Here is a 144,179-nt window from a genome sequence, read left to right on the forward strand (position 1 = left end):
GTGCAAATCAAATCAAATGTTATTTGCCACATGCGCCGAATACAACAGGTGTAGACCTTACAGTGAAATGCTTACTTACAAGCCCTTAACCAACAATGCAGTTTTAAGAAAAAAAAGTGTTAAGTAAAAAATAAAAAATAAAAATAATTAAAGTGCAGCAGTAAAATAAAATATCAGTAGGGAGGTTATATACAGGGGGTACCGGTACAGAGTCAATGTGCGGGGGCACCGGTTAGTCGAGGTAATTGAGGTAATATGTACATGTGGCCACACTGAGTGCACTGACAACCAGTGGCCCTCTATGCAGGATTACTCAATTTTACTGCCCACAAGGTATACATCTCTGGGTCTCTAGATACACATGGATTATTTAGTAAACATTACCAGGTGATCAATACCAGGACAAAGCCATTCCTCAAAGCTGACAGGGCTCCACGTGTCATGTGTGGACTTATAGAAAGACCAAAACACTGAGGCTCCATCATCCTGCAGATTAACACAGTCAGCCCCCATACTCTGATGTGTGTCTCAAGTCTATTGAGTGTATTTTAACTGTAGCTACTGTATTAAGGTGTGCGTATACACAGCATATGTGGTGACAGGTCAAGTACCTGAGGCCCTGCCTACCTTAGGATCTGTCTCTGGGTGTATTGATACACCATCCGAAGCCTAATTAATAACTTCACCATGCTCAAAGGGATATTCAGCGTCTGCTTTTTATATATTTACACATCTGCCAATCGGTGCCCTTCTTTTTTTCAGCTTAATATTGCAGATACAGTGGGGAGAACAAGTATTTGATACACTGCCGATTTTGCAGGTTTTCCTACTTACAAAGCATGTAGAGGTCTGTAATTTTTATCATAGGTACACTTCAACTGTGAGAGACGGAATCTAAAACAAAAATCCAGAAAATCACATTGTATGATTTTTAAGTAATTCATTTGCATTTTATTGCATGACATAAGTATTTGATCACCTACCAACCAGTAAGAATTCCGGCTCTCACAGACCTGTTAGTTTTTCTTTAAGAAGCCCTCCTGTTCTCCACTCATTACCTGTATTAACTGCACCTGTTTGAACTCATTACCTGTATAAAAGACACCTGTCCACACACTCAATCAAACAGACTCCAACCTCTCCACAATGGCCAAGACCAGAGAGCTGTGTAAGGACATCAGGGATAAAATTGTAGACTTGCACAAGGCTGAGATGGGCTACAGGACAATAGGCAAGCAGCTTGGTGAGAAGGCAACAATTGTTGGTGCAATTATTAGAAAATGGAAGAAGTTCAAGATGACGGTCAATCACCCTTGGTCTGGGGCTCCATGCAAGATCTCACCTCGTGGGGCATCAATGATCATGAGGAAGGTGAGGGATCAGCCCAGAACTACACGGCAGGACCTGGTCAATGACCTGAAGAGAGCTGGGACCACAGTCTCAAAGAAAACCATTAGTAACACACTACGCCGTCATGGATTAAAATCCTGCAGCGCACGCAAGTTCCCCCTGCTCAAGCCAGCGCATGTCCAGGCCCATCTGAAGTTTGCCAATGACCATCTGGATGATCCAGAGGAGGAATGGGAGAAGGTAATGTGGTCCGATGAGACAAAAAAATAGCTTTTTGGTCTAAACTCCACTCGCCGTGTTTGGAGGAAGAAGAAGGATGAGTACAACCCCAAGAACACCATCCCAACCGTGAAGCATGGAGGTGGAAACATCATTCTTTGGGGATGCTTTTCTGCAAAGGGGACAGGACGACTGCACCATATTGAGGGGAGGATGGATGGGGCCATGTATCGCGAGATCTTGGCCAACAACCTCCTTCCCTCAGTAAGAGCATTGAAGATGGGTCATGGCTGAGTCTTCCAGCATGACAACGACCCGAAACACACAGCCAGGGCAACTAAGGAGTGGCTCCGTAAGAAGCATCTCAAGGTCCTGGAGTGGCCTAGCCAGTCTCCAGACCTGAACCCAATAGAAAATCTTTGGAGGGAGCTGAAAGTCCGTATTGCCCAGCGACAGCCCAAAAACCTGAAGGATCTGGAGAAGGTCTGTATGGAGGAGTGGGCCAAAATCCCTGCTGCAGTGTGTGCAAACCTGGTCAAGACCTACAGGAAACGTATGATCTCTGTAATTGCAAACAAAGGTTTCTGTACCAAATATTAAGTTCTGCTTTTCTGATGTAGCAAATACTTGTGTCATGCAATAAAATGCAAATTAATTACTTAAAAATCATACAATGTGATTTTCTGGATTTTTGTTTTAGATTCCGTATCGCACAGTTGAAGTGTACCTATGATAAAAATTACAGACCTCTACATGCTTTGTAAGTAGGAAAACCCGCAAAATCGGCAGTGTATCAAATACTTGTTCTCCCCACTGTAAATGCCAGAATTCTTTCTATTTCGGTGAGTCTCTTATTCAATGAGTAAAAGTAATGTACAGCAGCCACAGGTGTAAAATAGTAAATAGCAGCTGCTTCTCAGAGTTTTGAATTGTCAAGAGGCGTTAAACAAGGGTGTACGCTGTCACCATATCTATTCCTTTATGGCCATCAAAATGTTAGCTATTGAAATCAGATCAAATAACATTAGAAATCCAAGGCTTAAAAACAAAGGTGTCCATGTATGCCGATGACTCAAGTTTTATATTAAGTCCGCAAGCTAGATCCCTGCCATGTCTCATTGAAGATAACTTTTCTGGACTAAAACCTAATTATGATAAGTGTACCATATTATGTATTGGATCTTTTTTTTTAAATACAACTTTTACATTACCCTGCAGTTTACCTATAAAATGGGCCGACGGTGAAGTAGACGTACTTGGTATTCATAACACAAAATATATAAATGAGATCTCCACAATTCATTTCAGTACAAAATAAACAAAACAAAAAAGTGAGTTTCAATGACACTGAGGGGCAACGCTGTTATATCCAATGCCTGTTTGACTGAGGCTGATGCCGCGCAGGTGCTTGTATGCGTGTACACATGCATATACACACGCTCGCATTCAAACGCACACATGTGCACACACGTAACTAGTGCCACACATGCACTCAAACGTATACAGTTGGCCTTGCTGTTTAAATTTGTTGTCATTGTTGTTTTCTGTTTCTTTCCTTTATTTCTCTTGTTGGTTGTTGGTGCATTGGGAGACGGTGGCTTGCAGGTGGGATTTGGGGGTGGGGAATTGAGGGAGAGGTATTTCTCAGATGGTTGAGGGGCAGCTCTCGGGGAACTGTGGGGGGGGGGGGGGATCTTGGAGGGTTGGTGGCCTGGCGGTTGGGTGCTTGGGCCGGGTGCCGATAGGTCGCTGGTTTGGGTCCCTGTTTTGGCTTGGTGGGAGACCTGTCGACGTGCCCTTTGGCAGGGTGTTGACCCTTGTTGCTTCTGTGGGTCGCTCTGGATGGGAGTCTGTGATATGACAATGTGATGTAAATGTTGAGCGGCAGGTAGATTGTATTTTTTAAAATTCAATAAAAAAATATGTATAATAATCAAAAAATGTTTAGTAGTCCGAAAATGTCGGAAACATTCACTTGCTTGACCATGCTGTAGGTCAAGTAACTGTTTGTTACATGCAATATGCTTTGTGTCCTTCACCAGACAGCAGTTGCGCTCCAGTTTTGTGATGAAACAATTTATTCTGCCACTGTGTCTTCTGATTGTCTCAGCCTTAGGCATATATATCACGATCGCAAGGCATATGAACTAACAGGTTATAGAGCAAACAACACAATTATCACAACACATAGGTTGCAATAGGGCTTTTTTTCTGGATTGGCTTCCCCAGTGATTTTCCCCACACACTGCTACTGTCCACGCGCCGGAGGGGATGGCTGCCGTTTTATGGACTCTTAACCAACAGTGCTATTTTGTTTCTTTTTTTGCATTGTTTGTAACTTATTTTGTACATAATGTTGCTGCTACCGTCTCTTATGACTTTGCTCGCCTGAGGGAGAGTATCTCATGATAAGCTGTAGACCACACTATCTACCAAGAGAGTTTATCAATATTCTTTGTAGCTGTCTATTTAACACCACAAACCGATGCTGGCACTAAGACCGCACTCAATGAGCTGTATACAGCCATAAGTAAACAGGAAAACGCTCATCCAGAGGCGGCGCTCCTAGTGGCCAGGGACTTTAATGCAGGGAAACTTGAATCCATTTTACCTCATTTCTACCAGCATGTTAAATGTGCAACCAGAGGGGGGAAAAAAACTCTAGACCACCTTTACTCCACACACAGAGACTCATACAAAGCTCTTCCTCGCCCTCCATTTGGCAAATCTGACCATAATTCAATCCTCCTGATTCCTGCTTACAAGAAAAATCTAAAGCAGGAAGCACCAGTGACTCGGTCAATAAAAAAAAGTGGTCAGATGAAGCAGATGCTAAGCTACAGGACTGTTTTGCTAGCACAGACTGGAATATGTTCCGGGATTCTTCCGATGGCATTGAGGAGTACACCACATCAGTCACTGGCTTCATCAATAAGTGCATCGATGACGTCGTCCCCACAGTGACTGTACGTACATACCTCAACCAGAAGCCATGGATTACAGGCAACAAAAAAAATACATCCGAACTGAGCTAAAGGGTTTCAAGGAGCAGGACTTATAAGAAATCCTGCTATGCCCTTTACAAACCATCAAACAGGCAAAGCGTCAATACAGGACTAAGATCGAATCGTACTACACCGGCTCTGACGCTCGTCGGATGTGGCAGGGCTTGCAAACTATTACAGACTACAAAGGGAAGCACAGCTGCGAGCTACGCAGTGACACAAGCCTACCAGATGAGCTAAATTACTTCTATGCTCGCTTCGTGGCAAGTAACACTGAAACATGCATGGACGACTGTGTGATCATGCTCTCCATAGCCGATGTGAGCAAGACCATTAAACAGGTCAACATTCACAAGGCCGCAGGGCCAGACGGATTACCAGGACGTGTACTCTGAGCATGCACTGACCAACTGGCAAGTGTCTTCACTGACATTTTCAAAACTCTCCCTGTCTGAGTCTAATACCAACATGTTTCAAGCAGACCACCATAGTCCCTGTGCCCAAGAACACTAAGGTAACCTGCCTAAATGACTACTGATCCATATCACTCACGTATGTAGCCATGAAGTGCTTTGAAAGGCTGGTCATGGCTCACATCAACACCATTATCCCAGAAACCCTAGACCCACTCAAATTTGCATACCACTTCAACAGATCCACAGATCTATTGCACTCCACATTGCCCTTTCACACCTGGACAAAAGGAACACCTATGTGAGAATGCTATTAATTGACTACAGCTCAACGTTCAACACCATAGTGCCCTCAATGCTCATCACTAAGCTAAGGACCCTGGGACTAAACACCTCTCTCTGCAACTGGATCCTGGACTTCCTGACGGGCTGCCCCCAGGTGGTAAGGGTAGGTAACAATACATCCGCCACGCTGATCCTCAACACGTGGGCCCCTCAGGGGTCCATGCTCAGTCCCCTCCTGTACTCCCTGTTCACTCATAACTGCTTGGCCAGGCACGACTCCAACACCGTCAATAAGTCTGCCGATGACACAACAGTGGTAGTGCGTACGGCCCAGTACATCACTGGGGCCAAGCTTCCTTCCATCCAGGACCTTTATAACAGGCAGTGTCAGAGGAAGGCCCTAAAAATTGTCAAAGACTCCAGCCACCCTAGTCATAGACTGTTCTCTCTGCTACCGCACGGCAAGCGGTACCGGAGCACCAAGTCTAGGTCTAGAGGCTTCTAAACAGCTTCTACCCCCAAGCCATAAGACTCCTGAACATCTAATCAAATGGCTACCCAGACTATTTGCATTGCCCTCCCCTCCCCTGCTGCTACTCTGTTTTTATATATGCATAGTCACTTTAATAACTACCTACAACGCTACCTACATATTACCTCAATTACCTCGACTAACCGGTTCCCCCTGTATATAGCCTCGCTATTGTTATTTTACTGCTGCTCTTTAATAAAACCTTTTTTTTTTTTTTTTTTGGTATTCTTTCTTAAAACTGTAAGTAAGCATGTTGTATTCGGCGCATGTGACAAATACAATTTGATTTGATTTGCTCAATACATACCAAATGTGAGGGAGACAGAAGTGTAACAAAGTTAGACAGGACAGAGTTACATCCAAGTTCAACTAGGAGGAATAATGACATTAACAAAGTCAGATAGAGTTATAGTAATGTTTACTGTTGAGAGTATAGGTGAGCTCCCGACCTTCATGATGCACATGACAGAGACAGACAGTTGTTTTCCTCTGGCCGAGCACAGTGAGCCCAGCTCATATAGCCAGTGAGGAGAGAGATTACTCAATAGCACCTCGAGTTCAGGAATTTCCACACTGGAGAAATCCATTTCCCCCTCGTTTGCTTGATGCGTAATGATTGGGGGGCCTTGGAGCCCTCTGCTGGCATGGGCTATTATTCATTTATAGTAAAAGTATTGGTGGTGTGTTGAAGACCACTCCTCTGAAGATTAACTAATTGGTCCAGGACACACCCCTTCCCTCTACACCTGTTCCCACACCTGTTGTCACTCCCAAATCACCACTCCTCAGCCTTTTTCTCACGCCTCACCTTGCCATATAGCCACCTTCTCCACTTCTGACCACAGCAAATCCTTAGATGGTGATGCCACAGGTGGCATAGTCTCTTTTTTTCCATTTTGTGTGTAAAATAATTGTGCCTTGTTATATTATCGGAGTGGTTATATGTAAGTGCTATTGCTAAATATATATTATTCTGCCAATTTCTCTAGCCTGTTGTATACTAGTGATGGGAAACCGAGGCTTTCTGAAGGCTTTGGCGCTTTCACCAAATTGTGCCGAAAAACTGTTCATTTGTAACATAGACGCAGGGAGTCAGGAAGCAAGTGCAGTTAGTGAGTTTAATGACAAAGAACATTGCCTGATACAAAACAAGAAAGCGTTTAAACGTGGAAACATACACAATATTGCCTGGTGGGTGATGACAACGGAGTGCTATATAAAGGGGAAGTAATCAGGGAGGTGATGAAGTCCAGGTGTGCCTAATGAGGCGCAGGTGTGTGTAATGAAGGTTGCCATGTGTGCATAAAGATGGGTTGCCAGGACAGGTTGTTAGAAAGACTGGTGACGTCGAGCGCCAGGGAGTGGACGTGACATTATTACTCGGAGCTTCGTTATCTGTTCACAACGCACACTAGTGACATCTGCTGGTCAGCAATAAATAGCAGTGTGTGATTATCAGATATTTTTCTCCATTATTTATTTCAAAATTCGAACTGTGTGGTGCAGTGGTACGTCGTTAGCTTTAATAGCATGTAATCAGTAGGAATACCAGGTTTGCATCTTACATGATGCTTCCCTTTTTTACCTTCAAGTTTTCTCTTTTTCAAACTGAATCTATGGCATTATTTAGGATGCTTACGACAGAAGCTTAAACTATACTAAATACAACATTTTGTCCAAAATCCTATCTATATTTGAAAGCAGATTGGAATCGAAGAAAGCACCGGAACCACCGCGAAATCAGTGGGATTTTGCAACACAATGTTTGAAAAGCACGTGATCAACGATGATTCAGACGTCATTGATGACCTACTTCTGATAACATGATACATCCATCTGCACACTTCTTCAAAAAACATTTTTTTTAGGGGGTAGATCAGCTTCCATCAATGTAATTGTCTGCATCATTTCCAATCCCCCATATATTTTTTGCATATATATATATATATATATATATATATATATATATATATATATATATATATATATATATATATATATACAGTGAGGGAAAAAGAAACACCCACAAAGCATAATGTTTCCACCTACATGTTTGACGGTGGGGATGGTGTTCTTGGGGGTCATAGGCAGCATTCCTCCTCCTCCAAACACGGCGAGTTGAGTTGATGCCAAATAGCTAGATTTTGGTCTCATCTGACCACAACACTTTCACCCAGTTCTCCTCTGAATCATTCAGATGTTCATTGGCAAACTTCAGACGGCCCTGTGTGCTTTCTTGAGCAGGGGGACCTTGCGGGCGCTGCAGGATTTCAGTCCTTCACGGCGTAATGTGTTACCAATTGTTTTCTTGGTGACTATGGTCCCAGCTGCCTTGAGATCATTGACAAGATCCTCCCATGTAGTTCTGGGCTGATTCCTCACCGTTCTCATGATCATTGCAACTCCACGAGGTGAGATCTTGCATGGAGCCCCAGCCCGAGGGAGATTGACAGTTATTTTGGGTTTTGGTGCCAGAGCAGTCCGCTCCACCGGTGCCCAGTCCAGCTCCGGTCAGCTGCTCCACTCCAGTGCCAGAGCAGTCCGCTCCACCGGTGCCTAGTCCAGCACCGGTCAGCTGCTCCAGAGCCAGAGCAGTCCGCTCCACTGGGGTCCAGTTCAGCTCCGGGCAGCGGCTCCACTCCAGTGCCAGAGCAGTCCGCACCACCAGTGCCCAGTCCGGGTCCGGTCGTCTACTCTCCCACACCAGGGTCCAGACAGGACTTGGTGCATCGCGGGAGGACTGCAGAGCCAGAACCAGACGTCAACCCCTCTCCAGGTTCGGGGCCTCCCACACCAGGGTCCAGACAGGGCTTGGTGCATCACGGGAGGATTGCCGGTCCAGGCCCAGACGTCAGTCCCTCTCCAGGGTCGGGGCCTCCCACACCAGGGTCCAGACAGGGCTTGGTGCATTGTGGGAGGACTGAGAGGGGAAGCATCGCGCTGGACCAGGTGTGCTTCGGGGAGCCAGAAAAAGAGAGGACAGTAAGGGTGACGTCGCACCCGGGGACGGAGCCGCCACCGAGGCTAAATGCCCACCCGGACCGTCCCCTAATGAGTCAGTTTTGAGGCCCCGCACCTTTGGGGGGGGGGGGGGGGGGGGGTACTGTCACGCCCTGACATAGAGAATATCTGTGTAGATCTATGTTATCTATATCTATGTTGGCCGGGTGTGGTTCCCAATCAGAGGCAGCTGTCGATCGTTGTCTCTGATTGGGGATCATACTTAGGTAGCCATGTTGCCTACCTTAGTTGTGGGATCTTGTTTCAGTTTGGCTTGTTGGATGTTTAGCCTTTTGAACTTCACGTTCTGTTGGATTTTGTTATTTTGTCGGTGTTCAATATAATAAACGACTATGTACGCATACCACGCTGCACCTTGGTCCAATCCTTTACTCAACGAATGTGACACACACACACACACACAGTACCAGTCAAGAGTTTGGACACACCTACTCATTCAAGGATTTTTCTTAATTTTTACTATTTTTACATTGTAGAATAATAGTGAAGACATCAAAACTATGAAATAACACAAATGGAATAATGTAGTAACCAAAAAAAGTGTTAAACAATTCAAAATATATTTTAGATATTAGATTCTTCAAATAGCCACCCTTTGCCTTGGCAGCTTTGCACACTCTTGGCATTCTCTCAACCAGCTTCACCTGGAATGCTTTGTATGCCATGTGCTCCTTTTGTTGTAGTTAATGTTTTTTGTTTTCTACGTTTATTAAGGGCCGGTTTCAGGCAAAGGGTGGCTATTTGAAGAATAGCCACCCTTTGGTGCAATTTTGAAATTTGGTTGTGCATCAGCAGTTTTACTCTTGTCACTGGCAGTCACTCAATTAGCCATGTCAGCTAACAATTTTGATCTAAACTTGTAGTAATCATGTCATGGCTGACCAGCGGCTGGGCACACAGGGCACATGCCCAGGGGCCCTGACTTTCTCCATTGACTAACAAAATCAATCTCACTCAGATATCATATTAAAATGGCATAAGTAATGTGTAGAATTGCATGATATTTGTTATAAAATTGCTACTTATTTTCTTTGCCCCATGGCAAAAGCTGTAGAATTCCAGGAAATTAACTTTAAAACAAAAAATTATCCCCACTTTTAAGAGGGGGGCCACTAAAACAAATGTTTTGCTGCGGGGGGCAACCAAATCTCACTTGGAGCCCCCAAAAGGATAGTCAGCCCTGAGTTAATTACATATTACCATAAAGCCCATTTATTCACCCGGCACTACTTGTTTGTTCATGCACTTTTATGTTGATTTGCCCCTGATATGTATTTTCTCTATCTCCCTCCTAGACCATCACACCCTACCTACCGGCCTTACAATCCAACAGAATCCAGGAGCAAATCCCACCTCCCCCCGCCTCTGTTTGCCTTTGCTGTGTGTGAAATAAATTGGCTAATTGTATTCTCAATCTCCTCATTGCATTCTGACCGATGGTGGCAGCAACAGTCCTGAACCTGACTTAGTCCACCCTAGTCCTTCGTTTTAGGTGGTGTCATTGATTTTGTGATTGTACATGCAGTGTTACGCAATACCATCATGGAATTAAATGTTTTTGTTCAAACAGCACTGGGATTTTGTTTCTAAGTAGGGAGGAGGTTGCGTAACAATTGTTTTTCCTGGTTGAGCCTCTCTGCTCCGCACAATTAGTGCAAAGGTCACAATGCTGAATTTACCCAAGTTAGGAGAGCCATATTGTATGAGTTTGACTACCCCAGTTGCTCTCAAGTGTATGTATGATATCATGCAGACACAATACAGCAGCAGATGGCACAGGAACTTATCATCCCATCCTGAACAGAAAAAACAAAGTTTTAGCTTTTGAGTTTCATAATCTACTGAGTCACTCAAGTACAAATTTAGTCAACTAGAGTTAGTTATGCCATTTTAAAAGAGGAAAACAATCGAACATGGATTATACCATATACAGCTTTGAATGACCAGTCATTGCATTGTAGGCCTAGATTCAGATTCTATTGTAAGTCACAGGCACGTTGTAGCCGGCTGACTCTTAACTGTCAATCCTTTCCTCCGCAGGTATATTTATTCCTCTCTCCCAGAGTTATGTGTTGTGTACATGCATTTGTAGCACTATGGTCATGTGGAATGTTAAAAGAAGGATTCTGTGCACTGTAGAAAGGTTGGGAGTCACTGAGTTCAGATCTGCTGCATTGGTCTTAGATTTGGGGACACCTATAAAGAAACACAAACAGCGATCAGAGTTGAGTCATTCATTATAATGGAAGCACAGAACATTCAGTGTTTATTTAATGAGTCAGTAGTTATCCCATGATTCATCAGTGGAGATATGATGGGTTTGTCATGTTTGTCAAACTCACAGCAAAGTCTGAGCCAGTGCACGCTCTAATGTCATCAGGAGTCAGCCCCTCCCAGATCTCTATGAGAGCGAGGCCGCTGGCCTTGTCAACATCAAAAACTGCCTGGGAGACAGGGCGATAGGGGAAAAGCGTGAGTGACTGAGTGCATACAGGAAGAGGAGATTGACGCTGACAAGCTTAACATTATTTAAAAAGCTCACCTTTTCAGTGATGATCCTATCCACACACTGCTTCCCTGTCAGTGGCAGAGTACAACTCTCCAGGATTTTGTGTTTGTCCCCCTTAAGTTTGTGAGGCGATAAGGTTTAATATAAGGTTAAGTATAGGGTACACTACTATAGTGTATTAGGTACAGTAGTAAGGTCTAAAACCATGTGTATGAAGTACTGGTGGGAGAGTATCAGTGTGTACCTTAGCAGAATGCTCCATGGTCACCACCACTTTGGTTCCTGCACATGCCACTAGGTCCATAGCCCCTCCCATTCCCTTCACCATCTTTCCCTGTGGAAGTCAATGAAGAGAGAGTACACATGTTGAAACACTCATTATGCACACATATTCCTACGATCGGCCAGCTGGGTGAAAGAGACATGATCATACCGGGATCATCCAGTTGGCCAGGTCCCCATACTTAGACACCTGCATGGCTCCCAACATGGTCAGGTCAATGTGGCCACTGAAGGTAGAGAGGTAGTTAATGTTACATTCAGCTACTCCAAATGAAAAAGTGATACTAAGGTTAGCGAAGATAAAGATCGGGGAGTACAGTAGATGGTTTGAGCACTCACCCCCTGATCATAGCAAATGATTCATCGCTGGAGAAAAACGCGGCTCCAGGAACCACAGTTACAACCTCTTTACCTAAATAACACGTACAGAGACTGGGTCAGAGGGTAGGAGGGTAAAGGCCAGGAAAGATGTTCCAAGAAAGCTTTGATTTGAGGATTGCATGTCCAACCAAAGACTTTCTACAACTATGTAGGTGTAGTGTTGACGTAAGGGCATGCTGTACGCACCTGCATTGATAAGGTCTGGGTCTACCTCACTTTCGGTGGGATAAGGACCCTTTATAATCATAGACAAAAAAACACAATGACACAGATACACACACTGGACTACGTCAAAGAGAAGGCACCCACTTTCCTGAATACAGTATTTATATTTGTATTGGTAAATCTATATCTAACAGCTCATGTGGCTCACCAGGCCCAGAAGTCCATTCTCACTCTGTAGGTGCACAGTGATGTCAGAGCTGATGAAGTTGCTGGCCAGCATGGGGATCCCAATACCAAGGTTTGCTGAAGGGGCTGTAGTCAAGGCACCTATTAATAACCAATCACATCCACCATGTCTACATACTGTATATACAGTGCATTCGGAAAGTATTCAGACCCCTTGACTTTTTCCACATTTTGTTACGTTACAGCCTTATTCTAAAATAAATTCAATTGTTTTCCTCGATCCTGACTAGTCTCCAGTCCCTGCCGCTGCAGAACATCCCCACAGAATGATGCTGCAACCACCATGCTTCACCGTAGGGATGGTATTGGCCAGGTGATGAGTGGTGCATTGTTTCCTCCAGACGTGACACTTGGCATTCAGGCCAAAGAGTTCAATCTTGGTTTCATTAGAACAGAGAATCGTGTTTCTCATGGTATGAGAGTCCTTTAGTCCTTGTATTTTATGACCTTATGTTTTTTTTACCCCATATGTAACTCTGTGTTGTTGTTTTTATCGCACTGCTTTGCTTTATCTTGGCCAGGTCGCAGTTGTAAATGAGAACTTGTTCTCAACTGGCTTACCTGGTTAAATAAAGGTGAAATAAATAAAAATAAAAGGTACCTTTTGGTAAACTCCAAGCGGGCTGTCATGTGCCTTTTACTAAGGAGTGGCTTCCGTCTGGCCACTATACCATAAAGGCCTGATTGGTGGAGTGCCGCAGAGATGGTTGTCCTTCTGGAAGGTTCTCCCATCTCCACAGAGGAACTCTGGAGCTCAGTCAGAGTGACCATCAGGTTCTTGGTCACCTCACTGACCAAGGCCCTTCTCCCCTGATTGCTCAGTTTGGCCGGGCGGCCAGCTCTAGGAAGAGTCTTGGTGGTTCCAAACTTCTTCCATTTAAGAATGATGTATACCACTGTGTTCTTGGAAACCTTCAACGCTGCAGAAATTTTTTGGTATCCTTCCCCAGATCTGTGCCTCGACACAATCCTATCTCTGAGCTCTACGGACAATTCCTTTCATCTCATGGCTTGATTTTTGCTCTGACATGCACTGTCAACTGTGGGACCTTATACAGTGCTTTGCAAAAGTATTCATCCCCCTTGGCGTTTTTCCTATTTTGTTGCATTACAACCTGTAATTTAAATAGATTTTTATTCGGATTTCCTGTAATGGACATACACAAAATAGTCCAAATTGGTGAAGTGAAATGAAAAAAATAACTTGTTTCAAAAAATTCGAAAACATTCACCCCCTTTGCTATGAAGCCCCTAAATAAGATCTGGTGCAACCAATTACCTTCAGAAGACATAATTAGTTAGATTGCACACAGGTGGACTTTATTTAAGTGTCACATGATCTGTCACATGATCTCAGTATATATACACCTGTTCTGAAAGGCCCCAGAGTCAGCAACACCACTAAGCAAGGGGCACCACTAAGCAAGGGGCACCACCAAGCAAGCGGCACCATGAAGACCAAGGAGCTCTCCAAACAGGTCAGGGACAAAGTTGTGGAGAATTACAGATCAGGGTTGGGTTATAAAAAAATATCTGAAACTTTGAACATCCCACGGAGCACCATTAAATCCATTATTAAAAAATTGAAAGAATATGGCATGACAAAAACCTGCCAAGAGAGGGCCGCCCACAAAAACTCACGGACCAGGCAAGGAGGGCATTAATCAGAGGCAACAAAGAGACCAAAGAAAACCCTGAAGGAACTGCAAAGCTCCACAGCGGAGATTGGACTATCTGTCCATAGGACCACTTTAAGCTGTACACTCCACAGAGCTGGGCTTTTCGGAAGAGTGGCCATAAAAAAAACATTGCTTAAAGAAAGAAATAAGCAAACACGTTTGGTGTTCGCCAAAAGGCATGTGGGAGACTCCCCAAACATATGGAAGAAGGTACTCTGGTCAGATGAGACTAAAATTGAGCTTTTTGGCCATCAAGGAAAACGCTATGTCTGGCGCAAACCCAACACCTCTCATCACCCCGAGAACACCATCCCCACAGTGAAGCATGGTGGTGGCAGCATCATGCTGTGGGGATGTTTTTCATCGGCAGGAACTGGGGAACTGGTCAGAATTGAAGGAATGATGGATGGCGCTAAACACAGGGAAATTCTTGAGGGAAACCTGTTTCAGTCTTCCAGAGATTTGAGACTATGACTTAAAGATTGCTGTACACCAGCGGAACCCATCCAACTTGAAGGAGCTGGAGCAGTTTTGCCTTGAAGAATTTGCAAAAATCCCAGTGGCTAGATGTGCCAAGCTTATAGAGACATACCCCAAGAGACTTGCAGCTGTAATTGCTGCAAAAGGTGGCTCTACAAAGTATTGACTTGGGGGGGGGGGTGAATACATTTACATTTACATTTACGTCATTTAGCAGACGCTCTTATCCAGAGCGACTTACAAATTGGTGCATTCACCTTATAGCCAGTGGGATAACCACTTTACAATTATTATTATTTATTTATTTTATTTGGGGGGGGGGGGGGATTAGAAGGATTACTTTATCCTATCCCAGGTGTTCCTTAAAGAGGTGGGGTTTCAAATGTCTCCGGAAGGTGGTGAGTGACTCCGCTGTCCTGGCGTCGTGAGGGAGCTTGTTCCACCATTGGGGTGCCAGAGCAGCGAACAGTTTTGACTGGGCTGAGCGGGAACTGTGCTTCAGCAGAGGTAGGGGAGCCAGCAGGCCAGAGGTGGATGAACGCAATGCCCTCGTTTGGGTGTAGGGACTGATCAGAGCCTGAAGGTACGGAGGTGCCGTTCCCCTCACAGCTCCGTAGGCAAGCACCATGGTCTTGTAGCAGATGCGAGCTTCAACTGGAAGCCAGTGTAGTGTGCGGAGGAGCGGGGTGACGTGAGAGAACTTGGGAAGGTTGAACACCAGACGGGCTGCGGCCTTCTGGATGAGTTGTAGGGGTTTAATGGCACAGGCAGGGAGCCCAGCCAACAGCGAGTTGCAGTAATCCAGACGGGAGATGACAAGTGCCTGGATTAGGACCTGTGTAGATTGATGAGGAACATTTATTATTTAACCCATTTTAGAATAAGGCTGTAACCTAACAAAATGTGGAAAAAGTCAAGGGGTTTGAATACTTTCTGAATGCACTGTACCTCACATGTATCAATATCAATCCACACTGTTCCCTCTGGCCCTGATCCTGTGTAAAGGATACCATACATCCCATCCTGGAACTCCAGCGCTGCCCTCCTGATGATCCTCTCTCTGAGCAGGTCTGCCTTGCTCTTGGGTTTGGGCGTCTCCATACAGCCTTTCTGGACCGTCCTCTTCTGCACAGTGACCAGGGATTATTGCCAATCAATAACACAGAGAAAACAACTGATTACACAGTACCTGCGACAGACAAACAGGCAGGCAGGCATACCTCTATCCTCTTCTCATAGCCCGCCCCCTTCACGATCCTGTCCACATAGATGCTGGGGACATGGATATCTTCAGGAGCAAAGGTCCCCACATCTACAATCTCTTCTACCTAAGGCAGCAGTCACCGAAGACCAGTTAGGGTTTAAAAGTTTGGGGTAAGGTTCAGGAAACTTTTAGGCCACACATGATAGTTGAAGTAACTGTTAATTGAAACTGGTTCATTGACATGCTAACCTCCACTATGGTGACTTTAGCTGCTTTACACATGGGCTGGTTGAAGTTCCGTGCTGTTTTCCTGTAGAAAGACAAAGACAGCATATCAGCATACAATAAACTTTTCATGATACTCAGTCGAGTCCGTGCATTAACTATATAATCATTCACAGTGACAGTTGTCTGTTGAAATTGATTTCGAATGTTAGCACTAGCTGTGGCGCAACATAATGCTAGAAAATGCTGACCTCTTGTGGAGTTTGAATATAACACGTTCTTATGATGATTGTTGTGAAGGTTGTTGAAAAATCTGCCAACCCCACCTGAACACAATGTTTCCGGCTCTATCAGCTTTCCAGGCCTTGATCAGAGCAAAGTCCCCTGTGATGGCTCTCTCCATGACATAGTGGATGCCATTGAACTCCCTAACCTGTGGGATAATGACATCACATGTGTCAGGGTCAGGAGTAAAAGCTGAGTTGACCCCATAGTGTTCAACCTCCCTCTACCTCTCTAATATGACCAGGTCTTTCTTGGAAAAAATATGTCATGTCAGTGACACTATCCTGGGTAAATAAAGGTTCAATATGAATATCTGTGTGTGTGTGTGTTTGCATACCTCTCTCTTCTTGCTGGCGATGGCCACACTGCCGTCTGTGTTGTATTTGATGGGTGAGCCTCCCTTCTGGATCAGTGTGCCATACCCAGTGGGTGTGAAGAAGGCAGGGACCCCAGCACCGCCGGCACGTACCCTCTCTGCCAGGGTGCCCTTAAGTAGATGTAACAAGCATGGTATAAGAAGATCATAACACAATCTAACATGTAGGCTATAACAAGATACAAACATGTTATAAACTTATTTTAGCGAGCATGACAGGCAAATAACTTTTCATTACCAACCAGATGGAGAAATTACTTTAGAATGACACACAATCATCAGAGTCTAACCTGAGGAGTTAGCTCCACCTCCAGTTCCCCTGAAAGGTACTGTCTCTCAAACTCTGCATTTTCCCCAACGTAGGAGGAAATCATCCGCTTGATCTGCTTGGTCCTCAGCAGCAGACCAAGACCAAAATTATCCACCCTGCATAGACACACACAGATTTATCCACATTAGAATAACACAAATACATTTCTATCTTGCTTAGATACATACAACACATGCACAAAAACAACCATACTCAAAGGCACATGCACACACACTAATTTTGTAGTAGCCTAATTACCCAGCGTTGTTGCTGACTGCTGTGATACCTTTCACTCCAGTCTTCAATAAACTCCAAATCAGATTCTCTGGTATTCCACATAAACCAAACCCTGGAAAACATTCACAAGAATACATTAAACTCTGAATTATCCTTTACATTACCCAAAAATAATGTACAAGCGCAGACATGGAATGTTAATGATTTGCGCTTAAACAAATATGACTTATTGTTTTCCCAGAAGCAGAAGAAATGTGTGAGGATAGAAACGCAAAACGTTTGAATTTGACATTTGACCAAAGCATGACTATGTGATGAAAAAGGCCTGAGAGCAGGCACAGTATGCTACCTCCCACCAGTAGAGTGGAGCCATCTGGGATGTCTTTCACTGCCTCTGTGGGGTCGGTAAAGAAACGTGCATCCCTGGGGCAGGAGGAGGAGAAGTAACAGCCATACACCTGGGGGTGAGGAACACACTGAAATAACCACATGACAATTTGGACAAGGACATCACAGTAAACCTGGATTTTACCAGTGAACCAATAGAGTTAGTTCAATCCCCTCCTTCATGCCCCCATTTTGTGAGGGAAAAAGGTATGTTAAGGAGTTGTGGCATTTTTTTAAAATTCAAAGTGATTCAAGTAGCCCTATGCCTGGTTGCTCTCATGGACTAGGATTAATTCTAGAATAAAAACTTGTAGAAAAGCTTGTAGGTTTCCTACTTTATTTATTCTAATGCTCTCCACTCAGACAGTTGTCATCCATTTGAACTCTGAGTGACCCATCCACACTATTATAGTACTCCCACATACTGTATGAACTTCAGAGACAAGAATAAAACACTTGAGAGGTTCAGAACAGCTCCATACCACTAAACAGTATCAATAGTCACAATTTAGCACACTATCGTTGCATTGTGTATGGAGCAATACAATACTAGCTTGATATACTGGATTATTAAACAACATATTACATCATGTTCAGGTTTATTATACACATATAATACACATACAGTTGATGTTGTAATAAAATTATAAAGGTGCTCATACCTTGCCATACTGCACAGACAGTATTCCTTTTTGTCTTCTCACTGAAGATATACTTCTATGAAATTGCTCTGATTTTGACAGAATTCTGAAGGACGCCATTTTCGGAATCTGTCTGTCAGTCTTTTTCAGAAAACTGAGTGGTGGAGGTTTGAAATACAGGTCATTCCCCCTAGGCCCAGTCAGCAATCAGGCCAGAAGGGGTGGGGGCATCCCTGGAGTGACAGAGGAATTGACCAATTAAAAGTGATGCTGCTTATTAGTACCACATTAACCTAAAGTTTTAAATAGAGAGGCTTTCAAAGCACCTTGGTGAAAGGGCTTGACCCTGTTTCGCCCCATTCAAGTGTAAACCTAAAAAGGCATCAGACCAGGTAGCATAATCACAGGATCAACATGGAAGACCACATCTAGAGAAGTATTTCAAGCTTTCGATTCCAAACTTTGTTAGGCCATAAAATGTTTGTTTTTTTGTTAGAGAGAGATTGTCTATTTATGAGAGCATGTGCATGGAGGGTAGGGAGTCTCACTTGACAGACTTCAGAGATGGTGTTGACATGTTGAGTTGAGTCAGGGGCTCACATGCCAAACACTCTCTCTAGAGCCAGCGAGATAATGACTCTGAACACTGGGGAAGCTCTGTGAAGGAATACATCTCCAGACCCTATCTCTTTAGATAATATAACCTCTCCCAGGGCTGAGTGGCATGAGAGGAGAATGTATTCCATCTACTGTAATTTGAGTAATCTAGACAAAGATTTACCACAGCTGCTATGATTTGTTTGGTTAAGGGAAAAAAGTCAAAAGCATATGCTACTTTCCATAACATAATCCCTCAACCAACCAACCAACCAACATAGAAAACATGGAATACTTTCAAGTTTTACTAGTTGTATGTACAGGATACACATGGTATACACTGTCCAACTAAATAAATGTCCAAAATTAGGCCTGCTAAATGTTTGTCTTGCAGCTGTGAGTGCACTTCAGTGTGCAGGCTATGCCCACTCTAGTAGGTGAGACTGGGGGTTCAAATACTTTAAATATGCACTCACCCCCTCCCTTGTAGCCTTGTAATATGATAAAGTTGAATAGGTGAAAGCGAGTATTCCACTTCATTGAACTCTTCAATCCATACTGAGAGGAAAGAAGAAACGGGAATGGGGTCCTAAATCAATGTATGGGCCTCACTTGTCCCATAGCCGCCACGTGTGTCTGTGGGAGCAGACATTGAAGACGTCATAGCCTACTTACAAGAAAAACAACTTGCCCAATCTCGAAAGGCAGTCCCGTAAAAGAATTGTGGACATTTGTCACAAGGCGTATATTATGACAAAGGTTTCTACTCATGTCTGAACTGTAGGGTATGTAATTTTGGTGTGTAAAATGAGTAAACAACTCCGAAATGATTTGTAGTCTTGCCTGTTATGTTAAATATTCACCAGCAGCTGGCGCTTTCATGATGCCACAGGGCGGTGGATTCGATTATGCTGAGCCGCTAGGCACCGGTCTATGGGCCGGATTAATGCAGGGGCTTGTAGGGGGCCGTAGTAAAAAAATAATAATAAATGTTTTACTGCAACCGCCAACATTTACATTTACATTTTAGTCATTTAGCAGACGCTCTTATCCAGAGCGACTTACAGTTAGCGCATACATTATTTTATCGAACCCACAACCCTGGCGTTGCAAACGCCATGCTCTACCAACTGAGCTACATCCCCTGCCGGCCATTCCCTCCCCTACCCTGGACGACGCTGGGCCAATTGTGCGTCGCCCCATGGGTCTCCACAGGAGCCTGCTCTCAATGTTCAAAATACACCAGAGACCATTATTTTGCCACAGATGATCAATAGCTTCTAAAAAATTGCTGTGGTTTAAGTTATTACAAGCACATACTGTATTCCTACTGTCGGGAGGGCCGCAATTTGGGCAGCATGCGAGCCAAATATAGACCAGTGTGTTGTGTTGTGGCCATAGATTTATAATAATATGCCATTTAGCAGACACTTTTATCCAAAGCGACTTACAGTTATGCGTGCATACATTTTTTGTGTATGGGTGGTCCCGGGGATCGAACCCACTACCTTGGCATTACAAGCACCGTGCTCTACCAACTGAGCTACAGAGGACCCATAGAAGGGTTTTGGAACCTCTTTACCTGGCAATTTGACTGTTAAACTAATGGGTACACTAGCAATGGCTGCCAGTCCTGACTTGAATGGGAACTGCCATTATTATAAATTTATATATTTATATGGTTATCAGTTTGCCTTTTGCAAATGTCTTAATCTGGTCCTGGGCCTGTGATTTGAACCCGAAAACATGGTGAGGGAGGCGCCGACTTCTCAAATCGAACACTAGCCTAATCTGCGCAGCTCGGTTGTGTTGTCAACAAGGCAGCATGGTGCATCATCCAGAAACATAAATCTCTTATGTTTGAATTTTCAAACTAGTTTTCATTGGGGAGGCAGATAACGCGTTTTTATCAAAAGCAATCACTTTTGCATATGAAAACACAGAATCCTACTCATTACTCCACGTGATTAATTAGGTCTATATCACTCATGTTTCAGGCCCACATCCCTTTTGTTTCTAACCGACTTTGCCATAGGTTTTGAACTGGACACCTGGCTCACGAACGAATGCAATCTATTTTTACCCGGTGCAAGACATGCCTACCCGGGCCACATTAATCGAATCCCCTTAATGGCAGCACTAACGCAAGCAGAGCGCGCATCCGCAGATTGACAGAATTGATTCAAGGGGAAGAGTGTACAAGATAGAGAAAGCTATGCGTCTTGCTACAATATGTCATTTTTGGAATATGGTAACGTTTAAATGTTGAGTTTGGGGATTTTTTCTTCCAAGGCGTGACCGTTTTTGGTGGTGGTCTAGCAGATCGCAGCCCGTGGCTGAGACGAGTGTTCCGCTTGATCAAGCGTTGAAGAAAACAGCAGCGATTTACAACTTGCTTATATGGTGAGTAGACGCCAGCCTCTCGATTGCTCATTGCTAACTGGGCTAGTTCAGGATTTTGTCAAACTCCCCCCCGTTTGGGTTTTGCCATAACTTTACACAGCTGATTCAAATAACCAATTTATCATCAAGTTTTAATTTTTTGAATCGGCTGTTTAGTTCTAATGCAAAAAACAAAACGTATACCCGGGGGCCCCAGGACCGAGTTTGGGAAAATTTGGTCTAGTAGGCCTATCCTACTGTTATGATGATAGTATTTTGTTGTTCACGGTAGGCTATATACAATCTCTACTGCATATGTGCATGTTCGGTTAATTTAAAGCCGTATGGCTCAATTTCAAACCAATCTCTCAAAATGTAATTAGCCTATTAATTATTGGTCAATTGAATTATTCCAAAGTCTAAATAGAAACCCTGTAGGCCTATATGTAAAATGTGTGCCGAAAAGTAAATAGGCGAAGCAAGCCGCACATAAATTACTGAAATAAATCTAAACACACTAGCCTGGGTTAATTACAATATTTAAAATATTTGAAGTCACTTTGTATATATTTTTAAAAGTCACGTTTTGTATTCATAATTGTAGCCTACACCAAATGAAAGAAAATAACAGATATGGCGGCCTCATAAGAAGAGTTGACACTGCCAAAGTACATAATGAGTAATCACCTATTACACTGATGTCTTTATTTATATCCATTGATAAATGATAACCCTCTGAATCATTTTTGCATGCAGTACCTTCAACTCTTCAGATGGAGACTGAAACACATGACTGTCCTCATATAAAAAAAAAAATGTAATGTTTGTTGAATTATTAAGGTATCAACAATCTGTCTAAATGATAATTTGCCTGTGTATGTATTAAGGAAAAAATATATGCCATCTCAAACATACAAAAATATCAATACAATATGAATGTGTACATTTAAATCACCAAATTCCCACTGTGATTGACATAATTACTTTTCTACTGAAAGGTCTTAACCACTTTTGAACAGATGTTATTATCTGCCACCCTCTAGTGTAATTGTCCCTTGGGCCCTTTGCCAGACAGTTAAACAGAAATGAAGACAAAGTCATTGTTGTCATTACTGCTGGTGTTCATTGTGTACCCATTCTGTCTCCTGTGGGGATTCTAGATTGAGGAGACAGAGTGCAGCATGCAATGGCTCACACTGTCAGTTGATTAATACAGAAAATAAACACATCCAAATTTAAGTTTTCTGCTTATGGTCGGGAGTTATATTTACCATTGGTTCACACTACAGGTAATTGTGTGTAGTATGGATTAGGGCTCCTACAAAACAAAAAAACTTGCTGTGATTCAATGGGCAATACTCCGCGCAGTACTCCTTGCTTTTCCTTCTGAAACATTGTCTGCCCCATAATTAGCTAGGTTTCCAACCAATTGGCGACAGATTTTCATGCAAATATTCAAAAATCAGCAAAAACAAAATATGGGAATTTTCCCACCAGTGGTGTGTTTCTACCAAACGGACTTGTTGGGGATAAAAGTCTGTTCGTGATGTAGTGCAACGTCAGGGTTTTGGGTTCGATTCCCACAGGGGACCAGTATGGAAAAAGTACAAAAATGTATATACTCACACTGTTAAGTCGCTCTGGATAAGAGTGTCTGCTAAATTACAAAAAAACATGTTTTTTAATGGATAGGCATTTACAGTAGTAAAACATATGCCCTCTTGAGTTTCTACTTTAAATGCTGTTTGTAGAAAACAACAAGAAGACAACAACAAGAAGTGTCTTAGTACACCACACTTAAATATGTAGCTATTTAGACCATTGTTATTGTGGTGTTGGTGCCCCATTCTCCTTTCTTCAGCTATTCCTTCCCCACACCCCTCCCATATCCTCTCTCCCCCTCGATTTCTTCTCTGTTTTCCCAGATAATCTTTCAGTGAAAACAAACTCATACAAATCTGTTTGTCGTTAAGATTAACATCTCCCACTCTGCTGCAGTTTTTTAAAAACTGAAATGTTTTGGTTGGCATACAGCAATAGTGAAGATTGAAGAAAAATTAGAGGATTGTTGTTTGAGAAGAACGCCTATATTTTCCATAGAGAGGGGAAAACAACTGGAATCGGGCCAGGATGTAGGAGGGATTGATTTCACAGACAAGTGCTGGACACAACCCAGCCCAGAGTTGTTTGCTGCAGATCTTGAATGTCATGTTCAGCAGTGGACTGTTGACTTTGTCATGTTTCGTAATGCGACCGAACGGTCAAACTCAATACCCCCCAGGAAAACCAGGAATTGACTTTTTATTTTGGTGAATGTAGAAGACATCAAGGGAACTTTTGGCATACTAACTATATCCATACTATGACCAATAAGCATACTACATACTCAATTTACATCACAAATAGTAAGGTTAGTGCGGTTAGTATGAGTATTCGAACACAGCTATAGTTTGTGGCCTCCCGAGTGAGGTAGTGGTCAAAGGCACTGCATCGCAGTACTGAGGCGTCACTACAGACTGGGGTTCAAAGGGCGGCGCACAATTGGGCCAGCGTCGTCCGGTTTAGGGAAGGGTTTGGCCGGGGTGGGCTTTTCTTGGCTCATCGTGCTCTAGCGACTCCTTGTGGCTGGCCGGGCTGCAAGCTGACTTCAGTCGTCAGTTGAACAGTGTTTCCTCCTACACATTGGTGGGGCTGGCTTCCGGCTTAGGCGAGCAGGTGTTAAGAAGCAGCGTGGCTTGGCGGGTCATGTTTCGGACGACGCATGACTCGACCTTAGCCTCGCTCTCTCGAGCCCATTGGGGAGTTGCAGCGATGAGACAAGATCGTAACTACCAATTTGGATATCACAAAATAAAAAATAAAGACCTAGTTTGTATAATTTTGTATTCATTATTGTGTCATTTATATAACTTCTTCGGTAAGATCTACTCCTCTGTTTATGTTCAAATTTACTATCAGGCGGAATGCACCAGGAAAATGTAAACTTATTTTCTTTTTCGGATCTCCCTTGGAGTGTCCAGTTACTGTATACACTGAGTATTCCAAACATTAGGAACACCTTTTCCCTCAGAACAGCCTCATTTCGTTGTGGCATGGACTCTACAAGGTGTTCGAAAGCGTTCCACAGGGATGCTGGCCCATGTTGACTCCAATGCTTTCCACAGTTCTGTCAAGTTGGATGGATGTCATTTAGGTGGTGGACCATTCTTGATACACACGGTAAACAGTTGAGTGTGGAAAAACCCAGCCGTGTTGCAGTTCTTGACACAAACCAGTGTGCCTGGCATCTACTGCCATACCCTGTTCAAATGCACTTAAATATTTTGTCTTGCCCATTCACCCTCTGAATGGCACACATACACAATCCATGTCTCAATTGTCTCAAGGCTTAACCATTTTTTAACCTGTTTCCTCCCCTTCCTCCCCTGATTGAAGTGGATTTAACAAGTGACAGCAATAAGTGATCATAGCTTCACCTGGTCACTCTATGTAATTGAAAGAGCAGGTGTTCTTAATGTTTTTTATACTCAGTGTATAGTGGGAGAGCAGTCTGTTTCATGGAAGCTCAGAGTTCAAGTTTCAAGAATGTAACATAATATTCAGACGGGACAATGGGCTCAAATGCAGCGAATGATATGTTGAGACCTAGTAGAATAGATAAGCTACTATGAAAACATATACAAAACATAGGCAATGGTGGGGATCACAGTACCAGACTCTGGACTTATACTGTATGTTTCGGTGTACAGTTAAGTTTATGGGTTGTAAGCACACCCTACTTAATGACAGCGGGCCAGCTTTAGAGTGATGGTTCAGTGGGGTTAACGCTGTCAAATTACTCTAACTCTTCTCTCATGTTTTTCTAGGGATGAACAGCATGGCAACCTCCCACATTCTCTTCATCTGCCTTCTCCTCATCCTTGCAGTTGTATCGCAGGAGCCGCCCACTTCTGAACAAGGTACCTTTGATTAATGATGAACCAGACCAAACCAGAGGGGCTTTCCTTTCACTGGACAATCAATACAGACCAATCAGATTCCTAGAAGTCAAGTACTTCCTATGCATGTAGAATTCGTAGTTAGGACAGTCTTGTATGTACACTATGTAGTATTATATACATAGGGGGAGGGGATAACCGGGATGAAAGTAACACTTTTAGTTTTTTCCCTAATTACGCAGAGATCGATAGAGCTAGAGACACCATATTTTATGACAAACAACTTAATATATGTGTCCTCTACCATTAGCAACTGTAATTTCATCTCTAGGGTAAATGAGCTGAAATTAAATAGACCAAGACCAGAACTACTGCAATGTTACTTTTGTACCTGCCGGCAGGGCGAGAGTAACACAGCCTTGGGATGGAAGTAACAGCTTGTGAGAAGTGCACACTATCTGTCTTATCTCCATGTTTCTGGTTTGTAATGCTCATTACTTTCAACAAATGTGCTATCAGCCATAATTTCATGTGTCGATTTAAATATAGCTTATGTGAGAAGCTGATCCATCAAGTCAATTTTTAAGGCATATTTATGAAAACTCTATAATATGTTTTATGATAATGCAATGGCACTGTGTTTAGTGTATTTTACAGACTAATACAATCTGTTAGAACATGTTCTCAAAATAAGCATGCACGCATGGGCACATAGTGTTGCACGGGGCACGCTGCACATCGAGTACTTTCCAGGAACTGGATTCCCAGGAATTCTGGAGGGGGCAGTGTGGGAGCAGTGAGTGGTGCACTGTGGGGAACTGTTTAGATATTCAGAGGCCCCCTCTCAACAGACAGTGTTGAATGAACAAAGTTTGAGTGCAGGAAGTTTTATTCCTAGGTGGGTCAGGCCTTTATGATGAAGTCACACTTTCATCATAAGTCACACTTTCGTAAGTGTTTCTTCATATATACACGTTATATATTAGAACTCTTTAGCGCTGACTGATTGAATAGAGGCTTTCCCTCTACCGGGAGTCTGTTTTGTCTCAGATTTGTATAGGCTTTGACAGTGTTGCTTTGACAAAGTTCCTCTGTTTCCAGTAAGTGTTACTTCACTCTGTCAGAATGGGTGAAAGAATTTGAGATCCCAGAGAAAAATATACTTGACCATTTTTTTTCTGAGAATCAGCAGTACTCCTGCCAAAGAGATTATTGTCTGAGGGAAATGGATGGGCAGAGAACAAACAGTGCAAGAGGTGGGGACACAGACAGAAATAAACCTCCCAGTGCTTTAAAGCTGTTCAATTGAAGGGGAATATATTGGTTGCAGCTACTGCTTTAAAGTGTCCACATTTAAGTGTCCACATAAGTACAATATGTAACAGCTGTCCTTCACTTTACTCAAGCTTTCCTCTACCATAAGTGGAGAAAATGGCACATTGCACATGTAATTCGCTTTGATTTCTGGAACAGAACAGAACAGGTAAATGCTCGCTGTACATTTATTTTAGATGCATATTTATTTTTGGACACTATCTCATGAATTACTCTCTCACGTTAGAACTGAAAAGTCAAAACATTCATCATGACTTTAATCAAAGGGAAAGAGAGGGTTGTGTTTGTACAGCTGCTCGGTAATAATAGGGACGGAGGGAAGAAATGCGGAGGGTGACGAAGTGCGCTCTCCTGACAGCCAAGGCAGCTGATTGATGAAGCTTGAACACGTGACTCTCTAAATAACCACTGGCCTCCATGCTCTTCGGGAGGCCATTTATTAAATACTCCACGTTGCGCAAACATCACTCCAAATGAGGAGAAACAACATCAAGAGGTTGTTAAGGCAATAGCACCATCTCTTTCATTTGTATAATTGTGTATGTGTATATGGGATATGTCAGTGACGTACATAGGAGAGAGATAATAGTGAATTTGCCTCTATAAAGCATCCAGTTCTAGCACTCCTTGCATGTGTACTCTACACGGAATTCCATTAAAAGGTACATGTGCATTTAGAAGCCCCTTGATTAAAATAGCCATTTCCTCCCTCCGTCACTCCAATTATGCAGCAGCCAATCAAACACAACGCTCTCTTTCCTTTGATTAGTCATGATGAATGTTTTGACTTTTCAGTCCTAATGTGAGAGATGAGTAATTTACGAGATAAAGGAGGACGTTTTGTATCATTATACAAAACTCTGCACTTCAGGGATGTCAGGGTAAACAGGTTGTAATGGAAAAGAGTTCACCTCCAGCGACTGGAAATACTAGAATAACTGGAACTGAAAGTTATATTTTAGTTAGAGCTTCAACGTCCTGTTGGAGCCAGTGATATCTGCTGCGCATGTTTGCTTTTGTGAAAACTAGTGACCTGAACTTGGTCGACACTAAGCAAACAGCACTCACTCACGTACACATTCAAGAACATTCACAAGTACTCACATATATATTTACACGTGCACATTTACATTCAGAAAATATTGGGTAAGTCAAAATGGGGACTGGATATAGTAGTAGATGTAGAGTCTCAATTTCTGCACATCACACACACACCACTTATCCTGAATCCTAATCAGTCACAGGAAATGTACCTAGTATGAAACCCTTGAGCGTAGCCAAGTGTTGGATTGATTTTTTCTCTTAATTCAGAGTAAGTTCCTGGTAGGAAAGGATCTGGTAAACAGGTTATTTTTAACCTTTGCGCCCCTCCCCCACCTTGTTGAGCTGCTAACCAAGCAAGTGGTATGCATCACTCCTCAGAAGAGCCATACACCTTTTGAAGCTGCCTTCTCCCTAGGCGACAGGGCCATTCAATCTGCTGTTGTGGTGTCCCTCTCATCAGTGTTGATGTGGTAGACTGACAGCTCTTCTCAGTGTCATTATGGGATATGGTACTTAAGTGCCTCCTCAGGGCTGTGAACAGACCGGAGTGTTTACCTAAAGCTCCCCTCTCTCCGAGGACAACATTAGTATAATAATTGCACAGAGACCAGGACAGCACTTACCTGTCATAAACAAGATAGAATGATCATTTACCATTCCTACAGCTTATTTCTCGGTTCCTTTATTATCTCTAGGAGCAGAAGGTAACAAGATAGACAATATTACAGCGTTTCATGTGTAGTAGTAATTGACTTCTAAGAAAATCGTTCCAACTGAGCAATTTAATTGTCAGCTGTCATTTCCTTCAGAAACAGAAGATCTCTGAACAGTAATGTCCATTACTGTGAGTGGAGGTTTCACACCTTGTACTATGTAAGTGTAGTTCTGAGGACCGGTAACGGAGAGGATTTCCCTGAAAGTCCTGTGGGCAGTAAAGTCTGGCTGACAGATTTAGAGGTCTGCGGATACTTCCAGAAAATGCAGCTGTCCGCCCTGCGGCTATGCCACTCGGAGGAGTTATGTTAAGCTCTGTTTGTCTTACACATGAAGAGCAACTCAGCCCTGTAAATTATCTCTATAAACAGCAACGGGCATAGGTCAATTAGACTGGGTGTGTATAATTTTAGGATAATTAAAAATAGGCGCAAAGTTAATGTTTAAGTTAGAGGTTTGACTGCTGCAAGCCTTATAGACTGTCTGTGCTCACCTCGCTCTCTTTCTCACGCTCTCCCTCTCAGCCCTGCCCCAGATCCGCCCCCAGATCACTGGCTGTGTCTCCCATGACATGAACACGTTCCGCTGCAGATGGAATGTCGGAACATTCCAGAACCTCACAGAACCCAGAGACCTGCGGATGTTCTACTACATCAATAACAAGAAGTGAGAGAAAAAAGGTTCCCTAAGTAAGGGAGAGAAACATTCTGATGGCTGAAATGAAATAAAGAAGATATTTGTCCACTGATGAGAGCCAAATAAATGTTTCTTGTGAAATCATTTGTAGTTATAAACTGTATGTGAGTCTCCCCCTCTTACCTACATGTCAGGTGCATGATGTCAGTCTTTCCTGCAATTAGCACAGTATTAAAAACCCCATGTTGTCTCCCCATGCCTGCAGCATATCTCCCAAAGAGTGGAGTGAGTGTCCTAACTACATGGCTGACAGGATAGACGAGTGCTTCTTCAATGAAAGCTACACGAAGGTCTGGATGACCTACAGTGTCCAACTCCGCTCTGGAGATCAGGACAATCTCTATGACGAGGTCATCTTCACCGTGGAAGACATCGGTGAGCCTGGCCTCTGACCTCCTAAACCACAGTCACTCCTCCATTCATAGTTACCTATACAGTGCCTTCGGAAACTATTCACACCCCTTGACCTTTTCCACATTTTGTTGCGTTACAGCCTGAATTTAAAATGGATTAAATTTAGATTTTTTTTCCACTGGCTTACACGCAATAATACCCCATAATGTCAAAGTGGAATTGTGTTTTTCAACATTTCAAAACATTGATGAAAATTGAAAGCTGAAATGTCTTGAGTCAATAAGTATTTAGACACCTTTTATTATGGCAAGCCTAAATAAGTTCAGGAGTAAACATGTGCTTAACAAGTCACATAAGTTAAATGGACTCACGCTGTGTTCAATAATAGTGGTTAACATGATTTTTGAATGACTACCTCATCTCTGTACCCCACACATACATTTATCTGTAAGGTCCCTCAGCCGAGCAGTGAATTTCAAGCACAGATTCAAGCACAAAAACCAGGGAGGTTTTCCAATACCTCACAAATACTGGCACCTATTGGTAGGTGGGTCAGAATAAAAATAAAAAGCAGCCATTGAGTATCCCTTTGAGCATGATGAAGTTATGAATTACACTTTGGATGGTGTATCAATACACCCAGTCACTACAAAGATACAGGCGTCCTTCCTAACTCAGTTGCCGGAGAGGAAGGAAACCGCTCAATGATTCTACCATGAGGCCAATGGTGACTTTAAAACAGTTAGAGTTTAATGGCTGTGATAGGAGAAAACTGAGGATGGATCAACAACATTGTAGTTACTCCACAATGCTAACATAATTGACAGAGTGAAAAGAAGGAAGCCTGTACATAAAAATATTTCAAAACATTCATCCTGTTTGCAACAAGGCACAAAGTAATACTGCTAAAATGTGGCAATGCAATTAACTTTTTGTCCTGAATACAAAGTGTTATGTTTGGGGCAAATCCAATACAACACATTACTGAGTACCACTCTCCATATTTTAAAGTATAGTGGGGCTGCATCATGTTATGGGTAAGCTTGTAATAGTTAAGGACTGGGGAATTTTTCAGGATAAAAAATTAACGGAATGGAGCTAAGCACAGGCAGAATCCTAGATGAAAACCTGGTTCAGTCTGCTCTCCACCAGACACTGGGAGATTAATTCACCATTTAGGAGGACAATAACCTAAAACACAAGGACCAAATCTACACTGGAGTTGCTTACCAAGAAGACAGTGAATGTTCCTGAGTGGCAGAGTTACAGTTTTGAGTTAAATCTACTTGAAAATCTATGGCAAGACCTACAAATGGTTGTCTAGCAATGATCAACAACCAATTTGGCAGAGCTTGAAGAATTTTGAAAATAATAATGGGCTAATGTTGCACAATCCAGGTGTGGAATGTTCTTAGAGACCTACCCAGAAAGGCTCACATCTGTTATTGCTGCCAAAGGTGCTCCTACAAATTATTGACTTAGGGGTGTGAATACTTACAGTTGAAGTCGGAAGTTTACATACACTTGGAGTCATTAAAACTCATTTTTCAACCACTCCACACATTTATTGTTAACAAACTATAGTTTTGGCAAGTCAGTTAGGACATCTACTTTGTGCATGACACAAGTAATTTTTCCAACAATTGTTCACAGACCGATTATTTCACTTATAATTCACTGTATCACAATTCCAATGGGTCAGAAGTTTACAAACACTAAGTTGACTGTGCCTTTTAAACAACTTGGAAAATTCCAGAAAATGATGTCATGGCTTTAGAAGCTTCTGATAGGCTAATTGACATCATTTGAGTCAATTGGAGGTGTACCTGTGGATGTATTTCAAGGCCTACCTTCAAACTCAGTGCCTCTTTGCTTGACATCATGGGAAAATCAAAAGAAATCAGCCAAGACCTAAAAAAAAAAAAATGGTAGACCTCCACAAGTCTGGTTCATCATTGGGAGCAATTTCCAAACGCCTGAAGGTACCACGTTCATCTGTACAAACAATAGTACGTAAGTATAAACACCATGGGACCACGCAGCCGTCATACCGCTCAGGAAGGAGACGAGTTCTGTCTCCTAGAGATGAACGCGCTTTGGTGCGTAAAGTGCAAATCAATACCAGAACAAAAGCAAATAACCTTGTGAAGATGCTGGTGGAAACAGGTACAAAAGTATTTATATCCACAGTAAAACGAGTCCTATATCGACATAACCTGAAAGGCCGATCAGCAAGGAAGAAGCCACTAATCCAAAACCACCATAAAGAATCCAGACTACGGTTTGCAACTGCACATGGTGACAAAGATCGTACTCTTTGGAGAAATGTCCTCTGGTCTGATGAAACAAAAATAGAACTGTTTGGCCATAATGACAATTGTTACGTTTGGAGGAAAATTGGGGAGCTTGCAAGCCAAAGAACACCATTCCAACCGCAAAGCACGGGGGTGGCAGCATCATGCTGTGGGGGTGCTTTGCTGCAGGAGGGACTGGTGCACTTCACAAAATAGATGGCATCATGAGGAAGGAAAATTATGTGGATATATTGAAGCAACACCTCAAGACATCAGTCAGGAAGTTAAAGCTTGGTCGCAAATGGGTCTTCCAAATGGACAATGACCCCAAGCATACTTCCAAAGTTGTGGCAAAATGGCTTAAGGACAACAAAGTCAAGGTACTGGAGTGGCCATCACAAAGCCCTGACCTCAATCCTATAGAAAATGTGTGGGCAGAACTGAAAAAGCGTGTGCAAGCAAGGAGGCCTACAAACCTGACTCATTACACCAGCTCTGTCAGGAGGAATGGGCCAAAATTCACCCAACTTATTGTGGGAAGCTTGTGGAAGGCTACCCAAAATGTTTGACCCAAGTTAAACAATTTAAAGGCAATGCTACCAAATACTAATTGAGTGTATGTAAACTTCTGACCCACTGGGAATGTGATGAAAGAAATAAAAGCTGAAATAAATCATTCTCTCTATTATTATTCTGACATTTCACATTCTTAAAATACATTTACATTTACATTTAAGTCATTTAGCAGACGCTCTTATCCAGAGCGACTTACAAATTGGTGCATTCACCCTATAGCCAGTGGGTTAACCACTTTACAATTTTTTTTTTTTTTTGGGGGGGGGGCTAGAAGGATTACTTCATCCTATCCCAGGTATTCCTTAAAGAGGTGGGGTTTCAAATGTCTCCGGAAGGTGGTGAGTGACTCCGCTGTCCTGGCGTCGTGAGGAAGCTTGTTCCACCATTGGGGTGCCAGAGCAGCGAACAGTTTTGACTGGGCTGAGCGGGAACTATGCTTCCGCAGAGGAAGGGGAGCCAGCAGGCCAGAGGTGGATGAACGCAATGCCCTCGTTTAGGTGTAGGGACTGATCAGAGCCTGAAGGTACGGAGGTGCCGTTCCCCTCACTGCTCCATAGGCAAGCACCATGGTCTTGTAACGGATGCGAGCTTCAACTGGAAGCCAGTGGAGTGTGCGGAGGAGGGGGGTGACGTGAGAGAACTTGGGAAGGTTGAACACCAGACGGGCTGCGGCATTCTGGATGAGTTGTAGGGGTTTAATGGCACAGGCAGGGAGCCCAGCCAACAGCGAGTTGCAGTAATCCAGACGGGAGATGACAAGTGCCTGGATTAGGACCTGTGCCGCTTCCTGTGTAAGGCAGGGTCGTACTCTCCGAATGTTGTAGAGCATGAACCTGCAGGATCGGGTCACCGCCTTGATGTTAGCGGAGAACGACAGGGTGTTGTCCAGGGTCACGCCAAGGCTCTTCGCACTCTGGGAGGAGGACACAACGGAGTTGTCAACCGTGATGGCGAGATCATGGAACGGGCAGTCCTTCCCCGGGAGGAAGAGCAGCTCCGTCTTGCCAGGGTTCAGCTTGAGGTGGTGATCCGTCATCCATACTGATATGTCGGCCAGACATGCAGAGATGCGATTCGCCACCTGGTTATCAGAAGGGGGAAAGGAGAAGATTAGTTGTGTATCGTCAGCGTAGCAATGATAGGAGAGGCCATGTGAGGATATGACAGAGCCAAGTGACTTGGTGTATAGGGAGAAAAGGAGAGGGCCTAGAACTGAGCCCTGGGGGACACCAGTGGTGAGAGCACGTGGTGCGGAGACAGCTTCTCGCCACGCCACTTGGTAGGAGAGACCGGTCAGGTAGGACGCAATCCAGGAGTGAGCCGCGCCGGAGATGCCCAGCTCGGAGAGGGTGGAGAGGAGGATCTGATGGTTCACAGTATCAAAGGCAGCAGACAGGTCTAGAAGGACAAGAGCAGAGGAGAGAGAGTTAGCTTTAGCAGTGCGGAGAGCCTCCGTGACACAGAGAAGAGCAGTCTCAGTTGAATGACCAGTCCTGAAACCTGACTGGTTTGGATCAAGAAGGTCATTCTGAGAGAGATAGCAAGAGAGTTGGCTAAAGACGGCACGCTCAATAGTTTTGGAAAGAAAAGAAAGAAGGGATACTGGACTGTAGTTGTTGACATCAGTGGGATCGAGTGTTGGTTTTTTGAGAAGGGGTGCAACTCTCGCTCTCTTGAAGACGGAAGGGACATGGCCAGCGGTCAAGGATGAGTTGATCAGCGAGGTGAGGTAGGGGAGAAGGTCACCGGAGATGGTCTGGAGAAGAGAGGAGGGGATGGGGTCAAGCGGGCAGGTTGTTGGGCGGCCTGCAGTCACTAGTCGCAAGATTTTATCTGGAGAGAGAGGGGAGAAAGAAGTCAAAGCATAGGGTAGGGCAGTGTGAGCAGGACCAGCAGTGTCATTAGACTTAACAAACGAGGATCGGATGTCGTCAACCTTCTTTTCAAAGTGGTTGACGAAGTCATCCACAGAGAGGGAGGAGGGGGGGGGGGGGGATTCAGCAGTGAGGAGAATGTGGCAAAGAGCTTCCTAGGGTTAGAGGCAGATGCTTGGAATTTAGAGTGGTAGAAAGTGGCCTTAGCAGCAGAAACAGATGAAGAAAATGTAGAGAGGAGGGAGTGAAAAGATGCCAGGTCGGCAGGGAGTTTAGTTTTCTTCCATTTCCGCTCCGCTGCCCGGAGCTCTGTTCTGTGAGCTCGCAATGAGTCATCAAGCCACGGATTAGAGAGAGACAAAATAAAGTGGTGATCCTAACTGACCTATAACAGGGAATTTTTACTAGGATTAAATGTCAGGAATTGTGAAAAACTGAGTTTAAATGTATTTGTCTAAGGTGTATGTAAACTTCCGACTTCAACTGTACGTAAATTAGATATTTCTGTATTTTATTTTCAATACATTTGCAAAAAAATTCTAAAAACATGTTTTCACTTCGTCATTATGGGGTATTGTGTGTAGATGGGTGAGATAAAATATATATTTAATCCATTTTGAATTCAGACAGAAACACAACAAAATGTGGAATAAGTCCAGGGGTATGAATACTTTGAAGTCACTGTAGCTTCCCTACTGTCAGCTGACTGTCCCCTGTCTGCCTCCACACATCTCCCATATTACATTTACATTTTAGTCATTTAGCAGACGCTCTTATCCAGAGCGACTTACAGTTAGTGAGTGCATACATTTTCATATTATAAACCTTTATCACTTTATATATATATATATATATAATTCAATTCAGTATTTCAATCTCCAGTGATCACCAACCGGTCCATCGTGATCGACTGGTTGATCTCCAAGGCATTCCTAGTTGATCACCAAACATTTCTGTAAAAAACCAACGGTAAAGCCTTGCATTCCAATTTTTTTAATTCATTTTGGGCTGTTGGCTGTAGGTGCACTTGATTCAGCAGCCCTAGCGCCGGGAAGGCAAAGTCTTCTCTTGTTTAACCACTTCATATGTCTGAAGGTAGAACTCCGCCTACCCGGCAGGCCCAGAGAGCAAATCATATGTACCTTCTGAGATTTCAAAACGTTTAAAACTATGATTAGAGAGAGACAACGAATACAGCAAAGAGCTGCTGTTTTCACGAGTAAGTTAATGTTTAAGTTGTTATTCAGCACTGTCAACAACACTATGTAAAAAACAAATTACAAGCCAAAAATGCTTTTTTTTACTTCCACTGACGATACAACCAGCACTGCAGCTGCAATGAATGAGTATAGCAAGGTGTTCCGATAAGCTTGCGTTGTTATTATTAGCGGCTTCTCTTTTTTAATATCGAGGAATATTTAATTTTCTCTGGTCATAGGAGTAACAACATTAATTGGTGCATGAGGCAGAAATAATGCAGTGCAACTTGAATTCAGCCATCAGCTGGAAGACTGTGTCCCCTTTTCTCAGTGGAGGGAGAGACGGTGAGTCGGGTGAGAGGCAGACTCACCGCTGCTACCTCTCCCTCCCTCCCCTCAGACTGACCATCAGATGCAGGCCATCAGTCCACTAAAACAACAGAAAAGCAAATGTATTATGCTCACTCAGCTGTGCCTCAAAAGTAATACAACAAATTATCTATTACAAGTGTGATCATATACCCTTTTATATCATTTCAAATGTCTGAGAACAACAAGATTGGCAGGGCAATTCAAGCATAGCCAATATGCAGTGATAATGCCTACTGCACAAACCTCATTGCTAGAGAACTATATTTAATTGGTTAAGGTTGCATAGGCTTAATAAAATGTTTAAGTCATGTTTTAAAAAATCTGCGCAGTAGATCTTGGCTTGCATTTTGACTCAAAGTGATCTTGACTCAGAAAAGGTTGGTGACTACTGATCTACGCTAATTGAAGTATATTTAACAAGTGACATCAATGAGGGATCATGGCTTTCATCTGGATTCCCCTTGATTCCTATGTCATGGAAAGTTTTCTATACTGTGTGTGTGTTTGTGTGTGTGTTTGTGTGTGTGTGTATACAAACGTATGTGGACACCCCTTCAAATTAGTGGATTTGGCTATTTCAGACACACCCGTTACTGACAGGTGTATACATTCGATCACACAGCCTTGCAATCTCCATAGACAAACATTGGCAGTAGAATGGCCTTACTGAAGAGCTCAGTGACTTTCAACGTGGCACCGTCATAGGATGCCACCTTTCCAACAAGTCAGTTCGTCAAATTTCTGCCCTGCTAGAGCTGCCCCGGTCAACTGTAAGTGCTGTGCTGTTATTGTGAAGTGGAAACATCTAGGAGCAACAATGGCTCAGCCGCGATGTGGTAGGCCACACAAGCTCATAGAACGGGACCGGCGAATGCTGAATTGCGTAGCGCGTAAAAATTGTCTGTCCTCGGTTACAACACTCGCTACCTAGTTCCAACCTGCCTCTGGAAGCAACGTCAGCACAAGAACTGTTCGTCGGGAGCTTAGTGAAATGGGTTTCCGTGGCCGAGCAGCCTCATAGAAGCCTAAAATCACCATGCGTAATCCCAAGCGTCGGCTGAAGTGGTGTAAAGCTCGCCGCCATTGGACTCTGGAGCAGTGGAAACACATTCTCTGGAGTGATGAATCACGCTTCACCATCTGGCAGTCCAACAGACAAATCTGGGTTTGGCGGATGCCAGGGGAACGCTACCTGCCCGAATGCATAGTGTCAACTGTAAAGTTTGGTGGAGGAGGAATAATGGTCTGGGGCTGTTTTTCATGGTTCAGGCCAGGCCCCTTAGTTCCAGTGAATGGAAATATTAACGCTACAGCATACAATGACATTCTAGATGATTCTGTGCTTCCAAATTTGTTTCAACAGTTTGGGGTAGGCCCTTTCCTGTTTCAGCATGACAATGCCCCAACATCAGTGCCGACCTCACTAATGCCCTTGTGGCTGAATGGAAGCAAGTCACCGCAGCAATGTTCCAACATCTAGTGGAACGCCTTCCCAGAAGAGTGGAGGCTGTTATAGCAGCAAACGGAGACCAAATTCATATTAATGCCCATGATTTTGGAATGAGATGTTCGACGAGCAGGTGTCCACATACTTTTGGTCATGTACTGTGTGTGTGTGTGTGTGCCCCTTCGGAAAGTATTCAGACCCCTTGACTTTTTCCACATTTTGTAACGTTACAGCCTTATTCTAAAATTGATTAAATAAATAAAAATCCTCATTAATCTACACTCAATACCCCATAATGACAAAGCAAAAACAGTTTTTTTGAAATTTTTGCATAATAAATAGAAATACCTTATTTACATAAGTATTCAGACCCTTTGCTATGAGACTCGAAATTGAGCTCAGGTGCATCCTGTTTCCGTTGATCATCCTTGATGTTTCTACAACTTGATTGGAGTCAACCTGTGGTAAATCCAATTGATTGGACATGATTTAGAAAGGCACATACCTGTCTATATAAGGTCCCACAGTTGACAGTGCATGTCAGAGTAAAAACCAAGCCATGAGGATGAAGGAATTGTCTGTAGAGCTCAGAGACAAGATTGTGTCAAGGCACAGATCTGGGGAAGGGTACCAAAACATTTATGTAGCATTGAAGGTCCCTAAGAACACAGTGGCCTACATAATTCGTAAATGGAAGAAGTTTGGAACCAACAAGGCTCTTCCAAGAGCTGGCCGCCCGGCCAAACTGAACAATCGGGGGAGAAGGGCCTTGGTCAGGGAGGTGACCAAGAACACAATGATCACTCTGACAGAGCTCTAGAGTTTCTCTGTGGAGATGGGAGAAACTAGCAGAAGGACAACCATCTCTGCAGCACTCCACCAATCAGGCCTTTATGGTAAAGTGGCCAGACGGAAGCCACTCCTCAGTAAAAGGCACATGACAGCCCACTTGGAGTTTGCCAAAAGGCACCTGAAGACTCTTAGACCATGGGGAAACAAGATTCTCTGGTCTGATGAAACCAAGATTGAACTCTTTGGCCAGAATGCCAAGCGTCACTTCTGGAGGAAACCTGGCACCATCATGCTGCCATCACCATGAGAGGATCTGCAGAGAAGAATGGGAGAAACTTCCCAAATACAGGTGTGCCAAGCTTGTAGCGACATACCCAAGAAGACTTGATGCTGTAATCGCTGCCAAAGATGCTTCAACATAGTACTGAGTAAAGGGTCTGAATACTTATGTAAATGTCATATTTCCGTTTTTTATTTGTAATACATTTGCTCAAAACAAGTTTACTTTTTGCTTTGTCCTTATGGGGTATTGTGTATAGATTGATGAGGGGAAAAAATATTTAATCAATTTTAGAATAAGGCTGTAACGTAACAATATGTGGAAAAAGTAAAGGGTTCTGATTACTTTCCGAGGGCACTGTACATACAGTATATAGCCTATTGTATAGCCTAGTTGTGTAGATGTATTGAATTTTGTATGTGCCATTCAGCATTTCACGATGTAAACCTAATTTAGTTTTAAATGTGTTCCAGTGGAACCAGACCCTCCAATAGCTCTGAACTGGACCCTGCTGAATGTGGGTCTAACCGGGAGCCACTTTGACATCATGGTGAGCTGGGAGCCGCCACACTCTGCAGACGTGTCCATGGGCTGGATGACGCTACAGTACGAGGTGCAGTACCGTGAGGTCAACTCAACAAGGTGGAGGATGGTGAGTCTACACCCTACAACAGGGGAAAACTCCCAGCCCTGGACCTTATGCATAGGGCTGGGTCTGTAGTTTTTCCTGACTCCGTGATTAGACCAGGAATAACCACTGGACCCACCTATAATGACTAATAGAGTCATTGAATTGAATGCTGGTCACCTCATATTCTGTTTATATACTGTTGTTTACTCACTGTGTATGTATATCCTGTATTCTCCACATACAGTGGGGAGAACAAGTATTTGATACACCGCCGATTTTGCAGGTTTTCCTACTTACAAAGCATGTAGAGGTCTGTCATTTTTATCATAGGTACACTTCAACTGTGAGAGACGGAATCTAAAATAAAAATCCAGAAAATCACATTGTATGATTTTTAAATTAAATTTAAAGGCAATGCTACCAAATACTAATTGAGTGTATGTAAACTTCTGACCCACTGGGAATGTGATGAAAGAAATAAAAGCTGAAATACAGTGGGGAAAAAAAGTTTTTAGTCAGCCACCAATTGTGCAAGGTCTCCCACTTAAAAAGATGAGAGAGGCCTGTAATTTTCATCATAGGTACACGTCAACTATGACAGACAAATTGAGAAAAAATATTCCAGAAAATCACATTGTAGAATTTTTATGAATTTATTTGCAAATTATGGTGGAAAATAAGTATTTGGCCACCTACAAACAAGCAAGATTTCTGGCTCTCACAGACCTGTAACTTCTTCTTTAAGAGGCTCCTCTGTCCTCCACTCGTTACCTGTATTAATGGCACCTGTTTGAACTTGTTATCAGTATAAAAGACACCTGTCCACAACCTCAAACAGTCACACTCCAAACTCCACTATGGCCAAGACCAAAGAGCTGTCAAAGGACACCAGAAACAAAATTGTAGACCTGCACCAGGCTGGGAAGACTGAATCTGCAATAGGGAAGCAGCTTGGTTTGAAGAAATCAACTGTGGGAGCAATTATTATGAAATGGAAGACATACAAGACCACTGATAATCTCCCTTGATCTGGGGCTCCACGCAAGATCTCACCCCGTGGGGTCAAAATGATCACAAGAACTGTGAGCAAAAATCCCAGTACCACACGGGGGGACCTAGTGAATGACCTGCAGAGAGCTGGGACCAAAGTAACAAAGCCTACCATCAGTAACACACTACGCCGCCAGGGACTCAAATCCTGCAGTGGCAGACGTGTCCCCCTGCTTAAGCCAGTACATGTCCAGGCCCGTCTGAAGATTGCTAGAGTGCATTTGGATGATCCAGAAGAGGATTGGGAGAATGTCATATGATCAGATGAAACCAAAATAGAACTTTTTGGTAAAAACTCAACTTGTCGTGTTTGGAGGACAAAGAATGCTGAGTTGCATCCAAACAACACCATACCTACTGTGAAGCATGGGGGTGGAAACATCATGCTTTGGGGCTGTTTTTCTGCAAAGGGACCAGGACGACTGATCCCTGTAAAGGAAATAATGAATGGGGCCATGTATCGTGAGATTTTGAGTGAAAACCTCCTTCCATCAGCAAGGGCATTGAAGATGAAACGTGGCTGGGTCTTTCAGCATGACAATGATTCCAAACACACCGCCCGGGCAACGAAGGAGTGGCTTCGTAAGAAGCATTTCAAGGTCCTGGAGTGGCCTAGCCAGTCTCCAGATCTCAACCCCATAGAAAATCTTTGGAGGGAGTTGAAAGTCCATGTTGCCCAGCGACAGCCCCAAAACATCACTGCTCTAGAGGAGATCTGCATGGAGGAATGGGCCAAAATACCAGCAACAGTTTGTGAAAACCTTGTGAAGACTTACAGAAAACGTTTGACCTGTGTCATTGCCAACAAAGGGTATATGACAAAGTATTGAGTAACTTTTGTTATTGACCAAATACTTATTTTCCACCATAATTTGCTAATAAATTCATTAAAAATCCTACAATGTGATTTTCTGGAATTTTTTTTCTCATTTTGTCTGTCATAGTTGACGTGTACCTATGATGAAAATTACAGGCCTCTCTCATCTTTTTAAGTGGGAGAACTTGCACAATTGGTGGCTGACTAAATACTTTTTTTCCCCACTGTAAATCATTCTCTCTACTATTATTCTGACATTTCACATTCTTAAAATAAAGTGGTGATCCTAACTGACCTAAGACAGGGAATTTTTACTAGGATTAAATGTCAGGAATTGTGAAAAACTGAGTTTAAATGTATTTAGCTAAGGTGTATGTAAACTTCCGACTTCAACTGTACATATTAACATTTGTGGCAATGAAAAATGTCCATTGGGGTGGGGGCACGGGAAATGTCGATAGGGGGAGTAGCAGGAGAGGAGGGGGGAGCAGTTAGCTGACTAGTGGTGGCTATTCAGTATGATACATTTGCGAGACATTCTACTGCACTGGATATAGTAATACAAGCATTTCACTGCACCTGCCATAACACCTGCAAATCTGTGTATGCGACCAATGAACTTTGATTTGATAACCCTTCCATGAGGCCTCTATTTGAATCTTTCGGTCAAACTGTTGCAGATCCCACTATTGTGTCATTTCAGAATCTTTACATAGGCAATAAAGATTAAGGGCTCTATTCAATCCGTATCGAGGAAGTTCAGCGTTACAGAGTGCTTTAAATTCCCGTGTTAGCGGAGACTGCATTCACGGTAAACGGTGCATATTGTCAGCTCAATCGTAAATTACCTTTACATTTCTATCACGCAATCTGTAACGCTTCAGTGATACAGATTGAATAGTGCCCTAAATGTAGTGTTCAGTGCTCATATAAACCTTCATCTGGACAGACCTGCTGAGACTGCAGTCCAGGTAATTTTGACATGACCAAGTTTTACTGCATTATTTTAAGTACCCTGTAATCAAAAGTCTTATGCCTCCTTCGCCCACGTTGTAATTTAGAACAAACAGCCTCTTTCCAACTCTGCCCTCTAATTCTCCCTCTTACACATCATCTCCCTCCATGCAAGGGAACATGAGTCTAATTTTGGGGGTAATCTACCAAAGTGACATACCAAGGCTGCTTTCATTGATTCAGGTCCTTATATGGATTAAACCTGCAGGTGTAAATTGTCTTGTCCTGTTGTGTTGGTGATATTCGTAAGTTGTGTCTCACCTGTTGTGTGGGTGATATTCACCAACTAACTGGTGTGAAACCTCTGTTTTGACTGCACCCCCAGGTGGACCTTGAGAAGGGGATGCAGCGATCGCTATACGGGCTGCGCACCAACACAGATCATGAGGTCAGGGTGAGGTGCAAGACGCTGGCATCCAGTAACTTTGGGGAATTCAGCGACTCCATAGTCATACACATCCCCACTAAAGGTACTGACATGTATAGTTTTTATATACTGTCATATAACATGTAACATGTTATAACATGGATGATGTCTCTGTTTTGAATCATATTAATTGCCTTCTATATATTTGTGCTCAGAGTCCAGATTTCCAGTTACTGTCCTGCTCGTCTTTGCTGCCTTGGGTTTAGCAGTCATCCTAATGCTGGTCATCTATTCCCAGCAACAGAAGTAAGAGACTTACTTTTACCTTTTACTCTGTCTTAAAATAATATGTTCAACCTCTTCAGCTAAATATAAAGTCTCATGCAACATGTTTGCCTGTTAATAACTATTCCTCTTTCTTTCTTCAAGGTTGATGATGATTCTCCTGCCTCCAATTCCTGGTCCCAAAATCAAAGGAATTGACCCAGAGCTCTTCAAGGTATTAACTTGACACAATTTAAAAAAGCGGGGAGACAATATGAAGTACCAGAAAGGTTGTAATAAATGTATGTTGCCCCTTTAAACTAACTCTGAGGTATTATCTGTCGTTGACCATAGAAAGGTAAGTTGGCTGAGCTGACCTCCATCCTGGGCGGCCACCCTGACCTGAGGCCAGAGCTGTACTGTGAAGACCCCTGGGTGGAGTTCATCGAGCTGGACATGGAGGAGCCCAACGACAGGCTGACTGAGCTGGACACCCAGTGCTTGATGGACTGCTCGCCCTCCTCAGACTGTCCCCCTCTCACCATTGGCTTCGGAGATGACGACTCGGGCCGGGCCAGCTGCTGTGACCCTGATCTGCCTGAACCAGAGTCCTTCCCCTTCCACCACCCCCTCTCCAACACCAGCACCAGCCTGGAGTCCTTTGGCCTGGCCAGCACTGAGGCCAGCTCCCCAGTCCAGACCCCCACCACTGGGAAGACTCTCTGGGCTGTCCCTGGCAGAGAGGACGTCTACACCCAGGTGAGCGAGGTGAGACCCACTGGCGAAGTGCTGCTGATGCCTGAGGAGCAGAGCAAGGTGAAGAAGGATGCAGAGGAGAAGGCTGAGAAGGGAAAGGAGAAAGAGAAGCAGAGGAAGGAGTTTCAGCTGCTGGTGGTGAATGGGGGAGGTTACACCTCAGAGTTAGACGCTGGGAAGATGAGTGCCAGACTCCCCACTGGGAGAGGCAGCCAGCCTGCTCCAACAGAGGACAGTAGTCTTGCGCAGGGACAGCCCTTCCGGGAGTACCAGAGCCCGTACTTTGAGGCTGAAATGCCCCCCATTCCACCTGCCTCTCCTGTTTCCCCACTGCCCCCTGTCTCTGCCTACACAATGGTGGAGGGAGTGGACAGGCAGAACAGCCTCCTTCTGAAGCCCAGCCCCCCACCTGCACCACAGCCAGTCCTAACCAAGCTGCCCCTGCCCACACCTACACCAGAGGGGTACCTGACCCCTGACCTACTGGGCAACATTACACCATAACTCAGAGGTGTAGAGACTATGCTATTGCACACAGATCAGAGGTGGCATGGGAATTCAGTGCCTGAGTGACTAGAAATCAAAGAATAGAGTGCCAAATGTCATACCTCCAAAAATGAGGGTGGTTCCCCTGCCTGCCCCACCTCTTCTCATTCCTTCTCCCAACATGACAGCTACAGACATTTTGAGATTTGGTAAGAAGGATGGGGAGGTCAGGAGAGGGGTCTGTTCTTCAAGGTCTGAACTGATGTGCCACACCTGTCTGCCAACACCTTAACTGAGCAAACAAAGGAAATAGAAGGTCAAGAAGGGATTATGGTCTCTCACAGGAGCTGGCCGTATGAAACTCTTAACATATTACTAATATTTTTGAAGAACATTACCTACAAGTGACTTTAAATGCCAGCACAAGGGACAGATACTTAACTTACAGTGGTGTTGTTGATAATGTTGTTCACAATAATCCCAATAATTGTTTCTTACAACTGAAAAGTATTTACAGATCTGAATATTGTCAAAAGGGAAGCGTTTGGTGACCACCATCTGTGTTCTGCTGATTGACTGTGGCTTCTCAACCAGTCTAGAAGAGTAGGTAGTTGTGCTTACTGAATGTTTGCTGCTGTTTTTGCAGATATACACAAATGTGTTTTATCAAAAACTATATATTTTTTCTGCTTACTATGATGTACTGCTTACAAAAAGGGGACTATCAAATGAGTGTCAGATTATCCTTCTGGGGAACTGTAAATGGTAATGGTTCTTTATTGTACAGCTAAAATGTTATAAATAAACATATTTCACATTTAAACTGTACTGATTCCATTAATTTGATTTAGTACTGATGCTTTGAGTTGTAGCCATTGGACTAGGCTCCATTTGATTTCACAGCTTCAACAAATACGCACACCGATCGATTGGTGGACATCTTCTGAGTGCAGCACCTGCAACACTGACCACATGGCACGCGCAGAAAATAGTTCCCACCATCGCTTAAAACTGATGTACAATATAAACTTGCTAGGTAGCTTAGCATATTGGAGAATAAAATACTGTTCTCTCCTTTCTGAACTGTCCCATTTTGAAGCTAGAGATTAAGTTTACAGCAGTCAGTCTGGACAAGTTTATTGATAATTTACCTCATCTGGAACCGGTAACTTTAACATGAAGCAGGAGGACCTAGCTAGTTCATCAGTTAACTTAGCTAGCTATTAATTAGCTAGCCAGTAACTAAGAAGGCTAACATTAGCTAACTAACTGTTAAGATAGCCTGGTCATAGTAGGCTATGTTGAACTCACCTTATTTTAATCCTGTCATGAAAGTGGCATGCAGCAGTGACAACAGTTCCCTGACTTTGCCTGAGGATTTCAATGTATAGGCACACCCATACCATTTACTACTTTAATAAATTCTGCATGGAAGCTGTTTTAAAACCCTGTGGTATATTTATTTATCCCTTTAATTTTTTTAAAGAAAACTACAGAGCTCAAGAGTAAAAACAACATATTGGAGATCAAGCTGATGAGACCAAGAGTTCTGAAATGTTCTTCAGACCAAAGAGAAGTGCTTGACAGAGGGTGAGGATTCATATGCATTCAAACTTTTTCATCTGTGATCCGTAGCATTTAAATGGATTTTAAAGTAGCCACACATCAGGATTGTGTTATCTTTAGTGATGGATAGAGCTTTGGTCTGGTGTGAATAGCCAACAAAGTGACCAATACTAGAAATGTGGGTATTTACATTAGTACTTCCAATCAAGCATGAAAATAAATGTATTGGAGTTGTCCTTCTCAAAGTAAGGTAAATAGGCCTCAATGATAAATCGCTTTAAAAAAAAACTATATTTAAAGTCTGTGTCTCCCTCTAGGTGGTCCTGTAATGTAACATTAGTCCACCTGAAGATGTCGTCCTGCAGAGAGAGATGGGATGCTGAGGAAGGTGAGGGGACTACAGCAGCAGTGGGACCTCACAGGTAATAGTCTCTCCTCTTTGAGATACGGTACTTTATCTATAGTCTAATTCTAAACTGTTTTGAAACGGTTGGAATAAAATGAAATGGTAATAAACACTATCTTACAGAGGAGAATTATAAGTTGAGAAACAGTGTGTCAGATCTGAAAAGGCAATGTGAGAGGACAGTAGAGGTGAGGGCAGAAGGATGAAATTAACTGAATCTAAATATTGCATTCTTGCATAATTAAATAATTTGGATTCCAAATTGAAGTGACAAACAGAGAAACAAAATGTGTTGCCATTGCTTCCCCCTTGTGGCCGGGTGTGGTAAGGAGCGGGAGGCTGAGGTTCAGAGGCTGGTGGCAGATATGAGAGCTGTGGGAGAGAGACACTAGAGGGAGCTGGAGACTGTGAGAGAGCAGCGCAGTAGAGAGGTGGAGGGCGCTCACAGAGAAACACAGAGCAAACGTAAGCACACATTACACAAAACACTCTGAGTGACTGGCAGTGATCCTCATTCCTGCTCATGGAGAGCTGCAGTGTTGCATGTTTGTATCCCAGCATAGTGCAACCACACCTGATTAAACTTATACTCAACACACCTTGATAAGCTGAAGCATGTGTTTCACTGCTGAGCTGGGACAAAACAGAATTGCAGCTCTCTGGGGGTAGTTTTAGTTGACTGTGTTTTGTGGATATTGTGTATATTTATGTTTGTCTGTGCTAAATGTGCTGTGCTGTGTTTTATATTGTATTTAATTTTGTATGTATTTTATGAAATTGTATATGCAGGGCTCCCTCGTAAAAGAGACACTGGTCTCAATGGTGACTCCCTGATACATTGAGAATCACTGGGCTGTGGTTTTCCGTCTCTGAAACAGAATTACCTACAACAAAATGCCACACATAAAACAAAATATATATTTAGAGTTCCCTGTTTGCCTTATGTTGTGTTTTTTTGTGTGCAGTTGAGGCTAAAGATGCAGAGCAGAACAGAAAGGGGTCAGATATGGAGGAGATGAGAAGGAGAAAGAGGGACCAGGAGAGAGAGAGGCAGAATGAAATATTTAAGTTACAAATGGAGGGATACAGACTGGCAGTACAGTGCTAAGGAATTATGTCTAACTTGATTTAGATTCACAGATGAGCAAATAGGCCTGTATTTGTAACAGGTTTTATAGTAATAGGCAAATCTACTCCATGTAAAGATGATTGCTATTTTAGTCATCTGATACATATAGTAGGTAGGCCAGCTTGCAGTCACAATAATTAACTTCTGTTTTCTAATGGCAGGATAGTGCAAAGGTACAACAATGATAACATTCAGCTAGCAGGCTATACGCTACATCGACAGGACAGAACGGCAGACTCTGGTAAGACAAGGGGTGGCGGTCTCTGTATATTTGTAAACAACAGCTGGTGCACAAAATCAAATACTAAGGAAGTCTCGAGGTTTTGCTCGCCTGAGGTAGAGTATCTTATGATAAGCTGTAGACCACACTATTTACCAAGAGAGTTTTCATCTATATTTTTCATAGCTGTCTATTTACCACCACAAACCAATGCTGGCATTAAGATTGCACTGAATGAGTTGTACAAGGCCATTAATCAACAGGAAAACGCTCATCCAGATGCAGCGCTCCTAGTAGCCGGGGACTTTAATGCAGGGAAACTTAAATCCGTTCTACCTAATTTCTACCAGCATGTTAAATGTGCAACCAGAGGGAAAAAAACTCTAGACCACCTTTACTCCACACACAGAGACGCCTACAAAGCTCTCCCTCGCCCTCCATTTGGCAAATCTGACCATAACTCTATCCTCCTGATTCCTGCTTATAAGCAAAAACTGAAGCAGGAAGCACCAGTGATTCGGTTAATAAAAAAGTGGTCAGATGACGCAGATGCTAAGCTACAGGACTGTTTTGCTAGCACAGACTGGAACATGTTCCGGGATTCTTCAGACAGCATTGAGGAGTACACCACATCAGTCACTGGCTTCATCAATAAGTGCATCGATGATGTCGTCCCCACAGTGACCGTACGTACATACCCCAACCAGAAGCCATGGATTACAGGAAACATCCGCACTGAGCTAAAGGGTAGAGCTGCCGCTTTCAAGGAACGGGACTCTAACCCGGACGTTTATAAGAAATCCCGCTATGACCTCCGACGAACCATCAAACAGGCAAAGAGTCAATACAGGTCTAAGATTGAATCATACTACACTGGCTCTGACGCTCGTCGGATGTGGCAGGGCTTGAAAACTATTACAGACTACAAAGGGAAGCACAGCCGCGAGCTGCCCAGTGACACAAGCCTACCAGACGAGCTAAACCACTTCTATGCTCGCTTCGAGGCAAGCAACACTGAAGCATGCATGAGAGCGCCAGCTGTTCCGGACGACTATGTGATCACGCTCTCCGTAGCCGATGTGAGTAAGACTTTTAAGCAGGTCAACATTCACAAGGCCGCAGGGCCAGACGGATTACCAGGACGTGTACTCCGAGCATGTGCTGACCAACTGGCAAGTGTCTTCAGTGACATTTTCAACATGTCCCTGACTGAGTCTGTAATACCAACATGTTTCAAGCAGACCACCATAGTCCCCGTGCCCAAGAACTCTAAGATAACCTCCCTAAATGACTACCGACCCGTAGCACTGACGTCTGTAGCCATGAAGTGCTTTGAAAGACTGGTCATGGCTCACATCAACAGCATAATCCCAGAAACCCTAGACCCACTCCAATTTGCATACCGCCCCAACAGATCCACAGATGATGCAATCTCTATCGCACTCCACACTGCCCTTTCCCACCTGGACAAGAGGAACACCTACGTGAGAATGCTATTCATTGACTACAGCTCAGCATTCAACACCATAGTGCCCTCTAAGCTCATCACTAAGCTAAGGATCCTGGGACTAAACACCTCCCTTTGCAACTGGATCCTGGACTTCCTGACGGGCCGCCCCCAGGTGGTAAGGGTAGGTAACAACACATCTGCCACACTGATCCTCAACACGGGGGCCCCTCAGGGGTGCGTGCTCAGTCCCCTCCTGTACTCTCTGTTCACCCATGACTGCATGGCCAGGCACGACTCCAACACCATCATTAAGTTTGCCGACGACACAACAGTGGTAGGCCTGATCACCGACAACGATGAGACAGCCTATAGGGAGGAGGTCAGAGATCTGGCCGTGCGGTGCCAGGACAACAACCTCTCCCTCAACGTGACCAAGACAAAGGAGATGATTGTGGACTACAGGAAAAAAAAGAGGACTGAGCACGCCCCCATTCTCATCGACGGGGCTGTAGTGGAACAGGTTGAGAGCTTCAAGTTCCTTGGTGTCCACATCACCAACGAACTATCATGGTCCAAACACACCAAGACAGTCGTGAAGAGGGCACGACAAAGCCTATTCCCCCTCAGGAGACTAAAAAGATTTGGCATGGGTCCTCAGATCCTCAAAAAATTCTACAGCTGCACCATCGAGAGCATCCTGACTGGTTGCATCACCGCCTGGTATGGCAACTGCTTGGCCTCTGACCGCAAGGCACTACAGAGGGTAGTGCGTACGGCCCAGTACATCACTGGGGCAAAGCTCCCTGCCATCCAGGACCTCTATACCAGGCGGTGTCAGAGGAAGGCCCTCAAAATTGTCAAAGACTCCAGCCACCCTAGTCATAGACTGTTCTCTCTGCTACCGCACGGCAAGCGGTACCGGAGTGCCAAGTCTAGGTCCAAAAGACTTCTCAACAGCTTCTACCCCCAAGTTATAAGACTCCTGAACAGCTAATCATGGCTACCCGGACTATTTGCACTGCCCCCCCACCCCATCCTTTTTACGCTGCTGCTTCTCTGTTAAGTATTTATGCATAGTCACTTTAACTCTACCCACATGTACATATTACCTCAACTACCTCAACTAGCCGGTGCCCCCGCACATTGACTCTGCAACGGTACCCCCCTGTATATATAGCCTCCCTACTGTCACTTTATTTTACTGTATATATAGCCTCCCTACTGTCACTTTATTTTACTTCTGCTCTTTTTTCTCAACACTTTTTTTGTTGTTTTATTCTTACTTTTTTTGTTTAAAATAAATGCACTGTTGGTTAAGGGCTGTAAGTAAGCATTTCACTGTAATGTCTGCACCTGTTGTATTCGGCGCATGTGACCAATAAAATTTGATTTGATTTGATTTGATACATGTGGTTTGATTTGATGCTCTAGGTAAAGCTATGCATGGCTGAGTTTGATGGACAGATCAATCCTAACACTGTTCCTTCTGCTGTCAGTTTGGTGCTAAACTTGCCAGAGTGCAAAGTACAACACAGAGGATCCAGCAGCAGTCCCAGGGCTCAGGTATTCTACCTCAAAACATCTTCAGAAAAAAGAGAAAGTTACATAGACATAAATATCATACCCCCCCCCCAAGAAATGATAACCTCCCCCGTTATTGTAACGGTGAGAGGTTAGCATGTCTTGGGGGTATGATATTGGTGCATCTGTAGCTTTCTCATTCATCATCATTCACGATTCATTCAGGATTATCTGTAATCATGGTAGCATCCACATTAATGTAGAAGTGTTTAGAAACATATTATACAGTGGCTTGCGAAAGTATTCACCCCTCTTGGCATTTTTCCTATTTTGTTGCCTTACAACCTGGAATTAAAATGGATTTTGGGGGGGGTTGTATCATTTGATTTACACAACATGCCTATCACTTTGAAGATGCATAATATTTTGTATTGTGAGAAAAACAAGAAATAAGACAAAAGAAAACAGAAAACTTGAGCGTGCATAACTATTCACCCCCCCCAAGTCAATACTTTGTAGAGCCACCTTTTGCAGCAATTACAGCTGCAAGTCTTTTGGGGTATGTCTCTATAAGCTTGGCACATCTAGCCACTGGGATTTTTGCCCATTCTTCAAGGCAAAACTGCTCCAGCTCCTTCAAGTTGGATGGGTTCCGCTGGTGTACAGCAATCTTTAAGTCATACCACAGATTCTCAATTGGATTGAGGTCTGGGCTTTGACTAGGCCATTCCCCTTAAACCACGTGAGTGTTGCTTTAGCAGTATGCTTAGGGTCATTGTCCTGCTAAATCAAATAAAATCAAAACAAATGTTATTTGTCACATACACGTGTTTAGCAGATGTTATAGCGGGTGTAGCGAAATGCTAATGCTTCTAGCTCCGACAGTGCAGTAATATCTAACAATTACACAACATATACCCAATACACACAAAAAAGTAAGGAATGGGATTTAAGAATATATACATATATATGGACAAGCAATGACAGAGCGGCATGGATTAATATTATAGAATAGAATGCAGTATATACATATGAGATGAGTAGTGCAAGATATGTAAACATTATTAAGGTGACCAGTGTTCCATTTCTTAAAGTGGCCAGTGATTTCAATAGGCAGCAGCAGCCTCTAATGTGATAGTGATGGCTATTTAACAGTCTGATGGCCTTGAGATAGAGGCTGTTTTTCATTCTCTTGGTCCCAGCTTTGATGCACCTGTACTGACCTCGCCTTCTGGATGATAACGGGGTGAACAGGCAGTGGCTCGGGTGGTTGATATCCTTGATGATCTTTTTGGCCTTCCTGTGACATCGGGTGCTGTATGTGTCTTGGAGGGCGGGTAGTTTGCCCCCGGTAATGCATTCGGCAGACCGCACCACCCTCTGGAGAGCCCTGCGGTTGTGGGCGGTGCAGTTGCCGTACCAGGCGGTGATACAGCCCGACAGGGATCTCTCAATTGTGCATCTGTAAAAGTTTGTGAGGGTTTTAGGTGATAAGCCAAATTTCTTTAGCCTCCTGATGATGAAGAGGCTCTGTTGCGCCTTCTTCACCACACTGTCTGCGTGTGTGGACCATTTCAGTTTGTCGGTGATGTGTACGCCAAGGAACTTGAAGCTTTCCACCTTCTCCACTGCGGTCCCGTCGATGTGGATAGGGGGGTGCACCCTCTGCTGTTTCCTGAAGTCCACGATCATCTCCTTTGTTTTGTTGGTGTTGAGTGAGAGGTTATTTTCCTGGCACCACACTCCCAGAGCCCTCACCTGCTAGAAGGTGAACCTCCGTCCCAGTCTCAAATCTCTGGAAGACTGAAACAGGTTTCCCTCAAGAATTTCCCTGTATTTATCGCCAACCATCATTCCTTCAATTCTGACCAGTTTCCCAGTCCCTGCCGATGTAAAACATCCCCACAGCATGATGCTGCCACCACCATGCTTCACAGGTGTTGGGTTTGCGCCAGACATAGCGTTTTCCTTTGATGGCCAAAAAGCTCAATTTTAGTCTCATCTGAGTACCTTCTTCCATATGTTTGGGGAGTCTCCCATATGCCTTTTGGCGAACACCAAACGTGTTTGCTTATTTTTTTTCTTTAAGCAATGGCTTTTTTCTGGCCACTCTTCCATAAAGCCCAGCTCTGTGGAGTGTACGGCTTAAAGTGGTCCTATGGACAGATACTCCAATCTCCACTGTGGAGCTTTGCAGCCCCATCAGGGTTATCTTTGGTCTCTTTGTTGCCTCTCTGATTAATGCCCTCCTTGCCTGGTCTGTGAGATTTGGTGGGCGGCCCTCTCTTGGCAGGTTTGTTGTGGTGCCATATTCTTTCCATTTTTTAATAATGGATTTAATGGTGCTCCGTGGAATGTTCAAAGTTTCTGATATTTTTTAAAGAATCTAACCCTGAACTGTACTTCTCCACAACTTTGTCCCTGACCTGTTTGGAGAGCTCCTTGGTCTTCATGGTGCCACTTGCTTGGTGGTGCCCCTTGCTTAGTGGTGTTGCAGACTCTGGGGCCTTTCAGAACAGGTGGATATATATTGAGATCATGTGACAGATCATGTGACACTTAGATTGCACACAGGTGGATTTTAACTAATTATGTGACTTCTGAAGGTAATTGGTTGCACCAGATCTTATTTAGGGGCTTCATAGCAAAGGGGGGAATATATATGCACGCACCACTTTTCCGTTATTTATTTTTTGAATATTTTGAAACAAGTTATTTTTTTCATTTCACTTCACCAATTTGGACTATTTTGTGTATGTCCGTTACATGAAATCCAAATAAAAATCCATTTAAATTACAGGTTGTAATGCAGCAAAATAGGAATAACGCCAAGGGGGATGAATACTTTTGCAAGGCCACTGTATTCTTATTTACAATAAAAGTGACTTCAAAATGACACTACATTATTTACCATTCATTTCCATTGGGCACAAAATAATCTGAAACACAACCAAAACAAACAGCAAATGCATCCCAAAAAATTGGGTCACAAGCTTGATGTAGTCATTGTGTGCTAGGAATATGGGACCAAATACTTCACTCTTTAGTACTTTAATACACATATAAGTGAATTTGTCCCAATACTTTTGGTCCCTTAAAATGGAGGGGCTATGTACAAAAAGTGCTGTAATTCCTAAACGGTTCACTAGAAATGAAAATATACTGAAATTAAAACTGACAGTCTGCACTTTAACCTCAGTCATTGTATCATTTCAAATCCAAAACAACAAAACATGTGTCACTGTCCCAATATTTTTGGAGCTCTCCGTAGCTTTAACTGTAGTACGCACAAATGGAAGAGGTGTCTGTAGAATATGCAAGAGTGAAATTAATCTACAGTAGTGCCTTTGTATGCTTCTGGTATAGTGTTCCTGGTGTTTGCTGACTGCAGTCATGTTGGTTTGTGAAAATGTTAAGACATTTTCATGACAACAGTTATATGAGCGATACTTTTTGACTCACTTTGTCTTCTAGCTATGTTTGAAAGAGCATTTGTTATTTGAGTTTAATTTCACAGAGAATGAGGGTTAAGAGTATCACAACAATTCTCATGAATTCATGCATTTATTGTAGAACAAGTAATCATTGAATCAAATAATGGTCCTTTCCTGCAGAAGAGTGTTGTCATTGCTAGAGTCTGCTGTCTACACTGCCAACCCTATGCCCCTTCTGGTGACGTATCAGGAACCGGCATGTGTGTTTTAACACGGGTCCTCTACACAGGTAAACAAAGCCTGTCTATTCAAGCCCTTAATCCAATACTTAGACGTCTGTCTGCCCCACGCACCAGTCATCCCCAGAGAGAAAAAAGGAAGTTAACTGTTCCTTTATGTAAGATACCAGGAAAGCTTCCCCATTCAAGGAATTAAGACGCTGTTCCCCCCAGGCCAAGGCAATATGTCAATTAATGCGTATTGATTGACCTCATTAATTTGATCACAAACAGTAGTTACTCGTCTCCCTCATAGAGAGTTGAATAACATGTAGGGCACCTTAGGTAGCAGGTACCTGTATGTAGGGGTTAAATTGAGATGGTGTAAGTAGTAGAATTGTCATGAACCCTGTTGCTTTTATGTAAAATAAATGGTTAAAAACATTAACATCAAGCATGTTATCTTCCAACGTAAAGTAATGGAGCTTCACACAGGAAGGTGTGAAGGTGCTCCTCTACAAAAAATTGCTTTAGCACATAAAACGTATACCAGCAGATACAGTATAGATGTCACTTAACTACTTATCACTAGACTGCGAACAGCTGTTATGAGTCCCATTTTATTTCTCTCACGCACAGTGGCAAGTTCAGTACACCTGGAAATGAGGTGCTGCAGCTGAGCAACTTGTTCTTGTTGTTAGATTTACTGTAATCTCTTTATCTGTGCTGTGTCTATGAAGGGAGTAGGCCGAGCTAATCTCTCTCTCTGGGAACATTGAGTAACAGTGTTACATAACGTCTGATCCTCACCATCGCTCACTGCAATCAAGAGGTCAACCTTGTGTAGCACCGAAGGAAGCCCTTTGGTTGCATAGCACAGGTGTTCTCTACAGTCAAGGCCAAAGCGTCCAAAAATGCACATTCCTTCACCTTCCTAAAACCCTATGCAGTGCACATACAGTGAAAAAGTATTTGCCCCCTTTCTAATTTTCTCTACTTTTTCAAATTTTTTATACTGAATGTTATCAGATCTTCATCCAAAACCTAATATTAGATAAAGGGAACCTGAGTGAACAAATAACACAACAATTACATACTTATTTAATTTATTTCATAAACAAAGTTATGCAACACCCAATGCCCGTGTGAAAAGTAATTTACCCATTACACTCAATAACTGGTGCCACCTTTAGCTGCAATGACTCCAACCAAACGCTTCCTGAAGTTGTTGATCAGTCTCTCATGTCACTGTGGAGGTATTTTGGCCCACTCTTCCATGCAGAACTGCTTTAACTCAGCGACATTTGTGGGTTTTCAAGCATAAACTGCTCGTTTCAAGTCCTGCCACAACCTCTCAATTGGAATTAGGTATGGACTTTGACTAGGCCATTTCAAATCTTCAAATGTTTTAAATCTTTGCTGTTTTTATGTAGACTTGATTGTGTGTTTTGGATCATTGTCTTGCTTCATGTCTCAGCTGCACTTCAGATTCAGCTCACAGACTGATGGCCTGATATTCTCCTGTAGAATTATCTGTGACAGAGCAGAATTCATGGTTCCTTCTATTAAGGCAAGTCGTCCAGGTCCTGAGGCAGCAAAGCATCCCCAAACCAGGCATAATGGGACCCATGTCGTCCAAAAGGTTATACTTTTGAATCATCTGTCCATAGAACATTCTTCCAGGAGTCTTGATGATCATCCAGGTGCTTCCAGCTGCTTTTTGGCAAACTTGAGTCAACTTTTTGGAATAGATGGGTCCCATTGTGTCTGGTTAAAAAGCATCAAATTTGAAGTTTTGGAATGGTCTAGTCAAAGTCCAGACCTAATCCAAATTGAGATGTTGTGGCAGGACTTGAAACGAGCAGTTCAATCTTGAAAACCCACAAATGTCGCTGAGTTAAAGCAGTTCTACATGCAAGAGTGGGCCAACATTCCTCCACAGCGACGTGAGAGACTGATCAACAACTTCAGGAAGCGTTTGGTTGCAGTCATTGCAGCTGAAGGTGTCAAACCAGTTATTGAGTGTAAGGGGGCAATTCTTTTTTCACACAGGGGAATTGGGTGTATATAATAAGTATCCATTTTTGTTGTTATTTGTAAACTCAGGTTCCCTTTATCTAATATTAAGGTTTGGTTGAAGATCTGACAACATTCAGTATCAAAAATATAGAAAATCAGAAAGTGGGCAAATACTTTTTCACGGCACAGTATATACTGTACATGTTATGATCCCATCTACCATTATTCTACATGCTCTGTAGCCTTTCACATTAGCAACTTGAGGAGATTGGGATACACCTAAATAGAGCTTGGGGATTAGAGTGCGTGACACCACCTTGATCCCTTATCTGCGGGGGGAGGGGAGAGAAGGAGACACCGTCAGAGACGGGTGAGGAGAGCACTAGGCTGATGCTCTCCAGGACCATTACCAGGCATACAGATCAGAGCTGGGGAGACCTGGGAGAACAGCTATAGACATATTCTGAGACAGTCAGTGGAAATCTGAGCCTAGAAGCTAAATGGAGTTGGATATTTGCATTTCAGAGTTTAACAGACATTGAGGAGTATTGGGGATCTCCCGCTTGTTCCATAGAAAGGATTTGATGGATTTTACCATGACTTCTGAAGCTGCTGTGTGGGTATCCAAAGGCACTGAGAGTCATGAAAATGTCTGATATGGGATAAAAGCAGAGCAACAGCTTTCAAACTTGAAGGTGAGATATGCAAAAAGATGTTCTCTCTTCTCAAGCTGATATTATCGTATAAACCATTGTAAAACGCTGGCTTAAACTTTCTTTGTAATACATCAAATGTTGATGCATTGTAAAACTATTATAGTATTATATAATAGTAGGGGAGAGTGGAGTAAGTTGCGCTGAAGCAGTAAGTTTAGCCACCCTTGTTTTTAGAAATCATACACCAAATTAATAATTTCACCAAATATTTAGGAAGAGGTCATCATTTCATGGAGTCTGTGATGGAAGAAACCACATGGAAAAAGTGGTAAGCAAGTTAGGTCCAAAAACAGATTTATTGTGTTAGAGGTTTCATGATGCTTCTATCTAAACAAAAGTAGATCATTTAAAAATAGTTATATACATCAGTTGGGGTCTCTATAAGCTTAAATACGAGGTCCTCAACCTAGCATGAAAGTGCATCCTTGTAGCTGTGGGGGCTACTATAGTCCAAATGTTTGACTTGGGGTAAGTTGAGCCAATGGCCATGGGGTAAGTTATACCAATGGTTGAGCCAATGGCAAGTTGAGCAAATTGAAGAGTTTTCTTCCCAGGTGTAATGCAAGGCATTATCGCTGGGATATGATGTAACAACAGGGCTAGGGTTGCAAAGTTACCAGTAATTTACCAATGTTACCAGAATCTTCAGTAATTTGGGTAGTTAACAGAATATCTATGGCGATCTATCGTAACTTTGGTAATTTATACTTTAAAAAATGTTTATTCATATATAATATACAGTTGTTATATCTGTGTCCATATTGTCCCTGAGTTTTTAGTAGATAGACCATATGGTTCAAGAGCAAATAGACTAATTAATGAAAAAAGCCTCTAATCAACAATGGCATTATTTTCAATTACCTCTGCAACTCATCCAACTATTGACTTTGTCCACAAGTGCCACCAGTTTGACGGCAAAACATTGACAACAAATACATACAGTGGGGGAAAAAAGTATTTAGTCAGCCACCAATTGTGCAAGTTCTCCCACTTAAAAAGATGAGAGAGGCCTGTAATTTTCATCATTGGTACACGTCAACTATGACAGACAAAATGAGAAAAGAAAATCCAGAAAATCACATTGTAGGATTTTTTATGAATTTATTTGCAAATTATGGTGGAAAATAAGTATTTGGTCAATAACAAAAGTTTCTCAATACTTTGTTATATACCCTTTTTTTTTTTTTTTTTTTTTTTTTTTGGGGGGGGGGTGGATCAGCTTAATATTGCAGATAGATTGTATCTTCTATCAATGTAATTGTCTGCATCACTTCCAATCCCCCATGTTTTTTATTTTATTTTTATTTTTTATATATATATTCCCCTTTATTACTTTTCAACCCCACCATCCTTTCCCTACTTGGAGTAAATTAGTGAACAACAACGCCCAGGCCTCTACTTCCGGTCTATACTTACTATCTACACCTTATGGACAGAGTTAATTTTACAATAATTCTATATATATATATATATATATATATATATATATATATACATACATATATACATTTTTTTTATTTTTATTTTATTTTTTATTTTTTTGCTCCTGAACTACTTCTACTCTCAACCTCTCCGATCATTTTCATGATGTCCATCCGGTTTGCTTCTAAATGCCATATCTTTCTAACTGTGCTCTTTCCCAAAAGCTCCCAACATACAACCTATATACTTATTATGGACACTGTATGCTTACATTATTAGCTATCTTTGTTATTATTTGTTGTTATTTGTTATTAGTCCCATCCTTCAACTCTATTCAATACCTCCCATCTATCTCTCAACACCATCCATATAGGATTTCTATTTGCCATATATATTTCAACCGTACTGTGATGTTTTACAAAAGTTCTGAACCTTTCTATTCTCATTGCTTCTACAGATTGTGAATTAAAAATAAACATTTTTGCTAAAAGTATTATTATATTATTGATTGATTGACTATGACTTTTCAGATCACCCAGTAATGCTATCTGCAAGGTTAATTCCAGGTAAATATTGCAATCCTTTAGCCATTCCTGGACCTGTGTCCAAAAACAAGCTACAAATGGACAGAACCAAAACAAATGATCTAATGATTCTATCTCTTCACAGCAAAATCTGCAGAGCTGGGAAGATTGTATCCCCCATATAAATAACATTCTATTGGTAGCAAGAATTTTATATAATAATTTAAATTGAAAGATTCTAATTTTTGAATCCGGTGTCGTTTTGCGTGTCAGTTCATAAACACTATGCCATGGGATCGGTACGTCAAAGATCTCTTCCCAACTATTTTGCAATCTATATGGGACGGCTGTCAATCCTTTGGTCCTTAATTGAAACTGATATACTTTTTTATTTATCACAGTTTTCCTTAACCAATTATGTTCTTTAATGCAAGGCCGACAGACAAGTTCCTTACTTTCTCCCCCTTCAACTATCCTCTTCCACTTTTGCGGTAAGGCTGCAATTATTTGGTTGTAATTTTGGGTAGAGCAGACATTTCCATATGTTTTTGTTAGCTGCATGTGCGACATAACTCCACCAGTCCTACCGATGATATCATTTACGAAGATTATACCTTTTTTAAACATTCTGTCAAAAAATAAAGGTTTTTTGTCAATTAGTATATTTAAGTATAACTTTTGGATGACTGAAGATTTTAGTGATAGGTCTAATGCTTTAATATTTAATAATTTCTGTCCTCCGAATTCACATTCATTATATAAATATGCTCTTTTAATTTTGTCTGGCTTGCCGTTCCAAATAAAATTGAATCTTTTTTTCTCATATAATTTAAAAAACTGTTTGCTAGGCGTAGGCAAGACCATAAGCAAATAGGTAAACTGGGATAATACTAAAGAGTTAATCAGGGTGATTTTTCCACAAATTGACAGGTATCTTCCTTTCCATGGTAGTAAGATCTTATCTATTTTTGCTAACTTTCTATTAAAATTTATTGAAGTGAGATCATTTATTTCCTTTGGGATATGTATTCCGAGTATATCCACATCACCATCAGACCATTTTATTGGTAAACTACATGGTAATGTAAAAATTGTATTTTTTAGTGATCCAATACGTAATATAGTACATTTGTCATAATTTGGTTTTAATCCAGAGAGGTTAGAAAATGTATCTAGATCCTCTATGAGGCTGTGGAGGGATTCTAGTTGTGGATCTAAAAGACAACATGAATCATCTGCGTACAATGACACCTTTGTTTTTAAGCCCTGTATTTCTAATCCTCAGATATTATTATTGGATCTGATTTTAATAGCTAACATCTCGATGGCCACAATAAATAGATATGCCGATAGTGGACAACCTTGTTTCACTCCTCTTGACAGTTTAAAACTTTCTGAGAAATAGCCATTATTTACTATTTTACACCTAGGGTTACTATACATGATTTTGACCCATTTTATAAGAGATTCTCTAAAATTGAAATGCTCCAGGCATTTATATATAAATTCCAGTCGAACTTTATCAAATGCCTTTTCGAAGTCTGCTATGAATAGCAGGCCTGGTTTCCCATATTTTCCATAGTGTTCTATTGTTTCCAATACTTGCCTTATATTATCTCCAATGTATCTTCCATGTAAAAAACCTGTCTGATTAGAATGAATAATATCCGACAATACCTTTTTAATTCTATGCGCTATACATTTTGCTAGGATTTTTGCATCACAACACTGAAGTGTAAGGGGCCTCCAATTTTGTAAATGGACTGGATCTTTATATTTTCCACTTGTATCCTGTTTCAGTAATAATGAGATCAGACCTTCTTCTTGAGTGTCAGATAATCTACCATTTACATAGGAGTGGTTAAAACATGCTAATAACGGTCCTCTTAGTATATCAAAAAAGGTTTGGTATACCTCGATTGGTATGCCATCCAACCCTGGAGTTTTCCCGGACTTAAAGTCTTTAATTGCATCCAGAAGTTCCTCCTCTGTAATTTCACCTTCACATGAGTCTTTCTGTGTGGCTGTTAATTTGACATTATCAATAGAAAAAAAATCTCTACAATTAGCTTCAGTTAGAGGAGATGGAGGCGACTGAAAAGAAAACATATGCTTAAAATACTTTATTTCTTCCTTCAAAATATCATTAGGTGAATTATGGGTGACTCCGTCAATTGTAACCAGTTTCATTAAGTTATTTTTGGTAGCATTCCTATGTTGAAGATTAAAAAAGAATTTTGTGCATTTTTCCCCATATTCCATCCAGTTTGCTTTATTTTTATAATATATTACACTTGATCTTTCTTGAATAAGTTTTTCAATTTCTTTTTGTTTTTCCTCTAATTTATTCTGAGCCTCTATGTTACAGTTTTTATTGCCATCTATCTGTTCTGTTAGACTTTCTATTTCCTTTCTTAGTATAAACTCTTTTGACCTAAATTGCTTTTGTTTTCGAGATGAGTACTGAATTGCATGGCCTCTAAAGGCACATTTAAAGGTGTCCCATACAATAAGGGGATTCGCTGTACCTACAGTGGGGGAAAAAAGTATTTAGTCAGCCACCAATTGTGCAAGTTCTCCCACTTAAAAAGATTAGAGAGGCCTGTAATTTTCATCATAGGTACACGTCAACTATGACAGACAAAATGAGAAAAAAAATTCCAGAAAATCACATTGTAGGATTTTTAATGAATTTATTGGCATATGATGGTGGAAAATAAGTATTTGGTCAATAACAAAAGTTTCTCAATACTTTGTTATATACCCTTTGTTGACAATGACACAGGTCAAACGTTTTCTGTAAGTCTTCACAAGGTTTTCACACACTGTTGCTGGTATTTTGGCCCATTCCTCCATGCAGATCTCCTCTAGAGCAGTGATGTTTTGGGGCTGTCGCTGGGCAACACAGACTTTCAACTCCCTCCAAAGATTTTCTATGGGGTTGAGATCTGGAGACTGGCTAGGCCACTCCAGGACCGTGAAATGCTTCTTACGAAGCCACTCCTTCGTTGCCCGGGCGGTGTGTTTGGGATCATTGTCATGCTGAAAGACCCAGCCACGTTTCATCTTCAATGCCCTTGCTGATGGAAGGAGGGTTTTACTCAAAATCTCACGATACATGGCCCCATTCATTCTTTCCTTTACACGGATCAGTCGTCCTGGTCCCTTTGCAGAAAAACAGCCCCAAAGCATGATGTTTCCAACCCCATGCTTCACAGTAGGTATGGTGTTCTTTGGATGCAACTCAGCATTCTTTGTCCTCCAAACATGACGAGTTGAGTTTTTACCAAAAAGTTATATTTTGGTTTCATCTGACCATATGACATTCTCCCAATCCTCTTCTGGATCATCCAAATGCACTTCAGACGGGCCTGGACATGTACTGGCTTAAGCAGGGGGACACGTCTCGCACTGCAGGATTTGAGTCCCTGGCGGCGTAGTGTGTTACTGATGGTTGGCTTTGTTACTTTGGTCCCAGCTCTCTGCAGGTCATTCACTAGGTCCCCCCGTGTGGTTCTGGGATTTTTGCTCACCGTTCTTGTGATCATTTTGACCCCATGGGGTGAGATCTTGCGTGGAGCCCCAGATCGAGGGAGATTATCAGGGGTCTTGTATGTCTTCCATTTCCTAATAATTGCTCCCACAGTTGATTTCTTCAAACCAAGCTGCTTACCTATTGCAGATTCAGTCTTCCCAGCCTGGTGCAGGTCTACAATTGTGTTTTTGGTGTCCTTTGACAGCTCTTTGGTCTTGGCCATTGTGAAGTTTGGAGTGTGACTGTTTGAGGTTGTGGACAGGTGTATTTTATACTGATAACAAGTTCAAACAGGTGCCATTAATACAGGTAACGAGTGGAGGACAGAGGAGCCTCTTAAAGAAGAAGTTACAGGTCTGTGAGAGCCAGAAATCTTGCTTGTTTGTAGGTGACCAAATACTTATTTTCCACCATAATTTGCAAATAAATTCATTAAAAATCCTACAATGGGATTTTCTGGATTTTTTTTCCTCAATTTGTCTGTCATAGTTGACGTGTACCTATGATGAAAATTACAGGCCTCTCTCATCTTTTTAAGTGGGAGAACTTGCACAATTGGTGGCTGACTAAATACTTTTTTTCCCCACTGTATGTTATGTTGGAAAAAGTCAGTTATAAATTCCTTTGTTCTAATTATAAATAAATTATCATCTAATAGGCTTTGATTAAATTTCCAATATCCTCGCCCACGTGGAAATTCAGTCAGAGTAATGTATATGCCTATTATATGATGGTCCGACCGCATTCTGTCCCCTATCAACACTTTTTTTTACTTTTGGTGCCAACGAGAATGAGATAAGAAAGAAGTCAAGACGACTAGCTTGATTCAGTCTCCGCCATGTATATCTCACTAAATCAGCATATTTAAGCCTCCATATATCTACTAGTTCTAATGTATCCATGACATTCACAATTTCCTTAAGAGCATGTGGGTGATTGTTTGTGGTGTGATTTCCTTTTCGGTCCATTGAGCTATTTAAAACAGTATTATAATCCCCCACCATAATAATATTGTATTGAGTTGCTTGCAGACTTGATAATTTATTATATATATTGTCAAAGAATTGTGGATCATCATTATTTGGTCCGTAAAGGTTAATGAGACATATCTGTTTATGGTCCAATACCATATTTAAAATAATCCATCTACCTTGCGTATCTATTTGGACAATTTGCACATTCGGATCGAAATTACTATTAATTAATATCATCACCCCTTTTGAATTTCTTTGCCCATGGGAGAAGTTCCCCCCCCCCCCATTCTTTTTTCCACGCTACTTCATCTCGAATTGTTGAATGAGTTTCCTGTATACAATAGATATTATATTCCTTCTCTTTGAGCCATGTAAATATTGTTCTTCTTTTGTTATTATCAGCTAAGCCATTACAATTATAACTGGCTATACTTATTTCACCATACACCATAATGAGATACAAGTTTCAAGTCTATTTATCATTATATATGTTTGTAAATTTACCAATAAAAAATAGCGTAATGATTGAGTGTCCATATAGCTGTACCGTGATATTTGCATTGCTACGGAGTAACCCTTCAATTGTTCTCCACTAATTCCCCCGCTAAAGCCCCTCCCCATCCCAAGTTGAGCCGTCATCCCAGTGATCAGCATCCCACCCACGTCCATCCGTATCCCTAAGGCCCCGAGAGGCCAGGACCCATCCATCGAAAACAGCACACAGTGCCTCCCACAAAACAGAAGCAGGTTAACCGCCAAAAGCATTTCCAATGCTTTCACCTCTATATATATATCTATATAACTATTATTATTTTTTAAATTATGCATATCCTATTTTCCATCATTATCAATTAATATGCGTAATAATGTCGGCAGTTCACGCATAGGATTCTAACATATAACCAGGATTGCCGTTGTATTACATTTAATTCCTTGACAAGCAATTATTATCCTAGCAAATAATTCCTGCGGTCCATCCCATACCCCCCCCCCCCCCCAACATCCCCACCCCCCCCACAACAGATGCCAGACAAGCACACACGCACATACTCACATACTCCAACACACTCAACCCCCCTCCTCCACAATCCACCATAAAATCCGATACTCAACGGCTGTTATATCCCAGAGCCCAACTCGAGAAATAACTTGATCTACGAGTGCACATACAGTTAAAGCAGATTGAGAAAGCATGCAGATTGAGCAGAAATTGATAACAATGTGAGATTTGATTAATCTACTTAATCTATGTCAAGTCCTAGGTGATGGAGATCAGATCCACCCTCTTCACCTGAGACACAAACACTCTGATCCCCTGTTGTAACCATTTTCCCAAGCATCTCCATGCGGTCAGACCTTTGATTATTTTGTGCCACCTGGGCCACAATGATAAACCCCCTCTCTGATTGTCCGAGTGTGACCCCCTCCCCATTAATACAGGTAACGAGTTGAGGACAGAGGAGCCTCTTAAAGAAGAAGTTACAGGTCTGTGAGAGACAGAAATCTTGCTTGTTTGTAGGTGACCAAATACTTATTTTCCACCATAATTTGCAAATAAATTCATTAAAAATCCTACAATGTGATTTTCTGGAAAAAAATTCTCAATTTGTCTGTCATAGTTGACGTGTACCTATGATGAAAATTACAGGCCTCTCTCATCTTTTTAAGTGGGAGAACTTGCACAATTGGTGGCTGACTAAATACTTTTTTCCCCCACTGTATTGACATAGTAAAATCAATAAAAGTGTGCATTTTTTTAAATAAAGGATATTACATTCTGAAACTCTCACATTAGACACCAATGGTATTCACTAAGTTGATGGTTTATATTTAGGATAATGTTTTACAGCTTTGTCATTCTATTTTAAAATAATTGCATTTAATTATCTCATATACACTGAACAAACAAATAAACATAACAGTTAAAGTCTTGGTCCCATGTTTCATGAGCTGAAATAAAAGAGCCCAGAAATGTTCCATATGCACAAAAAGCTTATTTCTTTCAAATTTGGTGCACAAATTTGTTTACATCCCTTTTAGTGAGCATTTCTCCTTTGACAAGATAATCCATACACCTGACAGGTGTGGCATATCAAGAAGATGATTAAACAGCATGATTATTACACAGGTGCACCTTGTGCTGGGGACAATAAAAGGCCACTCTAAAATGCGCAGTTTTGTCACACACCACAATGCCACAGATGTCTCAAGTTTGGAGGGAGCGTGCAATTGGCATGCTGTCTGCAGGGATGTCTACCAGAGCTGTTGCAAGAGAATTGAATGTTCATTTCTCTACCATAAGCTGCTTCCAATGTCGTTTTAGAGAATTTGGCAGTACGTCCAACCGGCCTCACAAGCACAGACCATGTCTAACCACGCCAGCCCAGGACCTCCACATCAATCAATCAATCAAATGTATTTATAAAGCCCTTTTTACATCAGCAGATGTCACGAAGTGCTATACAGAAACCCAGCCTAAAACCCCAAACAGCAAGCAATGCAGATGTAGAAGCATGGTGGCTAGGAAAAACTCCCTAGAAAAGGAGAAACCTAGGAAGAAACCTAGAGAGGAACCAGGCTCTGAGGGGTGGCCAGTCCCCTTCTGGCTGTGCCGGGTGGAGATTATAACAATACCATTGGCCACCCCTCAGAGCCTGAGGCCAGATTTTTCTCTAAGATGTTCAAAGATGACCAGCAAGGTCAAATAATAATCACAGTGGTTGTAGAGGTTGCAACAGGTCAGTACATCAGGAGTAAATGTCACTTGGCTTTTCATAGCCGGGCATTTAGAGGTTGAAATAGCAGGTGCGGTAGAGAGAAAGAGTTGAAAACAGCAGGTCTGGGACAAGGTAGCACGTCCGGTGAGCAGGTCAGGGTTCCATAGCCGCAGGCAGAATAGTTTAAACTGGAGCAGCAGCACAACCAGGTGGACTGGGAACAGCAAGGAGTCATCAGGCCAGGTAGTCCTGAGGCATGGTCCTAGGGCTCATGTCCTCCGGGAGGGGAGGGAGAGAGAAGGGAATTAGAAGGAGCATACTTAAATTCACACAGGACACCAGATAAGACAGAAGAATAACATGAGATATAACAGACTGACCCTAGCCCCCTGGCACATAGACTATTGCAGCATAGAGACTGGAGGCTGAGACAGGGGGGGTTGGGAGACAATGTGGTCCCGTCCGATGATACCCCCGGACAGGGCCAACCAGGCAGGATATAACCCCACCCACTTTGCCAAAGCACAGCCCCCACACCAACAGACCACCAACCTACTACCCTGAGACAAGGCTGAGTATAGCCCACGAAGATCTCCTCCACTGCACGAGCCCGAGGGGGCGTCGCTCCAGTGCCTTTCCATTCACTTTCGCACCCCTGGGCCAGACTACACTCAATCATAGGACCTACTGAAGAGATGAGTCTTCAGTAAAGACTTAAAGGTCGAGACCGAGTCTGCGTCTCTCACATGGATAGGCAGACCATTCCATAAAAATGTAGCTCTATAGGAGAAAGCCCTGCCTCCAGCTGTTTGCTTAGTAATTCTAGGGACAATAAGGAGGCCTGCGTCTTGTGACCGTAGCGTACGTGTAGGTATGTACGGCAGGAGCAAATCGGAAAGATAGGTAGGAGCAAGCCCATGTAATGCTTTGTAGGTTAGCAGTAAAACCTTGAAATCAGCCCTAGCCTTAACAGGAAGGCAGAGGCTAGCACTGGAGTAATATGATCAAATTGTTTGGTTCTAGCAGCCGTGTTTAGCATTAACTGAAGTGTATTTAGTGCTTTATCCGGGTAGCCGAAGAGTAGAGCATTGCAGTAGTCTAATCTAGAAGTGACAAAATCATGGATGAGCTTTTCTGCATAATTTTTGGACAAAAAGTTTCTGATTTTTGTAATGTCACGAAGATGGAAAAAAGCTGTCCTTTAAATATTCTTGATATGTTCATCAAAAGAGAGATCAAGGGCCAGAGTAACGCAGAGGTCCTTCCGTTTTTTTTAACCATCAAGATTAATTGTCAGATCCAACAGAAGATCTCTTTGTTTCTTGGGACCTAGAACTAGCATCTCTGTTTTGTCCGAGTTTAAAAGTAAAACATTTGCCACCATCCACTTCCTTATGTCTGAAACACAGGCTTCCAGGTTAGACAATTTTGGGGCTTCACCATGTTTCATCGAAATGTACAGCTGTGTGTTGTCTGCATTGCAATGAAAGTTAACATTGTGTTTCCGAATGACATCATCAAGAGGTGAAATGTATAGTGAAAACAATAGTGGTCCTAAAACTGAACCTTGAGGAACACCGAAACGTACAATTGATTTGTCAGAGGACAAACAATCCTCAGAGACGAACGGTTATCTTTCCGACAGATATGATCTACACCAGGCAAGAACTTGTCTGTGTAAACCAATTATGGTTTCCAATCTCTCCAAAAGAATGTGGTGATTGATGGTGTCAAAAGCAGCACTAAGGTCTAGGAGCACGAGGACAGATGCAGAGCCTTGGTCTGACGCCATTAAAGGGTAATTTCCCACCTTCACAAGTGCAGTCTCAGTGCTATGATGGGGTCTAAAACTAGACTGGAGCGTTTCGTATACATTATTTGTCTTCAGGAAGGCAGTGAGTTTCTGCACAACAGCTTTTTCAGAAAATGTTGAGAGGAATGGGAGATTTGATATAGGCCGATAGTTTTTACTTTTTCGGGGTCAAGGTTTAGCATTTTCAAGAGAGGCTTTTTTATTACTGCCATTTTAGTGAGTTTCGTACACATCCAGTGGATAGGGAGCCATTTATTATGTTCAACATAGGAGAGCCAAGCACAGGAAGTAGCTCTTTCAGTAGTTTAGTTGGAATAGGGTCCAGTATGCAGCTTGAAGGTTTAGAGGCCATGACTATTTTCATTAATGTGTCAAGAGATATAGGATAAAAAAACTTCAGTGTCTCCATTGATCCTAGGTCCTGGCAGTTTTGTGCAGACTCAGGACAGCTGAGCTTTGGAGAAATACGCAGATTCAAAGAGAAGTCTGTAATTTGCTTTCTAATGATCATGCTCTTTTCGTCAAAGAAGTTAATGAATTAATCACTTCTGAAGTGAAAGGCATCCTCTCTTGGGGAATGCTGCTTTCTAGTTAGCTTTGCGACAGTATCAAATAGAAATGTTGGATTGTTCTTATTCTCCTCAATTAGGTTGGAAAAATAGGATGATCGAGCAGCAGTGAGGGCTCTTTGATATTGCACTGTACTTTCTTTCCAAGCTAGTAGGAAGACTTCCAGTTTGGTGGAGCGTCATTTCCGTTCCAATTGTCTTGAAGCTTGCTTCAGGGCTCGGGTATTTTCTGTATACCAGGGAGCTAGTTTCTTGTGAAAAAAGTTGTTATGTTTTTAGGGGTGCGACTGCATCTAGGGTTTTACGCAAGGTTACATTTAGATTCTCAGTTAGGTCGTTAACTGATTTTTGTACTCCGTCGTCCTTGAGTAGGTGGAGGGTCTGGAAGGGCCTCTAGGAATCTTTGGGTTGTCCGAGAATTTATAGCACAGCTTTCGATGATCCTTGGTTGGGGTCTGAGCAGATTATTTGTTGAGATTGCAAACGTAATAAGATGGTGGTCCGATAGTCCAGGATTATGAGGAAAAACATTTAGATCCACAATTTATTCCACGGGACAAAACTAGATTCAGGGTATGACTGTGCCAATGAGTAGGTCCGGAGACATGTTGGACAAAACCCACTGAGTCGATGATGGCTCCGAAAGCCTTTTGGAGTGGGTCTGTGGACCTTTCCATGTGAATATTAAAATCACCAAAAATTTGAATATTATCTGCCATGACTACAAGGTCCGATAGGAATTCAGGGAACTCAGTGAGGAACTCTGTATAAGGCCCAGGAGGCCTGTAAACAGTAGCTATAAAAAGTGATTGAGTAGGCTGCATAGATTTCATGCCTAGAAGCTCAAAAGACGAAAACGCAGTCATTTTTGGGGGGGTAAACTGAAATTTGCTATCGTAAATGTTAGCAACACCTCTGCCTTTGCGGGATGCGCGTGGGATATGGTCACTAGTGTAACCAGGAGGAGAGGCCTCATTTTACAGAGTAAATTCAGCAAGGTTAAGCCATGTTTCAGTCAGGCCAATCACATCAAGATTATGATCAGTGATTAGTTCATTGACCATAACTGCCTTGGAAGTGAGGGATCTAACATTAATTAGCCCTATTTTGAGATGTGAGATATCACAATCTCTTTCAATAATGACAGGAATGGAGAAGGTCTTTATTTCCGTGAGATTGCTAAGGCGAACACCACCCCGTTAAGTTTTGCTCAACCTAGATCAAGGCACAGTCACGGTCTCAATGGGGAAAGCTGAGCTGACTACACTGACATTTACATTACATTTACGTCATTTAGCAGACGCTCTTATCCAGAGCGACTTACAAATTGGTGCATTCACCTTATGATAGCCAGTGGGACAACCACTTTACTTTTTTTCATTTTTTTTCATTGGGGGGATAGAAGGATTACTTTTATACTATCCCAGGTATTCCTATTATTATATAGTATTATTTTCAAGTCTTGCCATTAATATTCAAGCCGATTTAGGTCGAAACGGTAACTAGGCCACTCAGGAACATTTAAATGTCGTCTTGGTAAGCAACTCCAGTGTATATTTGGCCTTGTGTTTAAGGTTACTGACTGTGCTAGTGGTAGACTCCACTAAGCTGGCAGGCTGGCCTGCACCCTAACTCATTGTGGAGCTAGAGGAGTTAGAGCCCTGTCTATGTTGGTAGATAAGTTGAGAGCACCCCTCCAGCTAGGATGGAGTCCATCACTCCTCAGCAGGCCAGGCTTGGTTCTGTTTGTGGGTGAGTCCCAGAAAGAGGGACAATTATCTACAAATTCAACCAGCGATTGAGTTGTGAGACTGCTGTAGAGCTCATCACTCCCCCTAACTGGGAGGGGGCCAGAGACAATTACTTGATGCCGACACATCTTTCTAGCTAATTTACACGTTGAAGCTATGTTGCTCTTGGTGACCTCTGACTGTTTCATCCTAACATCGTTGGTGCCGACATGAATAACAATATCCCTATACTCTTACGTCAGTAGCCCTGCCCCCTAGTAAACAGTGTATGATCGCTGGATGATTTTTTAAAGTCTAATATTGTGGGTAATGGAGTCGCCAATGACTAGGGTTTTCAATTTGTCAGAGCTTATGGTGGGAGTCTTCGATGGCTCAGACCCGGTAACGAGTGGAGGAGAGACCTGAGAAGGCTCGGCCTCTGACTCCGACTCGTTGCTTAATTGGGAGAACCGGTTGAACGTTTCTGTCGGCTGAATGAGCGGTTGAGCATGCCGACAGCATTGTCCCAGAAACCTTGAGAAAATTGTCCGGCTGCGGGGACTGTACGAGGGGATTTCTACTACTATCTGTACTTACTGGTGGCACAGATGCTGTTTCATCCTTTCCTACGCTTAAATTGCCCTTGCCTAACGATTGCATCTGAAGCGGGGCTTGCAGCACGGCCATCCTCACCATAAGGCGATAGTTTTCCTGTATATTATGAGTACAGCGACTGCAATTAGATGGCATAGTGTTAATGTTACTACTTAGCTTTGGCTGGTGGAAGTCCTGTAGAACCATGTCCAGATAAAGCGTCCGGGGTGAAAAAATTGAATGAAAAAAAGTTGAGGGAGGAAAAAAAGTATTAAACATAACTAAGACGTTGGTAAAATGTGTTAAATGAAGATTGATTAAACGGTTTTTAAAAAGTAAAACCCGTAAAGTTTAGCAGATAGCCAAGTAGCAGCAAACAGCGCAGCACAGAGACAAGTGACGCGCTCAAAACGGAAGTTTGGCTCTAGAATAACTGGAAATGTCTCTACTGAGAAATGTCCTCTACTGGAGAGAGACTGGAGGAATCTAAAACAACAATGGCAGCATAACTGTCAGTCAGGGCCTAGATATGTCAATCAGGCTTCTTCACCTGCAGGATGATCTGAGACCAGACACCCGGACAGCTGAGGAAACTGTAGGTTTGAACAACCGAATAATTTCTGCACAAACTGTCTGAAACCATCTCAGGGAAGCTCATCTGCGTGCTCGTTGTCCTCACCAGGGTCTTGACTGACTGCAGTTTGACGTCGTAATCGACTTCAGTGGGCAAATGCTCACTGTCGATGGCCACTGGCACGCTGTGTGCTCTTCATGGATGAATACCGGTTTCAACTGTACTGGGGCAGATGGCAGACAGCGTGTATGACATCGTGTGGGCGAGCAGTTTGCTGATGTCAATGTTGTGAACAGAGTGCCCCATGGTGGCGGTGGGGTTATGGTATGGGCAGGCACAAGCTACAGACAACGAACACAATTGCATGTCATCAATGGCAATTTCCATGCCCAGAGATACTGCGATGAGATCCTGAGGCCAATTGTCGTGCCATTCATCAGCTGCAATCAACTCATGTTTCAGCATGATAATGCACGGCCCCATGTCGCAAGGATCTGTGCACAATTCTTAAAGGCTGAAAATGTCCCAGTTCTTCCATAGCCTGCATACTCAACAGACATGTCACCCATTGAGCATGTTTGGGATACTCTGGATCGACGTGTACAACAGCATGTTCCAGTTCTCGCCATATCCAGCAACTTCGCAAAGCCATTGAAGACAAGTGGGACAACATTCCACAGGCCTCAATCAACAGCCTGATCATTTTAGAATAAGGTTATATGCGAAGGAGATGTGTCACGCTGCATGAGGCAAATGATGGTTTTCTGATCCACACCCCTACTTTCTTTTTAAGGTATCTGTGACCAACCGATGCATATCTGTATTCCCTGTCATGTGAAATCCATAGATTAGAGCCTAATTTATTTATTTCAATTGACTGATTTCCTTATATGAACTGTATCTCAGTAAAAATGTTGAAATTGTTTATATTTTTTTCTGTGTATTTTACATGTGATAATGCCAGAGAGAGGGCCAGAGATGATTACAGACATCTGTGATAATCTGAATCACTAGAAGTATTTTGATAGATTAAATAAAATCCTTCAAAGATACCAATATTCTAGTAGTTTACTGCTAAACTTCTGAAATTTCAGTAAAATACCCTCCCTTGCCTGGCCTATGTTAAAAGTGTTTGTTAGGTGTTACGCCTGTGTTAAAAGATGCTTAAAATTATTAAAAGACAAAAAAATGATTATGATTGTGTTGAATTGTGTTTTGGGAAATTAAGATAGACATGGTTTTAAAAAGGTAGTAAGATTTCATTCAGAACAGACATTTGTAGGCAGCTTAACCCAGTGTAATTTGTGCCAAGTGACCACTTTTTTTTGTACAAGCTATGTTTCCAAAATGGTAATGTTTACATTAATTCTGATTATTTCCAAGAATACACAACATCTTGAAATATATGTAGATACTGTATCTTTGTTAGAAAGAATACTATATTTCCTTGACTGAATGATGCTGAATGTTTAAAAAAATGCCTCAACTTACACCACGCTCTCCTCTATATAATTCAGTTCATAGTTACTGTCTAGGTCATCCATAATGCTGTGGAGTATTGGGTTCTCAAGATGACTGTATATATTTTGTTTCCTGTCCACAGTCCATAATCTGCCATGACCTGAGCAGCAGTAAGGATGCCAGGGGGCCAGTACCAGGTGTCCACCAGGAGGAAGACTCTCCACAGCCGCTATAGCCTGTCAGTCAGCTCGTTAGGTCGGCAGGATGAGGAGGAGGATACCCCGCCCCTATGCCTCACCCCCCTGGAGAAGCTCACCATCAAAATGTGTCAGGATGAGCAGACCATCAAGGAGCTGATTGTGGGCCGTAGGATTGGTTTCTACAAGGTCCGTGGTGAGATCGGCTCTGGAACCTTCTCCCACGTCAAAATGGCCTTCCACGCCCTCACCAAAGGTAAAGGCCACACTGCTGACCGTGCAAAATTGCATCAACAATTAATCAGTGCAGCTGGTATCATCATCCATGTAATGATGATAACAGCATAGCAATTCATTAATGTGACTGTGAAACCACCACAGTAAAGCACATTGAAAATGAACTGAGGAAAACACCTGTCTCAAGTGTCCAACACCTCTCACCTTCTCTCCCCCCAGACAAGGTGGCCATCAAGGTGCTGGATAAGATGCGGCTGGACGTTCAGGCCCAGAGGCTGCTCTCCAGGGAGATCTCCAGCATGGAGGCCCTGCAGCATGCCAATGTGGTGCGTCTGTACGAGGTGGTGGAGTCACACAGCCGCCTCTACCTGGTGCTGGAGTATGCCGGGGGAGGGGACCTCCACACACACATCTGCTCCGAGGGCAAGCTGTCAGAAGCCGAGGCCAAGATCACCTTCGCACAAATCCTATCCGCCATCAAACACATGGTCCGTAGCATTCAATTGAATACACATACAGTGCCTTCGGAAAGTATTCACACCCCTTGACTTTTTCAACATTTTGTTACGTTACAGCCTTATTCTAAAATTGATTAAACAAATAAAAATCCTCAGCAATCCACACACAATACCCCTTAAAGACAAAGAAAAACAGGTTTTTAGAAATGTTTTGCAAATTTATAATAAAGAAAAAACGGAAATACCTTATTTACATAAGTACTCAGAACCTTTGCTATGAGACTCGAAATTGAGCTCAAGTGCATCCTGTTTCCATTGATCATCCTTGACATGTTTATACAACTTGATTGGAGTTTACTTGTGGTAAATTCAATTGATTGGACATGATTTGGAAAGGCACACAGCTGTCTATATAAGGTCCCACAGTTGACAGGGAATGTCAGAGCAAAAACCAAGCCACGAGGCCGAAGGAATTGTCCGTAGAGCTCCAAGACAGGATTGTGTCGAGGCATAGATCTGGGGAAGGGTACCAAAACATTTCTGCAGCATTGAAGTCCCCAAGAACACAGTGGCCTCCATTCTTAAATGGAAGAAGTTTGGAACCACCAAGACTCTTCCTAGAACTGGTTGCCAGGCCAAACTGAGAAATCGGGGGAGAAGGGCCTTGGTCAGGGAGGAGACCAATAACCCAATTGTCACTCTGACAGAGCTCTAGAGTTCCTCTGTGGAGATGGGAGAACTTTCCAGAAGGACAACCATCTCTGCAGCACTCCGCCAATCAGGCTTTTATGGTAGAGTGGCCAGACAGAAGCCACTCCTCAGTAAAAGGCACATGACGGCCCGCTTGGAGTTTGCCAAAAGGCAACTAAAAACAAGATTCTTTGGTCTGATGAAACCAAGATTGAACTCTTTGGCCTGAATGCCAAGCGTCACGTCTGGAGGAAACCTGGCACCATCCCTACGGTGAAGCGTGGTGGTGGCAGCATCATACTGTGGGGATGTTTTTCAGCGGCAGGGACTTGGAGTCTAGTCAGGATCGAGGCAAAGATGAATGGAGCAAAGTACAGAAAAATCATTGATGAAAACCTGCTCCAGAGCTCTCAGGACCTCAGACTGGGGCAAAGGTTTACCTTCCAACATGACAACGACCCTAAGCACACAGCCAAGACAACACAGGAGTGGCTTCGGGACAAGTCTCTGAATGTCCTTGAGCAGCCCAGCCAGAGCCCGGACTTGAACCCGATCGAACATCTCTGGAGAGATCTGAAAATAGCTGTGCAGCAACGCTCCCCATCCAACCTAACAGAGCTTGAGAGGATCTGCAGAGATGAATGGGAGAAACTCCCCAAATACAGGTGTGCCAAGCTCAAGAAGAATCGAGGCTGTAATCGCTGCCAAAGGTGCTTCAACAAAGTACTGAGTAAAGGGTCTGAATACTTATGTAAATGTCATATTTCAGTTTTTCAGTTTTTATACATTTTCAAAAATTTCGAAAAAAAAACGTTTTGGATTTGTCATTATGGGGTATTGTGTGTAATTTGATGACGTAAAAAAGTATTTAATTTAGAACAAGGCTGTAATGTAACAACATGTGGAAAAAGTCAAGGGGTCTGAATACTTTCCGAATACACTGTTTACTGTAGGATCAGCAATGTGACCGCAGGTCTTATTACAGTCCAATACAGAGATTCTTGATATAAAGGTATTATTTTAGTCAATTTAAATCATCAAATTATTTCTTACAGTATGTGTATTGTTTTTGTTTGTAGCATGACAAAAACATAATCCACCGGGACCTGAAGGCTGAGAATGTACTGTACACCTGTAATGGCTGTGTGAAGGTGGCTGACTTTGGCTTCAGCACCATGGTCACCAACTGCAGCGACACCCTGGACACCTTCTGTGGCTCTCCCCCCTACGCCGCACCTGAACTCTTCAGGGACGAGTGCTATGTGGGTCCGCCAGTGGACGTATGGGCCATGGGTGTCCTGCTCTTCTTCATGGTGACTGGCACCATGCCCTTCCGAGCCGACACCATTGGCAAGCTGAGGCTTGCTGTTATAGGGGGGGTCTACACCCTCCCGCCCTGGGTGCCAGGCCCATGCCAGCGGCTGATCCGGGGCATCCTGAAGCCTGTGCCAGCGGAACGCTATGCGGTGGACCAGATGCTGGGCTGTGACTGGCTGCTTCCTGTGGAGTACCCGTGGACTGTGGTGCCACCGTTCCCCCTCAACCCTCTGCGCCTAGCGGATGCAGAGCCAGGGGAGCTGGATGATGAGGAGGAGGAGATCAGGGCCTCCCTGGAGGAGCTGGGTGTCAACATGGAACACATACGCAACAACGAGGGCAAGGATAGCCGCAGCCCCATCACCGGACTTTACCGCATCCTCTTACACCGCGCCCAGAAAAGGCGTGGCGCCGAGACTGTGCCCGTGGTCGGAGGGTTGATCCGGGACCCTAAGAGAGAGGGCCTCCGAGCCTACAGAGGTCTGATGCACTCCTCCAGGTTATGTGTCCTTCAGTAAGTGACCAGCTTGGACATAGGTCCTTTGAACATTCACTCAGGGTCATACAGCTACAAATGTTCTATTGCACTTTGGGATGAAAGTATGAATGTAACATAGGAACCTCTGTATATGAACAGTTGTGGAGGATTGATGTCTCTAACAAAGTAAGATTGTTATTTGAAATCTTTTGAAGCTGAAATAGAGGTGTAAACGTGCCTGATGAAATAATGAGTCCCATCAAAATGAATTTAAAAAGCACCATTTTTAGTATATAAATGATACTTATATACTTTTATTCATAGCAGAACAGACAGCATGAAATATGAAGAATGTGCTGAAAGAGCATTGCTTTTAGACAACTCCTTAGTTGTTTGATGAGACATCGATAGTCTCTGAAATCAGTATGCTTGTTTGTCTTTGTGATTTTTCTTGCCTTTAGAGAAGACTGATTATGCACAGGTGCTTGTCTCTGTATTATATTCAACCACCAAATGGAACTTCTACTATTGTGACTTACTGATGCTTGAATATTTAAAAAAAATCTAAATAAAGTGCAATAAAGACTTAATTGACATTCATGCAGGTTTTGTTAATCTGAAGCAGGTGGAGGTCAAATGTAAACCTTATGCAAGCAGATTTAGGGCTGCTATCCAGCTTCTTTGTATTAAGTGTTTAAAAAAGTTTCACCAGTGTCCTGCTAGACACCATGTAAACAATAGCCCGAATTGCAGGAACACCCCAAATTGCGGGCTGCAGTTGCACACTATTCGGTTTGGGGGTTTAAATAGGGGGCTGGCTATCATCTGGTGCTCTGCCAGCTAGCTTGCTAGTTAGTGACACTGTGTGCTAGCTTGCTAGTTAGCTAGCACACAGTGTTTCCCCCACCTCCCGCCTGCTGTGTACCTGCGGAAACCGTGCCAGCAGGCGGGGGCTCCCCCAAGCACATCAGGCTGGAGGCTGGGGCAACACTGTGTGCTAGCTAGTTAGCGACATTGTGTGCTATCTTGCAAACACATGGTGTCGCCCCTGCCTCCCTCCTGCTGTGTACCGGAGAAAACCATGCCCGACAGACGGGGGCGAAGGACACTGTCTACCAGTGTCACCCCCGCCTACCGCTAGCTACTGTGTTCAGCAGGCAGGAGCAAAGGACACTGTGAGCTGGCTTAGCCAGCTAGCTCACGGTGTCGCCCCTGCCTGCTGTGTACTGGAGTACTCCTTAGGACAAGCTGGCGAAGCCAGCTCACAGTGTCCATCGCTCCCGTCTGCCGAACACCTGCCCTCGCCGTCGTTAACAGAACTGCAGGAAAACAGTGCATGACAGGCGGGGGCAAAGGACACTACCGTTGTCGCCCCCGCCTCTTATTCTTCTGTGGGGTTTATCGGCGGAGTGCCCCTGCCTCCCGCCTATGTGCTGGAGTCAAAGCTTAAAGAAGTGACCAATAGAAGAATAAGGAGGGGTTTCTGCAGATGCAAGAATGCCCACATACAGGAATGCCCCAAATTGTGGTCTGCAGTTGCACCCTTCTCCCCAAACCAGTCTACTCTGGCCCCCAAACTACCCTTGACTCCTCCCTCGTCCGGCCTCACCTGCAGAAAGCGGCAGATGGCACGTTGTGGCTACAAAGACATCTGCCAGTCAGACAATAGTCCCTCTGTGTGGACCGCTGGATGTGACAGCAGAGCGCACGCTGCTATTGTGCGCCCCCCATACACATGCAGATGAGCCAAGAAGGGAGGGAGGGAGGGAACACAGACTTTTACTGATGTGACAACAGCGAGCAGTTGACAGACATAAGCTCCTGCTGAGCACATTTTTTTGTCAACCCAATAACCTCCCCACCATAACTAAGTAGGCATAGGCTACCCTCTAAACTTAGTAATGAGATTGAAAACACATGACAACAAATACAATATTCATTCAGTTTTATTAGGGTATTCGTTTTTTTACATAAACATTCCTTAATTAAAACATTGAAATAATTATAATTCATTATGTATTTCATTTTTAACATAATGAAATGTTCTCAAGCATAAACATATATAAACAGATAACATACGTTCATTTTTTTCTTCTTTTTGTCAAAGTTAGGCAAAACATTCTAACGTGAAACCTTTAGAGAATTATGTGTTAGTTCCTTGTTTTCTTTTTTGACAGTTAAACGTTCTAAAGTGAAACCTTTAGAGAATTATAAGTTTAATATTTATCATTTTTTTTATATTCATTTTTGCCATTATTACATTTCTAAAGTTAAACCTTTAGAGAATTAAGACAATTCTGGAGTGGGAAACATTTCGCTGAATGTAACGGTTGTTATTGCCGCTCAGCAAGAAGACATTTTTAAAAAGTCCGTTCTTAAGAATGCTTCTTCTTGGCACCGCTTCTACTCCTACTGCGCGTGCTTCAACGTGCGACGTTCGCTCTGTGGAACACAGGATGCAGAACTCGCTCCTCCTTTCTCTCCAAACCTCATCCGCACAAAGAATGAGGGCCGTTTGTCGCTCTTGTGACATACCTGACCTCATTCACATAAAGAATGGAAGTCATCTTGGCATGGACGGGACAAGAGACGATGAAATCACGGGGGCCCATTCGGGCTGGCCACGCGCTGCCTGGATCGGAATCCTCCTCAGGAGTATCCAGGGATGAGAAACAGTGTCATCCTGTAAAAGGATGAGTATTTCCTTATAGGTTGAAGGTTTACAGCATCTCAAGATAGAAGAGTAGTCCCAGATCAGCGCTTAGGGAGGGTGATCTCTGGAACCCAGTCGTTCACACTGCGGCTCTCCTCACAGAACAGGTGCAGCTTCTCCAGAGCAGGGTCCTCCCAAGAACCATCAGCTGAGTTCTGTTGACAAACAAGAGGGGAAAGGAACATTAGTCACATGGACACAATGAACAGTTAAAAACTATATATTATTGCATGTTTTAAGTCAGATTGGGTTGAAATAGTACATACCGTGATAAGAGAGCAGTGGGCATCTTCAAGCTGGCCAGTCTTGTCACCAACAATCTCGGCCAGTCGCTGCATGTCGTTCACTCTGACGATGCTGATGTCATTGTCAAAACAGTAAGACTGGATGAGGGTGAAGTGGATCTGGAGAGCAATGTCACACTCCCACTCCTCATCGGTGGCCAGGATGCAGAAAGACACACTGTCTGGGTCACTGCAAAGAAAAAAATAGAAGCACCATAAGTATATGCAAAATGACTTCAAATTTAGCAAACATAGATAGAAATTAAGTTTACATCAGCATTTCAAGAAGCTCATACTTACACATTCATAACTTTAGCAGACTCATAGACACCAACGGTCAGGCAGTCGTTGTCTTTAGCAGAGAGCAGAACTTCCTCCAGGACTTTGCCAGTGCACTGGGCACGCTCAGCTGGCTTCTGGATCAGAACTTCCTCAAGAGTCATGATGATGCTGAATATTCCAAAACTTCGTGAGAGGGAGGTAGTGTAGTCGGAGAGTAAATCAGAAAAGACGAGTGATTCTGAAGGGACTGTGCTGCGTTTTATACCCTTGGGCTAGTGGCCGCTGTGAATACGCAGCGCCCTAATTGGTTGACCTGAATGGCGAAATGGTATGCTAATTTTATTGTCACACGGCTCATGGCAGATTGATAGGGGCCATCATGGCACGTCTTTTTCTGTGCCGGGCATGCTCGCCAACCGAAAACAAAAAATGTTGTATTTATTTAAGATGGATTTAGATAATATTTCGACTTCTCTCCCAGTTTAAACTCAATAAATGGAGATTTTGGCAGTCATATTTTGCATCACAAATTTACTTGAGTTTTGATTGTTTCACATGACACACTAATTAATGCCAATAGCCTCAAAATATACTTTTGGAGATGCATTTGATCATTTATTAGGCTAAATCAGTCTATAAGCCTACTGAAACGACATTTACATTACATTTACGTCATTTAGCAGACGCTCTAAAATTCCAAAGTTTGACAATTGGATATTATAAAACTTTGTAAAGTGCTTAAAAGTGCCCGATTTGTCTCTGATTTAGATTCTGTATGTTTCAGTTTTAGGTGAAAGTATGTCTAAACACAAACAATAATATAGTGAAAGTAAAGTGTGGAGAAGGCGCACCATTCCCCGTTTGGAGAGGGCAGGTGGAGGATGGCCATCTGTAGAACCAAAAACGGACCCTTTTGTGCACGCAGAAACTCCTATTATCACGCTCTCAATACAAATGCAAATTAACAGCGCGTGCCAGGAGGCTGTGCGTGCCGCACAATCATCACTGCTGGCCTACACTAACCACGTGATTGCCATCAGCTGTCCGAATTTTTATTTATTTACTTTTGCCACATGGACCAATGAAGATTATATCTATGCTTTGCCATACAAGTAATTATAAATGTTGAGCAACTGGCACGTGAACCGTTCAGGCCAAGTTATATTTGCAGGATAAAGCCTAATAGCCTATACACAAATCCAAATATTACGCAGTTTGGCCTAATTTGATCCACTTTCGTAATCTAGAATAGGACTGCTGCATGTGTAATTCTAGAGGGTCGAGATAACAGGTTCGCGGTGATTGATTCAGCTCCATTGTTTGGTGGATAGCAGCGCAGCAGATGGAGGACTGTTGCTATGAGGACCCCCCCGTTCCTATTGTCCGCGAGTCTTTACATTCGCTTGAAGAAAAAGTCTGTTGTCTGAGTTTTGATCCAATTTAAATGTAAATAAAGTGAGCGTATGGTCAAAACTCAGGACTATGAATCTCTGATAGGCGTAGTCGTATCTTTAATAGAGGCCACGCGCATGAGTTGCAGCCCAAGATTGAATCATTCAGAAATGTTTGGGGCATAAACACACCTAATAAATAAATATGCTGTTTTGATTAAAGCAGGTTATTTTGCTACAAAATAAACGAATTGATTATAGCAATTAGAGTAGTTTATTATCATTGGTTTATTATCAGGCAATCATTAGTTGAGAGGTTTAAATGGCCCATGTTGCAGGCAACAACAACCCATAGCATTGCATAGGTTAGCCTAATGCACAACAGTTTACAAACATAAAAGATAGGGTTCCTTGAATCAATGTTTGAATCATCTGATAGCAGCTCAATGACTAGGCTATTTTTGGAAGGCTCAACCTAGCATGGCAACAGGGCAGGCGCGTGCAAGTCGATATAGGACGCATTGTTCATGAAGCAGCACATCTGCCAGATGGGGCCCCCTCCCCAGCAGCGCGTGACAGGTGTTCCTGGCTCAAGCCATGGCTCGCTCGGGCGAATGACATAGCCAACTGCACATTGACCCATGGCTCAAAAGTTCTTTGTACAGATGCAAATTAGCCAAACAAGCAGATAACTTCAACTAGCCTACTTTCTATTAGCAACGTTCTATTAATTTAGTAGTAGCAATCATGTTGGTTCATTGCCTAATCACAAGATGAAGTTGGGTTTGCAACTTGCAAGTTGAAACACTGTGGTCACAATGTAGGATACTTTGGGTATATTATGCAATCAAATAATATAGGGAAAGCAGCGAGACTTCTACAATATTGCAATTTCCAAACTATTGCACTTGCTTCTGTGCGTTTTACCCGTTAAGGTTACTAATGCGCTCTATTACAATTTCTTATTTAAAGACAAACGTTTTATGTTGCCTATGCGTAATATCTGCGGCGGTCATTGGCCATTGTGCTCTGCAGGTGCCGATTTATCTCTGCTTGTATCGTGCAGCAGAAGTTTTCTTTGTTGACACCTTCACCTTCCCCCACCCCCACGGACAGATGGGATCTTGTTGCTATGGAGAGAGATACAGGCATCTCCAAATGCCACGCGCCTGAAGTCAACCATGGTTTTACAAATGCAAAACAGCGGCGCGTGCCATAATCGGATGCAAATAGGAACGTTGGGCCAATTCTGTTCTCCAATACTTGCCTAATCAACAAAATTGTATAGACCTACAAGTTGTCAGTTATCTGTATATTTAAGTAAGTAACACAATAATATTACGTTTTTCCAGAAATCTTTCTTAATACATAAAGTTGTATGCTAAATGTATGCTAAATCTACTTGATATATCATGCATTTGCTCTATTTAAATCATGAAGTATGCACCAGAAAAATTGACCAGCTTTAGAAAGTATAGCGATATCTTTATGTAGTTTGGAAGCCTTAAATGTGTCACTTGGATATGGATGGTTATTATGGATATTACAGTAGGCTAATAATCTCATCATCCAAACCGACCCTGCACAAATCGGAATTAATTAATCCAGTACATCAGATAAACGTCAGGGAGTTCTGCATTTGATCCATTCAATCGAACGGAAACTGCCCTGTCCTTTCTTCCGAGGTTTTGTCTATAGGCACGAGCCTGCTAGGGGGTCTCTTGCGCACTGTCTCCCAGCAGCCAATCACAGAACGCTAGTGTGCCACGTCCTCCCTATAAATACTAGCTATTTCTTACAAATAGCACAAACACTCTTCTGTTGAAACCTGATCAACATATCCTCGAATTGGGCTCTACAAACTTCAAAATGGAAGCTATTGGCATATCTCTGAAGGAAGCTCTCAAGTCTGCCCAGTGTGAGGATCGCCTCACTGTTGGTGTCTATGAAAGTGCCAAAATAATGAATGAGTAAGTGTTTTATGTACTGAATTTGTGCTTAATTTTGTACATTTACTCATTACTGAAATCATTGTTTTATTATATGATAACATTGACTAATGAAAGTTATTTTTTTTTATCTCAACAGTGACCAAGACAGTGTGTCTTTCTGCGTCCTGGCCACCGATGTGGAGTGGGAGTGTGACATTGCTCTCCAGATCCACTTCACCCTCATCCAGTCTTACTGTTTTGACAACGACATCAGCATCGTCAGAGTGAACGACATGCAGCGCCTGGCCGAGATTGTTGGTGACAAGACTGGCCAGCTTGAAGATGCCCACTGCTGTCTTATCACAGTATGTGCTATTTCAACTCAAACTGACTTTATTGAACCATTTAATAATAGAGAATGATTTAAACCATTCATTGTGTCCATGTGACTAATGTTCCTTTCCCCTCTTGTTTGTCAACAGAACTCAGCTGATGGTTCTTGGGAGGACCCTGCTCTGGAGAAGCTGCACCTGTTCTGTGAGGAGAGCCGCAGTGTGAACGACTGGGTTCCAGAGATCACCCTCCCTAAGCGCTGATCTGGGACTACTCTTCTATCTTGAGATGCTGTAAACCTTCAACCTATAAGGAAATACTCATCCTTTTACAGGATGACACTGTTTCTCATCCCTGGATACTCCTGAGGAGGATTCCGATCCAGGCAGTGCGTGGCCAGCCCGAATGGGCCCCCGTGATTTCGTCGTCTCTTGTCCCGTCCATGCCAAGATGACTTCCATTCTTTATGTGAATGAGGTCAGGTATGTCACAAGAGCGACAAACGGCCCTCATTCTTTGTGCGGATGAGGTTTGGAGAGATAGGAGAAGCGAGTTCTGCATCCTGTGTTCCACAGAGCGAACGTCGCACGTTGAAGCACGCGCAGTAGGAGTAGAAGCGGTGCCAAGAAGAAGCATTCTTAAGAACTGACTTTTTAAAATGTCTTCTTGCTGAGCAGCATAACACCATTGCATTCAGCGATATACTTCCCACTTTCCAGAATTGTCTTAATTCTCTAAAGGTTTCACTTTAGATTATTTGAATATGACAAAAACTAAAAAAAGAAAGAGAAAAATAAATGTACTTGTAATGATCTGAAGGTTTCACTTTAGACATTTAATTTGAGAATATAAACAAAATATTATTTCAGTTGTTATTATCGAAAATGTTACAATGTTGAACTCCTGATTATGTCAAAAACTAAAAATAAAGATATATTACATTTGTTGTTCTATAAAATGTTTTACTGTTGAATTCCTGATTGTCAAAAACTAAGAAAGAAGATATATGATTGAATACATTTGTTATTTTCTAAAGGTTTCACTTTAGAAATGTAATGTATGACAAAATGATCAATAAAAAGTTAAGCGTAAATCTTGGATCTTGAATGTTCTCTCCATGCTAAAAACAAATTCAACTGTCGTATCAAATCAGTCTCCCAACAATCATTCGTAAATAACCATTGGCACTTACACACTGTTTGGTGCTCTAACCATTACCCAACACTTGGACATCCCGTAGGCCTGATGTACTGGATTCTATCCTAATTGACCTATCATCATGGCCTGTTATATCCATGTTTATGCAGGCCCACATCTATTCTGACCACTGGAAGCATTTACCTGTGAGGGGTCTATCTTGGTATTTGGTATTTTATTGGTATTTTATTATGATCCCCATTAGCTGTTGCGAAAGCAGCAGCTACTCTTCCTGGGGTCCACACAAAACATGAAACATGACATAATACAGAACATTAATAGACAAGAACAACTCAAGGACAGAACTACATCAGGTAAAAAAATATACTATAACTCCAAGACGGTGGATTGTAGTATGTTTTTACAGCACCCAAAACCCTTCTGTGATATTATGAAGGTTCGATTGAATTGATCCCCATATCTGCTAGCCCTAACAGACCTCTCCTCCACACATACCCACAAACATACAGAGCTTGAGCCTGTGCCTTAACACACAGCAGTACAGGAGAACAATTGTAGTGTCTGTCACTAATCAGATGGAAGGTAACCAGAGTGATTGATCAATAATACATTGATGTGGTCCTCTGTAGCTCAATTGGTAGAGCATGGCGCTTGTAACGCCAGGGTAGTGGGTTCGATCCCCGGGACCACCCATACGTAAAAATGTATGCACACATGACTGTAAGTCACTTTGGATAAAAGCGTCTGCTAAATGGCATATTATTATTATTATATTATGATTAACTGTCACTTTATGTCCTCAGTCACTTAAGAGTTGAGATGTGGTTGAATGCCGTACTTATTCCCTCATATGGTAATTAGGCACACCTATTCACATTGATCACATTTCCTTATAGTGTGTATGACCATGGTGCACATAATGCATACCTACTTCCAATTGCATGTTGCAGCAGGATTAGGAGAGAGTTTACTTTGGTGCTGTGAACCGGAGTTTGCACCTGATTCTAACTTCCATGGTCAATGTGTGTATTTATAGGTGTTGTGTACTGAGGACTGCCTCTAACCAGTCCTGTGGGTGCAGACTGCATGTGGTGGCTTTAGAGGCAGTGGATGGAGGATAGTGGTGTTGCTAATGTGTCTTATGGCTGTTTAAGATTCACTCAGATCCAGGGTTCTACTTTTTTACTAGAGTGGTGGTGTTTGATGGAAGTACCTTTGGTTGTTATGTGGACCATTGATATTGTGCCAATTATGTTTACTATTAGTTGAATTATCTATTGAATTCACTCCAGACCTACAGTATGTGTCAGGTGTGCTACCAAATGACTGCAACACATTAAGAGATGTGCAGTCCATGTGAGCTCTGGTTGAAACATTCAGTTTCCACTCTAAAATAAGGAGCAAACTTTCACAAGGTCGTTTTGTGTAATAGTATAAGTGTGATTCGATTGAGTAGCTACCCACCAGGCACACACTGGTTGAATCAATGTTGTTTCTATGTAATTTTAATCACATTTCGTTGAACCAATGTGGAATAGAGGTTGAATTGACATCGGTGCCCATGTGGGTATTTGCTTACCAAACACCTAAAGATGACAGAGAATAACAAAAAACAATCCTATAAGTAATTATTCCATACACACGTTTATATGTCACAGCCGAACAAAACAAAGAAGAAATATATCCAGCTTTTCATAGTGCTCTTTTGCTCCTGGAACATGCCATTTGTGAATAGCCGCCATTCATTGGAAATGCAGAACTTTCCGGGGCTTTTGTGCTTTTGGAAACAAACTCCAAAGTCATTCTGGCCCAGCATGCTTCATGTCATTCTTAAGCATTGTGCCTGTATGTACTATTCAACAGCTGCCCCAGCCCTCATGCCCCAACTCTGTCACTCTATCTCTGAATACCCACCCTCTCCATCTCCTCCCCCCCCAGTAGCGCTCCTATCTGACCTCCAGATCTGCAGCCCTGCACTGAGCTGCCAAAGGCTGCCATCAAATCAGCCCCCAAGAATGGTGTGTTTAATTAGTGGCCCAGTGCAGTGTGCAGCTGGGGCTATTGTTCCCCATCAGACAGCAAGCGCCTGCAGACCCCCCCCCCCCCCCCCCCCCCAAAGGGTGTCCATGCAGGACTAAACTAGAACAGAGCAGAAATAGGAGTAGTAGGACGCTTTATTCACTTATCTGCACCACTAAGAGAGAGATTGAAGCCTAATGCAATGTCAATAGTAATACCCCCATGAGGTTCATGCACTGATATGAAAGCATGTGCTCTGCACCTATGCATCCCAACAGGGCTGGTGCTCGCTCTATCTCTCTATCTCAGCACTTCACAGCTGCTCTGATATGTGCAGTGTCTAATGTGCAGAGGTGGGCAGCAGAGGCGGCTTTAATTGCCCTGTGTCACAATATTTCATAATCTGTACCTCCCCAAACAACCCTGGTTGCCCCCCGTCTCATCCCGTTTTATAAGGGCTCTGTTCCAGCCACATGGCTCTTCTCAAGTGTCTTTTCAATACTAATGCCCCCCTCCCTCTGCACAGTAAGCTGATGACGCCCCAGGAGCAGCAGCAGCAGCAGATGGTGCTGAGGGAAGGGGATGTGATTGGGGGTCAGATTGGGCTTCTGTTCTAGGCTGCCCTGTTGCCCAGGCTACAGCCATCGGAATCCTCCACTACCACTAGTCTGCAGGAAGACTGTGTTTCTGTTTGGTTCTATTTTTAGGGGACAGTCAATCAAGTGATTCGATTGGTATGATTAAATGGTAAATGAATGGCCACCTTTTTATTTTATAATCTTAATCCCATAGACTGCAGCAATCTCATTGCACGTGATTGCAATGGTGTAAAGTAGTTAAATAAAAATACTTTAAAGTACTACTTAAGTAGTTTTTTGGGGTATCTGTACTTTACTTGACTATTTACATTTTTTACAACTTTTACTTTTACTCTGCTACATTCCTAAAGAAAATAGTGTACTTTTTACTCCTTACATTTTCCCTGACACCCAAAAGTACTCGTTACATTTTGAAAGCTTAGCAGGAAAGTAAAATGGTCTAATTCACACACTTATCAAGAGAACATCCCTGGTCATCCCTACTGCCGCTGATCTGGCAGACTCACTAAACACAAATGCTTCTTTTGTAAATTAGGTCTGACTGTTGAAGTGTGCCCCTTGCTATTGTAATAAAAAATTTATTAAAAAATTGTGTCGTCTGGTTTGCTTAATACAAGGAATTTGAAATGATTTATAATTTTACTTTTGATACTTAAGTATATTTAAAACCAAATACTCAAGTAATATTTTACTGGGTGACTTTCACTTTTACTTGAGTCATTTTCTTTTAAGGTATTTTTACTTTTACTCAAGTATGACAATTGGGTACTTTTTCCACAACTGCGTGATTGTGGATTGCTTTTGCTTGCCTTGTGCATTTATAGCATCACAACAAAGTGTAAACATTGCATCCTCTTGCCAAGTTGTTCATCTGGATTGAACTATGCGGGTAAAGCATCCATAGAATCCAAAGTTGTGCTAGGGAAGTATCAAAGGAATAATACTGTTTCTGAAGTGTTACCATAGGAATCAATGTGTTATTGCTGCTATGGTGGTGGTTGTGATGAAACTAACCACTGGGCAAAAACTGGTTGAATCAACGTTGTTTCCATGTAATTTCAACCAAAATAATCCATTGGATTTGTACAAAGAAATCAACGTACGGGCATTTTGTCTTTCTTTCACCCAACTTTTAACTAAAATCCAATGACAAGGTGACATTTTTTGTTAATTTCACATTGAATTCACGTTAGTTAAAAACTCAACCAAATGTAAATCAAAACTAGATGTTGAACTGAAGTCTGTGCCTAGTGAGTAGTTGTGTCTGTAGTGATATCTTGTCCTCTAGTCTGCTGGCTATGCTAATATCACTCATTACCATGAACTTGCTGCTGGGGTCAGAGGACCAGAGGTCAGGACCCTAACCAATAAACGTTTGCACACATACACATACACATACACATACACATACACATACACATACACATACACATACACATACACATACACACACACACATCTCCCCTCCTCCTCAGCTGCTCATATCGAAATCACCAGTGGATGGCTTTATCTGATATCCTCTTTGAATTCATAATTAATCTGATAACTAATTGTCATATGTTTCACAACATGAAGATATGGTAATACAGTGGGGGAAAAAAGTATAAGTATTTGGTCACCTACAAACAAGCAAGAATTCTGGCTCTCACAGACCTGTAACTTCTTCTTTAAGAGGCTCCTCTGTCCTCCACTCGTTACCTATATTAATGGCACCTGTTTGAACTTGTTATCAGTATAAAAGACACCTGTCCACAACCTCAAACAGTCACACTCCAAACTCCACTATGGCCAAGACCAAAGAGCTGTCAAAGGACACCAGAAACAAAATTGTAGACCTGCACCAGGCTGGGAAGACTGAATCTGCAATAGGTAAGCAGCTTGGTTTGAAGAAATCAACTGTGGGAGCAATTATTAGGAAATGGAAGACATACAAGACCACTGATAATCTCCCTCGATCTGGGGCTCCACGCAAGATCTCACCCCGTGGGGTCAAAATGATCACAAGAACGGTGAGCAAAAATCCCAGAACCACACGGGGGGACCTAGTGAATGACCTGCAGAGAGCTGGGACCAAAGTAACAAAGCCTACCATCAGTAACACACTACGCCGCCAGGGACTCAAATCCCTGCTTAAGCCAGTACATGTCCAGGCCCGTCTGAAATTTGCTAGAGTGCATTTGGATGATCCAGAAGAGGATTGGGAGAATGTCATATGTCATATGGTCAGATGAAACCAAAATAGAACTTGTCGTGTTTGGAGGACAAAGAATGCTGAGTTGCATCCAAAGAACACCATACCTACTGTGAAGCATGGGGGTGGAAACATCATGCTTTGGGGCTGTTTTTCTGCAAAGGGACCAGGACGACTGATCCGTGTAAAGGAAAGAATGAATGGGGCCATGTATCATGTGATTTTGAGTGAAAACCTCCTTCCATCAGCAAGGGCATTGAAGATGAAACGTGGCTGGGTCTTTCAGCATGACAATGATCCCAAACACACCGCCCGGGCAACGAAGTAGTGGCTTCGCAAGAAGCATTTCAAGGTCCTGGAGTGGCCTAGCCAGTCTCCAGATCTCAACCCCATAGAAAATCTTTGGAGGGAGTTGAAAGTCCGTGTTGCCCAGCGACAGCCCCAAAACATCACTGCTCTAGAGGAGATCTGCATGGAGGAATGGGCCAAAATACCAGCAACAGTGTGTGAAAACCTTGTGAAGACTTACAGAAAACGTTTGACCTGTGTCATTGCCAACAAAGGGTATATAACAAAGTATTGAGAAACTTTTGTTATTGACCAAATACTTATTTTCCACCATAATTTGCAAATAAATTCATTAAAAATCCTACAATGTGATTTTCTGGATTTTTTTTCCTCATTTTGTCTGTCATAGTTGACGTGTACCTATGATGAAAATTACAGGCCTCTCTCATCTTTTTAAGTGGGAGAACTTGCACAATTGGTGGCTGACTAAATACTTTTTTCCCCACTGTACATCTGATTATGTAACTAAAACAGGTCAGCTCCATGACTGCATCACTATCATTTCGTCAAATAGTTACAATTTGCTTTTCAGTTCCATCCTTATCTTGTTTGCCTGTGCTTGAAATTCTTCCTAGTTTACACTAGGGCTGTCCTCTGTTATATATCCAAACACTAAACACCACTACCTCCCACACAGAGCAGCTACAATCAGGCGTGGTGGGGTTTCTAGCGTTGTCATGTCTGGTGCTGTAACCATGGAGCCCAGTGCTGACTACGGTTGCAAAGTTGGCGGTAATTTACCAAAGTGACCGGAATCTTCAGTAATTTAGGTAATTAACAGAAAATCGATGGCAATCTATCGTAACTTTGGTAATTTATACTTGAAAAACAGTTTTAGAACTTTCACATGTAGTATTCCTTTTTTTATATCTGGGTCCATATCGTCCATGAGTTTCTAGTACAGTGGCTTGTGAAAGTATTCACCCCCCTTGGCATTTTTCCTATTTTGTTGCCTTATAACCTGGAATTAAAATGGATTTTTTGAGGGTTTGTATAATTTGATTTGAAACAAACAAGAAATAAAACAAAAAAAACAGAAAACTTGAGCCACCTTTTGCAGCAATTACAGCTGCAAGTCTCTTGGGGTATGTCTCTATAAGCTTGACACATCTAGCCACTGGGATTTTTGCCCATTCTTCAAGGCAAAACTGCTCCAGCTCCTTCAAGTTGGATGGGTTCCGCTGGTGTACAGCAATCTTTAAGTCATACCACAGATTCTCAATTGGATTGAGGTCTGGGCTTTGACTAGGCCATTCCAAGACATTTAAATGTTTCCCCTTAAACCATGTGAGTGTTGCTTTAGCAGTATGCTTAGGGTCATTGTCCTGCTGGAAGGTGAACCTCCATCCCAGTCTCAAATCTCTGGAAGACTGACACAGGTTTCCCTCAAGAATTTCCCTGTATTTAGCACCATCCATCATTCCTTCAATTCTGACCAGTTTCCCAGTCCCTGCCGATGAAAAACATCCCCACAGCATGATGCTGCCACCACCATGCTTCACTGTGGGGATGGTGTTCTCGGGGTGATGCGAGGTGTTGGGTTTGCGTCAGACATAGCGTTTTCCTTGATGGCCAAAAAGCTCAATTTTAGTCTCATCTGACCAGAGTACCTTCTTCCATATGTTTGGGGAGTCTCCCACATGCCTTTTGGCGAACACCAAATGTGTTTGCTTATTTTTTTCTTTAAGCATTGGCTGTGTATGTATGTATATATATATACAGTGGGGAGAACAAGTATTTGATACACTGCCGATTTTGCATGTTTTCCTACTTACAAAGCATGTAGAGGTCTGTAATTTTTATCATAAGTACACTTCAACTGTGAGAGACGGAATCTAAAACAAAAATCCAGAAAATCATATTGTATGATTTTTAAGTAATTAATTTTTAAGTAATTAATTTGCATACGTATTTGATCACCTACCAACCAGTAAGAATTCCGGCTCTCACAGACCTGTTAGTTTTTCTTTAAGAAGCCCTCCTGTTCTCCACTCATTACCTGTATTAAATGCACCTGTTTGAACTCGTTACCTGTATAAAAGACACCTGTCCACACACTCAATCAAACAGATTCCAACCTCTCCACAATGGCCAAGACCAGAGAGCTGTGTAAGGACATCAGGGATACAATTGTAGACCTGCACAAGGCTGGGATGGGCTACAGGACAATAGGCAAGCAGCTTGGTGAGAGGAAACAACTGTTGGCGCAATTATGGATTTTAATGGAAGAAGTTCAAGATGACGGTCAATCACCCTCGGTCTGGGGCTCCATGCAAGATCTCACCTCGTGGGGCATCAATGATCATGAGGAAGGTGAGGGATCAGCCCAGAACTACACGGCAGGACCTGGTCAATTACCTGAAGAGAGCTGGGACCACAGTCTCAAAGAACAGCATTAGTAACACACTACGCCATCATGGATTAAAATCCTGCAGCGCACGCAAGGTCCCCCTGCTCAAGCCAGTGCATATCCAGGCCCGTCTGAAGTTTGCCAATGACCATCTGGATGATCCAGAGGAGGAATGGGAGAAGGTCATGTGGTCTGATGTGACATAAATAGAGCTTTTTGGTCTAAACTCCACTCGCCGTGTTTGGAGGAAGAAGAAGGATGAGTACAACCCCAAGAACACCATCCCAACCGTGAAGCAGGAGGTGGAAACATCATTCTTTGGGGATGCTTTTCTGCAAATGGGACAGGACGACTGCACCGTATTGAGGGGAGGATGGATGGGGCCATGTATCGCGAGATCTTGGCCAACAACCTCCTTCCCTCAGTAAAAGCATTGAAGATGGGTCGTGGCTGGGTCTTCCAGCATGACAACGACCCAAAACACACAGCCAGGGTAACTAAGGAGTGGCTCCGTAAGAAGCATCTCAAGGTCCTGGAGTGGCCTAGCCAGTCTCCAGACCTGAACCCAATAGAACATCTTTGGAGGGAGCTGAAAGTCCCTATTGCCCAGCGACAGCCCCGAAACCTGAAGGATCTGGAGAAGGTCTGTATGGAGGAGTGGGTCAAAATCCCTGCTGCAGTGTGTGCAAACCTCGTCAAGACCTACAGGAAACGTATGATCTCTGTAATTGCAAACAAAGGTTTCTGTACCAAATATTAAGTTCTGCTTTTCTGATGTATCAAATACTTACAGTGGGGGAAAAAAAGTATTTAGTCAGCCACCAATTGTGCAAGTTCTCCCACTTAAAAAGATGCGAGAGGCCTGTAATTTTCATCATAGGTACACATCAACTATGACAGACAAAATGAGAAAAGAAAATCCAGAAAATCACATTGTAGGATTTTTAATGAATTTATTTGCAAATTATGGTGGAAAATAAGTCTTTGGTCAATACAAAAGTTTCTCAATATTTTTGTTATATACCCTTTGTTGGCAATGACACAGGTCAAACGTTTTCTGTAAATCTTCACAAGGTTTTCACACACTGTTGCTGGTATTTTGGCCCATTCCTCCATGCAGATCTCCTCTAGAGCAGTGATGTTTTGGGGCTGTCGCTGGGCAACACGGACTTTCAACTCCCTCCAAAGATTTTCTATTGGGTTGAGATCTGGAGACTGGCTAGGCCACTCCAGGACCTTGAAATGCTTCTTACGAAGCCACTACTTCGTTGCCTTGGTGGTGTTTTTGGGATCATTGTCATGCTGAAAGACCCAGCCACGTTGCATCTTCAATGCCCTTGCTGATGGAAGGAGGTTTTCACTCAAAATCTCACGATACATGGCCCCATTCATTCTTTCCTTTACATGGATCAGTCGTCCTGGTCCCTTTGCAGAAAAACTGCCCCAAAGCATGATGTTTCCACCCCCATGCTTCACAGTAGGTATGGTGTTCTTTGGATGCAACTCAGCATTCTTTGTCCTCCAAACACGATGGGTTGAGTTTTTACCAAAAAGTTATATTTTGGTTTCATCTGACCATATGACATTCTCCCAATCCTCTTCTGGATCATCCAAATGCAATCTAGCAAACTTCAGACGGGCCTGGACATGTACTGGCTTAAGCAGGGGGACACATCTTGCACTGCAGGATTTGAGTCCCTAGCGGCGTAGTGTGTTACTGATGGTAGGCTTTTTTACTTTGGTCCCAGCTCTCTGCAGGTCATTCACTAGGTCCCCCCGTGTGGTTCTGGGATTTTTGCTCACCGTTCTTGTGATCATTTTGACCCCACGGGGTGAGATCTTGCGTGGAGCCCCAGATCGAGGGAGATTATCAGTGGTCTTGTATGTCTTCCATTTCCTAATAATTGCTCCCACAGTTGATTTCTTCAAACCAAGCTGCTTACCTATTGCAGATTCAGTCTTCCCAGCCTGGTGCAGGTCTACAATTTTGTTTCTGGTGTCCTTTGACAGCTCTTTGGTCTTGGCCATAGTGGAGTTTGGAGTGTGACTGTTTGAGGTTGTGGACAGGTGTCTTTTATACTGATAACAAGTTCAAACAGGTGCCATGAATACAGGTAATGAGTGAAGGACAGAGGAGCCTCTTAAAGAAGAAGTTACAGGTCTGTGAGAGCCAGAAATCTTGCTTGTTTGTAGGTGACCAAATACTTATTTTCCACCATAATTTGCAAATAAATTCATAAAAAATCCTACAATGTGATTTTCTGGATTTTTTTTTCTCAATTTGTCTGTCTTAGTTTACGTGTACCTATGATGAAAATTACAGGCCTCTCTCATATTTTTAAGTGGGAGAACTTGCACAATTGGTGGCTGACTAAATACTTTTTTTCCCCACTGTATGTCATGCAATTAAATGCAAATTAATTACTTAAAAATCATACAATGTGATTTTCTGGATTTTTGTTTTAGATTCTGTCTCTCACAGTTGAAGTGTACCTATGATAAAAATGACAGACCTCTACATGCTTTGTAAGTAGGAAAACCTGCAAAATCGGCAGTGTATTAAATACTTGTTCTCCCCACTATATATATATATATATATATATATATATATATATATATATATATATATATATATATATATATATATTTGCGATAAAAAAAAACATATGGGGGATTGGAATTGATGCAGACAATTACATTGATGGAAGTTACAATCTATCTGCAATATTAAAGCTGATCTACCCCCCCAAAAAAATACAAAATACAAAATGACTAAAACATTGACACATTTATTTAAAAAATAAATAAATATAAAAATGACATACACCTGTGATAATCTGAAGCACCCAACAGTGCCACTAGAAGTATTTTGATAGATTACATAAAATCCTTTAAAGATACAAAAATTCCAGTAGTTTACTGGTAAACTTAGAAAGTTTCCAGTAAAATACCCTCCCTTTGCAACCCTAGTGCTGACACGTTGCCAACTTTTTCCAAAACATGGCTGAGGCAGAGGCAGATCTCCCCCCACACACACGTACACTCCTGAACCCCCTAACCCCCTCATGTACCTCTCCTCAGCTCTATATCATTGCTGTGTGTGTGTTGTGTGTGTGTGTGTGTGCACGCGGAGTGTGGGGAGGGGTCTATAGGGGTGTGCTGAGGAGGCTATGGAGGCTGTGCTCGCCAGCTGTGCTCTGAGTGTTGCTAGTGTTGGCAGGCCGAGCCAGGGCCCTGAGGGGCCTATGAGGAGCCCATGGAGGGGCGGGGCTGGTCTAGGCACTGATCAGATGGCTAATGTTGTCGTGTGGTCATGTGGAGCCCCCCCCCAAAAAGAAAGCTCACACAAAAGATGCAGCCACAACTCTTACACCCTCGTCAAAGGGCGGGGTGCGTAGGAGGGGCATAGCACAAAGGTTCACTTAGACCCCCCCCCCCCCTCCCCTTTTGTTTCGGCTCTGAAATAATGGTGAGGTCCAGGAGCAGCTGCCGCGGCTGCAAAGGACATTTGAGACAGTCCTTTTCACAAACACAAAGTCTGGACCAGAGAGTGTGCAGGGTGGAGGGGTGCAGGGGAGGAGGAGGGGGGGTAGAGTAGAGGGCGGGTGGGTGGGTGGGGGAGTTGTGTACAAAACGAAAGGCACACTTTGACAGGACAACGTGGGCTCTCCATTGAAAGGAGAGAGCAGAGGGATGGGTGGGGCTGCTACTATGGGTTGGGTTGGAAGAGAAAGAGCCTTTAAAGTTAACAGGCATTAACGCGCGCCCATCATTCTCAGCACAAAGGAGTCCCAGAGGGCAGCCATATGGGCAAAGGAATCTCATCTGTTCAGGGATCACTATCACCAGTCTAGTAGAGGCAGGCCTTTACTAAGCAACAGCAGCTCAGTCCTGACTCTGCACTCATTGCACTCCCCAACCATTACAAAGATCACTGGCTCTGATTGGATATGGATGGAGTGTTTCTGTGCTCTTAGTGAAGCTTCTCTTCAATAAGTTGAGTGTACCTATGGTAGAGCATTTATTGTTTTAATGGTCCTTTTTCTTAATTAGTTGAAGTGAGCTTGTAGTCTTCTTAAAAAGTAATGGAAGTCAGTTGTAGTTTTTCCTATTTTGCCATTTTAACATTGTATACCCCATGCAGATCTATCCAGTAGATCATTTTAGCTCTGTAGAAATACAGTAGATAATGTTAGCTGTACCTGAATTAGTGACATTGATTTGAGTCTTTACATTGTAGTGTCTCCATTACACTATTAGGAATACATTGATGAATGGTTTATCTGTTATCTGAGAATATAACTGTTTTTTTTCAGTATACTGCTCGAACAAACTCAATAATATGCAGGTGAATGTTGAAAACACTGTTCAATTTGCAAATGTTGCGCTGATACTCAGTGCACAATAAACTTAAAGAAACTGGCCACATGCTGTGAGTTCTGACTCAGAAAACACACCACAATTCAGATGATTGTTCACCTGCCTTGCTGACTAGATCTGAGATGTGTGAGAGCTGCTTTCTAGTAGTACACATCAAGTTCTGCAGATATTGCCAAGTCCACTTTGTTGCTTCCCTCTGGTGTTGAATCAGAGAACTGTCTGCTACAACTGACTATGGGGCAACAGTGCCACCTAGTGGACAGAAATTACACATATACTATAATTACAATACTGCTCAGCTAAACCCCTATATTGTCATTGCATTTACACAGCTTTAGTTTATTTTACGGAACACTGCCCCCAAAATAAAAGCTAAGCATTTTAAGCCATTCCATTGGCTGTGATTTATTGTAGCACCAATTATCCATGCATATTGTGTACACTAGATGTTCTTGAGTGGGGGTCATTTCAATGTGACAATGAGCTCATGAGCTCAGAAATGGTAAGGAGAAGAAGAGTCTCATTTCAATAAGTCGTCAGTAATATCAGACTGGCTGAAGGTACATTGGACAGGAAATGGCAGACCCGGACTCTTCCCCTGTCAAATAGACCACCAACAGTGAGGAAGAGGAATGGATGGGTTTTCCACACTGCTGTTTACAGACTCTGCCTAACATGAAAGACTCAAATGTGGTTGACTAACTTTCCTATTATTTATCTGTCAACAATTCTTCTGAAGTCAGTCCAAGAGCGTATCTCTTTGTAAATGTATGTGTATGCGTGCAGCTAAGACACAAATAAAAGCATGTTACATCAATGTGCGTGTCATCATAATCATGCCTCAAGCATGTTTTTGGGCTGCTCAAGGCATTCCAATGCTCTGACTATGCTGCTATAGAAAATAGAGAACATCAGTAACTCATCATCATTGCAGTGGGAGGAGAAAACAACCCGAGGTTGCTCGTAGGAGTGTTTTTTATTTTTAACTAGGCAAGTCAGTTAAGAACAAATTCTACCCTGGCCAAACCCGGACGATACTGGGCCAATTGTGCGCCACCCTATGGGACTCCCAATCACGGCCGGATTGTGATGCAGCCTGGAATCGAACCAGGGTCTGTAGTGACGCCTCTAGCACTGACATGCAGTGCCTTGGACTGCTGCTCCACCCGGGAGCCGTTGTTGCTGTGTCTGAACTGGTGACCGCTGGATGCATTTATTTCACGCTGGGCTTATGTCCACCCCAGTTCCCATGCCAACACAAGGCTCAGTAGCAGCCCCCTCCTCCCTCACAGTCCCTCTGCTCAGCAGATAGATCCAATGAAAGTCATTTCAGAGAGAATTAACACAGGAGGCTAATACTTCCACAGAGCAAATTGGATTTCTGCGCTTGGCTGCATCCAGAGTATCACTGTATTACACCGGACTAAAGTCTCTCCCTTCCAGGTCTGAAAACGATGTGAATGGCACACATGGGACTGGAGCATGGCATTTCACCACAATTTGACACCTACTGTACTGATGGCCTCAGGCTGTACATACGGTTTACAAGATGTAGACTGGCCAAACCAGCCATGTCAGCAAATCAGCAGTCCCAGTGTACAGTATTGGCATTCTGTTTTTATTTAGTGGGAACAGAAGCCTCTGGCCCTCATAATACTGTGTGTGTGTGTGTGTGTGTGTATGTGTGTGCGTGTGTGTGTGTGTGTGTGTGTGTGTGCGCGCGCTAACTGTGCATCAGTGCATGTCTGTTTAAGTCCATAAATGATTCTCTGTCAAGTCATTTGTCAAATATCCTCCCAGTCATTGTCATTCACTTCTATAATTCTCAAAATTCACGCATAATCTAACAAATTAGCCTTTATGCTAATTCCTTATGACTCAATTATGTTAAAAGCCTGGTTTGACTGACAGAGATAATTACATTCATAATGTTGGCTGAGATATCGCCAGCAAATTACTCTGTAATGAATATCAAAACCTGGTTCCCGCTAGATGAAGACAGGCTGGGATGGGTAAATAAACGTTAATGTGTTTGCAGCGATGAGCTGCCTGTGCCCCAAAGCAGTGCTAGGACACCAGAGAGGTCAGTGCTGAATGAATTAGCTGAAATAGTTAAAACTAAGGATTTGATTTGATGTGTACAGAAAGACGAGGAAGATAATTTACCCTAAAAGTCAGGGAACTGTTTTCCTGTGTAGAATAAAGAAGTTGGCGATGTCCCAGGTGGGCGAATGGTGGCCTTGGGAGGACATATTCGCGGGCAGAGGGCCATGGGCAAAAGTAAATGCCCAGGCAGGAGAGGAGAAACGGCGCCAACCGTGCCGACGACGGACACGCGAGAGGCAACCCCAAGTAATTATTTGGGGGGGGGCACACGGCGTGGACGACGGGCTGCTGGAGGCAGCTACAGGACGAATCGGCGGACTAGGAGAGGAGGCCACCAGGTTTGGGGGGCTGGAAGGGTGGTTGGCGGAGCCTAGAGGTAGAGCAGAGCCAACTCCCCGTACTCAGGCTAGGCAGCGTGAGACTGGGCAGGTTCCGTGTTATGCGGAGCCACGTACTGTGCCGCGAGTGTTCAGGCACAGTCCTGTACGTCCTGTGCTAGCACCACGCACGTGTCGTGCTAAGGTGGGCATGCAGCCAGGACGGAGTGTGCCGGCTCAACGCTCGTGGCCTCCAGTACCCCTCCTCGGTCCCGGATATCCTGCGCCAGTGCCACGTGCTGTAGTGCCAGTACGAGTGCACAGCCCTGTACGTCCTGTGCTGATGCCTCACACAGATTGTGTGGAAATAGGAAGGGTTGTGTCAGCTCTCCGTTCCAGACCTCCAGTCCGTCTCCACAGTCCAGCCCGGCCTGTTCCTGTCCCTCGCGCCAAGCCTGTGGTGCGCGTCGCCAGCCCAGTCCGGCCTGTTCCTGTCCCTCGCACCAAACCAGTGGTGCGCGTCGCCAGCCCGGTCCGGCCCGTTCCTGCTCCCCGCACCAAGCCAGTGGTGCGCGTCGCCAGCCCGGTCCGGCCTGTTCCTGTCCCTCGCACCAAGCCTGTGGTGCGCGTCGCCAGCCCGGTCCGGCCCGTTCCTACTCCCCGCACCAAGCCAGTGGTGCGTGTCGCCAGCCCGGTCCGGCCTGTTCCTGTCCCTCGCACCAAGCCTGTGGTGCGCGTCGCCAGCCTGGTCCGGCCTGTTCCTGCTTCCCGCACCAAACCAGTGGTGCACGTCGCCAGCCCGGTCCGGCCCGTTCCTGCTCCCCGCACCAAGCCAGTGGTGCGCGTCGTCAGTCCGGCACGGTCCGTGCCTGTTCCACCGGTGCCTGTTCCGGCACCGGTCAGCTGCTCCACACCGGAACCAGAGCAATCCGCTCCACCGGTGTCCAGTCCAGCTCCGGCCAGCGGGGCCAGACCAGACCAGGGGCGCTACGGGCGGGTAGAGAGAGAGTGGTGGTCACGCCCGGAGCCGGATCCGCCTCCGAGGAGGAATGCCCACCCGGCCCCTACCCTGTTGTGTTGGTGTGGCGTGGTCGCAGTCCGCGCCTTTAGGGGGGGGGTACTGTCACGCCCTGGCTCGGGGGACTCTTAAATGTTGAGCCAGGGTGTGGAGTTTCTGTTACATTTTCTATGCTTTTGTTCTAGATCGTTTATATCTATGTTGGCCAGGGTGGTTCCCAATCAGAGACAACTGTAGCTCGTTGTCTCTGATTGGGGACCATACTTAGGCAGCCTGTTTGGCACTAGTATTTTGTGGGATCTTGTTCCGAAAGGTTTGTGTTGTAACCTAGGACTTCACGTATCATTTGTTTATTGTTTTGGTTCGTGTTGTGTGTACTAAATAAAGAATGTACGCTTATCACGCTGCGCCTTGGTCCACTTCATCTGTCAACGAACGTGACAGTCAAAATGATCAGTACTTACTGTTACTACTAGTGTTAGTCCATTCACGCAGATGACAACTCAAGTATACATTTTTCTCTTACATATAATTCCACATGTCAAAGATCAAACTGACGTTACCATGTAGAAGAAGACCAATGTTACAACACCTATTTATAAAGTCTGTATGGATAAGGGCCTTCAGAATCTGTTGCAGTAAAGTTCCTTCTCCCTAATCCATTATAATATCTAGCATTGTTCTTTCGATATGCTGTGGTGTTCTGGGCAGTGCATTGAGACCTATGATTAATGTTTTCAAAATAAATGTAAAGTCGTTGCATATTTTATGCTCCTCAGATGAATTATACAGCGATGGTCTGTTATTATGATAGTGAAACACAGCCCGTCATTTGCAGTGAGGAATGTTGCTCAACACTGCTATTTGCACAGCTGCAGGGGTCATAAATTAATCCAGCATCACAAACACATTAGTTCAACTCTTTCATCACATTCTCAAACAAGGTAGCGTGATATCCTCCTCTCCCGTAGTGGATGAGAATAAATACCCTCGTTTTTATCGGGAATTGACTGCCAGTGTCGGGGAAGAAGAGTATCTCAAGATAGATGATAGGCTATAGGACACTCTATAGACAAACTCTCTCTCTCTCTCTCTCTCTCTCTCTCTCTCTCTCTCTCTCTCTCTCTCTCTCTCTCTCTCTCTCTCTCTCTCTCTCTCTCTCTCTCTCTCTCTCTCTCTCTCTCTCTCTCTCTCTCTCTCTCTCTCAGCATAACTAATTTGTGTGTGTGTGTATACCTGTGCAGACATGAATCAACAGTTGCTACTGTGATGCTGCTGCATTGCTCCTGATAACCACGGCTGGCCCTAGCCTATTGGGGGTCCTAAGCGAGATTCGGCTGGGGGGCCCCCCACCTCGCAGGCTAATTGTTTTAGTGGTACCGTCTTGACAGCGGAGAGAAAATGTTATGTTTTAAAGTTCAACACATTTTGCCTTGGGGTGTAGAGAAAACGTTGCAGTTTTAAAGCAAGCTTTCTACAATTCTACACATTTTGCCATGACTTATATCATGTTAATGTGATATCTGAGTGAGAGTGACTAACAAAATCAATTGGGGCCCCATGGAGGTCAGGGCCCCTGGGCACGTGCCCTATGAGCCCGGACAGTTTTCGGCCATGATTACTACAAGTTTAGATAGCAATCTAAAAATTGTCAGCTGACATGGCTAATTGAGTGACTGTCAGTTACTGACATAACAAGAGAAAAACTGTTGTTGCACAACCACATTTCACAATTGCACCATGTGTATTCTACTATTGTAATTCTCAACAGTAAGTTGAGACCCCGACTGAGTCCCTAATATATATATATATATATATATATATATATATATATATATATATATATATATATATATATATATATATATATATACTGAGTATACAAAACATTAAGGACACCTGCTCTTTCCATGACAGACTGACCAGGTGAATCCAGGTGAAAGCTATGATCCCTTGTTGATGTCACTTGTTAATTCCACTTCAATCAGTGTAGATGAAGGAGAGGAGACAGGTTAAAGAAGGATTTTTAAGCTTTGAGACAATTAAAGACTTGGATTGTGTATGTGTGCCATTCAGAGATTGAATGGGCAAGACAAACGATTTAAGTGCCTTTGAACAGGGTATGGTAGTAGGTGCCAGGCGCACCGGTTTGTTTCAATAACTGCAACACTGCTGGGTTTTTCACGCTCAACAGTTTCCTGTGTGTATCAAGAATTGTACACCACCCAAAGGACATCCAGACAACTAGACACAACTGTGGTAAGCATTGGAGTCAACATGGGCCACCATCCCTGTGGAACGCTTTCGACACCTTGTAGAGTCCATGCCCCAACAAATTGAGGCTGTTCTGAGGGCAAGGCTTAAAAATCCTTCTTTAACCTGTCTCCTACCCTTCATCTACACTGATTGAAGTGGATTTAACAAGTAACATCAATAAGGGATCATAGCTTTCACCTGGATTCACCTGGTCATTCTATGTCATGGAAAAAGCATGTGTTCCTAATGTTTGTACACTACCGTTCAAAAGTTTGGGGTCACTTAGAAATGTCCTTGTTTCCATGAAAACATACATGAAATGAGTTAGAATAGGAAATATAGCAAAATGCTTTATTGAAATAATAATTGTGTCCTTCAAACTGCTTTCATCAAATAATCCTCCATTTGCAGCAAATACAGCCTTGCAGACCTTTGGCATTCAAGTTGTCAATTTGTTGAGGTAATCTGAAGAGATTTCACCCTATACTTCCTGATGGGCTTGATGGGCACTTCTTATGTACCATGCGGTCAAGCTGCTCCCACAACAGCTCAATGGGGTTGAGATCCGGTGACTGTGCTGGCCAAACCATTATAGACAGAATACCAGCTGCTTCTTCCCTAAATAGTTATTGCATAGTTTGGCGCTGTGCTTTGGGTCATTGTCCTGTTGTAGGAGTAAATTGGCTACAATCAAGCGCCGTCCACAGGGTATGGCATGGCGTTGCAAAATGGAGTGATAGCCTTCCTTCTTCAAGATCCCTTTTACCCTGTACAAATCACCTACTTTACCACTACCAAAGCACCCCAGACCATCACATTGCCTCCACCATGTTTGACAGATGGCATCAAGCACTCCTCCAGCATCTTTTCATTTGGTCTGCGTCTCACAAATGTTCTTCTTTGTGATCCGAACACCTCAAACTTTGATTCGTCTGTCCATAACACTTTTTTTTTCAATTTTCCTCTGTCCAGTGTGTGTTCTTTTGCCCATCTTAATCTTTTCTTTTTATTGGCCAGTCTGAGATATGGCTTTTTCATTGCAATTCTGCCTAGAAGGTCAGCATCCCGGAGTCGCCTCTTCACTGTTGACGTTGAGACTGGTGTTTTGCGGGTACTATTTAATGAAGCTGCCAGTTGAGGACCTGTGAGGTGTCTGTTTCTCAAACTAGACACTCAAATGTATTTGTCCTTTTGCTCAGTTGTGCACCGGGGCTGTGAGGTGTCTGTTTCTCAAACTAGACACTCTAATGTATTTGTCCTTTTGCTCAGTTGTGCACCGGGGCCTTCCACTCCTCTTTCTATTCTGGTTAGAGACTGTTTGCGCTGTTCTGTGAAGGGAGTAGTACACAGCGTTGTACGAGAGCTTCAGTTTCTTGGCAATTTCTCGCATGGAATAGCCTTAATTTCTCAGAACAAGAATAGACTGACGAGTTTCAGAAGAAAATTATTTGTTTCTGGCCATTTTGAGCCTATAATCGAACTCACAATTGCTGATGCTCCAGATACTCAACTAGTCTCAAGAAGGCCAGTTTTCAACTGTGCTAACATAATTGCAAAAAGGTTTTCTAATGATCAATTAGCCTTTTAAAATGATAAACTTGGATTAGCAAACACAAAGTGCCATTGGAACACAGGACTGATGGTTGCTGATAATGGGCCTCTGTACGACTATGTAGATAATCCATAAAAAATCAGCCGTTTCCAGCTACAATAGCCATTTACAACATTAACAATGTCTACACTGTATTTCTGATCAATTTGATGTTATTTTAATGGACAATGTTAGACTGAGTAGTGTATATATTTATTTATACAGAGTATACAGTACCAGTCAAAAGTATGGACACAGCTACTCATTCAAGGGTTTTTCTTTATTTCTACTATTTTCTACATTGTATAATAATAGTGAAGACATCAAAACTATGAAATAACACAAATGGAATCATGTAGGTGTGCCTTCTTAATTAACAGGTGTGCCTTCTTAAAAATTAATTTGTGGAATTTCTTTCCTTCTTAATGTGTTTGAGCCAATGAGTTGTGTTGTGACAAGGTAGGGGGTACACAGAATATAGCCCTATTTTGTAAAAGACCAAGTCCATATTATGGCAAGAACAGCTCAAATAAGAAAAGAGAAATGACAGTCCATCATTATTTTAAGACAAGAAGGTCAGTCAATGCGGAAAAGTTCAAGAACTTTTAAAGTTTCTTCAAGTGCAGTCGCAAAACCCATCAAGCGCTATGATGAAACTGGCTCTCATGAGGACCGCCACAGGAATGGAAGACCCAGAGTAACCTCTGCTGCAGAGGATATGTTCATTAGAGTTACCAGCCTCAGAAATTGCAGCCCAAATAATTGCTTCACAGAGTTCAAGTAACAGCCACATCTCAACATCAACTGTTCAGAGTGGACTGTGTGAATCAGGCCTTCATGGTCGAATTGCTGCAAAGAAACCACTACTAAAGAACACCAATAATAAGAAGAGACCTGCTTGGGCCAAGAAACACGAGCAATGGACATTAGGAAATTTGTCCTTTGGTCTGGAGTCCAAATTGGAGATTTTTGGTTCCAACCGCCGTGTCTTTGTGAGATGAGGTGTGGGTGAACGGATGATCTCCGCATGTGTATTTCCCACCGTAAAGCATGGAGGAGGAGGTGTTATGGTGTGGTGGTGCTTTGCTGGTGACAGTGTCTGTGATTTATTTAGAATTCAAGGCACACTTAACCAGAATGGCTACCACAGCATTCTACAGCATTACGCCATCCCATCTGGTTTGGCCTTAGTGGGACGATCAATTGTTTTTCAACAGGAAAAGGACCCAACCCACCTCCAGGCTGTGTAAGGGCTATTTTACCAAGAAGGAGAGTGATGGAGTGCTGCATCAGATGACCTTGCCTCCACAATCCCCTGACCTCAACCCAATTGAGATGGTTTGGGATGAGTCAGACCGCAGAGTGAAGGAAAAGCAGCCAACAAGTGCTCAGCATATGTGGGAACTCCTTCTAGACTGTTGGAAAAGTATTCCAGGTGAAGCTCGTTGAGAGAATGCCAAGAGTGTGCAAAGCTGTTATCAAGGCAAGGGGTGGCTATTTGAAGAATCTCAAATATAAAATATATCTTGATTTATTTAACACTTTTTTGGTTACTACATTAATCCATATGTGTTATTTCATAGTTTTGATGTCTTCACTATTATTATACAATGTAAAAAAATAGTCAAATAAAGAAAAACCCTTGAATGAGTAGGTGTGTCCAAACTTTTGACTGGTAGTGTATATCACACTATGCCTGGTTTATAAGAGAATTACGTTGGAATATACAAGATAAATGCCAATATAAGTTGCCTTTATTATGTGCTTACGGCTCTGGCTCTCATAGGTGCAGGGGGTTATGATGCTAGACGTTTAGAATTATTTCATATCTATTTGAAGTGTATGACTCACTCTGTCTCTCTCTCTTCTTATAAGAATGTGTACTGCGTTCCTCCAATGAGGGTGGGGCATGGAGTTGCACTTGTGGAGTCCATGTGTGGTGTCTGAAAACCATCCATAGACAATTAAACCTCAAGCCCTGGTATGTGTGGATACACAAGTGAACACACAAGTGAATGCGGAACAGAAAACAGAATAGGTATAAAATTATTTACATTTTAATCATTTAGCAGATGCTCTTATCCAGAGCGATTTACAGTTAGTGAGTGCATACATTTTCATACTGGCCCCCCATGGGAAATGAACCCACAACCCTGGCGTTGCAAGCGCAATGCTCTACCAACTGAGCTACAGGGGACTATATAGTTCTACAAATCATGAGGACCACACAGAACTGAAAACACACAAGAGACACAGAAGCCCCAGCGTATACGCTCTCATTGGTAAGATCTGCATGCTTCTCAATGAGCCGTGAGACAGAATAACACACACTATGTGGTCCTCCCTGCGTCCACAGCACTAAAACGATTCTAAAGTTTTTGTGGACTTTGATTCTCCTTGTTTCCGTTGTTTAACTGGGATTAGAGAATCCAGGACCAACACGTTTATTGGCCTAGATTAGAACACTGGCAGAGAAGATGGGCTTACTGTACTCTCTGAGCTCTAAAGCCTGTCCTATGCTTCTCAGTCTAAACAGTTTGCGCATATATTCTGAAGACATTTTGTGACGTTTCTGTTTGTTTTGGTGTTTGGCAGTTTTTCTTTAAGGCTGTTCATGCACAAAACATGTTTCTTTTGCAGGGCTTGGTGTGGACTAGCCTGTGCTGGGCTTGGTGTGGGCTACCCCGTGTTGGGCTTGGTGTGGGCTGGCCCATGTTGGGTTGGTGTCCGCTAGCCTGTGTTGGACTGGTGTAGGCTAGCCTGTGCTGGACTAGCCCGTGTTTGGCTGGTGTGGGCTTCGTCCCACCTTGCCCACCAAATACCCACTTGGGGCCAATGGGGTCCTGTTTGATGGATAGATTAATGCATCACTCTGTACTTCAATAAAGGACTGTATGCCTGTTTTATAGGAGGATTACCTTGGAATATACAAGATAAATGCCGATGTAAATTGCCTTTATTATGTGCTTATGTCTCTCGCTCTCATAGGTGCAGTGGGTTATGATGCTAGCCGTTTAGAATGATTTCATATCTATTTCAAGTGTATGACTCTCTCGCTCTCACTCTCACTCTCTCTCTCTCTCTCGCTCTCTCTCTCTTCTTATAAGAATGTGTACTACATTCCTCCAATGAGGGTGGGGCATGGAGTTGCACTTGTGGAGTCAATGTGTTGTGTCTGAAAACCATCCATAGACAATTAAACCTCAAGCCCTGGTATGTGTGGATACGTGTGGGTGAGTACATGAGGCGTAGACAGAGAGAGAGATGTCTGCCAAAAGATACATAGGGGTGTTCAGTAACTGTAGTTAGTCGTACAGCAGCTAATAAGATAATCAGTGGACTCACAGTGTGAGGCCATTCTCACTGCCAGATTCCTTAACACACAAGTGAATGTGGAACAGAAAACAACAGAGTCTACACAGAAAACAGAATCCTCAAAACATAATAGATATGAATTGACATAGTTCCATAAATCATAAGGACCACACAGAACTGAAAACCCACAAGAGACACAGAAGCCCCAGCGTATACGCTCTCATTGGTAAGATCTGCATGCTTCTCAATGAGCCGTGAGACAGAATAACACACACTATGTGGTCCTCCCTGCGTCCACAGCACTAAAACGATTCTAAAGTTTTTGTGGACTTTGATTCTCCTTGTTTCCGTTGTTTAACTGGGATTAGAGAATCCAGGACCAACACGTTTATTGGCCTAGATTAGAACACTGGCAGAGAAGATGGGCTTACTGTACTCTCTGAGCTCTAAAGCCTGTCCTATGCTTCTCAGTCTAAACAGTTTGCGCATATATTCTGAAGACATTTTGTGACGTTTCTGTTTGTTTTGGTGTTTGGCAGTTTTTCTTTAAGGCTGTTCATGCACAAAACATGTTTCTTTTGCAGGGCTTGGTGTGGACTAGCCTGTGCTGGGCTTGGTGTGGGCTACCCCGTGTTGGGCTTGGTGTGGGCTGGCCCATGTTGGGTTGGTGTCCGCTAGCCTGTGTTGGACTGGTGTAGGCTAGCCTGTGCTGGACTAGCCCGTGTTTGGCTGGTGTGGGCTTCGTCCCACCTTGCCCACCAAATACCCACTTGGGGCCAATGGGGTCCTGTTTGATGGATAGATTAATGCATCACTCTGTACTTCAATAAAGGACTGTATGCCTGTTTTATAGGAGGATTACCTTGGAATATACAAGATAAATGCCGATGTAAATTGCCTTTATTATGTGCTTATGTCTCTCGCTCTCATAGGTGCAGTGGGTTATGATGCTAGCCGTTTAGAATGATTTCATATCTATTTCAAGTGTATGACTCTCTCGCTCTCACTCTCACTCTCTCTCTCTCTCTCGCTCTCTCTCTCTTCTTATAAGAATGTGTACTACATTCCTCCAATGAGGGTGGGGCATGGAGTTGCACTTGTGGAGTCAATGTGTTGTGTCTGAAAACCATCCATAGACAATTAAACCTCAAGCCCTGGTATGTGTGGATACGTGTGGGTGAGTACATGAGGCGTAGACAGAGAGAGAGATGTCTGCCAAAAGATACATAGGGGTGTTCAGTAACTGTAGTTAGTCGTACAGCAGCTAATAAGATAATCAGTGGACTCACAGTGTGAGGCCATTCTCACTGCCAGATTCCTTAACACACAAGTGAATGTGGAACAGAAAACAACAGAGTCTACACAGAAAACAGAATCCTCAAAACATAATAGATATGAATTGACATAGTTCCATAAATCATAAGGACCACACAGAACTGAAAACCCACAAGAGACACAGAAGCCCCAGCGTATACGCTCTCATTGGTAAGATCTGCATGCTTCTCAATGAGCCGTGAGACAGAATAACACACACTATGTGGTCCTCCCTGCGTCCACAGCACAAAAACTTTTCTAATGTTTTTGTGGACTTTGACTCTCCTTGTTTCCCTATGTTAACTGGGATTAGAGAATCCAGAACAAACACGTTTATTGGACTAGATTAGAACACTGGCAGAGAAGGGGGCTAAAGGGGGCTTAGCCCTCTCAGTTAAAACTTTAGCCCCTTCAGTTGTAGTTGTCTGTTCCTCTATAAAAATAGCAAAGAAGTTTAAATGATTGAGTGACTGGTTATGAGATGTAATCACTGATCTCTGACTCCCTTTCTTTACGTCACTTCCGTCACACTTCCGCATGGTCTCCGTGCTGCTGTGCTGTTTGTTGCTACTTCGCTACCTGCCAAACCTTTCGCTTTTTACTTTTAATAACCGTTTAATCAAACTTTGTATTTAACAAATTTACCAACGTCTTACTTTTGTCCTCACTCTACTTTTTTCATTCAACTTTTTCATTTCAAGCTTTATCTGGACCAGTGTTGGTCGGTGCCATTTTTTTTTTCTATTACAGCATTTTGGATGACTGTCATTCATATTCCATTCACCCAGTTCAATGTAACATCGATAGGTTTAGGCTACTACATGATAATCACATTTTCCCTATACCCATCATGAGGTTGCTACAACCTAGCCTATTAATTGAAAGTTTCTATGTACTGTAGGTGCACACAGGTCGAGAGAACAATTTGAGGTGACAGATAGTGACACATTCAATCCCGCCTTGCACACTCTTGCCTGCATCTAGCTGATCTAGGGTGTAATCATTCGTCCAACAATTGCAAACGATAGTTTCTATTGGACAAATTCAGGTATGTTTATCCCCGTTTCGTTCCGTTTGCTTCTGTTTAAGAAACGTTTTTCAACAGAATCGGCAAAATGAATACACCCCTGATCACGCGTAAACACAGTTCATTTTCATAGCAGCTACGTTGTATTCCTTCTCGCATGCGCTCTCCCCATCACCTTTTCCCTTCGTTTGTGGACTTCAATGCACAACACATCAGCTTTATGTGACCAGGCAAAAAACCTTTCCAAGCCAAACCATATCATAACCACTACACACAGCCTATATCGTTGTCACCATATTAGCTAAAGTAACGTCATAGTCAACATAACTAATAGAACTAACGCGTTAGTAAACCCGCTACAATCATGCAGTAACGTTACAGTGTATAGTCAGTAAGCAGTTTAACGGGTGGGCCCCGGTGGCAATACATTTTCGTAAAACCATAAGCTTACCTTGACTTGGAAGACTTCCAGTGTTGTATTGGATAGTCATAGCCAGCTTGCTAACATAATATCCCTCTGTTTGAGAAGGGTGTTTGAGTAGACTAAACTAGCTAGCTGCATTTGCTAGCTAAGTAAGTGAAACTGAAAATGAAACAAAAAATAAAAACTGCTCACCACATGTTTTGCACTGCAGTGCTAGCTAGCTGTAGCTTATGCTTTCAGTACTAGATTCATTCTCTGATCCTTCGATTGGGTGGACAACATGTCAGTTCATGATGCAAGAGCTTTGATAGGTTGGAGGACATCCTCCGGAAGTTGTCATAATTACTGTGTAAGTCTATGGAAGGGGGTGAGAACCATGAGCCTCCTAGGTTTTGTATTGAAGTCAATGTACCCAGAGGAGGACAGAAGCTAGCTGTCCTCCGGCTACGCCATGCTGCTACCCTACAGAGTGCTGTTGAGGCTACTGTAGACCTTCATTGAAAAACAGTGTGTTTTAATCAATTATTTGGTGACGTGAATATATTTAGTATCGTTTTATCTATAAAGGATAACTTTTTAAATGTTGAAAATATATTTTTATGAAATTCACTGAGGAGGATGGTCCTCCCCTTCCTCCTCTGAGGAGCCGCCACTAATCTGGACATGAATCTGCAGGACCTCCAACAGCCAAAAAATATAAGTAACATTAGGCCTTCTAATTGCAGTTGCTGTACTCATAATATGCAGGAGAACTATCGCCTTATGGTGAGGATAGCCGAGTTGCAAGCCCAGCTTCAGATGCAATCGTTAGGCAAGGGCAAGTTAAGTGTAGGAAAGGATGAAACAGCATCCATGCCACCAGTAAGTCCAGGTAGTAGTGTTAATCCCCCCCACAGTTCCCGCAGCCGGACAATTTTCTCACAGCTTCTGGAAAGCTCAACCGGTGTCACTCATTCAGCCGATAGAAACGTTCAACTAGTTTTCCCCACTGAACAATGAGTCGGAGTCAGAGCCCGAGCATTCTCGGGTCTCTCCTCCACCCGTTACAGGTCTGAGCCACCGAAGCCTCGGACCATTAGCTCTGACAAATTGAAAACCCTAGTCATTGGCAACTTCATTACCCGCAATATTATACTTAAAAATAATCATCCAGCAATCATACATTGTTTACCAGGGGGCAGAGCTACCGACATTAAGGCTAATCTGAAGATGGTGCTGGCTGAGGCTAAAACTGTCAAGTGCAGAGAATATAGGGATATTGTTATCCAAGTCAGCACCAACAATGTCAGGATGAAACAGTCAGAGGTCACTCAGCGCAACATAGCTTCAGCATGTAACTTAGCCAGAAAGATGTGTCGGCATCGAGTAATTGTCTCTGGCCCCCTCCCAGTTAGGGGGAGTTATAAGCTCTACAGCAGACTTGCACAACTTGATCCCTGGTTGAAAACTGTTTTCTGCCCTTCCCAAAAGATTGAATTTGTAGATACTGTAATTTGCCCTCTTTCTGGGACCCACAAACAGGACCAAGCCTGGCTTGCTGAAGAGTGACAGATTCCATCCTAGCTGAAGGGGTGCTCCAGCTTAGTGGAGTCTGCCCCTAGCACATTCAGTGTTTGTGTCTACTGGACCATATTCCATATCCCAACTAAACTACTGAAAGAGCTACTTCCTGTGCTTGACCCTCCTATGTTGAACATAATAAAAAGCTAACTATGCTCCGGATGTGTGCCAAACTCACTAAAGCCTGTTTCCATTTAAGTTAACCCAGGTTGGGCTGGCCTTGGTGGGCTAGCTCAAATTGCGTTTCCACTGCCTCCAGAAATTAGACATGATGTCATGTTGCTAGGTAGCCAATATGTGACAGCAGCTGGCTTCGCTAATGTTGCTAGCTAGCTAGCTAGCAAGATGTTGAAGAATTGAATTTATCCTCACCATGCTGTAACTAACGTTACATACTCTTGCCAGTGCCAGCCAGACTCAGAGACATGTAATTAGCTTGCTGGCGTTAGCTAGCTAGCTAAACTGTTAGCATATTTGCTAGCATAACAGGCTAGCTATCTAGCTTAATGGCATTGGCTATTAGCTAGCTAGCTAGCTAACCCAGCAAACCATACGATACGTTTGATATGATGTAGCTAGCTAGCTTTCAATACGACACGGCCAGCTAAAATTCCTGCTAGCTCACGTTAGATAGCTAGCTAGCTTGTTTCAACTCTGATTTGCTAGCTAACATTAGTTAGGTAGCCAGCATTTGAGGGCTGACTGTTGTCATAAGAGTTTATTGAGTAGTGCAAAAACTGAATGAAGGATCCAGCTATGGTGGTAATTGGTGTCATGTCTGACTACTGCAGTACTGCTTGTCCATGTGCTAGCTAACAGCAACAAGCCCAGACGAGCTAGCTAAACGTTGTGTCAGCATCCAGCAGTGATCAGCTTGGTGATTGCATAGTAACGGCGTCACCAGCCCAAACTCTAATCGAGCTGGCACCAGTTTTGAAACTGGGCTGTGCTGGCCCGGGTTTCCCTCGACCCAGCTCGAATTTGAGAATTCAATTCGAGCCAGCTCGAATTTGTCCCTCATTTTAAGTGCCAGTGGAACCGGGATTAAAAGTGGCAGTAATAAAGACACTCCTGAAAAAGCTAAACCTTGACCCAGAAAATGTAAAGAACTATCGGCCTATATCGAATCTCCCATTCATCTCAAACATTTTAGAAAAAGCTGTTGCTCAGCAACTTTCCTGAAGATAAATAATGTATATGAAATGCTCCAGTCTGTTTTTAGATCCCATTATAGTACTGAGACTGCACTCGTGAAGTTGGTAAATTACCTTTTAATGGCGTCAAAACACAGCTCTGCGTCTGTCCTCATGCTCCTAGACCTTAGTGCCACTTTCGACACCATCGATCACCACATTCTTTTGGAGAGATTGGAAACCAGAATTGGTCTACGTGGACAAGTTCTTGCCTGGTTTAGATCTTATCTGTCGGAAAGATATCAGTTCATCTCTGTGGATGGTTTGTTCTTTGACAAATCCATGGTAAGTTTCGGTGTTCCTCAAGGTTCCATTCTAGGACCACTATTGTTTTCACTATATATACTACCTCTTGGTGATGACATTCAGAAACACAATGTCAACCTTCAACGCTATGCAAACGTCACACAGCTGTACATTTTGATGAAACATGGTGACGCTCGGACAAAACAGAGATGCTAGTTCTAGGTCCCAAGAAACAAAGAGATCTGCTGTCAGATCTGACAATTGATCTGTCTGGTTGTACAGTTGTCTCAAATAAAACTGTGAAGGACCTCAGCGTTACTCTGGAACCTGATCTCTCTTTTGACGAACATATCAAAAATATTTCAAGAGCAGCCTTTTTTCATCTTTGTAACGTTGCAAAAAATCGGAAACATTTTGTCAAAAAATTATGCAAAAAAGCTAATCCATGCTTTTGTCACTTCAAGATTAGACTACTGCAATGCTCTACTCTCCAGCTACCCAGATAAAGCACAAAATCAACTTCAGCTAGTGCTAAATACGGCTGCTAGAATCTGGACTAGAACTCCAAAATTGTACCATATTATTCCACTGCTGGTTTCTTGTTAAGGCTGATTTCAAGGTTTTACTGCTAACCTACAAAGCATTACATGGACTTGCTCCTTCCTACCTATTTCATCGATTTGGTCCTGCCGTACATACCAACACGTATGCTACGGTCACAAGATACAGGCCTCCTTATTGTTCCTAGAATATCTAAGCAAACAGCTGGAGGCAGGGCTTTCTCCTATAGAGCTACATTTTTATGGAATGGTCTGCCGATCCATGTGAGAGATGCAGACTCAGTCTCAATCTTTAAGTCTTTACTGAAGACTCATCTCTTCAGTAGGTCCTATGATTCAGGGTAGTCTGGCCCATGGGTGTGAAGGTCAATGGCAAGGCACTGGAGTGACAAACCACCCTTGCTGTCTCTGCCTGGCCGGCTCCCCTCTCTCCACTGGGATTCTCTGCCTCTCGGCCCCGTCTCAGTCTCCAGTATCTACGCTGCAATAGACTATGTGCCGGGGGGCTAGGGTCAGTCTGTCATATCTGGTGTAATTCTCCTGCCTTATCTGGTGTCCTCTGTGATCTTAGGTATTCTCTCTCTCTCTCTCTCTCTCCCCCCTCCTGGAGGGTCTGAGCCCTAGGACCATGCCTCAGGACTACCTGGCCTGATGACTCCTGGCTGTCCCCGTCCCCAGTCCACCTTGTCGTGCTGTTGATCCAGTTTCCCCCGCTGTCTCGATCTCTGAATGCTCGGCTATGAAAAGCCAACTGACATTTACTCATGACATTTACTCAATTTACTCCTGACCTTTAACGCCCTCTATAACCGCTGTGATTATTATTTGACCCTGCTGGTCATCTATGAACGTTTGAACATCTTGAAGAATGATCTGCCCTTAATGGCCATGTACTCTTATAATCTCCACCCGGCACAGCCAGAAGAGGACTGGCTAACTCTCAGAGCTTGGTTCCTCTCTAGGTTTATTCCTAGGATCCAGCCTTTCTAGGGAGTTTTTCCTAGCCACCGTGCTTCTACATCTGCATTGCTTGCTCTCTGGGGTTTTAGGCTGGGTTTCTGTATAAGCACTTTGTGACATTTGATGATGTAAAAAGGGCTTTATAAATACATTTGATTAATTGATGACCTGGAAACAACGCGAACTAAGCTAGAAGGGGAAATCGATTTCCTATAAAACTAAAACAATCACTTGAAAATCATTCCCGTAAATTCAATGTGATGTGCGGGTCACAGGACTTGAAACTGGTGTGAAACTGGTGTGGAAGCGGCCAACCCAACTTCCTTCATGAGCAATCTTTTCTATGAACTGTTTGGGTGGGAGAAGCTGGGTCCCATGCCGCTGATAAACATTGTGGTCCGCTCTGGAACGGATCTCGATGTATGATTGTAGGAATCCACAGTTGTGAAGTCAAACAGCAAATTGTTCGCCTCGCAGCGGAATCGGGGGCTCTGACCTATGCAGAGAAGAGGATCAGCATCTACCCAGTTCTGAGTGCCGAACTGCTGAAACAGAGGGCAACTTACAACGAGGTGAGATCCCAGCTACGCAAGCTAAACCTGAGATGCGGCTTTATCCACACAGCAAAATTGATCTTGACCTTCCAGAATACAACACACATGTTTTCCACTGCCAAGGAGGGTCAATACTTTTTCGATAAGTACATAAAGTCCAACACACAAGGGGACGAGCTGGCAGATCTAGGTTAACCCCAATTTGGCTGGCTCAATATTCAGGTATGATATCCACACACAATCACGAAACCTAGCCTATGGCTGTGATGCTGCCCTCATCATAAGACAATGGTGAGATAACCCTCTCAATTGGGTAAAAGGAACACTATTATTATTATTATTATTATTCTTTTTGATGAACATTGGACTTCATTATTATTATATTGCCTATATTCCAGACATTTAGACATTGATGACTACCATTAATGAACAATGGACAATATATTGAACTGCAATATAGACTGGGGTTGCTTCCTTGTGGGGCTACAGCACATTGCATCCCTATGGGCTAAACTGTTTAGGATAGATTGCCAGTCCCATATGGGCTTCCACACAATAGAAAAGGGGGAGGAGGAATGAAGGAGGGAATGGTTCACAAAGAGGGTTTCTGGGTGGGGAACGACCAATGGGTGGGTTTCCTTGTGGGTCAGGCTTTTTGTTTTACATCCTGTAAGGGTTGTTGTGAGGTGTGACCCAGGTGCGGTGCAGGATAGACAGTAGGTAGTAGGCAGAGATGGTGAAACAAGGATCTTCACTGGTGGTCCCAACACCAAGATACAAAATAACGGACTTGTCACGAAAACATAAAGGAGGAGCAAATTGGTCTCCAAAAACAGGCTGACAGCAAACATACAAAATACTAACTATGACTGAAAACAACAATGAAACAGGGAGAACACCTCTCAAGTACCTGTACATACGTCTCGCGATCAGACACTGATTAGTACTGTTTGGCATCGAGAACTAGCAGAGAAAACAGAGCAAGGGAACACAGGGAAGTGATGGCATAAATACACAGGTGAACAGGTAGATACAGGTGACACCAATAAGATAATGATTAGTCCAGACTGTGAGTGAAGAGGTGCCTAAGGTTGTCGGAGGATGACACCTAGTGGGTTGCTCCGGAACTGCGACCCCCTCCTGTAACAGTGCCCCGTGAGCTCTTCGTGCGAGCGCACACTGGGCAAGCAGCCACGAAGGTGTGCGTATACCCCTCAGCTGATGGCCACCAGAACCTCCTACACAGGAACTCCAATGTCCTGGCGCTCCCCGGATGGCTGGTGAGGTCGGACGCATGCGCCCACTGAAGCAGTCGAAGGGCGCGCAGCCTTGGGTACGTACATCATCCCCGATGGACCTCCGCCTGGATCGGGCTCCCGCCGTAGCGCTGCTCTGACCAGCCTTTCGATTCCCCACGAAACTGGGGCAGCAATCAGGGCGTTGGGGACAATGGGGTTGTCCCTCTTCACCAGGTCCACGGAGACTGCCGGGAGAGCGCGTCAGGCTTGGTGTTCTTTGACCCCGGAAGGTATGAGATCGTGAACCGGAACCTGGTAAAGAACAACGGCCACCTGGCCTGGCCCCCTGAATGTAGGTCAAGTTCTTATGGTCAGTCCATACGACGAATGGATGGGCGGCCCCCTCTAGCCAATGCCTCCACTCCCCCAGGGCGAGCTTGACCACTAGCAGCACACGGTTCCCTAGGTCGTAATTCCGCTCCGCCGGGGACAGCCGACGGGAGAAAAACGCGCAGGGGTGAGTCTTATTGTCCGAGAGGAACCGCTGGGACAGGATTGCTCCCACCGCAACGTCTGACGCATCCACCTCCACATTGCTTGAGGGATGAGGGCTGGGGCCAATCCAGTACCGCGCTGACCTTGGCTGGGTCCATCTGTAGGTCCCCCTAGGTGACGATGAACCCCAGGAAGGAGACTGTCTCTGTGTGGAACACGTATTCCTCCGCCTTGACGTAGAGCTGGTGACGGAGAAGGCATTGGAGGACCTGCCGACTGTGCTTCTGGTGTTCACTCATGTCCTTTGAAAATATTAGGATGTCATCGAAATACACAAAGACGCTGTAGTCGAGGAGGTCCCGGAGCAGGTCATTGACCAACGCCTGGAACACCGCAGGTGCATTGGCTAGACCGAACGGCATGACTTGGTACTCGTAATGCCCACTGGGTGTGTTAAAAGCTGTCTTCCACTCGTCCCCCTTCCGAATCCTCACCATGTTGTAGGCATTTCATAAGTCCAGCTTGGTGAAGACCCGGGCTCCCTGCAACGACTCGAATGCCGTCGTCATCGGGGGGGTGGGTAGCGGTTCTTGACTGTGATGTCGTTGAGCGCCCGGTAATTTATACACGGCTGCTGCCCACTGACCTTTTTCCCCACGAAGAAGAAGCCTGCGCCCACGGGAGAGGTAGAGGGATGGATGTGACCCTCAACGAGTGCCTCGTCGATATACTCCCTCATGGCCAGCGTCTCCGGCTGGGACAAGGAAAACAATAGCCCTCGTGTGGGCATGGCACACGGCAGGAGATCGATAGTGTAGTCGAGTGGCCTGTGAGGAGGTAGGCCCTTGGCACACCTCTTAATAAACACATCCCACAGATCCCAATACTCCTGGGGAACGCCTGCCAGGTCTGGGCCAGTGATGGAGTCTGTAGCCGCCGTCCTCCCGGTGGCAACTGCCGCTAGGGCGGTAGGCGGTTTGGAGTATGGGACCTGGTTTGGGCTGATGAGTGGTCGGTGGAGACCGGAACAGGATGGAGGCGGAGCCTCCCTACAGGATGAACCGCCCCGTGGACCAGTCTATCCGGGGTTTGTGGGCAACCAGTCAGGGGTGCCCGAGGACGAGGGGACACTCCGGAGAGTCCACAATGAAAAACTGGATATCCTCCCATAGCCCCCCTGCCGGCCGGCCATCCAGGCCCATGACCGGAACCAGCTCGGAGAGGGAGAGTAACAGAACGCTCCACCCTTGGGCCAGCCCCGCATCCATCAGGTTTCCCGCGGCCCCTGAATCCACCAGTGCATGCGCCCGACGCACAGCGCGGGCCCACTGAACCCTGACGGGGAGAAAAGTCTGGGAGTCTCTGGGGTTGGGGTTTCGGTTCTGGCTCGCTAGCACCCCTCCCAATATTAGCGAGCCCTCCCGTTTCCCAGCTTCTCCGGGCATGAGTCACAGTGGTAACCTGCCTGGCCGCAATACAGGCAACATCCCTGGCACAGACGTCTCTGCTTCTCCATCCTGGACAAGCGCGCCTTGTGTCATTCCTCTCTCGTGTGCCCTCTCACGATGCCGATTGTCTACCCACACCGAGAGGTCGACGAGGCCCCTGCGCGTAAAGGACGACCAGGGCGGCCTCCTCCCATCCTGCCTCTTGAGCCCGGGTCCGGAACTCCACGGAGTAGTCCGCCACCGAACGGTCACCCTGCCGACAGGCCATGAGCCGCCTCCCGGCCTTGTGCCCCGACACCCCCCGAGAAGTGTCGAACACCTTGCGTAGCTCCCGGGTGAATTGGTAGGAGTCGGAGCATGCCGGAGTTTGGCTCTCCCACTCCGAGGTAGCCCAGGAAAGGGCCCGATCCGTCAACAGAGTGATAATGTAGGCCACCCGGCCCTGCTATGGCGGGAAGGAGGAGGGTTGTAGGCTGAATACCAGGGAACACTGGGTGAGGAATTCCCTGCAGCCCTCTGGACGTCCGTTGTACCTCTCCGGAGGTGGTAGGCAGTTCCCGCGATGTCGCAGGCGAGACTGGAGATGCCGTGGCTTCCGCTCCGCCGGCTGCCGGGGCTGGTCCGGTGTCCACCCGGCTCTGCACGTCAATCGTCAGCTGGTGGAGATTTTCGGTGATCTGCTGCAGATGGCGGTCATGCTGGTTCAGCAAAGCTCCCTGTGTTGCCAATGTGCTGCGATACTGTGCTGCCTCCTCTGGGTCCATATTGTCTCTGTTTTCTGTAAGGTTTGTTGTGAGGTGTGACCCAAGTGCGGTGCAGGATAGACAGTAGGCAGTAGGCAGAGATGGTGAAACAATGATCTTTACTGGTGGTCCCAACACCAGGATACAAAATAACGGACTTGTCATGAAAAAATAAAGGAGGAGCAAATTGGTCTCCAAAAACAGGCTGACAGCAAACATGCGAAATACTAACTATGACTGAAAACAACAATGAAACAGGGAGAACACTTCTCAAGTACCTGTACATACGTCTCGCGATCAGACACTGATTAGTACTGTTTGGCATCGAGAACTAGCAGAGAAACAGAGCAAGGGAACACAGGGAAGTGAGGGCATAAATACACAGGTGAACAGGTAGACACAGGTGACACCAATAAGATAATAATTAGTCCAGACTGTGAGTGGGGAGGTGCCTAAGGTTGTCGGAGGATGACACCTAGTGGGTCGCTCCAGAGCTGCGACCCCCTCCTGTAACAACATCCATGGGCTTATTAACACTAAAGATAATAATTACATCATTAATACTACTTTTTGTTTTACAATGGCAATGCTAGCTATTCTCTCTTGGAATTTGAAAGGCCTGAACACACCTATTACACATTCCAGCTGTCTTGATATCCTAGCAAGAAACCAATGATATAGCAATGTTCCAAAGGAGAACCATTTGTACAAACTGGCTGCTTTTTCATCAGCCACAAACAAAACTAAAGATGTAATCATAATGAAAAACAAGAAACTCAAAATTACCATCTTGGATAAAGGCGAAGACCAAGAAGGCAGAATCATTTTCCTTAAATGTATCCATAATGGAAAGAAAATTACCTTTATTAATGTGTACGCTCCAAATTTATATGATGCTACGTTTTTTGATTCTCTGAACAGCATATTGTTAGAATTAACTGAATTCCGTCTGGTTATTGGGACAGACAATTGACATGAATGCCAATTTGAACATGCCAGACAAATCTACTAAGACCAACTACAATTCACACGCAACCAAGGCTCTCCAGCATATACTCTCTGATTACAACCTCAATGATGCTTGGCGAGCACATAATCATTAAGAATAATTAATTGATTTCATGAACTGATTTCATACTATTATCTACACTTCTATTTGCTTTCATCAATAAAATAGAAATTCGACATATGAGCTTGTCTGACCAGCACACTTAGTACTGCCAATTAAACATTTCAGAATCTCCTAAAAGAGCCACAAGATGGCGTTTCAATGTTTCGTTACCACAAAATCCTACATTTTGTGATCAATTTGAAATTGAACTAAATTAATTTATAATGATCAATAGAAATTCAGTCGATGACCCTCGGATTCTATGGGATGCCACCAAAGCATTGGGTTGAATAAATCACAATTAAATAAGATATCAGAATTGGAAATGTTAATTGTGTTTGAATGTTCTCAACACTCTTTTCAGACCAGGTAGCTATTGCTCTTTTCAAATTCAAGACAGAAATTAATTTATTGATAAGACAGAGAGCAGAATCTGCCATCCATCGAGTAAGACTCAACCATTACTTCCATGGTAATCATCCCAGTCGTTTACGGGCCAACAAGCTACGCAGTAATGATCAATTAGCTGATATAGCAACTATTGAACCTGAAACTGGGGAATTACTATCAGAACCCAAATGAATCAAAGATTCTCCCACCTCTATAAAAAACTGTACACCTCTGATTGTAAATCTATACCAAGCCAGACTAAGTCCTTTCTAAAATAATTAAGAACTCCTCTTCTCTCAACAGAGGAAGCCACCTCGCTGGGAGCCCAAATCTCTCTCAATGAACTCAAAAGGGCATTGGATAGCATGAATAAAGGCAAATCACCTGGATGGGATGGTATTCCTCCTGAGGTCTATTTAACATGTTGGAATCAATTAGGTCCACTATTGCTCTAAATGATGAATACAGCCGTTCACAAAGGTTCATTTGGGAGAGATGTGAACACAGAACTAATTTTACTTTTATTTTTTAAAAGGTAAGGATGCCACCCAGTGTATCTTTGATAAACACAGATATTAAACTGTTTTCCAAAATGTTGTCAGTCCGTCTCGAGACTTAACCACATTGATCCACACGGACCAAAGCGGGTTTGTTAAAAATTGTTTATCCTCTGATAACCTGTGTCAACTATTACATACAGTATCTTAGATGCTTCATCAGAAACAACAGCTCCTAGGGCTTTATTATCTCTCGATGCAGAAAAAGCTTTTGATAGACTAGAATGGTCATATCTCTGGTCTGTCATGGAACATATGGGAATTAGCTCAAATTTCATTCATATGATTAAAATACTATGTGCCAAAACCTCAGGCATGGTTATAACAGGCAACATCTGCTCTGCTCCGTTCAGAATCACTAAAAGCAACAGACAAGGAGAGCCAATTTATCCATGGATCATTTAATATCATTATACGCAGACGATATTTTACAATATCTAGGCAATGTATCTCAATCGCTCCCAAACACATTGAAGATCACATATAAATTCTGCTTAATCTCAAATTATAAAATGAATGTAACCAAATCAGCCTACTGCCTCTCAAGACCCCGTTGGAGGACTCCATCTCTACTTATGGAATCCCAATCATTTCCCATTTTAAATATTTGGGAGTAGATATACATCCTTTTGTAGATAAAACCATTGGCAGAAACTTGCTCAAATCAATTCAATCCGACCTGGAATAATATCCCAGTTGCTTTAACCTGCAGAAAATCTATTGTCAAAATGAATATATTGCAACGGCTTAATTTCTGTAGTTCAATACTTCCCATGGCTCCTCCTTCTGGCTATTGGGATAAAATTCATAGTGTGGTTTCAAAATGTATATGGCAAGGTAAACAATCCTTGATGAAATTAACAAATTTACAAAGAGGGGAAGATGTACAGTGAGGGAAAAAAGTATTTGATCCCCTGCTGATTTTGTACGTTTGCCCACTGACAAAGACATGATCAGTCTATAATATTAATGGTAGGTTTATTTGAACAGTGAGAGTGTAAGGGATCGGGGGTTGGCAGGGTCTAGACAGAGTCTGACACTTCCCCGATCTACAGAGAGGGGGAGTCATCAGACTCGATCTGGTTCACCTGAGTTCTGAGCACACCTGGCAGTAATTAGTGTAGGATTTAAGGTGTGCTCAGAAGCTCAGTCGGCATGAGGTATTGTTCCTTTGTGACTTGCTAAGCGTTTTGTTCCGAGAGAGAGTTTGTTGTTTTTGATTACCCGTGTATCCGACCTGTGCCTTGTTGTTTGACTCCCCGAATTGCTTAATCCTCTGCTTGTCTACCCCAGTGATGACCGTTCTCTGATCCTGTGCCTGTGCCCCCGACTACGACTAAGCCCGCTCCATTGGTACCTCTGCCTGTCTATGCCTGTCCCGGTTTTGACCCCAGCCCGCCCGACCACGATTAAGCTATTCCCTTGTCTGTACTCTAATAAAGCATCGCTATTCTGCGATTGGATCTTACCACTCTGTCCGAGTATTCATTACAGAGAGACAGAATAACAACAAAAAAATCCAGATAAACACATGTCAAAAATGTTAGAAATTGATTTGCATTTTAATGAGGGAAATAAGTATTTGACCCCTCTGCAAAACAAGACTTAGTACTTGGTGGCAAAACCCTTGTTGGCAATCACAGAGGTCAGACGTTTCTCGTAGTTGGCCACCAGGTTTGCACACATCTCAGGAGGGATTTAGTTCCACTCCTCTTTACAGATCTTCTCCAAGTCATTAGGCCACTCCAGGACCTTAATGTGCTTCTTCTTGAGCCACTCCTTTGTTTCCTTGGCCATGTGTTTTGGGTCATTGTCATGCTGGAATACCCATCCACGACCCATTTTCAATGCCCTGGCTGAGGGAAGGAGGTTCTCACCCAAGATTTGACAGTACATGGCCCCATCCATCGTCCCTTTGACGCAGTGAAGTTGACGGTGGGGATGGTGTTCTTGTGGTCATAGGCAGCATTCCTCCTTCTCCAAACACGGCGAGTTGAGTTGATGCCAAAGAGCTTGATTTTGGTCTCATCTGACCACAACACTTTCACCCAGTTCTCCTCTGAATCATTCAGATGTTCATTAGCAAACTTAAGACGGCCCTGTATATGTGCTTTCTTGATCAGGGGGACCTTGCGGGTGCTGCAGGATTTCAGTCCTTCACGGCGTAGTGTGATACCAATTGTTTTCTTGGTGACTATGGTCCCAGCTGCCTTGAGATCATTGACAAGATCCTCCCGTGTAGTTCTGGGCTGATTCCTCACCGTTCTCATGATCATTGCAACTCCACGAGGTGAGATCTTGCATAGAGCCCCAGGCCGAGGGAGATTGACAGTTATTTTGTGTTTCTTCCATTTGTGAATAATCGCACCAACTGTTGTCACCTTCTCACTAAGCTGCTTGGCGATGGTCTTGTAGCCCATTCCAACCTTGTGTAGGTCTACAATCTTGTCCCTGACATCATTGGAGAGCTCTTTGGTGTTGGCCATGGTGGAGAGTTTGGAATCTGATTGATTGATTGCTTCTGTGGACAGGTGTCTTTTATACAGGTAACAAACTGAGATTAGGAGCACTCCCTTTAAGAATGTGCTCCTAATCTCAGCTCGTTACCTGTATAAAAGACACCTGGGAGCCAGAAATCTTTCTGATTGAGAGGGGGTCAAATACTTCTTTCCCTCATTAAAATCTGAATCAATTTATAACATTTTTGACATGCGTTTTTCTGGATTTTTTTGTTGTTATTCTGTCTCTCACTGTTCAAATAAACCTACCATTAAAATTATAGACTGATAATTTCTTTGTCAGTGGGCAAACGTACAAAATCAGCAGGGGATCAAATACTTTTTTCCCCTCACTGTAGGAGGACTATCTGTACCAAACTTTAAATTGTATTTCCACGCTCTAGCATTTCACCCCATCCTAAATTGGTTTAGACATGACTCTTCTGCACCCTGGCTGAGTATAGAGAGGAACATGGTGTCTCCTATTGCCCTGGAAGAGGTGGTCTTCACTGATACAGTGCCTTGCAAAAGTATTCATCCCCCTTGGCGTTTTTCCTATTTTGTTGCATTACAACCTGTAATTTAAATAGATTTTTATTTGGATTTCATGTAACGGACATACACAAATAGTCCAAAAAGTGAAATGAAAAAAATAACTTGTTTCAAAAGCAAGGGGCACCACCAAGCAAGCAGCACCATGAAGACCAAGGAGCTCTCCAAACAGGTCAGGGCCAAAGTTATGGAGAAGTACAGATCAGGGTTGGGTTATAAAAAAACATCAGAACCTTTGAACATCCCATGGAGCACCATTAAATCCATAATAAAAAATGGAAAGAATATGGCACCACAACAAACCTGCCAAGAGAGGGCCGCTTACCAAAACTCACGGACTAGGTAAGGAGGGCATTAATCAGAGAGGCAACAAAGAGACCAAAGATAACCCTGAAGGAGCTGCAAAGCTCCACAGTGGAGATTGGAGTATCTGTCCACAGGACCACTTTAAGCCGTACACATCACAGAGCTGGGCTTTATGGAAGAGTGTTCAGAAAAAAGCCATTGCTTAAAGAAAAAAATAAGCAAACACGTTTGGTGTTCGCTAAAAGGCATGTGGGAGACTCCCCAAACATATGGAAGAAGGTACTCCAGTCAGATAAGACTAAAATTGATGGCTTTTTGGCCATCAAGGAAAACGCTATGTCTGGCGCAAATACAACACCTCTCATCACCCCGAGAACACCATCCCCACAGTGAAGCATGGTGGTGGCAGCATCATGCTGTGGGGATGTAACTGGGAATCAAAATGGCATGCCCATACTCCAATATTTCACACTAATGCCTTGCGATCTGGAGGGCGGCCTTTTTGCATCCCTCCAATGGTCCAAATGTGGAATCCGTACCCATAACAATTTCATGGACAGTAATGGTTTGAGAACATTCCAAGATTTAAAAGATACATACACATTACCAGGCAACTCCTTTTTTCTATATTTACCCTATAGTCCCTTGGGGAAACCCAACTACCGAAACATCCAATGGTGGGATTTATAAATAAATTATCTTGGCTCCCGAAAGGACTGATCTTTATAATATATAAACAACTTTTGGAAAGCTCATAATCTGAGCTAGCTATTAAAAAATAATGGTCCACAGATCTAATTGAATCTAAACCACGCTTTAACTGGAACAGAATATGGAAAATTAATTTATACATTTTAAGTTTGTTAAAAGACTGTATTTAACACCAAGGAAGCGTTTTACGATGAAATTGGCCTCAACTCCCAGCTCTTCACTGTGTCCCCTCAATCAAGTAGGCACATTCCTTCATATGATGTGGGAGTGCCCTGCAGTTAAATGCTTCTGGGGCAAAGTAACACAATTAATTTAGAAGTGCATGAATTTAAATATTCAATGCTTTCCATCTATTGTGTTACTTAACGATGATAGCCCCTTGAATCTCTCAATCAATCAGAGAAGATTAATGCTAACAGGCAGTACTGCTGTGAAAAAAAATTTTGACTCTAAGATGGAAACCACCTCACTTCCTCCCATTTAACCAGTGGATACAGTTACTATTAGAAGTTATAACATCAGAATTATCGACAGCGAGAATTAATGGTGCTAATCAAGAAACAATTGAGAACTGGACACACATACTTGACTGTAAAGAACAATCTCAGCTAAAGCCCCACACATACAAACTAGTTATATATATATATATATATATATATATATATATATATATATATATATATATGTGTATATATATATATATATATATATATATATATATATATATATATATATATATAGTACCAGTCAAAAGTTTGGACACACCTACTCATTCAAGGGTTGTTCTTTATTTTTTACTATTTTCTACAGTGTAGAATAATAGTGAAGACATCAAAACTATGAAATAACACATATGGAATCATATATCAAATCAAATCAAATGTTATTGGCCACCTGCGCTGAATACAACAGGTGCAGATATTACAGTGAAATGCTTACTTACAGCCCTTAACCAACAGTGCAGTTATTTGTAATAAAAAAGTAAAATAAAACTACAACTAAAAAGTGTTGAGAAAAAAAGAGCAGAAGTAAAATAAAATAACAGTAGGGAGGCAATATATACAGGGGGGTACCGGTGCAGAGTCAATGTGCGGGGGCACCGGCTAGTTGAGGTAGTTGAAGTAATATGTACATGTGGGTAGAGTTAAAGTGACTATGCATAAATAATTAACAGAGTAGCAGCAGCGTAAAAAGATGGGGTGGGGGGTGGGGGTGGGGGTGGGGGGGCAGTGCAAATAGTCCGGGTAGCCATGATTAGCTGTTCAGGAGTCTTATGGTTTGGGGGTAGAAGCTGTTGAGAAATCTTTTGGACCTAGACTTGGCACTCCGGTACCGCTTGCCGTGCGATAGCAGAGAGAACAGTCTATGACTAGGGTGGCTGGAGTCTTTGACAATTTTGAGGGCCTTCCTCTGACACCGCCTGGTATAGAGGTCCTGGATGGCAGGAAGCTTGGCCCCAGTGATGTACTGGGCCGTACGCACTACCCTCTGTAGTGCCTTGCGGTCGGAGGCCAAGCAGTTGCCATACCAGGCGGTGATGCAACCAGTCAGGATGCTCTCGATGGTGCAGCTGTATAATTTTTTGAGGATCTGAGGACCCATGCCAAATCTTTTCAGTCTCCTGAGGGGGAATAGGCTTTGTCGTGCCCTCTTCACGACTGTCTTGGTGTGTTTGGACCATGATAGTTCGTTGGTGATGTGGACACCAAGGAACTTGAAGCTCTCAACCTGTTCCACTACAGCCCCGTCGATGAGAATGGGGGCATGCTCAGTCCTCTTTTTTTTCCTGTAGTCCACAATCATCTCCTTTGTCTTGGTCACGTTGAGGGAGAGGTTGTTGTCCTGGCACCACACGGCCAGGTCTCTGACCTCCTCCCTATAGGCTGTCTCATCGTTGTCGTAAACTTAATGATGGTGTTGGAGTCGTGCCTGGCCATGCAGTCATGGGTAAACAGGGAGTACAGGAGGGGACTGAGCACGCACCCCTTAGGGGCCCCCGTGTTGAGGATCAGTGTGGCAGATGTGTTGTTACCTACCCTTACCACCTGGGGGCGGCCGGTCAGGAAGTCCAGGATCCAGTTGCAGAGGTAGGTGTTTAGTCCCAGGATCCTTAGCTTAGTGATGAGCTTTGAGGGCACTATGGTGTTGAATGCTGAGCTGTAGTCAATGAATATCATTCTCACGTAGGTGTTCCTCTTGTCCAGGTGGGAAAGGGCAGTGTGGAGTGCAATAGAGATTGCATCATCTGTGGATCTGTTGGGGCGGTATGCAAATTGGAGTGGGTCTAGGGTTTCTGGGATAATGGTGTTGATGTGAGCCATGACCAGCCTATCAAAGCACTTCATGGCTACAGACGTCAGTGCTACGGGTCGGTAGTCATTTAGGCAGGTTATCTTAGTGTCCTTGTGTACGGGGATTATGGTGGTCTGCTTGAAACATGTTGGTATTACAGACTCAGTCAGGGACATGTTGAAAATGTCAGTGAAGACACTTGCCAGTTGGTCAGCACATGCTCGGAGTACACGTCCTGGTAATCCATCTGGCCCTGTGGCCTTGTGAATGTTGACCTGCTTAAAAGTGTTACTCACATCGGCTATGGAGAGCGTGATCACATAGTCATCCGGAACAGCTGGTGCTCTCATGCATGCTTCAGTGTTGCTTGCCTCGAAGCGAGCATAGAAGTGGTTTAGCTCGTCTGGAAGTCTTGTGTCACTGGGCAGCTCGCGGCTGTGATTCCCTTTGTAGTCTGTAATAGTTTTCAAGCCCTGCCACATCCGACGAGCGTCAGAGCCGGTGTAGTACGATTCAATCTTAGTCCTGTATTGACTCTTTGCCTGTTTGATGGTTCGTCGGAGGGCATAGCGGGATTTCTTATAAGCGTCCGGGTTAGAGTCCCGCTCCTTGAAAGCGGCAGCTCTACCCTTTAGCTCAGTGTGGATGTTTCCTGTAATCCATGGCTTCTGGTTGGGGTATGTACGTACGGTCACTGTGGGGACGACATCATCGATGCACTTATTGATGAAGCCAGTGACTGATGTGGTGTATTCCTCAATGCTATCTGAAGAATCCCAGAACATGTTCCAGTCTGTGCTAGCAAAACAGTCCTGTAGCTTAGCATCTGCGTCATCTGACCACTTTTTGTATTAACCGAGTCACTGGTGCTTCCTGCTTTAGTTTTTGCTTATAAGCAGGAATCAGGAGGATAGAGTTATGGTCAGATTTGCCAAATGGAGGACGAGGGAGAACTTTGGATGCATCTCTGTGTGTGGAGTAAAGGTGGTCTAGAGTTTTTTTTCCTCTGGTTGCACATTTAACATGCTGGTAGAAATTAGGTAGAACGGATTTAAGTTTCCCGGCATTAAAGTCCCCGGCCACTAGGAGCGCTGCCTCTGGATGAGCGTTTTCCTGTTTAGTTATGGCCTTATACAGCTCATTGAGTGCAATCTTAATGCCAGCATTGGTTTGTTGTTGTAAATAGAGAGCTATGAAAAATATAGATGAAAACTCTCTTGGTAAATAGTGTGGTCTACAGCTTATCATAAGATACTCTACCTCAGGCGAGCAAAACCTCGAGACTTCCTTAGTATTTGATTTTGTGCACCAGCTGTTGTTTACAAATATACACAGACCACCACCCCTTGTCTTAACGGAGTCAGCCGTTCTATCCTGCCGATGTAGCGTATAGCCCGCTAGCTCTATGTTGTCCATGTCGTCGTTCATCCACGAAGATATTACAGTTTTTAATGTCCCGTTGGTAGGATAACCGTAATCTTAGGTCATCCAATTTATTCTCAAATGATTGAAGATTGGCTAATAGGATTGATGGGAGAAGCAGTTTACTTGCTCGCCATCGGATCCTTACCAGGCACCCCGACCTACGTCCACGATATCTCCGTCTCTTTCTCATGCGAATGACAGGGATTTGGGCCTTGTCGGGTGTCTGTAGGATATCCTTCGCGGCTGCCTCGTTGAAGAAAAAATCTTCGTTCAATACGAGGTGAGTAATCGCTGTCCTGATATCCAGAAGCTCTTTTTGGTTATAAGAGACGATGGCAGAAACATTATGTACAAAATAAATTAAAAATAACGCGGAAAAACACACATAATAGTACAATTGGTTAGAGGGCTGTAAAACGGCAGCCATCTTCTCCGGCGCCATTCTTATTGTAGTTACCAAATTTTTTTTAAACAAATCAAAATATATTTTATATTTGAGATTCTTCAAAGTATCCACCCTTTGCCTTGATGACAGCTTTCCACACTCTTGCACAGCTGATGAACATGATTCCTGAGAGTAAAGTGCCTTCTCCAAACTGTTGACACCAAGTTGGAAGCACAGAATCGTTTAGAATATCATTGTACGCTGTAGCATTAAGATTTCCCTTCACTGGAACTAAGGGGCCTAGCCTGAACCATGAAAAACAGCTCCACAGGTGCATGTTCATTAATTGTTTATGGTTCATTGAACAAGCATGGGAGACAGTGTTTAAACCCTTTACACTGAAGATCTGTGAAGTTATTTGGATTTCTACAAATTATCTTTGAAAGACAGGGTCCTGAAAAAGGGACGTTTCTGTTTTTGCTGAGTTTAGATATAGCGATCTTATATCATCACATTTGCACTACCTAGTTATAGTTTTCATAAACCAAAATACATGATTGTAGGCCGAAAGAGTGGGCTAATATTAATGGTAAGTAGCCTAGGCTTTAGTTGTGCCTGCTAAAACCAATTGCCACATCCTGACCAAACTCTAAACATGCGTTGTTTCTCTCTGGAACTGGTGGCTAATGCCTTGTGCACACCGGTTGCCTCAAACTCCATGCTTTCAGGCACATTGTTGTTCATTTCATTGGGAGAAGTCCATTAATTTCATTGGGAGAAGTCCATTCATTTCATTGGGGGAAGTCCATTAATTTCATTGGGAGGCAATCCGCACTGCTGCAACTCATTTGCCGGATTAGGTGCAGCGTGTCGCATGTGTTGGGTTTTTCAACTTGTGCATTGCTTTGCCATGTGGTAGCAGTAGTAAACCACAGAAGAAGTTGCTAATGTTTAGCGTGATTCATTTTGTTGTGATGCGGCGCATGAATTGTGAAGACTACGTCAAATGTACCGCACGGCAATAACCTGTGTGTTCGAGGCGTAACACATGGTATACACTAGGAAGCGGCTCTGACCTAATAAATCAGAACTTTTGTGAAACATCACAGCACAGTTGAAAAATATATGGCAAATATAAATCAAAACTGAATGGTCTTCAGAGATAGATGAGAGGGGTTGAGGGTAGCTGAAGGATGGGACTAAAATCAAACAAAATATAACTAATGTAAAATATAGTGTGTCCGTAAAATGTATATAGCATGTATAAGCTGGAAGTAGAAGCCTAAGTGTTGTTGTCAATTAGTTTACTACTAAGGTTAGGGAAAATAATACAGGAAAATAAATTTAAAAATATATATATTTAAAATAATAAAAAATATATACATGGGGGACTGGAAATGATGCAGACACTTACATTGATAGAAGCATAAATATATTTGCAATATTAAAGCTAATCCACCCACTAAAAATAATAATAATACTAATAATAATACTAATAATAAAATTAGTCAATAGTTGTGTTTGGGTTAGATTTGAACAGTATGTACTGTGTACTGAGCCTCAAAGCAATCTCAACCGTGCATACTGATAAGAGTGAATAGGCTATTTGAAATTATCCAGCACACAAACAAAAATGTGTTATACAATGGTTGTAGCATTAACAACATTCAGAAAGATTAGCAGGTTGGTCACATTTGTAGTGCAGATTCAATTCAATTTGTCTCCAGATTAAAATAAAGCTAGATTCACAAATGTAATGCCAGGGTCACATTTAATCTGAAAACGTATCAAATGTATAAAAAGTTTAGAATGGAGAGTGGTAGTAAATGCACTTCTAAAACATTTTCATGGAGAAACAAAAAACCTACTCCCTTTTTGAAATGGTTACATTTGGGCACTCACAGCTGCTGTATGTACTCAGACTGAAATGCTTTCTACCTCTTCCAGACGTCTCAAACTACATCTGTCAATAGGAATGTCTATATAAAAAAAGGAAAAAAAGAATACCACTGCTGCAATTTAGGACTGAAATTATACTCCTACCCACAGGAACTGCTAGCAACAAAATCAGTTCAACCCATCATGAGTACTGCATTATGAAGAAGTAACTATGCACCCAAAAAGAAGAAGGAAATTGGCGTGGCCAAGTTTTGACCAACGTAACGTAATGCATATCGGATTACCCAACTTTATTCAAATCACCAGCGGTGAACATTGAGCAATGACCAATCATATCGAGTGCTTCCCAAAACTCCCAAGCTCTGCGAAGGAAGAGACTATAAGGACACAGCTGACACTTAACCCTAACCTTAACCTTAACCAAACCCTTAACCCTGACCCTAAACCTAACCCTAACTGTAACCTAATGTTTATAAACTCTGAAATGAAATATCAGTTTGGGTGTCAGGCGTGTCCTTTTCCCTCTGCGACCCAAGGCTTGAGACTTGCGCGTCACCAAAGATGGCTGAAAAATACTAGGATGGAAGCAAATGTAAGTAATTATAACGAATCATGCAAAAAAGGTACAGTTAAGAGGAATATGTTTCTTAATTTAGAGACAAACAATTATGCATATTTGTTTTCCATAAAGACTAGCTAACATTCGCCAGCTAGCTATATAGTTTTGACATGTATGAAATTGTTATTTGTGTTGTTAAATGTTTTAGGGACTCCTGAGAAGACCAGCAAACCAGGCTGTCATCTTGTGAAACACAGTGGATGTAAATAATCTAGCTAAAGCATTTACTGCAAATTGAATGTACAATTTTGTAAGCTTGCCTTGCTATTCATTAAAAAAATAACTTGTGTCATTGTTCTTTACTGTAGTAACGGTATGTTAATGTTGGAGATATTTGCCATGCAATGCAGCTGAAGTAACGTAGCAAACTATTTTCTTGCTTATTGTGTAGTGGAGTATAAAAAGACCTGTATGCCTATGGATGTGTAGCTATATAGCCAAACGTTTGGTATACTGTAAATATGAGTTTAGAACAGTGGTTATAATTGCTTCCACTGGTTAATCATTAATCCCCAAGAAATTGCAGAAAATGAGACTATTACATGTCAAGCTGCTATTATGGAATGAAAGTCCTGCTTCAGTACTACTCCACATTGAACCACAGCCAGAGGATGGGTACTTTACTACTCCACATTGAACCACAGCCAGAGGATGGGTACATTATGGGCACATTGTTGTTCTGCAGTTCTCATTTGTTGCTCATTAAGTAAGTATGTATTTGTTGCATGAGAAATATAAGGAAAGCTATAACTGCCGCCAGTACAGGCTACTATGAACCTCAGCTAGCATAGCCGGTTGTATTGATTTTGAACACGAAAAAAAAAAAGCTTCAATTACTATTTACCTGTGAAAAAATTAATGAAACGAAGAATGGATTAGACTATTTACCCATTTAATAACCAGACCTTCATACAAACTTGCTATGCTCAATTCTTGATGCACAATCGAACGCGCTGCTATGTGCTGCCAGCACTGCCACAAGCGAGCCAATCTGGGCGGCTGTAGCAACATGCAGCAAGTTAGCGCTGTATAGTCTATATGGGCCGTAATGCTTTCCCCACACACAGCAGCCTGAGAATGGGAAAACTGGGTGGTGATTGTAGGCCTAGCTGACTTCAGAGACTGGTACAACTACAAGAAAGGAGTGAAGTTCAAGTTAGAACAAAATAAAGGGAACACTAAAATAACACATCCTAGATCTGAATGAATGAAATAATCTTGTTAAATACTTTTTTCTTTGCATAGTTGAATGTGCTGACAACAAAATGAATTTAAGTATGAACTGGTCGCCGGGGAACATGAGTGTATTTCCGGCTGTGCACATTACGTCCACATGATAGTGGAGATCCATAGCGCCCGCTAGCGGCTGCCCAGGCTACCACCGGGCCTGCTGTGTAACATGGACTAATGGTATAACAGATGTCTATGACTCACAGAGGTTAAGAGTGTACAGCAGAGACAGACAACGTCAAAGCCCCCTGACTCCTGCAGGATAATCTCTGACCTATATCACTCAAACATCCAGGTAGGCAAAATAGATTATCATTAGTGCTTAATTCGGAGGTAAATCAAATGGATGAGCGTTAATCCTTTTCATGTGTTTACTTTCTGAATCCAGGAAACCACAGTATTGGTTAAAACTGTGAATCATTAAGACAATGACTGATATCCATTCATACGAGTTGGATATTGGATAAAGTAATGGATGAGCTAGAAATATGGCAGGGATTTATTTTACCCATATGCACAGGGTGATTCATTCATCTAGGTACATTGACTGCATGGCGTCTGGGTGACATACGAAGACATGGCACAAAATTTGATGTTTATCGGGCGTCATTTTAGAATCATATGTTCAGGTTTCATTTAAACTCATTGGATCCATTAATCTAAGAATAGATAATGAAAATGTTAGAACTCATTTGTGACAGGATCAGTCAGATGCTGCTGATGTGAGGTCAGCCATGACTCTTACACAGTACACATACAAAGTAGGAGGGGATATGCAAGAGGTCTAAGGCACTGCATCGCAGTGCTAGCTGTGCCACTAGAGATCCTGGTTCGAATCCAGGCTCTGTCGTAGCCGTCCGCGACCGGGAGACCCATGGGGCGGCGCACAATTGGCCCAGCGTCGTCCAGGGTAGGGGAGGGAATGGCCGGCAGGGATGTAACTCAGTTGGTAGAGCATGACGTTTGCAACGCCACGGTTGTGGGTTCGATTCCCACGGGGGGCCAGTATGAAAAATAAAAAAATAATGTATGCACTCACTAACTGTAAATTGCTCTGGATAAGAGCGTCTGCTAAATGACTAAAATGTAAGAGACAGGAAATACTCTCCTACAGGAATTATAATGTATCTCTAAATTAAGAGACATCTTTTGTCCTCCAATTATCTTCTTCCTACTCCTCATCATAATCTTTAACCTCAACATAGTCTTTTGTCATGATTACCGTCATCATGCCCATTACTGTCAGTATTATCATCATTGTGATCTTCACCATCATTTTCGTCCTCCAAAGTCTCCATGTAGGACACACATTAAGTTTGAGCGTTGCAGTACATTATGATGTACAGTACAGGTCAATAGTTTGGACACACCTACTCATTCAAGGGTTTTTCTTTATTTTTACTATTTTCTACATTGTATAATAATAGTGAAGACATCAAAACTATGAAATAACACATGTGGAATCAAATAAAATCAAATAAAATGTTATTTGTCACATACACGTGTTTAGCAGACGTTATAGTGGGTGTAGCGAAATGCTTGTGCTTCTAGCTCCAACAGTGCAGTAATATCTAACAAGACATATCTAAAAAATTCACAACATATACCCAATACACACAAAACTAGTAAGGAATGGGATTTAAGAATATATACATATATGGACAAGCAATGACAGAGCGGCATGGACTAAGATACAGTAGAATGTTATAGAATAGAATGCAGCATATACATATGAGATGAGTAGTCCAAGATGTAAACATTATTAAAGTGACTAGTGTTCCATTTCTTAAAGTGGCCAGTGATTTCAATAGGCAGCAGCAGCCTCTAGTGTGCTAGTGGTGGTTATTTAACAGTCTGATGGCCTTGAGATAGAAGCTGTTTTTCATTCTCTCGGTCCCAACTTTGATGACCTCGCCTTCTGGATGATAGCGGGGTGAACAGGCAGTGGATCAGGTGGTTGATGTCCTTGATTATCTTTTTGGCCTTCCTGTGACATCGGGTGCTGTATGTGTCTTGGAGGGCGGGTAGTTTGCCCCCGGTAATGCATTCGGCAGACCGCACCACCCTCTGGAGAGCCCTGTGGTTGTGGGCGGTGCAGTTGCCGTACCAGGCAGTGATACAGCCCGACAGGATGCTCTCAATTGTGCATCTGTAAAAGTTTGTGAGGGTTTTAGGTGCTAAGCCGAATTTATTCAGCCTCCTGAGGTTGAAGAGGCTCTGTTGTGCCTTCTTCACCACACTGTCTGTGTGGGTGGACCATTTCAGTTTGTCGGTGATGTGTACGCCAAGGAACTTGAAGCTTTCCACCTTCTCCACTGTGGTCCCGTCGATGTGGATATGGGGGTGCACCCTCTGCTGTTTCCTGAAGTCCACAATCATCTCCTTTGTTTTGTTGATGTTTAGTGAGAGGTTATTTTCCTGGCACCATACTCCCAGAGCCCTCACCTCCTCCCTGTAGGCGGTCTCGTCATTGTTGGTAATCAAGCCTACTACTGTTGTGTCGTCTGAAAACTTGATGATTGAGTTGGAGGCATGCTTGGCCACGCAGTCATGGGTGAACAGGGAGTACAGGAGGGGGCTGAGCACACACCTTTGTGGGGCCCCAGTGTTGAGGATCAGCGAAGTGGAGATGTTATTTCCTACCTTCACCACCTGGGGGCGACCCGTCAGGAAGTCTAGGACCCAGTTGCACAGGGCGGGGTTCAGACCCGGGCATCGAGCTTAATGATGAGCTTGGAGGGTACTATGGTGTTGAATGCTGAGCTATAGTCAATGAACAGCATTCTTACATAGGTATTCCTCTTGTCCAGATGGGATAGGGCAGTGTGCAGTGTGATGGCGATTGCATCGTCTGTGGATCTATTGGGGCGGTAAGCAAATTGAAGTGGGTCTAGGGTGACAGGTAAAGTAGAGGTGATATGATCATGTAGTAACCAAAAGAGTGTTAATCAAATCAAAATATATTTTATATTTAAGATTCTTCAAAGTAGCCACCCTTTGCCTTGATGACAGCTTTGCACGCTCTTGCCATTCTCTCAACCAGCTTCATGAGGAATGCTTTTCCAACAGTCTTGAAGGAGTTCCCACATATGCTGAGTACTTGTTGGCTGCTTTTTCTTCACTCTGCAGTCCAACTCATCCCAAACCATCTCAATTGGGTTGAGGTCGGGGGATTGTGGAGGCCAGGTCATCTGATGCAGCACTCCATCACTCTCCTTCTTGGTCAAATAGCCCTTACACAGCCTGGAGGTGTGTTTTGGGTCATTGTCCTGTTGAAAAACAAATGATAGTCCGACTAAGCGCAAGCCAGATGGGATGGCATATTGGTGCATAATGCTGTGGTAGCCATGCTGGTTACGTGTGCCTTGAATTCTAAATAAATCACAGACAGTGTCACCAGCAAAGCACCCCCACACCATAACACCTCCTCCTCCATGCTTTACGGTGGGAACTACACATGCGGAGATCATCCGTTCACCTGATCTGCATCTCACAAAGAGACCAAAGGACAAATTTCCCCCGGTCTAATGTCCATTGCTTGTGTTTCTTGGTCCAAGCAAGTCTCTTCTTCTTATTGGTGTCCTTAAGTAGGGGTTTCTTTGCAGCAATTCGACCATGAAGGCCTGATTTACGCAGTCTCCTCTGAACAGTTGTGACGCATTTATTTGGGCTGAAATCTGAGGTGCAGTTAACTCTAATGAACTTATCCTCTGCAGCAGCGGTAACTCTGGGTCTTCCTTTCCTGTGGCAGTCCTCATGAGAGCCAGTTTCATCATAGCGATTGAAAGTTTTTGCGACTGCCCTTTCAAAGTTCTTGAAATATTCCTGATTGACTGACCTTCATGTCTTAAAGTAATGATGGACTGTCATTTCCCTTTGCTTATTTGAGCTGTTCTTGCCATAATATGGACTTGGTCTTTTACCAAATAGGGCTATCTTCTGTATACCACCCATACCTTGTCACAACACAACTGATTGGCTCAAACGCATTAAGAAAGAAAGAAATTCCACAAATTAACTTTTAACAAGGCACACCTGTTAATTGAAATGCATTCCAGGTGACCACCTCATGAAGCTGGTTGAGAGAATGCCAAGAGTGTGCAAAGCTGTCATCAAGGCAAAGGGTGGCTACTTTGAAGAATCTCAAATCTCAAATATATTTTGATTTGTTTAACACTTTTTTGGTTACTACATGATTCCATATGTGTTATTTCAAACATCAAACGAGGGGCCTATGAGCGATGTTAAGGCTACATAAATGTTTGTGCCCAATGTGTGATTTGTTTGAGAGATTTATTTGTCTGGTTCTTGTGTGCTCTATGTGCTTGTTTAAGATATGGGTCTCTACTTTCTGCTTCATCATGTTTCAGCGCCTTGTCATGGGAAAGTTATAAACTGTGGGTAACCCTTCCTCCTGTTGTTTCCGCCACAGCCCATAACACTGGCTGTGAAGGTCACATGACCTCATATTTCTGCTCAACAGTCGCTATTAAACGACCTTCGACCTTCGACAGCCATACGATACAACAATAGTTTCATTTCGGAGTTGATTTCATACATTTCTGAGAAAAGTTGACATTTTTCTCCCGTATTGTGTGTTAATGTTAGCTTAAGGAGTCTGCACCCCGGAGCATACTAACGATATATGTATATGGGTATATCAACTTTCCCTTTTTTAATTTTAACCATCCCCTGCTAGACTGTTTATACGCTTTTTATCATAGTTTATTATTTCTGGGTCTAACTCAAAACACGTTTCTTCATCAGCAGACACAGTTGAGTGGCATTCACTTTGGGACCTTATTTTGCCTTTTGGGATTCCCGTCTCGGACTACCTGGAGAGTGTCTTTTACGAATTCTGGGAATGACCAGTGATACACGATCCCATTCCAGGCGCTTCGTGATCTTCCCAGCCAAAATTAAGCTCTTGTTTTATGGATAAATAAGGGCCAGGCTCGCTCTGCGGGATCACAGGAAACAAGTTTTGAGGTAGTTCTCCGCAGGAAAAGAAGACATACTGCCGGGGAAATATGATAAGAGTAGTAATAACATTTATGAGGAAAAGCTAACCATGTTGTGCATGGTCAAAACCCTGCTTAAATCAAGACAGATAAACGATGTGTATTTGAACTGAATGGAGAATGATTCTTTGTAGTGCTATTAACATGACAGTAATATCATATGAGCTTATTACCTAAAGTATTATAACTAATGAATACTTATGGATCTATAGGGAAATGTATATTCATCATACATAGAGTAAACTCTGTCAGCGATTCAGATGGAGTTATTTTCTTTACTATTCCTATGTGAACAAGGCCCCCCAGGGTCCTATACCCCAGACCTGTGAGGGTTCCCTTGTCACGACCCTTTACCGTGACCCTCATCCCTTTCCACTTCCTATTAGATATTTTCCCACCACACATGACCAGCTCACCCTGCCAGGACAGCCTCTGTGGCTATTTTGATGTGATTTCCTCTTTTTGGTATTTTGAATATTAACACTTTCCATGCCGTCCTCGTGACAGCAGAGGACGATATACAAATGATTAAATGGAAATGGAACACATATCTTGTGAAAATTGAAATTTGCAGATAAGGATCGAGTGTTAAAGTGTGAACATTGTTAAGATTATAGGTGAAGTGTGTGTTTACTGGTGATGTCGTGGTGTGCTCAGTGACACCCTGTCAAATAAGCATCAAGTTAAAGTGTGACCATTTTACCCTAATTTCCTCAGAGTTGACCACCAAAGTCAAACATGCACTCGACATATTCTATGGTTCCATTATGCACTTCCCTTGTGAGTTTTGTATAGACATGCTACTTGTGCAACTACATTTTATTAACTATTTAATAACTACTTTACCATGATGAATGGTTCCTGAAAGGAAGGCTGTGTAAGAACCCTCATATAACAAGGCATCTTGTACTTTAAGTATCAGACAAATCACAGACCATCCACCAAAGAGAAGGAGAGTCAGGACATGTATGTACAAACAGGCTCACACATACTGTAGGTCTTTTGCTTGTATTGAACTGTTTCAGTGTACATGTTCAAACTACATGACAGCTATTGATTCACAACATGGCTTGTTCTGCCATGTAAATAGGCACAGGGTGGGCTTTATTAAAATGTGTTATTGGGTTCTGTAGGCCATTACAAGACCCATATTCACCTCAGCGGCATCAATCAAACCAAACATTGAGTTTAGGAGCCCACATGCTGATGGAGTTTGTTTTTGTTCATGCATAAGGTCATTTGAAATGCTATAATCAAGCGACTATGACCGTATCTGGGATTGCTGTTATTGTTGTTGGCAGGAAGAGCTCTCAACTTTAGCAGACCTGAGCAGCCTATATTTAGAGGAATAGTAATGTGGTAATGGAGTGATTTCATGAGGCAGGAAATCGCAGGAGAAAAGCTAAACCATGGAGACTGTAATTATCCTTTGGGATAGATCTCTCAAGAACTACAGGACAGGAAATGGACGGCACATGATTCATGGAAAAGCGTCATGTTGAATTATAAAGTCTATATTTCACATCGTTACAGCTCTAATGTGCTTATGCCTGCTCTTGAATGCCTCCCTGGACAGATGTTGGGTTTAGAATATTTGCTCTGAAGTTTGTGATTTATCCTCATACAATGCTATGTAAACTCTATTTTAGTTATATTGGAGTCATGTAGCCATCTTTGGTCAGCTGCAGAGATTATGATTTTACAGCAGTGGAGGCTCCTCAGAGGAGGAAGGTGAGGACTATCCTCCTCAGTGAATTTCATAAAAATTAAAATAGTAAACATTTTAAAAGTTATCCTTTTTAGATAAATATATACGAAATATATTCACGTCACCAAATAATTGATTAAAACACACTGTTTTGCGATTAAGGTCTGCAGTAGCCTCAACAGCACTCTGTAGGGTAGCACCATGGTGTAGCCGGAGGACAGCTATCTTCCTTCCTACTCTGGGTACATTGACTTCAATACAAAACCTAGGAGACTCATGGTTGTCACCCCCTTCCATTACACAGTAATTATGACAACTTCCGAATGACATCTTCCAACCTATCAGAGCTCTTGCAGCATGAACTGACATGTTGTCCACCCAATCAAAGGATCAGAGAATGAATCTAGTACTGAAAGCATAAGCTGCAGCTAGCTAGCACTGCAGTGCATAAAATGTGGTGAGTAGTTGAGTCAAGCGAGAGAAAGACAATAGTTGAACAGTTTTGAACAAATTAATTTCTTTAAAAATTAAGGAGGAGCAAGAGAGAGAGAGCGAAATAGCTATATTTCGTCCTTTTTTTTCACTTTCACTTACTTAGCTAGCAAATGCAGCGAGCTAGTTTAGCCTACTCAAACACCTGGCTCAAACAGAGGGATGCTATGTTACCTAGCTGGCTATGACTATCCAACACTGGAAGTCTTCCAAGTCAAGGTAAGCTTTTGGTTTTACTAATTTACTGCCACCGGGGCCCGCCGGTATAACTGCTAAACTGCTTAACTGTACACTGTCCTGCATGATTGTAGCTGGTTTACTAATGCGTTAGTTCTATTAGCTATGTTGAATGTGATGGTACTTTAGCTAATATGGTGACAATGATGTAGGCTGTGTGTAGCGGTTATGATATGAAGGTTTGTCTTGGAAAGGTTTTTTCGCCTGGTCACAGACAGTTGAGGTGTTGTGCATTGTAATCCACAAGCGAAGGGAAAAGGTGAGACGAGGAAAGTGCGTAGATGCGAGAAGGAAAACAATGAGCTGTTTGTATGTGGCTATGAAAGTGAACTGTTTGCGTGTGATCAGTGGTGTTTTCATTCTGCCGATTCTGTTGAAAAACATTTCTTAAATGGAAGCAAACAGAACGAAACTGGGAATTAGAATTCGTCCAATAGAAACTTGTTTGCAACTGTTGGACTAATGATTACACCCTAGATCAGCTAGATACAGGCAAAAGTGTGCAAGGCGGTACTGAATGTGTCACTGTCTGTCCATGTGTCACTGTCTGTCACTTACTATCGACCTGTGTGCACCTACGTTGTAAACTTTCATTCATAGGCTAGGTTGTAGCAACCACATGATGGGTATGGGGAAAATTTTAGTATCATGTATCCTAAGCCCCCCTTGTAGCTCAGTTGGTAGAGCATGGCGTTTGCAACGCCAGGGTTGTGGGTTCGATTCCCACGGGGGGCCAGTATGAAAAATGTATGCACTCACTAACTGTAAGTCGCTCTGGATAAGAACGTCTGCTAAATGATTAAAATGTAAAAATATAATGTAGTAGCCTAAACCTATCCATGTTACATTGAACTGGGTGAATGGAATATGAATGACAGTCATCCAATATGCTGTAATAGAAATAAGGCCATGCTCATTAAAAAAATTATCGTCCTCCCTCATCTTAAACGGCACCAACCGGCTCTGTTTTACAGCATGACCTACACTGGCGGACGTGATGTATCACTCAGCCAGGAGAGGGCGCCATTCTTTGCAAATCAGAGTTATCCCAAATACCCCTGTTGCCCAACTCCAGTCCTTGCGTACCCCCAACACGCATGTTTGTTGTAGTCCCTGACAAACTCACCTGATTCATCTAATTGGGGGTTTGAATCAGGTGTGCTTGTCCGGGGCTACAACAAAAATGTGTGCTGTTGGGGGTACTCAAAGACTGGAGTTGGGAAACACTGACCAACACTGTCTGAGAAGGGGAAGTAGTGCAACTTTTGTTAAGTGGTAATATAAAGCTTGTGCCCTGTAATTGTTATTTCCAAAGGCCATACGGGGTATTTTCTCAGCATATCTGTTGATCTCTGTGTGTGTGTGTGTGTGTGTGTGTGTGTGTGTGTGTGTGTGTGTGTGTGTGTGTGTGTGTGTGTGAGCAGCCTAAGTAATGCGAGCTGTTAGGGTTAGCTTGGTGTTTGGCCTTTGTTGCTCTAGAGTAAATATGAAAATAAAGCTCCTCACAGGAAGGCCCTAATTAGTCTGTCACTCTCTGCTTACCATTGTTTTTTTTCCCTCCTTAGTTTTTCCGCTGACAGGCATGGTCACGAGGGCAAGATTTAATCTGGCACAGGGTCGACTGAGCCCCGGGGTGTGGAAAAACCCATCATTTTTTAGGCACTTTGGTGTGCGTGTGTGTGTGCGTGCATGTGTGTGTGTTTGATGGATAGAGCAGATAGAGTGTGGGATGGGGGGATGGGGGGGTAAAAGAAAACAACCCGATAAATTCAATAAAACACCTCAGAGGAACACAGTCCTCATCTCCTTCCCAGAATAAATATGAGTTGGCCTAAATGTGCTGCAGAGTGCATTACCATTGTATATAATTGTCTCATTCTTTCTGGATAGTTCTAGCCTATTGTTTCACAGACTGAATCCAATTACAGGTGTCACCTTCAGTCAGGGCTCCAGACTGGCCAGATGATGTAGGGATCTGGGGGATTGATTAGTTGTTTGCAGTGAGATCACATTGATTAGAACTGGGAATTGCCAGGGACCTCACGATACGATATTATCACGATCCTTAGGTGCTAATATGATATGTATTGCGATTCAATACTACGATTGTATTGCGATTTGATGTTCCAAACATATTGCTCACTAAATGTCTGCTGCAGAGATGAGAGAGCATGAGAAAATGAGTTTTGATCAGTCACGGAAATAGAAGTGCTGAAAACATGTTGACTCACTATGTCACGATCGTTTACGGATGAGACGGACCAAGGCGCAGCGTGATAAGCGTACATATTTATTAACGTACTGAACAAAACAACAAACAAACGATACGTGAAGTCCAAGGTAGACTAATAACATACCTATACGGAACAAGATCCCACACAGACTGGTGCCAAACGGCTGCCTAAGTATGGTCCCCAATCAGAGACAACGAACTACAGCTGCCTCTGATTGGGAACCACCCTGGCCAACATAGATCTACACGATCTAGAAACTCAAACATAGAAAACTAAACATAGAAACTACACAACCTGGCTCAACATTTAAGAGTCCCCAGAGCCAGGGCGTGACACACTATTTAAAAAGAAGATGAAGAACAAGCTATTGGATGAAAAATACTAGAGTTTTGGTGCATGCACAGCCGACTAGCGCTAGCTAACGCTACCTAGCAAAAAAATCTATAATAATAATAATAGTTTTTTTACAAATCGATACTTGGAGTCAAAGTATCGATATAATATCCTCAAAAATTATATTGCGATATGTAACTGTATCTATTCCCCCCCTCATCACTATTATCCATAAGACAGCCAGACCAAGAGTATCCATCCCTCACTCACTCCCCAAATGAGGCCCCCCATCCCCATATCTGGCTCAAATGTACACTTAAAGCATTAAAGGTACACTACAGGGGAAATGGGGCTTTATCACTGACCAGATTGCACCTCAGGCAATTTAACTACTGTAATTCTAAGGTGGAGGTTCGGGCCAGGATAGGAGTTTGCAGGGTGTAAAACACAGAGGTCCAATAATACAAAAAGATTAAACAACATTTTTGGTGATACATGCTGAGTCCCACTCCAGAGTCCTGTTGACCTCCCCTGGGGGACAGAGATAAATGATGGGGGTAAGGTTGTAAGAGGTTGGGAGCAATGGCTCCCTCTCAAGGTTACAGGGGGCAGGGACAGGGATCCCATGTCACCCCCAACCAGTCCCATACTGAGGTGGGATGGGTGAGAAGGTGTGGACCCAAAAGGCTGCTACATTCTTTTTGTAGGCTCAAACTGTAATCAGTGATCTAACCATGCTGGATGGAAAAATGTATCCTTGTTGTTGATCAAACACAATGTGCTATTTTGATCAGCCCTTGTTGCTCTAAACATAGTCTCCAGACTACTCATTTTTGTTGTAATAATCAACGTTTTTATGTTTAATGTTTTCACCTGTAGCAGTAAGATCTGCTGCATGCGCGTACACTATATTGAATTGTTCATAACCTATGCTTTCCCATCACAACAGCAGAGATGCATACAGATACATTTGGTGATGTGTCTTATTTATGATATTCAGTATGCATGCAGAGATCTGCTTTGCCGGTCCTGGGGGGATCAGTAATCGTCTGGAATAACTTCCAATTAATGAACCAGATGAAATTTTCACAGTAACACCTGGGATATCCTGGCACTCACAGCCCAAAAATGTATTTAACTTACAGTAATATTTCAGTGTTTTAGCCCCTACATCACAGTGTCTTGTTTTTGTAAGCCAGCTGTATGAAAGCTGATAGAAATACCCTTGCACCTATCTAATACGGTATGTCTGACCTGGCTGGCCTCGTTGTTTTTTGGTCTTGCTGAGGGCGTTTTAGTCCCCTGTAATCCTGCTGAAAGACATAACTGTCTGGGATGACTTCCAGAAAAGCATAGGGGCAGAAAAATGTAAACCGCCAAATTCCATGTGTTGGGCAGTTATAACTTAATATGCAGCTGCAGCCCTGCAGTGGCTGGCCCAGTGCACAGGGTAAATTGTGTTAGCGGGGCAAACACAGCGATATGACAGGATTAGGATGGAATGCAGGTGGAGTTAGGGCCAAATTAGAGTTTTATGTCTTCTACACATATTCATTATTTTGTCTCTTGTAAAATGAGCAATTACTCAATTTGTTGATTCCATTGGTATGTACAGTGGGGGAAAAAAGTATTTAGTCAGCCACCAATTGTGCAAGTTCTCCCACTTAAAAAGATGAGAGAGGCCTGTAATTTTCATCATAGGTACATGTCAACTATGACAGACAAAATGAGATTTTTTTTCTCCAGAAAATCACATTGTAGGATTTTTAATGAATTTATTTGCTAATTATGGTGGAAAATAAGTATTTGGTCAATAACAAAAGTTTCTCAATACTTTGTTATATACCCTTTGTTGGCAATGACACAGGTCAAACGTTTTCTGTAAGTCTTCACAAGGTTTTCACACACTGTTGCTGGTATTTTGGCCCATTCCTCCATGCAGATCTCCTCTAGAGCAGTGATGTTTTGGGGCTGTCGCTGGGCAACACGGACTTTCAACTCCCTCCAAAGATTTTCTATGGGGTTGAGATCTGGAGACTGGCTAGGCCACTCCAGGACCTTAAATGCTTCTTACGAATGTCAGCTTCCTGCTTCTCCTGTTTGTCTCCTGGCCTCTAGAGGTCAGCTGTGTTCCCCTCTGCCTTTGTTCTTCCTCATGTGTCCTCATTAGTTTGATCCAGGTCACCTGTGCCTTGTTTTCCCTTTAGTATTTTAGCTGTGTGTTTTCCCCTTGTTTCTCACTTGGTTATTGCGTCCTGACTATGTGTCTCCTGCTTTGTCCCACCGTGTCAGTCCTAGTAAGTTGTTCGAAGTTATCTTTAGTTTGTTTTTCTCCCCTCGTGGAGTTGTTTTGTT

At 43.1% G+C, this 144,179-nt stretch overlaps 5 protein-coding genes across 5 annotated transcripts; 3 read left to right on the plus strand and 2 right to left on the minus strand.

The window, feature by feature from the left end:
* Positions 1 to 6,903: 6,903 nt before the first annotated feature.
* LOC311099760 (succinyl-CoA:3-ketoacid coenzyme A transferase 1, mitochondrial-like) lies at positions 6,904 to 19,603 on the minus strand. Its single transcript, XM_084140503.1, has 18 exons — positions 19,306 to 19,603; positions 18,254 to 18,465; positions 17,554 to 17,662; positions 17,226 to 17,316; positions 16,948 to 17,083; positions 16,619 to 16,768; positions 16,323 to 16,429; positions 16,021 to 16,081; positions 15,788 to 15,895; positions 15,578 to 15,692; positions 12,371 to 12,465; positions 12,184 to 12,232; positions 11,956 to 12,028; positions 11,768 to 11,843; positions 11,579 to 11,668; positions 11,368 to 11,448; positions 11,168 to 11,269; positions 6,904 to 11,021 (listed from the first exon to the last, which is right to left on the minus strand). The coding sequence occupies exons 2-18, from the start codon at positions 18,350 to 18,352 to the stop codon at positions 10,986 to 10,988; spliced, it is 1,578 nt and encodes a 525-aa protein (XP_083996629.1). The 5' UTR covers positions 18,353 to 18,465; positions 19,306 to 19,603; the 3' UTR covers positions 6,904 to 10,985.
* A 1,194-nt stretch (positions 19,604 to 20,797) lies between these two features.
* On the plus strand, positions 20,798 to 44,334 carry LOC311099757 (growth hormone receptor-like). Its single transcript, XM_084140501.1, has 9 exons — positions 20,798 to 21,232; positions 25,078 to 25,170; positions 28,767 to 28,908; positions 29,144 to 29,313; positions 38,600 to 38,778; positions 41,964 to 42,108; positions 42,221 to 42,311; positions 42,435 to 42,504; positions 42,624 to 44,334. The coding sequence occupies exons 2-9, from the start codon at positions 25,080 to 25,082 to the stop codon at positions 43,527 to 43,529; spliced, it is 1,794 nt and encodes a 597-aa protein (XP_083996627.1). The 5' UTR covers positions 20,798 to 21,232; positions 25,078 to 25,079; the 3' UTR covers positions 43,530 to 44,334.
* A 669-nt stretch (positions 44,335 to 45,003) lies between these two features.
* Positions 45,004 to 76,001, plus strand: LOC311099682 (serine/threonine-protein kinase NIM1-like). The gene is made up of 7 exons (XM_084140400.1): positions 45,004 to 45,101; positions 45,395 to 45,499; positions 45,607 to 45,948; positions 49,779 to 49,845; positions 72,246 to 72,556; positions 72,757 to 73,025; positions 74,765 to 76,001. Exons 5-7 carry the CDS (start codon positions 72,280 to 72,282, stop codon positions 75,518 to 75,520), a joined length of 1,302 nt encoding a protein of 433 aa, XP_083996526.1. The 5' UTR covers positions 45,004 to 45,101; positions 45,395 to 45,499; positions 45,607 to 45,948; positions 49,779 to 49,845; positions 72,246 to 72,279; the 3' UTR covers positions 75,521 to 76,001.
* A 2,233-nt stretch (positions 76,002 to 78,234) lies between these two features.
* LOC311099722 (growth arrest and DNA damage-inducible protein GADD45 gamma-like) lies at positions 78,235 to 78,920 on the minus strand (the record flags this gene model as incomplete). The annotated part of the gene is made up of 3 exons (XM_084140460.1): positions 78,235 to 78,348; positions 78,460 to 78,667; positions 78,778 to 78,920. 3 exons carry the CDS (start codon positions 78,918 to 78,920, stop codon positions 78,235 to 78,237), a joined length of 465 nt encoding a protein of 154 aa, XP_083996586.1.
* Positions 78,921 to 82,019: 3,099 nt separating this feature from the next.
* LOC311099738 (growth arrest and DNA damage-inducible protein GADD45 gamma-like) lies at positions 82,020 to 82,677 on the plus strand (the record flags this gene model as incomplete). The annotated part of the gene is made up of 3 exons (XM_084140475.1): positions 82,020 to 82,120; positions 82,239 to 82,446; positions 82,564 to 82,677. The coding sequence occupies 3 exons, from the start codon at positions 82,020 to 82,022 to the stop codon at positions 82,675 to 82,677; spliced, it is 423 nt and encodes a 140-aa protein (XP_083996601.1).
* Positions 82,678 to 144,179: the final 61,502 nt, after the last annotated feature.

This window comes from Coregonus lavaretus, assembly GCF_964263955.1.
Source record: "Coregonus lavaretus genome assembly, chromosome: 24".
NCBI classification, from domain to species: domain Eukaryota; kingdom Metazoa; phylum Chordata; class Actinopteri; order Salmoniformes; family Salmonidae; genus Coregonus; species Coregonus lavaretus.

Coding starts and splice junctions, on each gene's coding strand:
- LOC311099760 (XM_084140503.1), bottom strand. CDS start 18,352: ATGGCGTCCTTCAGAATTCTGTCAAAATCAGAGCAATTTCATAGAAGT. Junction 16,430..16,618: donor TCGCCAGCAAGAAGAGAGAG/GTATGCAAACAC, acceptor ATTATCCCACAG/GTTAGGGAGTTCAATGGCAT. Junction 12,466..15,577: donor GTTCCAGGATGGGATGTATG/GTATCCTTTACA, acceptor CAGCCCCTTCAG/CAAACCTTGGTATTGGGATC.
- LOC311099757 (XM_084140501.1), top strand. CDS start 25,080: ATGAACAGCATGGCAACCTCCCACATTCTCTTCATCTGCCTTCTCCTC. Junction 25,171..28,766: donor GCCGCCCACTTCTGAACAAG/GTACCTTTGATT, acceptor TCTCCCTCTCAG/CCCTGCCCCAGATCCGCCCC. Junction 28,909..29,143: donor TACTACATCAATAACAAGAA/GTGAGAGAAAAA, acceptor CCATGCCTGCAG/CATATCTCCCAAAGAGTGGA.
- LOC311099682 (XM_084140400.1), top strand. CDS start 72,280: ATGCCAGGGGGCCAGTACCAGGTGTCCACCAGGAGGAAGACTCTCCAC. Junction 72,557..72,756: donor CTTCCACGCCCTCACCAAAG/GTAAAGGCCACA, acceptor CTCTCCCCCCAG/ACAAGGTGGCCATCAAGGTG. Junction 73,026..74,764: donor TATCCGCCATCAAACACATG/GTCCGTAGCATT, acceptor TTTTGTTTGTAG/CATGACAAAAACATAATCCA.